The 144,179-nt window shown below is 40.5% G+C and overlaps 1 protein-coding gene across 2 annotated transcripts; it reads right to left on the bottom strand.

The window, feature by feature from the left end:
• Positions 1-40,549: 40,549 nt before the first annotated feature.
• On the bottom strand, positions 40,550-138,503 carry LOC126263922 (FACT complex subunit Ssrp1). 2 transcript variants are annotated; one of them, XM_049960954.1, is made up of 15 exons: positions 138,339-138,503; positions 126,110-126,295; positions 95,989-96,204; positions 89,328-89,426; positions 88,683-88,762; positions 88,371-88,506; positions 69,027-69,130; positions 66,472-66,600; positions 66,172-66,330; positions 58,023-58,155; positions 52,051-52,232; positions 50,486-50,615; positions 50,186-50,374; positions 41,036-41,254; positions 40,550-40,927 (listed from the first exon to the last, which is right to left on the bottom strand). In XM_049960954.1, exons 1-15 carry the CDS (start codon positions 138,393-138,395, stop codon positions 40,754-40,756), a joined length of 2,193 nt encoding a protein of 730 aa, XP_049816911.1. In that variant the 5' UTR covers positions 138,396-138,503; the 3' UTR covers positions 40,550-40,753. The 2 variants fall into 2 exon arrangements, with proteins under 2 accessions (XP_049816911.1, XP_049816912.1); XM_049960955.1 differs by having other exon boundaries at positions 40,550-40,924.
• Positions 138,504-144,179: the final 5,676 nt, after the last annotated feature.

Here is a 144,179-nt window from a genome sequence, read left to right as displayed (position 1 = left end):
CTGCATGTAATTACCCCACCAGCCTAGTTAAAAAGCAGATTTCCTGGGCCATCCAGTCCTGCTACTGCTGATCCCTCCATAAAATAGTTTTGGAGCATCCCATTGGTGACAGTATTACCATGATCTGGGATGTGTTAATCAGGTATTTCAACAGGGCCATGACTTTCTAAAATTATGCTCTGAAATTAGATTCATTCTGTCTGAAATTTTGCCCACCACATCTAGAATAGCTTTGCGTCATCCTCCCAATCTCTGCAATATTCTTGTCAGACCCTATGCTCCTTTTGCACCCATCTCCCTACCCTACTGACCGTACCGCTGTGACCATCCCTGCTGCAAGACTTGCCCTATGCACCCTCCTACCATCACCTATAACAGCCCTATAACTGGCAAAACATATACTATCAAAGGGAGGGTTGTTGTTGTGGTCTTCAGTTCTGAGACTGGTTTGATGCAGCTCTCCATGCTACTCTATCCTGTGCAAGCTTCTTCATCTCCCAGTACCTACTGCAACCTACATCCTTCTGAATCTGCTTAGTGTATTCATCTCTTGGTCTCCCTCTACGATTTTTACCCTCCACGCTGCCCTCCAATGCTAAATTTGTGAACCCTTGATGCCTCAAAACATGTCCTACCAACCGATCCCTTCTTCTAGTCAAGTTGTGCCACAAACTTCTCTTCTCCCCAATCCTATTCAATACCTCCTCATTAGTTACGTGATCTACCCACCTTATCTTCAGCATTCTTCTGTAGCACCACATTTCGAAAGCTTCTATTCTCTTCTTGTCCAAACTGGTTATCGTCCATGTTTCACTTCCATAAATGGCTACACTCCATACAAATACTTTCAGAAACGACTTCCTGACACTTAAATCTATACTCGATGTTAACAAATTTCTCTTCTTCATAAACGATTTCCTTGCCATTGCCAGTCTACATTTTATATCCTCTCTACTTCGACCATCATCAGTTATTTTGCTCCCCAAATAGCAAAACTCCTTTACTACTTTGAGTGTCTCATTTCCTAATCTAATCCCCTCAGCATCACCCGATTTAATTTGACTACATTCCATTATCCTCATTTTGCTTTTCTTGGTGTTCATCTTATATCCTCCTTTCAAGACACTGTCCATTCCATTCAACTGCTCTTCCAAGTCCTTTGCTGTCTCTGACAGAATTACAATGTCATCGGCGAACCTCAAAGTTTTTATTTCTTCTCCATGAATTTTAATACCTACTCTGAATTTTTCTTTTGTTTCCTTTACTGCTTGCTCAATATACAGATTGAATAACATCGGGGAGAGGCTACAACCCTGTCTCACTCCTTTCCCAACCACTGCTTCCCTTTCATGCCCCTCAACTCTTATAACTGCCATCTGGTTTCTGTACAAATTGTAAATAGCCTTTCGCTCCCTGTATTTTACCCCTGCCACCTTCAGAATTTGAAAGAGAGTATTCCAGTTAACGTTGTCAAAAGCTTTCTCTAAGTCTACAAATGCTAGAAACGTAGGTTTGCCTTTTCTTAATCTTTCTTCTAAGATAAGTCGTAAGGTTAGTATTGCCTCACGTGTTCCAACATTTCTACGGAATCCAAACTGATCTTCCCCGAGGTCCGCTTCTACCAGTTTTTCCATTCGTCTGTAAAGAATTCGCGTTAGTATTTTGCAGCTGTGACTTATTAAACTGATAGTTCGGTAATTTTCACATCTGTCAACACCTGCTTTCTTTGGGATTGGAATTATTATATTCTTCTTGAAGTCTGTGGGTATTTCGCCTGTCTCATACATCTTGCTCACCAGATGGTAGAGTTTTGTCATGACTGGCTCTCCCAAGGCCATCAGTAGTTCTAATGGAATGTTGTCTACTCCCGGGGCCTTGTTTCGACTCAGGTCTTTCAGTGCTCTGTCAAACTCTTCACGCAGTATCTTATCTCCCATTTCATCTTCATCTACATCCTCCTCCATTTCCATAATATTGTCCTCAAGTACATTGCCCTTGTATAAACTCTCTATATACTCCTTCCACCTTTCTGCCTTCCCTTCTTTGCTTAGAATTGGGTTGCCATCTGAGCTCTTGATATTCATACAAGTGGTTCTCTTCTCTCCAAAGGTCTCTTTAATTTTCCTGTAGGCAGTATCTATCTTACCCCTAGTGAGACAAGCCTCTACATCCTTACAATTGTCCTCTAGCCATCCCTGCTTAGCCATTTTGCACTTCCTGTCGATCTCATTTTTGAGATGTTTGTATTCCTTTTTGCCTGCTTCATTTACTGCATTTTTATATTTCTCCTTTCATCAATTAAATTCAATATTTCTTCTGTTACCCAAGGATTTCTATTAGCCCTCGTCTTTTTACCTACTTGATCCTCTGCTGCCTTCACTACTTCATCCCTCAGAGCTACCCATTCTTCTTCTACTGTATTTCTTTCCCCCATTCCTGTCAATTGTTCCCTCATGCTCTACCTGAAACTCTCTACAACCTCTGGTTCTTTCAGTTTATCCAGGTCCCATCTCCTTAAATTCCCCCCTTTCTGCAGTTTCTTCCATTTTAATCTACAGTTCATAACCAATAGATTGTGGTCAGAGTCCACATCTGCCCCTGGAAAAGTCTTACAATTTAAAACCTGGTTCCTGAATCTCTGTCTTACCATTATATAATCTATCTGAAACCTTCGAGTATCTCCAGGCCTCTTCCAGGTATACAACCTTGTTTTGTGATTCTTGAACCAAGTGTTAGCTATGATTAAGTTATGCTCTGTGCAAAATTCTACCAGGCGGCTTCCTCTTTCATTTCTTAGCCCCAGTCCATATTCACCTACTATGTTTCCTTCTCTGCCTTTTCCTACTGACGAATTCCAGTCACCCATGACTATTAAATTTTCGTCTCCCTTCACTACCTGAATAATTTCTTTTATCTCGTCATACATTTCATCAATTTCTTCATCATCTGCAGAGCTAGTTGGCATATAAACTTGTACTACTGTAGTAGGCATGGGCTTTGTGTCTATCTTGGCCACAATAATGCGTTCACTATGCTGTTTGTAGTAGCTAACCCGCACTCCTATTTTTTATTCATTATTAAACCTACTCCTGCATTACCCCTATTTGATTTTGTATTTATAACCCTGTAATCACCTGACCAAAAGTCTTGTTCCTCCTGCCACCGAACTTCACTAATTCCCACTATATCTAACTTTAACCTATCCATTTCCCTTTTTAAATTTTCTAACCTACCTGCCCGATTAAGGGATCTGACATTCACGCTCCGATCCGTAGAATGCCAGTTTTCTTTCTCCTGATAACGACGTCCTCTTTAGTAGTCCCCACCCGGAGATCCGAATGGAGGACTATTTTACTTCCGGTATATTTTACCCAAGAGGACGCCATCATCATTTAATCATACAGTAAAGCTGCATGCCATCGGGAAAAATTACGGCTTTAGTTTCCCCTTGCTTTCAGCCGTTCGCAGTACCAGAACAGCAAGGCCATTTTGGTTAGTGTTACAAGGCCAGATCAGTCAATCATCCAGACTGTTGCCCCTGCAACTACTGAAAAGGCTGCTGCCCCTCTTCAGGAACCACATGTTTGTCTGGCCTCTCAACAGATACCCCTCCGTTGTGGTTGCACCTACGGTACGGCCATCTGTATCGCTGAGGCACGCAAGCCTCCCCACCAATGGCAAGGTCCATGGTTCATGGGGGGGGGGGGGGGGGGGCACGTACAAAATGACACATGTCATATACCAGCTGTTATGTATACACTGTTCGGCCCTCTACATCGCCATGACTACCACAAAATTATCAATTAGGATGAATGGGCATAGGCAGAGGGTGTATACTGGCAACTAGCAATATACTGTTGCAGAGCATGTTCTTCAACATGACATTCATGATCTTGGTGCCTGTTTCACCACATGCGCCATCTGGATTCTTCCTGCAGACACCAGTTTGTCAGAACTCCACAGGTGGGAACTAGCACCACAACATGTCCTTCATTTTGCCACCCACCTGGCCTTAACTTACGTTAATTTCTTCAGTCTCAGTGCTTCTTCACTGTAACTACTCTTTGCTTCAATCTGTTTGAGTTTACTACATCTTTCATTGTCTTTCCCAACTATTTTTCACCGCCCCTCTCCCACCTCTGTTATGTAAAATACACTTAGCTTTTCACTCTTATTAAGCAGTAATCTCTGTCTGCATACTAACCTCTCTTCCACTTTTAAGCTCTCAGGTTGTCAGATCTCATCTAATGCAGTCCCCAACAATCAGTCTCTGCTTCTCATTCCGTACAGTAAGTCTCCCATGACCTGTGGTTCGGGGTGACTTACCTGAAATCTACCCCAGTTCCTACACCTCTCCAGTCCTTTTCCTTCACCCCTCTTCCTTCCCCTTCAACCCTTCTGCCTGAAGAAGGAGCTGCTGGCTCCAAAAGCTTGCCAATTACAACCCTCTTTTGTGTGTGTGTTCTGGCACCACCCTTTCAGAAGATTTTTTATCTATCCAATTAAACACTTGAAACAGCAGTAGATGGGAGATATTACTAACAAGACTGAGAGTACGGCTGACATGGACATTACCTATGTGATGCGTATATGTTGGTACTTGTTATGGTACAGCCTTATATGCCTAAATAGTTGCTCTATTGAAATCTGATAGTTCTGAGCGGCTAGCATTTGGTCTAGAGAGGCAATAAATGTTGAGTTCATGGTAGCCAACAGGTAGATCAGGCTCTCTCCAGAAAAGGGGCACCAGATATGTCACAATAGGTGCCACTAATTATCAGGCCTTGTCCTTGCACCTCTAAAAATTGTGTGTTACTCAATCTTCCCTAGTGATAAAATGTGCAGATGGCAGTTACTGGATCAGACACTGAGAAGAGCTGATATGATCCTCCCCTTTGGAAATATTCAGTTTTACTTGTAATCACTTCCCAAGAACACTCATATTCAGGCTACTTGATGATGATAATGATGATGATGATGATGATGAATACAATGAGGTTTCATGAGCACATGATAGAAAGTTCATTACCACCCAAACTAAAATGTAATGTGGAGGAAGATCATAAAAGTGTTAAAATGGGAACTGTGAATACAAATGTGAAGAAACTCCTGAAAATTTGCACAAGCATGCGCGCACCCGCCCCCCCCCCCCCCCCCCCCCACACACACACGAAAACAACTAAAAGCATATTGTCAGATCTATCGCATGGTAAAAAGGTAAGAAGCAGTAGAAAAAATTAAAAGAAGACAGCAGATAGCTTCAGCTGACTGATCACTGCAACACACTAAAATCTCTATCCTAAAAACTTAGGCCAGAATCCAGACATATCACAAATTTTTTAAAGCTTGACCACACTCACCTTGTCATCAGATAAAATAGAGAGCAGATTCCCAGCTAAATTTGCTTCTATGTGCTTATTATAAAATACAATTCACTCAATTAAAATGTGGTAGATACTGACTTGCAAGCTGTAGGTATCATGCACAGTAGGGGTCTCTCACAGGAGTAGAATGCCATGTGTTAGGGGACAGTGCCCAACACAGAGACAGGTCATGGCCATTTCATCTGGCCTGTGTGACTGGCATGAGGGATGCCATAGCTGGATAGTTTGCTTCACTGACCACAACTTACCATCTGCCACTGCCAGTCACTCCTCCTCCCGCAACTGCATGGATCTGTAACTCAGCAGTGAAATGACAGTCTGCAGGGGAATGGTACATTCTGTAGCATTATGCTGCTTGCAGGCCTCCTTGGTGGCTTTGCCTGCCTATTCATTTCCACAAATTCCCATGTGGCCTGGTAGCCAGCAGGATGAAACTGTCTTCCCCTACTGCTGTAGGAAGTACCAGTTGGCCATTTATGAGCTGTACCATTTTCTCTGCTGGGTACACTGGTTGTAACTATGTATGGCACGGAGGAAATCAGAGCAGTGACAAGCTATTTGCCCTGAGATGCTTAATCTGCTTCAGTACCTTCAGGATTGCATGGAGCTCTGCAGAGAATACTGTATTGGCATGGAAAGAAGAATCCTGGAGACATGGTCGGGGAATATGATGAAACAGCCAAGAGAGGCGGTCTTGTTGTAACCTGTTGGTGCACACAACTGTAAAACAGTGATCCCTACCTAAAATGTTATAAAACAGAGACTGAAATGTAAAATAGGGAGTCAAATCTTTCTTAAAATTCGCCAAGCCTAAAATAATTCTGGGCCTCTGAAGGAGCCAAAGCAGAGTTCTGATCCAGCCACAACCATCTCTAAAAGGCAATCCATCATGCGAATTCCATAGGGCCATGTTGCTCAGTGTCAAGTATGAAAACATGTTTCCACTGGTGGTCATTCAATGGCATTGTTTCCAGTTGTGTATGGTGTGGACAGTGATTACAGGTCAGTCACACCATGATGAGTCATCACCTGATGTGAAGCAGCAGCTCACCATCCTCAACACAGTGGCTTGGTATGGGGCTGTTTCTAAAGGCCCCAGCGGCCAGCTTAAATACTTCAAGGTGCACAACACCTGAAATCTTTAAATAAGAGGGTTGTACAGATATATATACACTGTGCACCTATAATTAAGCTGAGATTGCACAAAGACCCTGTAAAACTGGAGAAGATAAGTCCAGTCTCCTCTCGATGAATTGTGGACCAAGACATTTTAAAATACTGAGTGCTTTTAGGGACTGTATTTTCAGGTCCCTAAGGTGTGGCAACCACGTAAGTTTTGAGCAAAATGTGAGAACACTGGATGGGACATTTAACAACAGACATGATACTACTAATAGCTATGGCAAAACAGTCACACTTAAAACACCGTCCTGAGGGACATCATTTTCCTGCTCACAGTGATCAAAGAGGATGTCACCAACTTACTATCTAAAAAAATAGTGGAATGAGTGGAAGGACTGTATGAAGACAGCAAGACATCCTTAATAACCTCATGCATGGAGCTGCCCAAAAATAATATCACAGGCATTCTTGATGTCAAAAAATATACCCAGAAGGTGATGATGGCACAGGAATGCCTGTTGTGTAGCCATTTCCAGAAGGGCCAGGTTATTAAGACATTGGAGCCTACCGGTAATGGGTCAGCAATCCAGTTAATACCCAGGTCCTGAGGAAATTTGCTACAATTTACAATTTTTTAATAAATTTACTAATCCATTTACCTCTTTAGGCAGTATATCAGCTTAACCTTCTATCCTTCCTCTTTATGAATATGTATATGTTTAGCAGAAATAAATTATACAGTGATTTGTAGATATTACTCTAAAGATGCTGTTGTTCAGCATTTTTATTTTCCCCCGAAGTGGACAATTTTTTCATAAGTCATAGGGAATGGTAGGCTGTTGACTTAAAATCATTTGTTCAGCAGGAAATACTAAATGCTTCATTTTATAGGTAAAGTGTTTTAATGTGAAATGTTTTTTTTTTTCTCATTTTTACAAATAAGAGAAATTCACTCGGGTATGAAATCTTTCAAAACAATCAGAAACACAAAGGCCTGTGTTACATGGCCAATAGTAATATCTGTTCCAAATCAAACAATGGAAAATCCAGGATGGAAGGTAACAATACCAGAGAAGGAATGTTGCTACTCACCATATAGCGGAGATGTGTGTGTGTGTGTGTGTGTGTGCGCGCTTGACGTGTCCGTAGTGCATTATTGTTCACACGCAGCATCCTGAATATAGCAAAAACACACACACACACACACACACACACACACATATATATATATATATATATATATATATATATATATATATATATATATATATATATATATATATATGCAACTTGCACACACATCTGCAGTCTCAGAGAGCTGAGACCACACCATATCTGGTCCCTTTCGTCACCACCTTTCCAGCAGCTTTCCCTTGTTCCCAACAGACCTTGATCTTCTAGCTGGGTTTGTTTTCTTTTCTAATGGTGGTAGTTTCTCATGAAAATGATGTGCTGTGAGTCTGTCTGCACTTGCAATTCCAGATGCTGAATGTGTTTTTCTTCATCACAGTTCCAACTCCCAATGTATTTCTTTCCCATAGTTCTTCAAGGACTGCAGGACTTGTATAAAATCTGTCCATGTATACCACATGTCCCTTTCCCAATAAAGAGGAAGCAGCAGTAATTTGACTGAATTGTCAACATTGCTTTTTCCTCCAGTATAAACTTCAGCACTGCACATGTAACCTGTTTGAGAATCACTTACAACATACAGTTTTATCCTGTTTTTCTCTGGTTCGTCTTTCATATAAACAGGAAATCCAATATTTCCTCAAAAAGAACATATTGCTTCATCCACAGTCAGATTTCATTATGGATAAAAGACTTTTCTGCATCTTTCTGTGAAAAAGTCCCAAACAGGTCTTATTTTATGCAGAGGGTCATGGCCTGGTTCCTCTTGAGGTGTCCGTAGTGCATTATTGTTCACACGCAGCATCCTGAATATAGCAAAAAATCCATCTCATCTCATGACATTAGCTGAGAAGCAAATGATGAAGCAAGCACAGGGTCTTTAGACCAATAATCCCTAACTTAAGGTTTCCTTACAACACACATATGCAAAATGATTGCAAAATTTGACACACTTCATGTATCATCACTGCTCTCCATTTCTTCCATAAAGATCTCGGTTTGAGTCTGTTCTGACAGCGAAGTTCAGAAATAGTATCAGTAGTACAGCATGTTGTTATCAATGGAGAACAGAAGACAGCATGTTGTTATCAATGGAGAGACGTCTACAGACGTTAAAGTAACCTCTGGCGTGCCACAGGGGAGTGTTATGGGACCATTGCTTTTTACAATATATATAAATGACCTAGTAGATAGTGTCAGAAGTTCCATGCGGCTTTTTGCGGATGATGCTGTAGTATACTGAGAAGTTGCAGCATTAGAAAATTGTAGCAAAATGCAGGAAGATCTGCAGCGGACAGGCACTTGGTGCAGGGAGTGGCAACTGACCCTTAACGTAGACAAATGTAATGTATTGCGAATACATAGAAAGAAGGATCCTTTATTGTATGATTATATGATAGCGGAACAAACACTGGTAGCAGTTACTTCTGTAAAATATCTGGGAGTATGCGTGCGGAACGATTTGAAGTGGAATGATCATATAAAATTAATTGTTGGTAAGGCGGGTACCAGGTTGAGATTCATTGGGAGAGTCCTTAGAAAATGTAGTCCATCAACAAAGGAGGTGGTTTACAAAACACTCGTTCGACCTATACTTGAGTATTGCTCATCAGTGTAAGATCTGTACCAGATCGGGTTGACGGAGGAGATAAAGAAGATCCAAAGAAGAGCTGCGCATTTTGTCACAGGGTTATTTGGTACCCGTGATAGCGTTATGGAGATGTTGAGCAAAACTCAAGTGGCAGACTGCAAGAGAGGCGCTCTGCATCGCAGTGTAGCTTGTTCGCCAGGTTTCGAGAGGCTGCGTTTCTGGATGAGGTATTGAATATATTGCTTCCCCCTACTTATACCTCCCGAGGAGATCAGGAATGTAAAATTAGAGAGATTCGAGCGCGCACAGAGGCTTTCAGTCAGTCGTTCTTCCCGCGAACCATACGCGACTGGAACAGAAAAGAGAGGTAATGACAGTGGCACGTAAAGTGCCCTCTGCCACACACCGTTGGGTGGCTTATGGAGTGTAAATGTAGATGTAGATGTAGCAATATATTTGTCTCTGATTTTACTTTTAGAAACATTCTGTGATAAAGAAACTGCAACAGTCTAGTTCTGTTGATAATGTATCAACAGGAACCTGAATTCCACTCGTTTCTCCAAACAAAGGTAATTCAGGGAGTGCATCAAAGTGATACCATTCATTCTAAAGGGCAGGCTGTTGAACTGAATGGCAAACCTGACTAATAGAAACTTGTGCATTAGCTTCTTCATACTCACTACCATCGTTTCTATCAGCAGCACAGGTTTCACTCTCCAGCTCATGTGAGTCATCATTGTCTTCTGAAAAATTGGCAATGTCATCCAAAAGATCATCAAGTTCTGAGCCATTGTTCAAGAGTACTTCAATCTCTAAGTTTGACAAGTGATGTCTGTTAGCCATATTCACCAGTTATATGTTTTACACACATGGAAGATGCACACAATAGCACAACACGGCAGCCGACATAGAACAAAACAACCTTCAACAATATTCTGAGCATGCACGCAGTTCACGTAACACTGGTACCATTCATGAGGCACTGGCACATGCTAGGCACCAACAATGCACTTACAGCATGCCAAACAATTAGTCTTGCCACTTACAAATGTAAAACACGTGTTTAAATCACAAATAAATAAGTCAGAAGTGAAGAACGTATGACATACGTCCGTCGGCTCCAATGTGTTGAAGGCAGAGTGATACCTTCTGAACCCAGACTGAAAGACAACAGATGACCATCCATTCCAAGGTCTTTCCTAAACAGCTAATGAGGGCAATACTACAATAACTACTTCCTTCCCTTAAAAGTTTAAAATGGCCTCTCATTATGAGTCATGGAAGTGACCTGATGCCCAATTGAGATTAAAAAGGGTGAGGAGGATTTCTTTGCTCCATCCCATGAGGTGCCATAACATACTATAATGGACTCTTATCATGACCTGGTGATGTGTCACAAACTTCAGTTAACGGGGAATCCAACTCCCACATGGAGAAGAGGTACTTGTAGTTTTCATCAGTTATGTAACTGAAGTCCCTACCGTCCATCTCAGCAGCCACTCTATGGTGCCAGAAAGCTGAATCCTGACTGGCAGAGGTGCTAACTGTGGCAAAATGGACCACCATAGTCTGGAAAGTGTTTTGCTGGTTGGCCTGGAGACTTCCATTGCCTAACACAATAGCCACAGAGCACGTCCCTCCTCATCCAGAAATAGTTCTGATGGTCTCCCATACAACTGTACCTTCAGTGGTCAGGAACCATTGCCATGTGTTCTTCTCACCCTCTCTAATAATTCATCGACATTTCACCCTCACTACCAAAAGGTAGGTGAGGTTCTCTGCAGCTGCCAGCACTTGATCCTATGTAGAGCCACCTACCTGGTCCTAATGGCAGAGTGGCATTTGTTACTCCATTAAGGGAAAAGTTGCGTTTTCAGCTAGCCTGGAGGCTGCTGAGTGGATGTTTCATTGATGTGGCAGATTACTTGGGTAATATGATCCACCCGTTTCTGGACACAGTCATGGAGTTCAAACACAGCAAGTTGGCTGCAAGACAACCAGTCCGCAATACTGAGCATCCATTGTGATGGCTTTCAGGTACTGCACTGTCTGGCAAGTGAAACCAGACTGGGAAGTGAACACTTGAGTCAAGACATCAAACACTTACAGTTGAGTGGTGTGTGCGAAGGCTGGAAAGAGGACTGAGAGACTGACAGCAGTGCACGATGCTGTTGCAGTGCTGAAATGTGTGCTCCGCCTCATGTTCAACACACATGCATGTGAGGACACGAGAAGGCTCTCAATTGCTCTATCCCTGGATAGGTGGTTGCACAGCCCCAAGCACATCATGTGCATTAAAATCACCACAAAGAATGAAGGGGTGGGGCATCTGAGTAAGGAGATCATGCAGAGGCTCTTCATCCAGCTCTTCATGCTGGTGGGGGTAAGGGGGAAGATGGAGGGCAGGTAGAGTGAACATAGCATCAAATGACACACATGTAGTGATGCAGTGACTGCTTGCGGGCTGTTTGTGAGGGAGACAAGTCAGGAATGGTAGGTATTATTTATGAAAATAGCCACTCCTCCTTTAGCTCTCTCTCCACTAAGATCATCCATTTTGTGGAGTGCATAGCCACATAACTTAGAGTGTCACAGGATTTAAAATGCATCTCTTGAAGACAACACACTTGTTTACCCTGAGTTAATAGACATAGTTCCCCCCCCCACCCCCCCACCCCCAAAGTGTCTTGAAACCATTTAAGTTCCACTGCAGTATGGAAGCCATCTTAATGATGAGGTTTTCCTCTGTCTTTCCCCTTGTGTTGGTGAGAGGACACTAGTGGGGTACAGGGTGGGGGTGGGGGAGTAACTTGACAGACTTCGTAGTTCCCACAAGTAGACATCCATACCGTGAAAAATATCTCCTTTTTTCGGGGGGGGGGGGGGGGGGGTGAAAGCAGCCTTGGAGGCAAATTTGTTTTTATTAGTACCAACTATGCATTTCAGCCTTGTAATGCAACATCTCAGTGTCTGGAGACAATAGAATAAAAATTAATATGACGAAATGATAAATGGAATGAGGTATGGTTCTAAGCTGTGCACCCATGCATACAGGGGACAGTAATATATGCATAAAATCACATAAAAATGTAATGGGATAAGCTTCATCCATCAGTTTCCATGGATGGGCAATAGATAAGAATCAGAAGGGTTCCATTAAGTTTCGGGTATGGAGCCACAAGATTTCTCCTTCTTCTTCTTCTAATATTTCAGCCATATAACGTTCAGCCATCTTCAGAGTGAGCCGCAAGACTGCTGCTCCACTGCTTGCTTTGTTCCTTTATACTCATGTACCGCGCAACTGCGCATGTGGCCACATACGCAAATGTGCCGTAGACATTGGTCGGTGGCAGAGACGTGCACAAAGCGCGAGTTACATCTATGACTCCGCAGTCGATCTGTGTTGGCATGTCGATATATTATTGTGAATTGCACTGTGATGACGTTTTTGTGAGTTTATTACACCAAATGCCAGATTCCATGATTTATGAAGGTTTAAACCACTATCTCTATTAATGAACTTCGTCGTCAAGTGATCTCAATTGCCTCCTTCACTATCGAGTCCCAAAAAGATGATGTAGTTTCCCAAAATTTCGACATTGTCATACAACATACTGTGACCAGTGTCAATACAGTGCTCTGCCATGGCAGACTTGTTAGGTTGTAAAAGTTGTGTGTACCTCCAGTGTTCTGTACATCTTTCTTGGACAGTACGAGTTGTTTGTCCAATGTAAGAAAGGCCACATTCACATTCACTGATATATTAGTTAGTTTTGATGTGGTGTCTTTATTTACAAAGGTTCCCCTTCCAGAATCTCTACAACTTATTGAAAGAAGTTTTGACAAAGAGATTTCAGCTTTATTCAAACATGTTCTGGCCTCTTTATACTTCTTATTTAACAACGAATTTTTTGAACACATGGATGGAGTCATCATGGGTAGTCCCTTATCCCCTCTGGTGGCCGATTTATTTATGGAAGACTTCGAGGAGAAGGCGCTTGAATCTGCTGACTTGAAACCCACAGTATTCTGGAGCTACGTTGATGATACCTTTGTAGTTTGGCCCCATGGTGAAGATAACTTGCAAGACTTCTTAAGACATCTGGACTCTCTCCACAATCAAATAAAGTTCACAATGGAAATTGAAAAAGAGGGATGGCTTCCATTCTTGGATGTTCTGGTTCGGCACAGAGGGGATGGCACTTTGGGACATGAAGTGTATTGAAAGCCGACGCACACGTATTTGTATTTATGTGCAAATAGCTGCCACCATCCTGCCCACATGATGAGTGTTCTCTGAACTTTGACCCATAGAGCGCTTATTATTTCTGATGAAAGTAGTCTGCAAGATGAACTATCCCACTTACAATGAGTGTTTGAAGACAATGGGTACTCCCCACAGAAAATACAGAAGGCGCTGAAAATGAAGAGGCCACAAAAAAAGCAGAAGAAGACGAAGAAATCTTTAAATCGATGGCCTTCCTGCCATATGTGGGTAGCCTCACATCAAAAATAGGACGGATTCTCAGCAGACACGAAGTAAAAGTGATTTTTCATCCTCCACCGAAGACAACTGCACTCGTGAGCTCCGTCAAAGATGATTTGCTGCTCCGAAAATATGGAGTTTGCAAAATTCCATGTGAATGTGGCCTTTCTTACATTGGACAAACAACTTGTCCTGTCCAAGGAAGATGTACAGAACACCGGAGGTACACATGACCTTTACAACCTAACAAGTCGGTAGTAGCAGAGCACTGTATTGACACTGGTCAAAGTATGTTGTATGACAACGTCGAAATTTTGGGAACTACATCATCTTTTTGGGACTAGATAGTGAAGGAGGTAATTGAGATTCACTTGATGATGAATTTAATTAATAGAGATAGTGGTTTCAACCTTCATAAATCATGGAATCTGGCACTTGGTGTAATAAACTCACAAAGACATCCTAACAGTGCAGCTCACAATGATATATCGACATTCCAACACAGATCGACTGCAGAGTCATAGATGTAACTCGCGCTTTGTGCACGTCTCTGCCGCCAGCCAACGTCTCTGGTGCATTTGCATCTGTGGCCACATGCGCAGTTGCACAGTTCACGAGTATAAAGGGACAAAGCGAGCAGTGGAGCGGCAGCTCAAACAAATTTCGGGCTTGCAGTCGGTCGTTGTTCAATACTTCACACGATATTTCAACTGGGCACCTGGCAGTCATCTTCAGGTGAGCCGTTGCAGACTGGTGAAAACATCCTCCATTTTGCAGTATGTAGTGTACTGTAACTATTCTGCGCATGGGTCGAAAACTTGATAGATGAACCACACTGCCCGTTGGCAGCGCCCTCACTGGTGGAATAGCGGAACTCAGTCGCCCTCTGCGTTACTGTTTGCCACGGCTGTCGACGCACTCTGTCGTCTTCGATTTGAGCAAATCGTGGAGATGATGGGATTCCATGCACTGTCCAGCTAGTAGCCGCTGTCATGGTTTAACAGATTTTCTGCCAGTCATATTTCTACGGATTCTTTAATAATGGAGTCCCAGAAGGATGTTGCTGTGGGCAAAATCATTGTTTTCTCATACTCCATTGAATGTCCAGTAGAAATACAATGTTCAGCAATAGCGGACTTGCTTGGCTGCAAAAGGTGGGTGTAACGTTGATGTTCAGTGCAGCGTTCTTTCACGGTGCGTGTGGTTTGACCTATGTAAGCCATACCACATTGGCACGGCATCTTGTAAATTCCTGCCTTTCATAACAGATTGTCCTTAACTGATCCCACAAGGTCCGCAATCTTCGAAGGTGGGCGGAAAACCACTTATACCTGAAATTTTCGAAGGATTCTTGCTATTTTAAACGAAGTGTTGTCAACAAAAGGAAGAAAAGCTAAAGATTGTTCCGGCATGTTCTCCTCTTTATTCACTTCCTGCTACTTAGTTTTAACTGTTAGTGCCCTGTTAATCTGCCGGATGGAATACCCATTTTCGCTGAATACTGTCTTTAGATGGGTGAGTTCTTGAGGTAAGCTATCTAGATCTGAGACAGTATGAGCTCTATGAACAAGTGTTTTAAGCAATCTCATGGTTTGCGATGGGTGATGGCAACTCGATGCTTGCAGGTACAAATCAGTATGAGTGGGTTTCCAGTAAACTGAATGCCCTAGAGAACCATCATTCTTCCTTCGAACCAGGACATCTAGGAAAGGCAAACAACCATCTTTCTCTATTTCCATGGTGAACCGGATGTTGCTATGAATGGAGCTGAGGTGATGAAGGAATCCCATCATCTCCACAATTTGCTCAAATCGAAGACGACAGAGTGCGTCGACGGCCATGGCAAACAGCAACGCAGAGGGCGACTGAGTTCCGCTATTCCACCAGCGAGGGTGCTGCTGGTGGGCAGTGTGGTTCATCTATCAAGTTTTCGACGCATGCGCAGAATAGTTACAGTACGCTATATATTGTGGAACGGAGGACGTTTTCGCCAGTCTGCGACGGCTCACCAGAAGATGACTGGAAGGTGCCCAGTTGAAATATCGTGTGAAGTATTGAACGACGACCGGCTGCAAGCCTGAAATTTGTTTGAACAGTCAATTCACCAGGAAAATTTTAAAATTCAGTGGAGCGGCAGTCTCGCGGCTCACTCTGAAGATGGCTGAATGTTATACAGCCGAAATATTAGAAGAAGAAGGAGAATTCTTGCTGCTGCACACCTGAAACTTAATGGAACAGTCTTTGTGCCACCAAAGCCTGAAGATTCACAACTAGAATTAGAAGTGTCTGGATGTAGCCTCCAGCCCTCAAATGTCTTACCAGATATGGGAAGAACCTAATTGGGAAGTAAATGTAGAAAAATAAAATTAACCATGATTAACGGTGGCTGGCAGGAGAAATGGGAATCTAAAATAGATAAATTACTACAGCAGTTAGTTACCTTACATGTACTAAAGCAGGCTCAGCATGTACACAGCACAGAGCCAAACACACTGCATGTGGATGAAGAGCAGAAAGTGGCTAAGCAGGTCCACCCAGCACACTAACAGAACTGACTAAGAGGTGTGCGACTGGATTGCCACACTAGTATCATGGGTATGGGCTAGATGGCACAAAGACTCAGCCATAACAGATAACACTAATTTCATTGCTTAATGTTAACAATTGAAAAACTTATTAAAATATAAGGGATACCACTTAGAAAGAGAACAAATCACATTGCAGTTAAAAAAGTGTAAAGATGTGACAGAAACTTGCTAATAACAAATGTAATGAACATGTAAAAATACACAGAACATGTGATTAGTACAAGATTAATAAGTGTCACATCCGAGAACATTCTTAATTGCAAGTTAATTAAAAGTATGGCAACATTAATAAAATACAGTAGAGTCCTGTTAATCCAAACTAATTGGGACCGGACCTTGTTTGGATTACCGATTTGTTCGGATTAGTCAGAGTCATGGTGACGAGTTTCTAGAATGAAGTATACCAAGCAGATAAGTAAGTACACCACGGCAGCAAATGGGAACAAGTATGGGAACAATGGATCACTCTCACTCCCTGCCCTTGTTGTTGTGATTGTTGAGATCTTTGTAATGTCAGAGGTCAGTGCACTGCAAGTTGGCTTGCAAAGTGCTTTATTATGTTAGTTATCAATCACTGGCACGTGCAACAGTTGTATTGTATTCGTTCAGGTGTAGTGGTGTACTTATTTTTGTCATGAGTAAACGGAAACATACAATGTTAACTCTCAAAGAAAAACTGAATGCTTTGAAGCGGATAGATAATGGTGAGAATGTACCTAAACTGGCGATGGAACTGGGCGTTGGTAAAGCAACCATTTGTGATTGGAAGAAGAACCGAGTGAAGCTCGAACAGTCCTGTGCAATGTCTTCGGGAAAAGCACTCGAAATTCAGCATACTCTGAAACAGTCTCAGTACGATAAATTGGATGAAGCTCTTTTCCTTTGGTTTACGCAAGAAAGAGAAAGGGGAACTCATTTGAGTGGAGCACTGGTTCAGGAGAAGGCTGTTTACCTGAACAATTTAATGAATGGTGATGAGTCTTTTAGTGCGAGTACGGGTTGGTTGGACAGATTCAAAAAACATCATGGAATCCGTCAGCTAGCAGTTACTGGAGAGAAGCTTTCTTCTGACCGTGATGCAGTGAAGGAATACTTGGGCAAGTTTGAAAAAATGATAAGAGGAGGAAAGTATTCTCCCCAACAAATTTATAATGCTCATGAGACTGGCCTTAATTTTAGGGCATTGCCAACAAAAAGCCTGGCATCAAAAGCAGACCATATATCCTGGTTTTAAAATGTGCAAAGATTGTGTGACTGCTGGTAATCACAAGCTGCCTTTAATGCTGATTGGCAGATCTGCTAAGCTCAGAGATTCTGAAAACTGCAACATGAAGTCCCTGCCCATATATTATCGCAACCAGAGAAAAGCATGGATGGGTGGTAAGCTGTTCAAAGAACCGTTTCACAGCCAGTTTTTTCCCTCTGTTTGACTGTTTTCTAAGGAAAATCATTTATTTCCCCTTGCAATCCTTTGATTGATAACTCGCCATCTCACCCCAGCACTGAGGAATCATGTGATGGAGAAATTGTGTGGAAGCTTTTGCCGCCGAATGTTACACCACTTCTACAGCTGATGGACCAGGGCGTACTGCATACATTAAAACTGATTCACAGAAAACAATTTTTAAGAATGCTAATGCAAGATGATAGCATTCCTTTAGTGAACAAAATAAAAAAGACCAATGTGAAGGATGTTGTTTACTGAGCCGCTGAAGCATGGCAGAATATTTCAGAAAATACTCTGAAAAAATAGTGGAGAAAACTGTGGACATCTCTTGAATTTCAGGACAACCTAGTTGAAAATGAACAGGAAAATCTACTACAAATGATACAGACAATCCCTGGATATGAAGTACCTACTGAAGGAGATGTAGATGAGTGGATGGAATGAGATGGGGCGCATGTGGAGGACCTTAATGACGCTGATTTAGTTGCTGCTGTGACTCAAGACCAGAAAGAACTGGACTTTTGTGATGGAAGTGACAATGAGCCTGCAAGTGACAAAGGAGAGCTGGTGCCACACAGAGGCACAGCAGAAGCCCTTGACCTCGCGCTACATTATTTGGAGCAACAGCCTATTGCTACACCTGCTGATTTGATGTTTATGATGATGGTGCAAGTATGCATCATATAAAAGACTGTCTTCATTGTACCAAAAAACAATGACTGAGTTTTTGTCATCAGAAGAGTAGGAATACAATGTCCACTGTATTTTAGTAAGTTTGACAGCTTTTCTTTCATTATGCTCTATGCATGCATTTCGTCTATGATAGATAGTAAGAATAAAACCACTGCAAAAAAAAATTGATTTACATAAAAATCCCACAGATAAAAGAATAAGTACTAGACAAAAGCACACTTTAGTGTAGAAGAGAGAATAAACAAAAGTTATTCTGTTCAAATCTGAAAGAAAGCAACATCATCTTATAATTGGCACAATTACATCATCAGAAGGCTGGTTTTTACTAACCAGATGATCAGTGTCAGCCTTTCTTTATTATGATGTGAGTGTTTAATGATCTCCATCTCTTCTAACAAATTCATCTTCTTTCCTTTGCAAGCAGCATGGAGCATGCTCATGTTGATTAACACTGGAGGCTGGTGGTTGCATGATTTTAAGTACTCAGCAAAGGTTGAGTGACGCTTAACTTGTCCTGTCTTATTTAGTTCTAAACTTTTTGCCAGTTTGCCATATATATGATGCATTGCAGTCACTGCTATGCCAGAGCCTGTGTTTTGGTTGTTCATTATGCATATTCAGCACTTCAGAACTTTGTTAACCAATGAAGAAACAACTTCCATGCCCCACTTCTTAAACAGCTTAGCTAGGCAATATAAGTTGCCTACAAACTGGATCATCACAAATTTCATGTTTGAGACTGTCAAGCCTAATGGGATTTTGGGCTCATTTGGTGAAGATTTTGATTGTACAAAACATCAACTATCACTGGTTTGTAATCCATGTGTTAGATTGCCTAACTCCTTCTCTACAGATGATTGGCTTAGTAGAAATTTGATGATTCAATGTCACATTGATTTGAAGGAACTGATCTCACAAACTGGTAAGGGTGACAAGAGGAAGCACATATAATTGAATCACTTATGCTAGGTTTACAAAATATATCGAATTTTACTGTCCCCCCCCCCCCCCCCCTCTAAATCTGGAATTGTAGGTTCAATTAATTAAGAATTTTTTTACCATCCATTAATTCATGAGTGAAAGTCATGTTTTGGTATAATGAGTTGAAGTCATCCAGCAACAATGGGATGTTGACTACAGGCCTGTAAGCAACAATGAAATTGGGCGTCTGCATAATGCTGATAAAAAAAGGATCTGCTTTGATCTGTTCAAGTTTTGTCTAAGGTAACTGTGTTCTAAGTGGTTGACCAAGGTATCAGCAACAGAACCTGTCAAACCAGTGCCCGTGGCTAGGACATCATTTTCTGTTAAAGACCGAGTGTATTGAATTACGTAGCTTATGTGTCTTAATCTGAGCAGGAAGGGTTGGGGTCTTTGGGATCATAACTTTCATCTTAGTAGCAAGGTCTGTGCTTAAAATGTTAGGGCAATCTTCAAAAGAAATTTTCTGCTCTTCGCATATGCCTTGGCTGTGTCAGAATCTATTTGCTGAATATTATTTTCTTCAAAGAAAGATAGCGACTTAGCAGTGTAGACCTTTTTATAGAGTACTACCAATGTGTTGCCCTGATTTGCACAGATTATCATTGCTTCTTCAATTTTAAATGGTTATTAATAGCATTTAAAGCAAATTGGTCCTTGTTGTTGGAACTCTGATGGGTAGGTTTATGAATTAGCTTGTTAGCTCTACATGTTATTTTCAATTTATTGGCATTACTACAAGGAGAGGGCATCGAGCACAACCTTCATGTACGCTACTAAAGATGTAGTAATCCTATCATCCAGTCTCAGCTGAACCCTGTGCTTGGCCTTTTATTAATAACTGCCTCTCCTGTGTGTTGAACACTATCTTGATCAGACTGAGCACATGCTTGGCAAATGGGAAATACTGTTGTGTTTAAATCACACTTCTTAGGACGGTGGCCACACACCTTTAACTTCTGTCATTTATGGTTTGTGTTTGGGAAGTCAATTGACTAGCCTTGCAGATAATGTAACTAATAATTTTCAATAAACTGTCTAAAAGATCACTAGATAAAATGTTAACAGTAAAAAAGAAATATCATATATTAAAATGTCAAGTTAGTCTTTTTCTTTGTAAAGATGCCTAATTTTACCAGAAATAATAATTTTAACTATACTTTTGTAAATCTATGTTGAGGTGCGTATTCTTCCATATCTCATGAAGTTCTCATGAAGATACTGGGGAGTAGGTTCCCTTGGAGACGCTGTTTATTAAATTGTATGGTCATGGAGATATTCATGATTTTTAGCTTAAATTTCCTTAATGTCAGAGCCACCAACTCGGGTGCCGGCCACGACAAATCTAGGTAATATTGGTTCCACTCTATTTTGGCTGTCTGATGCAGCAAGTGGTTATGAATACTTGTGAATGAAGACAGCCTTCGCTGAGCACCTGAAATCAAATGGCCGTCAGCTTCCAACATTGAGCAATGTGAGCATGCTGCGTACCACTCACAAAAAGAAGGAGATAAATTTGTTAGAAGCAATAGAGATCATTAAAGACTCACGTTGTAATAAAGAAAGACTACTGAGTGATCAATCGGTTAGTAAAAACCAGTTTTCTCATGATGTAATGGTACCAATTATAAGGTCCCCCCCCCCCCCATAATATTGCCTACTTCCAAATTTGGACAGCATAACTTTTGTTTATTCTATCTTTTGTGCTAAAGCATCTCTTTGTCTTAGTACTTATTCTTTTATCTGTGGGATTTATATGTAAATCAAAATGTCATACAAATGATTTTATTCTTATTATGCTGGCATAATCAAAATGCATGCAACAATCATATTTATTATGCTAGATGCTGTTGTTTAGCTTCTATATGTTTTTATTTAAGGTTCTCTGTAACTCTTTTAGAAACTAGTGCAGTTTATAAATTAATGTGTTGGTTCTGCAGCCCTCTGGCACTTTTGACACACACGTCAAGCAAGTGGTTTTTTCAGCCACATCATAAGATTTCCTTATGCATTTGCAAATTATTTTATTAATGCCACTGTACTTTTGTTTACCTTTCTATCAAGAGCATTCTAGTATGTGACACTGATTAATCTTGCGCTAATCACATTTTCTGTGTTTTTTACACATCCATTACATTCAGTCATTATTAGCAAGTTTCCATTAGTTCTCTACAATTTTGTAACTGCAGCAATTATTTGTTCTCTTTTTAAGTGGTTTCCCATATATTTTTAAATTGTTGACATTAAGTAGTGCAATGATACGTTTGAGTCTTTGCCCCATGTAGCTCATACCCATGATCCTAGTGTAGTGCATCGGGTCTCACACCTCATAGACACCTGAACAGACATGCTTAGGCAATCATTTTCTGCTCTTCATCCACATTTTACATGTGACTTTATACTGTGTAGACCATGCTGAGCCTGCTTTAGTACATTTAAGGCATCGAACTGGTGTAGTACTAGATATTTTACATTTCTCCCGCCACCCACCACTAATCATGGCTAATTTTATTTTTTTACATTTACTTCCCACTTAGGTCCTTCACATATCTGATAAGAAATTTGATGACCAGATGTTATATCAAGAAGCTTCTTATGCTTGTTTAGTACCCTTCAGTGGCTTGTGAAAGATGAGGCTTATCTTACTGTCGTCGTGTGTGAGTTTATGGATATATTACTGTCCATTGTATGGATGGCTGCATCGCTTAGAACCATGCCTCATTCTGTTTACTATTTTGTGATATTCATTTGTGTTCTATTGTCTGTGATGCCTTGCACAGGCAAAACACATAATTGTTCCTTATAAAAATAATTTTGGAGCCAAAACTTTTTTCATTCAAAAATATTCATAACCGGTTGCTGCATCAGACAGCCAAACTGGAACCAATATTATGATTGAAAATATTGACATCATCTGATCCATCACACAGGACCAAGATCATATTGTCTGACAGTTTCAGACATGATTGTTTTGGCCAAGTCATATTCATCCCTTGCTTGGATTTTAAGGATGGTGGCAAGGCTGTTTATCCAGAAGCAGTTTGCTCGGTCTCTTCTACTGTCTGCTGAGAGGGGCTATTATCCTTTCCGCCATTCAGTTTGATTATAACTATGGTGGGTACGCTTGTTTCTAGCGATACAGGCTTGTGGCTGCATTTACAGGTGCGGGTTGAGGTGCCCCAATCAGCTGTCAAGGTCTGGTTGTCGGTATTAGTTTGCTTTACAGGCTGCTTCAACACTGGGTCAAACAACAGCACTACAGTTGGTGACTGATCTTAAACATTTCTTCCATGTATGAGTATGAGATGTTCTCTGTCTCTTTGACTGCCTTGATTTTCTCTTCTGTGGAGAGAGGACGTTCTTTGTTCCAAACAGGATGGGTTTGGCAAGAATTGACACACATGGGCAGGACAGAACATCGAATACTGGGTTCATGGACATTGGAGCCACATCTTCCACCAGTAGCTTGATCGTTGCAACCCTTCACTGTATGACCAAAGCACTGACACTTAAAGCAACACATTGGGTTAGATACATAGGGCCTAACTTTAAGGCAGGAAAAGCTGGCCACAATAAATTCAAGCAACTTTGATGAACTGAATGTCAGGATAAATATCTCCTTCACAACACTTTAGCCTAGTGTGAAGTTCACTGTTTATAGGATATTCACCAAGTAGTTTGCCACTTAATAACTTGTTTACTTTGTTAGGTTGCAGTGTATCAATCAGCAGTGGACCATTTTGAAGCCTCTTGACAGATTTAGAGTGACCTGAAAGTCCCTCTACAGCTTTATGAATGTGGAAAGATGTCACCTTTTTAAATGAACCTCCTATAGGCTTTACATTATACACACTATACATAATTAACCACAGGATGTAAGTCTGTTACTATTATTGGACACACTGAAATTCACAGGTGGATTCGCCACACAAGGTCACACACACTTTTTAATCATACCCAGAGCTTACAGTTGCAGAGCACTGGTGGCACTCAACAGTCACCAGCCCAAAAAACCCAGGTTCGGCAAACCCATACCCAGCAAATAACTGCTCAGCTCCCCAAGGTGCTTGCCATTTAGAATGACCCGGGGCAGGGGCGGCGATGATACAGTTGTATGATTTTCAGTTCATACTACTGCAATGCACCCATGCAACCGTATCAATTTCTAGCATCAGTGTGCTGTTACACAAAGAAAAATTGTTCCATGGTCAGAGATGTCAGGCATGGATGGCAGTTTTAAGTGCATGCTGGTGAGCCTGAGGTGATTGGTGGACTGGAAGATATAGGGTGGAGTAAGCCATGTAGTGAGAGGCAGGTACATGCTAGTTGTGGACAGCAATCGCGGGGAGTGCTACACCATTGTCTGCATGAGGGTCAGTGGCTGCTGCTTCATCAGCAGATGGCAGGGAGCGCTTCACATCAAAATTAGTGTTTCGCACTCTCACTGATTTTGGTGAGCATCAGCATTCTGCTTGCAGTTTGAACTATGTCATTCGCCTTGTCTGGAACAGTAATTTGTCCATCTTTCATCAACTCCAGCTGCATCCAGGTTCATTCTGTAAATTGAACTGTCTTCCGTTAGCAAGTTTCAGGAGCAGTTTTGCTATATCTTCTGGGGCACATTACGTGCGATGTTGCGCTGAAGAGTGAGTTGGGCTTATCATTTCCCTGGGAGCGTTCAGCAAATTTCAATGTATGTGTGGTTAATAGGATGCCTTTCTGATGCAGACTTTCTGGCGTGTGTAAATCATGTTGAATTGTGTGCATGATACTCTAGAGAAGTGATGTCAGCTCCAGGCACTTCATAATTATGGATATATGTTCTCAAGTTCCACTGGCTAAAAATTTGTATGTAAGGGAGTTAGTTAATTTCTGTGATTACAAAGCTGTCAATCAATCCCATCAAGGTTTAACTGTATTGTTCCATATTGCCTCATATTCAACAGGCAGGGTGGACGTAAAGTTAAGACTGGTAATGATAATTTTCATTTACAGAGTTTGTCCATAGCCTGGGACTGTAGCAAAGTGGGCTATGTATTGATGTAGCTGATACTGATGAAAAGTTAATTTGTATGCAGCCACATTAGTGTGTGTCATGCTCTAGTGAATTGTAATTAAATTTTGTTATTGGTTCTTCTGTAACTACCGTAACATTGGTTTTCTCACACCCAGATTGGCTGAACTGGCATCAAGTCATTTGCATATCAGTGTCCCTGTGACAAGTTACGGTCCATTAATGTGAAACTGTTTATAAATGTAAGTTTCTTTGGTTTACAAAGAATTCCTTGTATAATTGATTCTAATGTTCAAAGAAAAAGGAGACTTGGGCAATCTAGAACTTCAGTGATTATTCCTAATACCTTGGATCACAAATTTTTTATAGATTATTGGTTCCAATGATAAAGGGAAAGGAAATTTTGGGTAATTTATAATGTCAGTATTACCTTTAAATATTTTGATAGATTCAACATTCTAAAAAAAATGAATATTAATGTTTTATGGATTATTGATTTTAATGTTTTAATAAAAAGAAAACATGAATTTTTCTGCATACCTATGTAAACTAAGTAAATCAAAAAATGTTCAGCTACTGGGCTCAACTGCTTACCACATCAGAACCATTGTGTTCCAGCTTGACCAGCTCCAAAGGTTACCTTTCCCTTCTTAATCCTTAAGAGAAGATACCAGATGGCACTTACAGCTTTATCAAAAATACGATGGACACAGCGATCATTACCCACCGCAAACTTCTTCACACGGAAGAGGTTGAGCTTGCAAGACCCTGGGACTGTATGTATCAGCTTTGTAGAGCACATTGTGTCTCATTCAGCCTGACACTGTAGCAATTCCAATGCTGAAAGTAGGACATGGAACTTCCTGTCAGATGTGACTAGGAGTATGTCATGCACCTTCATCTGCACTAACTTCTTCAGAGTCCCCCAAGCAACTAGGTAGAAGTGGATGACATAGCACTAAAACTGACACCCTCCTTACATTAAGAACATATAATAGTGTCCCATCTTGGGTGACATCAGCACTGACCATGCAGTAACACAAGGGTATTCACAGTATCTATACAATTCCAGGTGTGGCTATAACCTTTCCTGAACCCTCTGTAGTTCTTCAAGAAACTATCTTGGGGATAAAATTGCTAATGTCAGGTGTTCACTGGTAGTGTGGTTGAATGCTTCCTGCAACTCGGTAGCCTCAATGCACAAGTAAGTGGTACTATCTGCATGAGTCTGAAAAAGTCTCACAGTGACAAGCTTAGTGCCAATTACATCCATGCAGATCCTAAAAATGCCCATCTTGGTATATTATTATTCTTGCCTCCTAGAGTGAGACATTAACAGGACAAACAAAACATGAAGATGCCGAGTATTATTTACTATGTCTCTCTCAAGGCTTGCTAACTGTGTTGTGTTAAGTTCAATTGTTTCCTGATTATTCTCTACTTTTTCCAGGTCCTTTGCACCAACTGTACCAAAGACTGTTTTCAGACTCCATCCACCTGCCTCTATCCAACCTTTCTTCTGCTGACGCTGGACTCATGGTACAAGTTCCGCAGTCTGATCTTGCTTGAAGACATTTGAAGGTTACAAGATCCCCTCACTTCTAAACTGATACTGTTATTACTCAGCTTAGCCGCGAGTCTGTAGAGGGTCATACATGTGACGTACAGTATGACTGGTCAGCATTTCCACCCGGAATTTGCGAGGGTAAGTCGGACCTTCCTTGATCCGCCTTGGTGGGTCGTGTCGTCAGATTTCCTCCTACCTGTGCACGGTGCAGCTCTCGTAAATGTCGTCCCGTACAGATTCTTCATTGGCGCATTGGATGTCTCTGTCAGTGGAAGCTAACTATCTGAAATTGCTGTCGATCAACTTTGGGGTATCTATTTACTCGAAATTAACATTCAGAATGCCGTAATATCACTTTTATTCCTATTAGATCAATAATGAAACACTCATGTCAAACTACTCGTAACCGAGAGCATGGCTACCATCGAACAAGACAGAAAGAGCTCTTAACGCCGACTGCCGACTTTGGTGCGCAGTCCATATCTCTTACTAGTTTCGTCACAGTTCGTGGATTTCCGATCAAGTTCGTACTTACTAAGATATGCATTTGTTAATGAACGGGTGTGTATTTTAATGAGGCAAAATCATGATATATAGTTTTAAACATCCAGAGGCTCCTCCTCATATTCATGTTGTCATAAATGACTTTAATTATTAAATATAAATAAACAAAATCGGTGACTTCGGCGTCAAGATGGCAGCACTTCCCATCATGCATATTTCCCAGGCTAACGCTTGTTGCTACGGTCCAGCGCTGAACCCCACCCCACTACGCGCGACATATGGTCGCTTCGTCACCTAGCCAGCCAGTGTGGGAAACGCTCTCCGATTCATGGCCGACCACGGACTACAGCACTTCCTAACTATCGTGAATACATCAATAAGAGACAATAACTTATTAAAACTGGTAAAACTGTCTTCCTCACGTAAGAGGCACCTTTCAAGGTGGACCATCAAAACTGACATTCTGCTTGGATGTCATTTACACCAACTTGTCCTGAACCATGAGCTGCGGCTTCTCAAAGGTGTCATCCACCAACCTCATTTTTTATTGCCCAGGCACTGAAGTCCATCCCAACCTCTGTCAATGGTCAGACAATATAACATCCAATTGCTGAGCGAACAGTGCATTGCTATCTTTAAGGGCTCACGTCGTCCTATAGTGCTAAATAGGCCAAAGGCCAAGACTGTGATGATGTCTCATTGTTCTCCCAGTTATCTGTAGTTACTATGGTGAGTATCCACATAAATAGCCTAACATTTTTCCCTGTGGTTCTGTCCTTCCATTCGCTCCAGGATGCGGTGCATTCAACCCAAATCTTTGAATCTCTAACACTCAACATAGATGTTTCATCAGCTCAGATATAAGATTAGTATTATGATTGGTTATCGTGGTCAACGGTCTCCCAAACTTCAAAATCCATTGGTTAGCCATTGCCTGAGCTATCATCTCTGCTTGCTGACTTGGCACAGCAATTATATATGCAACTGAGCACTCACTGTGGCGGCTTCCTTTCATGCACCACTCTGTTTAGCAGGTGCGTCCAGATAGGGAGCTGATCACTTAAGTGCATGTCACCAATCACTTCCCATTGAGCACTGTGTACAAGGGCCAGAGAGTATTCCAAGATACTGGACCCTGTTGCAGTGCTGAAGTGTGTGCTATACCCCATGATCAACAAAAATGCACTTGAGGACATGACAGGTATCTCAATTGCTCTATCCCTGCGACAGGTGCTGCAAAGCCCCAAAGCACATTGTGTGTGATAGAACCACGCAGAGGGAGAAGGGTTGTGGGAGCTGAGAATGGAGTTCACTGAGAGCCTCTTCTTGTAGTACCGCACGTGGGGGCAGGTAGAGTGGACGTATTGTCAACCTGGGACTGGCAAGTGTTGGTCATGAAAATAGTTTCCATTCCTTTAGCCCTCTCTCCACAAAGATTGTCCTTACTGTGGACATAAGCCACATAGCTCATGGATTTCAGAGAATTTAAAATGTGTCTCTTGAAGACAGATACACATTGCTCTACACTGAGCTGATAGGCACGGTTCCTCCAAATGTGTCTTGAACCCATTCAAGTTCCACTGAAGTACAGAAGCTTCTTAACAGTAAAGTTTTCCTGTTTCTTTCCTCCTGTGATTCCTCCATGGTGGGCAGATTGTATACAGAGGGAGAGTTATGAGAGGGACTTGCTGATTTTCTCTAGTAGATGTCGGCATCCATTCCATCAACACTATGGTCATTATCTTATCTATCAGACAGGACCGTAGTCACATGGTCTGATGGCTTTGGACATGATCATTTTGGCCTGTTGGTTTGTGTCACCAGCTGGATTTTGGGGATGGTGGTAAGAACATTTAAACAGAAATATGTTTTTGGTTCTCCTCTTCTGTCTGTCAAGAGGGTCTGTTATTCTTTCCAACATGAGGCACTGCTGCAACTATTATTTCGGATGCAGAAATGCTTGGTTGTTTGACTTGCTGTGCAGGTTTGCAGGATTGTCCAAAGCTGGTGCAAATGACTGCATAGAAGTGGGTGGCTGCAAGATCTTAAATGTCTTCTTTGTGTCAGAGTATGAGATGCCTTGTGTCACTTTAATCTCCTGTATTTTATCCTCTTCTGCAAAGACAGGACATTCCTCCCCTCAAATGGGATGGGCACGGCTGGGTGGGGCTACATATTGAATACCAAGTTTGTGAGCAGTGGAGTCATGGCTCTCACATGTAGCCTGACTATTGCAACCCATGGTGGCATGACCAAAGTGATGACTTTTGATTAGGTTCTTAGAGCATAACATCAAGCAACTTTGGTAAATCTAATGTCAAAATAAAATATGCTGACTTCTTTAGCTCACAATCACGCCTTTTTATGAATTTTTAAACTTCAGTGACCTTTTCCATTTGAATTCCTGTTGTAGTTCTGTGATATCTACACCCATAATGTCCCAGTACGTTACAACCCCTTTACAACAATTTAGTCCAGTGTGCAGCTCACTGTTGATAGCTTATTAGTGAAGTAGTTTGGCATTTAATAACTTATTTACATGTATAGAATTCATGTGTGCTTCTCAGCTGTGTACCACTTTGCAGCCTCTTTAAGTTGATCCGCAAATCCCTCTACAGTGGTGGTGATTTTTCAAATGAACCTTTGACACATTTAACAACAATAAGCACATTTTTACCACCAGATGTGGCTCATTTCTACTGCTGCTGTCACCTATATTACCAGACATTTCAGGTGGACGAGTCACATGAGGTCTCTTTGGGGTTTAGGTGTTTAATATTATCTAACGGATCACCTGAACCGCTGCGAGCAGAAAAATGGGATTTACGCTTCATGTAAGTTCCAGGAGCAGCTAGGGAAAGTACTCTATGTGATCGAAAGTATCTGGACACCTGGCTGAAAATGACTTACAAGTTCATGGCACCCTCCATCGGTAATGCTGGAATTCAACATGTTGGCCCACCCTTAGTCTTGATGACAGCTTCCACTCTCACAGTCATGTGTTCAATCAGGTGCTAGAAGGTTTCTTGGGGAATGGCAGCCCATTCTTCATGGAGTGCTGCACTGAGGAGAGGTATCGATGTCAGTCGGTGAGGCCGGGCACAAAGTCAGCATTCCAAAACATCCCAAAGGTGGTCTATAGGATTCAGATCAGGACTCTGTGCAGGCCAGTCCATTACAGGGATGTTATTATTATGTAACCACTTCACCACAGGACATGCATTATGAACAGGTGCTCAATCGTGTTGAAATATGCAATCGCCATCCCCGAACTACTCATCAACTGTAGGAAACAAGAAGGTGCTTAAAACATCAATGTAGGCCTGTGCTATGATAGTGCCATGCAAAACAAGGGAAGCCCCTTCCATGAAAAACGACCACACCATAACACCACTGCCTCTGAATTTCATTGTTGGAACTACACTCGTTGACAGATGACGTTCACCGAGCATTCACCTTACCCCCACCCTGCCATCGCATTGCCACATTATGCATGTGATTCGTCACTCCACACAACACTTTTCCACTGTTCAATCATCCAATGTTTACGCTCCTTACACCAAGCGATGTGTCGTTTGGCATTTACTGGCATGATGTGTGGCGTATGAGCAGCCGTTCAACCATGAAATCCAAGTTTTCTCACCTCCCGCCTAACTGTCATAGTACTTGCAGTGAATCCTGATGCAGTTTGGAATTCCTGTATGATGGTCTGTATAGATGTCTGCCTATCACACACTACAACCCTCTTCAAATGTTGGCAGTCTCCATCAGTCAACAGACGAGGTCGGCATGTACGCTTTTATGCTGTATGTGTCCCTTCACGTTTACACTTCACTACCACATCAGATACAGTGGACCTAGGGATGTTTAGCAGTGTGGAAATTTCGTGTACAGACATATGACACCCAATCACCTGACCACGTTAGAAGTCTGTGAGTTCCACAGACGGCCACATTCTGATTTCTCAGTTGACTGCACATCAGATACGTATGTACCTAATGAACATTTCATGTGTAATGACATGTTTCAAACAAAAGGACGTTCTCTATGCCAACCATCATGGATTCCAAAAACAATGGTCATGCGAAACCCAAATCGCACTTCATTCACATGACTCCTTTATAAATCAAGACAGTAAGGTAGAAGCAGTATTTCTTGAGTTCAAAAAAATTTGACTCAGTGCATCACTTCAATGCTTATGAATGAAATTATGATCATATGGGAATACAAATAAAATTTGTGACTGGGTTTCGTAATTGGAAGGACGCAGCGTGTTATCTTGGCTGTAGCTGTAACTTTAGGTGTGACCTGGTAGAAAAAATTATTAGTAACCTCAGATTTTTTCTGAATGATGTGGTTACCTACAGTGAAGCACTCTCCAGAAAAAGCTGCACCTGTATACAATTTCAAAGTTGTGCAAAGACTGGCAAAGTGCTTCAATGTTCAGAAATGTAAAATTAGGCTCTTCAGGAAACATAGATGACAACTATATTGATGAGTCACAATTGTTATCAGTCAACTCATACAAATACCTGAGAGTAACAATTTGTAGCAATACGAAACAGACTGACCACGTAGGTTAAATCCTAGGTAAAGTGGTTTGCAGACTTAAATTCATTGGTAGGACACTGGGACATTGTGATCAGTCTACAAAAGAGATTGCTAGAAAAACCCTTGTGTGACCCATTCTAGATTATCTATATTGCTAACAGACTATCCCAGAACCTGTGGCCTTGTACCCAGACCCATTCACAGGTTGCCTGTCTAACGGCTTCATGGGCAACAAAAATTTGAGTTTCAATATTTCAAGTGATTACTGACCAAATTTCAAAATTTAAAGCAGTCAATATATTCACTAAGAGGTATAATCATGTGTAAAAAGAATACCATAATAAAGTGAGTATTACAGTCAGAAAATGTGTGTTTGACTCAACACAAGGTAACTGATGGTACACAAGTGCTTCGACTTGATTCATCCAGAACTGGAGAATGACAGCACTTAGTGACATCCAACGAACTAGACATAATTTAAAATCCCACAAAATGATGAAAAGAAAAAAATTCCTGTATTTCTGCTGTCCATGCACTAAAATTTTACTTCCTAACTACTAACCTATTCACAACACAGTTTCCAGATAGTACACACACACACACACACACACACACACACACACACACACACACAGCTGAATGTACCTGCAAAATTATATGACTCATAGTTCAGGAGATATGAAGTCACAAATATTTAGACGTGTGAAAAACTAGTTTTTGCCTAAAATGGAGTGCAAATTACTGAATTTTATTCCTCCAGAGTTTCATAATGAGAACACTTAGCAACTTCCAATAAACTTTAAGCATAATTTCAAACCTCTTCTAAACTAAGCATTAAGAACCAGTATTAAATGAGAAATCTGTCTTTCTTTTTATCACTCCCATAGTAAGCACAAAGACAAGTTAGATGAATTACAGTGGGTACAGAGGCATTTAAGCAACCATTCTCTTCATACTCCATTTGCAAATGGAATCGAACAAAACCCTGATGTGTGGAACAATGGGAGGCACCCTCTGCCATGCATTTCACATTGGTTTGCAGAGCACAGTTGCAGATACTTCGAACGTTGGGTCCTGAAGATAAGTACTGGCCAGCCATTCTGTGTCCTTGTAATTTTAAATCTTATATACATTGATGAAGTCATGTAGATAGCTCACTCTTGTTGAGTACTGGTTTACCATGATGCGGTAACTCATGGCAGTTACTTAAGTGTCATCTAAAAAGTTATGAATAAGAAAACAGCCACGGAGCATCTAGTACCCATTATATATCTAATGTTTTGCACATCGAATACAGCCAGCAGTAAGGTACAAGACTTCTTTCATTAGAAAGCTTTACACTCTGATGTTTGAATTGTTATAAATTTACTCTGATTGTATGGCAACGTAAAAAATCAGCAGGGTAAGTGCCGATTTACTTGTATCCTCATTCACTTTGATGGTGCACCATTTGGACCGACAGCAGAGTAATTTGCTTCTCAAATTTGTTCATATTATATGCCAATCTTTTGTTACTGAGCATTGATGACGCCCAAAAAAATTTTCACACAAAATTTTTCACACTTGTAAGCATATTCAAAGCAGAATGTGTGTTTTTAGCAAATTTAGTCACTCTTAGGTTTCTACCTGGTAATTTCATTAAGTTACAGGATTTCAAAATTCTGAATTCTGTCAGAGATGGGAAAGGTCTTGGACGAGCAGCTAAAAAGCATGCATAGTGTATTTAAAATACGTTATATGATGAATATTAACAGGTAAAAGATGGTAATGGTAAAGGTAACGGTAACGAAATGTAGCCAAATTAAATCAGGCGACGTTGGAGGAATTAGATTAGGATATGAGATACCAAAGTAGATAAGTTTTGGTATTTGGGCAGCAAAATAACAGATAGTGGCTGAAGTAGAGGGGACATGAAATGTAGGCTGGCAATAACAAGGAAAGCATTTCTGAAAAGAAGAATTTGTTACAAACTAATATAAATTTAAGTCTCCTGAAGGCATTTGTCCAGAGTGTAGAGTAATGCCGAAGACTAGTTGGGTATTAGTTTCTTCATTTGTGGATCCATATCCTTAACATAACGTATGAATGATAAAACCATTTTAAATATCAGCCTAGGCCGTGCCATTGAGAACCTAGGTGGATATTTAAAATGATTTTATCATTTAACGAATAGTTAGGTAGTTCAAATAACTAATGAGGAAGTATTAAATTGAAAAAGAAATTTATGATTTGAGTAAAGAAAAGAAATCAGTGATAGAACACATCTAAGGCATGAAGAAGTAGTCAATTTGGTAATGAAGGGAAGTGTGTTGGGGGGGTTAAAAAATTTAGAGGTAGATCTAAGCATGAATACAGTACGCAGATTCAAATTAATCAAGTCGCAATGGTTATTCCGAGATGAGACTTGCACTGGGTAGAATAGCATAGGGACTTCCGTCAAATCAGTCTTCAGACTGAAGACCACATCATCATCTAGTATTGAAAAAGTCTTTCAAAATAATTCTAAAAATACTAAATAAGTAACATATTAATCTAACATAGAACCAGTACAAAATTACAGAATTTTTATTGTGTCCATTCAGGCCTGGTTTAGTTCTGATTTTGCAAACTGTACATTTGCAACTTGTGGACTGGCTTTTACTTTTTTTAGCAATCGCTGCTGGAAGTGATACAAAAACAATGTGCAATGTGGAGAGCAGAGGTGTTTTCTTAACCATTTGGATCCCCAAAACAGTTTGAACAACAACTGAAGATACTCAAAACAGGTGTAACGGTACTGAGGAACGGATGTCAATGCTAAGACTTTTAGATTAGACAGAACTGTCTTAGCATGGATTACTGGTTCAAGATAAATGAAGCAAAAATGGAGGGGCACTGAGGAACAATAAAGAGAGAGGAAAACCGACTGATAGTATTTTGAAATATAATGTAATACAGATATGTATTACGAGGAGAGAAAAGAGGAGTAAAGAAGGGGAAAGAAATATGCAAGTGCACGAAGGGGGTGGGGAGGATGAAAGCAGGTATGCATAGGGCTGGCGTGGGAGAAGGGACTAGCAAAGGTTGAAGCTGTGGGAGATTACAGGAATGAAGGATATGTTGTCAGGAGAGTTCCCAATACTCATAAGCCAAGCACATTGTGTTTGGTGACACGATCAGCAGCTGGGTGGTCCAGCTGTCTCCTGGCCACAGTTTGGTAGTGGTCATTCATGCCCAAGTTGTTAGTGGTCGTGCCAACACAGAATATGGCACAAAGGTTGCAGCTAAGTTGGTAGATCACATGTCTGCTCTCACATGTGGCTCTGTCTTTACTTGGGTAGGAGATGTCAGTGACACAACTGCAGTAGCACCAGTGGAGCAATGTATGTATATTGTTATTCCATTCCGGATTTTCTACTGCCTCATTAAGTATTTCTAGTACTTACACTAAAATATTTAGTAAGAAAAACAAAATTCACAAATATTTCAAGATGTAAAAAATGAGAATGATATCAAAATTGGTTTTCAGAGTGGAGTTTTGTATTCCATTCACCCCAACAGCTGATTCCAACATCTCACTCCAAGCTGTTAAAACGAGTGGCTCTAAAAAGTTTGCCAAATTGTTAATTTTGGCTATCAAACCCTCTATTTCCAACCTATTACATCCTCTGATATCAATATAATAGAGGGAAACATTCCACGTGGGAAAAATATATGTAAAATTTATTACATCCTCTGTCAGATAGTGCAAACAAAATAACTTATTCTGTGCTATCCATTTAATTTGAAGTGCTTGTACATTTTGTTGTGCACATAAAAGCACAGACTGCAGAGCACGTTATGCAGAGCATGCGAAAGCCACACCTCTGACATCTTAACATTGATGATGAAATTGCTGTAGACTTTATTATTAATCATGAATCTGTGTACAGTACCATCCAAGGTGAACTCTAAAATAGAAAAGTGTTTAGCTGATCAGTGCAAATCTGTCTAAATGATCTTAAGTTTCCGCAGTAGACAGTGCAGGAACACTTGAACCATTATTCATGAGATTTTCTTTATTCCTCCAAGGAGCTGGAAGAGGAGATGAGTCATGCAGAAGTCTGCAGTCAATCAAAGCAAAAGCATATACAATGTTACAAGCCCCGCCAAACAGCTTTTGTTCCATTCTGAGGGGGCGGCGTTCTGAAACACAATGATACACGGCCCACATATTGCAAAGCAAGGTTACTAAACTACAGAATAAGGCATATACCTTTGTAAAAAGTAATGATAAAATTTCCAATATTTAATTACTTACCTTCATAGACATGATTATCTCCTAATGTTAGTTAAATATTTACATGACTCATGCTTATATAGGTCTATAACAACAAAGGTCTGTATACAAGAAACATTGTTATACATCAAGCATTTAAGATTCCCATTAAGTCCTTGAAGATAGCTCGCAGAATGAGTGTTCAATAAGGTACAATTTTAGTTTTCTTTTGAATTTATAAGGTTTCCCAATCTATTGTTTAACATCTAATGGGAGTTGGTAAAGATATCTTCACCACAACACAAAACCCCAATTTGAAACCTTACAAAAGAAAGTAAGTTTACATGGAAATTACTATTGTTTCTTGTATTGTGATTGTGTAACAGGTATTTACTTTTATTATTAGTAACAAAAACAGCTGCGTAGTAAATTTACTGAGACGTAGATTTAACCTAATTATCTACTTTATACGATACTCCTATTGCTGGCTTTTACTGAATAGGCACATTACAGTATTTATTTTAGTTATATAACCCCAAATGATAATTCTATAAGAAAATAGGACATGGAAGTATACGACAAAATTAGTAACACTCCACTCTTCAAGCTGCTGGAATGAGAAATATAAAAGTCCAAAATATTCCATCCTGAGCTTCTTGATTACATCTGTGGTATCTGTCTATGATGCAGGGTTGCATGTGTTCTGGAGGACAATGGAGAATGTGACATATTTCGCCACTATGAAACTTCTCTCCTGCTCTGATTCACTGTGTAGTTCACTTGCAAATGTTTCTAGCCCGCAAAAGTAGATTGGTTTGTTTCGTCTCTCTCCTGGCACACTGAACTAATGTAAAGTTCTTTGGTTTCCAGCTAATGATATTTCATTGAGAATTACTATAATCATCTTCCAGCGAAGCATACTTCAATAATAGGACAACTCAGATGACGTCTCAATTGCCTTACACTTAATCTGTCATTGGGTTTTAACGTTTTTCACATTTTGATGCTGATCCTTTCTTCACCTTCCAAATAATACTCACATGGCAGGCATTGCAGAATATTTTCAAACAAATCAGAAGAGTTACAGAAAAAATTGGTTGATTTTAAAATATATGTATTATTTCACTAATATGTATACCTGTTCTTTCCTGTAATTTTTTTCTTTTTCTAATACTGCAGGTGTCTGTGGTGCGCACTTTCCTGCCAGAAATAGCACCATCAGTTGTTAGTTACAGTAATACACCAGTTGGGTTACTGAATTTTATGAGGGATTGTCTAAACAGTATGCAAAACATGGACATCCAGACAACAATGCGACTGCAGCAGTTCTTTGTGGCAGCATTTCCTGGTCTTTCACTCACATTATATCGATTTATTGAGAAGACGGATTGGTTGCGGCACCCTGCTCTAGCACCATTTGTGGATGGAACCAACTATTAAGACATTAGTATAGCCGTTTTGATATCTGATTTTATTTTTAAATTTTTTTTACATGCAAATAATTCATGAAGTATCTTTATATACACACCTGGACTATCTAAAGTACACAAAGGAGAACTGGTTTATTGTTATTATTATATTTGTAGTTTTATCATCAGTTATGTACAGCATAATTATTTGTAATCAATGAAAGAATTTTTGTTTCAGAAGTCTCAAAAGCCATCCGCGGGTTTGTGAAAAGCACAAAATTATCATTAAGTTGTATTAGCTTATAACAAGAATTATAATAAACTTTTAACTTTTTGACAAGGATCTGAAGCTAAGAGCCCATAAGACCAACAGCCAAAAAGTACAACTGATTAAAACTAATGAGACTAACTATTACACACATATGTACACTGATAAGCAACTGAATAAGTCACACCTACCTAGTACCATGTATCATTGTTTACCTATCTAGTACTGTGTATTATTGTTGTCTGCATGTTTGTGGTGATGGAGTTTTTTGTTGTTTCACGAGAGACAAAGTGTCGGGGAAAGATCCTGATCCATAATCAGCTACCATTTAAATCAGAAAAAAAAAAACAGTTCACTCTATTCTGTAAAAGAGAGGATATAGTAAATTTTAATGTTAAAAATTCTTGGCTATGCATAGTGATCAGAGCTGGAATTGCAAATCAGTATCATATATCTTCTTAAATACTTGTGTTAAGAAGCATTTGCTGCATGTGTAACTGCAGATTCTGCTGATGATGAAAACACCACAAAGTTTTGGGGCAACTGGTCAGTAACTCTTCAATGTACACTTCCTCTCTCAACACTATAGCTAGGGTCACAGAGATGTAGAAGATGGGGTTTGTAGGACCTCTCATGTTCCTATTTTCTGCCTGTAACAAAAAGCATTTCCCTCACCCTCCAACTCTAAGCACATGCTGTTGCCACAGTGAAATTTTGCCAAGTAGCATAATAAAGAAACAACTATTAGTTAACAGAGTTCTATCACAAATATGGTTTCTGGGACAACAGTATACTTGTTTGACATAGCTGCTGACTACACTGCTGATCTGGGCTTAACAATGGAGTTCCTATGGTGTCATATGACATTGAAGGTCAGCAAGTGGGTAAAATAAAAAAGTAGCAAACATGCTTTTTACCTGAAGGATTCTGATTTTTGTCGACTCAGAACTGGGGGCAAGGTGTGATGGTGAACGAAGCAAACAAAAGATGGGAAGGGATATGTAATTTACTTGCCACTCCATACAATAAATCTTTGTGTACAAAGTAGCAGAAAGGTATTTTTAAGGGAGAGAGGACAGGTAGTGCAACTTTGGCAGTTCTGCCAGGGGCGCACAGTCACATACCACTCTGATAACAAAAGATCTCACAGTAACACTTACGGCATATACACTGAGGTGACAAAAGCCATGGGATAGCAATATGCATATATACCAATTGCAGCAGTATCATGTACACGAGGTATAAAAGGACAGTGCACTGGCGGAGCTGTCATTTGTACTTGGGTGATTCACGTGAAAAGTTTTCGAGATGATTGTGACCTCACAAAGCAAATTAACAGAATCTGAACACGGGATGGCAGTTGGAGCTAGAAGTATGGGGCATTCCATTTTGTAAATCATTAGGTAATTCATGATTCTGACATCCACAGTGTCAAGATTGTGCTGAGAATGTCGAATTTCAGGCATTATCTCTCCCTACAGACATCGCAATGGCCGAAAGCCTTCGCTCAGTGACAGAGAGCAGCGACGTTTGCATGAAGTTGTCAGTGCTAACAGACAAGCAACACTGCATGAAATAAGCACAGAAATCAATGTGGAATGTACAATTAACATATCCATAAGGACAGTGACACAAAATGTGGCATTAATGAACTATGGCAGCAGATGACCATGGCAGCAGATGACCGAAGCGAGCGCCTTTGCTAACAGCACATCATCGCCTGCAGCTCCTGTCTTGGGCTCATGACCATACCAATTGAACCCTAGACAACTGGAAAATCATGGCCTGGCCAGATGAGTCCTGATTTCAGTTGACAAGAGCCGAGGGTTGGATTCAAGTCTGGTGCAGACCCTAAGAAAACATGCACCCAAATTGGCAACAAGGCACTGTACAAGCTAGTGGTAGCTCCATAATGGTGCGAACTGTGTTTACTTTTAATGGATGAGGTCCTCTGGGCCAAATGTACTGATCACTGACAAAGTGGTTATATTTGATTACTTGGAGACCGTATGTAGTCATTCATGGCCTTCATGTTGCAAACAATGATGGAATTTTTATGGATGACAGTTTGCCATGTTACCAGGACACAATTGTTCATGATTGGTTTGAAGATCATTCTGGACAGTTCGAGTGATTGGTTTGGGCACCCATGTAACATTTATGGAACATAATTGAGAGGTCACTTCGTGTACAACATCCTGCATGGGCCAAACTTTCGAAATTATGGGCAGCTATAGCAGCTGCACGGCTCAGTATTTCTGCAGGAGACTTCTGACAACTTATCACATCCATGCCACATCAAGTTGCTGTAGATGCCGGGCAAAATGAGGTCCAATGATATTAGGAGGTAATCCACGACTTTTGTCACTTCGGTGGACATCTAACTTCATTACCTTTTAGAACCGCTGCACGACAATTGCCAGGACAAAAATGACTAAGCACTTACAATTCATTGTTCTTTCAAGGGACAGGCTAGCTTGTAACACCATTTTAAGATGTTGGAACAGATGATAAAACTGCTTGGTGAATCTTATGTGCATGACACAGCCATTCCCATGAACTGTTTTGACATAGCATTCAACTGTAGTAGTCCCCTATTTATTAAGCCTTTTTCTTCGCCATTTCACTTGTAGACTGCTCCAGGTGAAAAATTATTAGTGGACTGAAGATCATTGCAAACTTCTCATTCATCAGTATCAGGTGGCGGAGCAGAATGAGATGCTTAATCTTGAGGATGGCTCTGCACTCTGTACAGTGTTGAAATACTTGTTTTATCCAGTACTGAGAATAACTGCTTAGCCATCATTACACTCTTGAAACTCAATCCAATTAATGTTTAGCTCCATAGTACATAATATTCACTGATTTCACACAGCAGGATAAACAAGTGGGACAGTTTTACTTTGAGGTCAGTGGGAAACCCATTGTTTGTTGCTTCTCGCCATGGCAAATAAATGAGGTACATTGTCACTCTAGGTTGTGTAAGTGTGGGGATATCAACTAACTGAATCTACATAATAAGTTTGGGCAAATATGGTATAGCACACAGCTGAAACCCTTAGCACTGTCTAAGCATGGTCGCACATTCTGATGGCAGTTATCTGATTATTTACAACCTATTTATTGCAGATCCTAGCACCAAGTTCTTCCCTGTGCAAGGACCTCATTAGTGTTCCTCTATAATAAGGGAGCAATTTTATCACTGAGGACTCTTCTGGCAATGGGATGTTATCACTATGTCCCCACTAATATGAATTCGTATAACTGTGATATAAATGTACTTTTTACCTGTTCCTGGTTCATTCTGCTTTTGTATTTTAGCACTGACGATGATTATGTTATAGTTGAAATATGGATCTGCAATAAACTACAGATTCTGTGACTGACTGGTGTCCTCCATTACACTTGAATATTTGACAGTCACTGTGCACCATTGGTATCCAATGGATTCCAATTTAGTTACTTTTAAGATTATTTTGGCTGTTGCCCATCCATTCCAGGCAGGTTTCACATGCAGTAAGCTATTTGCATGATGATGGTATGACAGTATATCACACAGTTAAGATAACTGACAAATGGCTTTTACAGAATTATTGTATTTTTTAAAAAGTCTTAGCAACAAATACAAAAAAGTAAATATATACAGCTTGATATTATGTAAGTCACCAGTAGAATTCTCAGGTATGAGATGTGCATCAGTAACTACACATTTACGTTTTGTCTTACACAAGAGTCACAGTGATTGGAATGAAGTTCAAACACTTTTCACAAAAATACCAGTTAGTCACTTTCTGATCCAGAGGCAGACTCTTCATCCTCACTGGTGGGTGGCGTCTTCTCAATTGGTTCTTCAAAATCATCATCATCTTCTTCTTCTTCTTCATCAGATGCCTTTTCTTCCTTTATTTCTTTCTTAACTTCAGGTTTCTTTTCCTTTGAAACACTATCAGCCTTCTTGGTAAAAATTTAGAAGTGGGGAGAAACATAAAAAAAAGATTAGTCATGAAATGTAACAAGAAAGTCAAAATATGGACAGATGACAATGTAAGGTCAGGTACTCACCTTCTTAGAAGCAGTTTTCTTCTCATCATCACTATCACTACTGTCATCACTTATGTACTCTTTACTCTTATAGGCGCCCGCTTTAACTGGTGAAGGTTTGGATTCACGTTTCTTTGGTTCTTTCTTTTCTTTTTTCTTCTCATCAGCAGGTGGTGGCTTGTATTCCTTCATTGCCTTATTGTACTCTTCTTTTGCCTTTGCTGCTTTTGCTTCCCACTCCTAGTAAACATTTAAAATACGAAACCAATTGAATAACGTTTAGCAAGACCACATTTTCTTTTCTTGTATTCCATGTTATATATTGCAAGTAAAATGTACAACGGATGTGTGATATTTCTGGCTGCTGTACAATATGATATCTTTGTAACACAGGACAGTGTCATTACTCTTACATTAAGTCTTAGTTTTCTTCTGTCAGTTTATGCAAAAAGCAAAATAAACCTCACTGCAAAACAAAGTCAGTATGCTAAAAGATAAAGCTAAAGGTATTAATTTGTTTTTTTGCATTCCTCTAATTTGACTGCCACATTTATATCTACATCACTGTTTGTATGGAATTCTCTAACATTTGTAGTTTATATTACTACTATACTAATTAGGATATAAAAAAATTTATAGGAAAGAAGTATGTTACTGGCAGTCACTCCGCCTACATACATACAACACAGTTTTAAGAAATATTGTGAAATGATAACACACAAATGTTAATATACAAATCAAGTTATTTGTTAAAAAATTTATTGTGGAAAACATTGTGACAGATTGAGTTTTTAATTATCTAAGTATTCAGTTATCCATTTTCTCCCTATAATTAATTACACAATGTAAACGTGCTTTAGATGGCTAAACAGAGCACATATCCGACCAATGGTATAAACACACTATGTGATCAAAAGTATCCGGACACCTGGCTGAAAATGACTTCCATGTTCGTGGTGCCCTCCACCGGTAATGCTGGAATTCAATATGGTGTTGACCCACCCTTAGCCTTGATGACAGCTTCCTCTCTCGCAGGCATATATTCCAATCAGGTGCTGGAAGGTTTCTTGGGGGATGGCAGCCCATTCTTCACGGAGTGCTGCGCTGAGGAGAGGTATTGATGTCAGTAGGTGAGGCCTGCCACACAGTCAGCATTCCAATATATCCCAAATGTGGTCTACAGGATTCAGGTCAGGACTCTGTGCAGGCCAGTCCATTACAGGGATGTTATAGTTGTGTAACCACATCGCCACAGGCCGTGCATTATGAACAGGTGCTCGATAGTGTTGAAAGGTGGAATCGCCATCCCCGAATTGCTCTTCAACAGTGGGAAGCAAGAAGGTGCTTAAAACATCAATGTAGGCCTGTGCTGTGATAGTGCCACGTGAAACAACAAGCAGTAACAAGGGGTGCAAGACGCCTCGGTGGAAAACATGACCACACCATAACACCACCGCCTCTGGATTTTACTGTTGGCACTACACATGCTGATTGATGACTTTCACCGGGCATTCGCCATACCCACACGCTGCCATCAGATCGTCACGTTGTGTACCGTGATTTGTCACTCAACACAACTTTTTCCACTGTTCAATTGTCCAATGTTTACACTTGGTACACCAAGTGAGGCACTGTTTGGCATTTACTGGCAGCCACTGAGCAGCCACTCGACCATGAAATCCGAGTTTTCTCACCTCCCACCTAACTGACAGAGTATTTACACTGACAGAGTATTTACAGTGGATCCTGACACAGATGGAATTCCTGTGTAATGGTCTGGATAGATGTCTGCCTATTACACATTACAGCCCGCTTCAACTGTCGGCGGTCTCTGTCAGTCAACAGACAAGGTTGGCCTGTACGGTTTTGTGCTATACATGTCCCTTCATGTTTCCACTTCACTATCACATTGGAAACAGCAGACCTAGGGATGTTTAGGAGTGTGGAAATCTTGCGTACAGACGTATGGCACCCAATCACCTGACCACGATCGAAGTCTGAGTTCCACGGAGTGCTCCAGTCTGCTCTCTCACGATGTCTAATGACTACTGACATCGCTGATGTCGAGTACCTGGCAGTAGGTGGCAACACAATGCAACTAATGTAAAAAACGTATGTATTTTGAGGGTGTCCAGATACCTTTGATCACATGGTACAGTGTAACACTAAACTTTGATCAACATCTAAATTAGCGAGAAATAAACTTAGCAACGCAAAAAAAATCAGCTGTTGACACGATTTCCATTCTTTGACCACAGACCCTAATCATGCAGCATAGATACATAATACAGGGTGTATCAAAAAGAATCAGCCAATTTTTAAAAAATCGTAACTATTATATTATTTGAGACACGTGCGTGAATGACGTACTGTTGGGAAGCGCAAACACTCAAGTTTTACATGGTTACCACTAGGCAGCAAATTGGCATCTGAAAGTGAGGGAATTTTTAAATCAAATGATTAGTCAACAATGGATTGGTTGCAATGGACCAAACGATTCAGCCTTACATTACTGGCCTCTAAGGTCACCAGACCTGACTGTATGTGATTCTTGTGGGGGTTTACAAAAGACTATTAATGTACCTCCATTACCAACAATGAATGAACTGCTGTGGAAGCTGTAACTCAAGACATGCTCACTGCTGTGTGGGAACAATTTGAATACCGCATTGACATATGCCGTGCATCTCAAGGGGGGAGTAATGAACACCTATGAAAAGATATATATAAAAAAAAAACTTTTTGAGTTTCCCATTTATTAAAAAACAAAATTCATTGTGTATGTTGATTAGTTTCAGAAATATAGACGTGCCAAATCGGGTTATTCTTTTTGGTACACACTGTATTTATTATCAGAAGTGTTGTGATGGAGGAAAGTAAGCAGGAAAAGCTGCGACCTTCAAACTTCTCCCCAGTTTAAAAAGATTTAATGCTTGAAATTGTATTGTTTCAGTATAAAGACACAACATAGGTCAAAAAACCCAAATTTACTATGACCAATAAAGAAAAGACATGGAAAAAAGTTGCTGCTGATTTTGATTTACATAGAGAAAAATGGTGATTGGATGAGTTTAAAAATGTGTTATAACAATATTAAGAAAAGGACCAAGAAAGCATTCACGCCTTTACAATTGTTACATTTCATCTTTATGTAACTGCACATGGTGATTTCATCATACCCACTGTTACAGATGGACAGAAGCTAACTGCTGTTCTAAAGTCATAATTTATTCTTATTTCCAACTCCTACAATAACTGTACAGATTTTATTGTGAAGTTATAAGCAGTCATCTGTATCCATTGTAGTATGTTCTGATAAATTTTTTAAAGCAAATATGCTGCCTGAAAAGTGCCTTATAATATTATAAGCTATGATCTTGTTCATTTCTTGTTTTGACAGATTTAAACAACACTAAATGTTGTTGCTCTTTACAACATCAGTAAATGAGATAATACAAATAAACTTAATGTTATCCTTGTTGATGACAATGGAAATAAGAGGAATTTATTTACGTTGAGCTGGTAAGAATGATAACGAAAGTTAACTATAGCAGCACAACACTGTTATTTTGAAATAAAAATAACTAACTACAACACACAAGCTAGGATTCTGTAAATAAAATCTTCAGTGTCTTTACTGCTTCCCAAGAAACAAGAAAATGTGGGCAGCTTGATGTGAAAATATCAGTTTTTAAAAAAAAGGTTGGAATGCCTCGAGTGTGAACGTAAAAGTACACAGCATGCTTGCAGAACATGTATTAAGAATGGTAACATTAAAAGTAGTCGGAGAAATTAAAGAACAGGAGCTAAAAGAAATGAAAAGAAAATCAGGCTTTCAAACTCTCAACTGGTAAATCTATTCCACTTTTTGTAACAGTTTTTTTACGTAAATACTTTGTTAATAAATTCTGCACTAACTGCATCATGACTCCTGCTAGCTTAATTATCTGATGGCACTGGAATTTTTTTGTAGATGAACAGTGTCACATATTTCAGGATCTTCATCTAAGGCACTGATAGCTATAGTGTACTGTGCAAGCAAAATTCTGCAGCTATTATAGCTGCTGTACAATTTTTTTGAACACTTAGTCCTAAATTTAAACTACTCAACATTTTCCACATTAACAAACACTACCAGAGGTGAAAAAAGTGGCAAATGGGGGAGGGAGGGTGGGGGGGGGGGGGGGATCCAAGAACTGACTGGAGATTGAACCTGAATATTCCAGGGCACAACTACTGAGCCACATTCTGACAGTTACTAACTTATGAGGTCTGTTCAAAAAATTCCAAGACATTCGTAATTTTGTGGCAATTGTGTGTTGGAGTGAAATGAGGTTGGAATCCCTGCACACGCCTGTGTTTAATGTGTAACTGCCAGAAGTTTCATTGTTGCTTATCTGTTAGTTTTTGTTCAGTGCTGTATTGAGTATAGCATTGTCTCGCAGTCTGCAAATTTCGAGATGGCAGAGTTAGAGGAGTGACATGTCTGCTTTAGATTTTTCGTGAAACTTTACAGAGACAAACCAAAAGATGCAGAAAGCCTATAGTGATGAGTATTTAAGCCATACTCGGTGTCACAAATGGTTCACATGGTTTAAAAATGGTCACACAGAAGTTACGCATGACCCTCACTCAGGATGCCCTTCGTTGTCTACCGACAATGCTTATGTCAGGAATGTCAACGAAATTGTGCGTGCCTGTCAAAGACTGACTGCCCAAGAGATTGCAGAGGAATATAATATTTCAGTTGGATCCTGTCACGAAATCCTGAATTTTTGGAATGCATTGTGTTGCCGCCAATTTTGCCCCATGGCTCATGAGTAAAGACCAGAAAGATCTTTGCCTCCCAATCTGTGAAGAGTTTTGGATTGCACAAATGAGCCGAAATGTTCCTTAAGAGAATCATAACTGGTGATGAGAAGTGGGTTTACAGTTGTGATGAAGAGATCAAGGTTCAGGGCCAGGAAATGTTCTCCAAGACAAAACAAAGCTCATCAGGTCAGGTCAAATGTCTAAGTCATTCTAATAGTTTTCTTTTTTCTGACTTTTGAAGGATTAGTTTATCATGAATTTGTTGAAATTGTGCCACAAGGACAAACTGTTAATCGATGGTACTATTGGGACGTGTTGTGACACCTGCGAGAAAATGTGAGAAGGAAGAGGCCTGAAATGTGGTGAGACATTTCATGGCTCTTGCGTCATAACAACGCATCCACAGATTCATCCCCGTTGGTACAACAATAGACAAGACAAAAGAAAATTCACAGACTGTGCTTCACATGATCCAGTAAGATGCGTACCAAAGCTGCTTCCAGAAGTGTAAACGGCATTGTAAGTGGTGTATCAATTGTGGAAGAGAGTATTTCAAAGGTGATCGTGTACAATAAGTAAAAGGTAAATGTAAAAAAATTATGCAAAGTTCCGGAATTTTTTGAACAGATCTTGTACATATGCTACTTATGTTCATCATGTGTGAGTGGTTATCATAGCGGTTTACACACTTGTTTTACAGTTCAAGATTTATGAGTTGTGTAGTTACTGTTATTTGAGCTTAGCCCTTTGTTACAAATGTGCTAGCTGCATTCTGTACACGGGACGGCTTTTTCTTCACCTCTATACTCCACCCCATGCTGGGAGACCACCTTCCAGCCACACTCTACCTGTGAACTGGTCCTGCTACCTGATCCAGCTCCACTCTGCTGATCACTGGAAGAGTGCTTCCGAGTATAATTTGTTGAAGAGTGGATCAAGTAATTTATTCAATACTGACAACACAGCATGCGCTTCATAATTGTGACTCCAAATGTGCTAGAAGCACAGAAGATGCATAAAACGTTTTGAAGGAGTACACAGCATTCTAGATGGTCCCCACTTTCTAAAGCTTTGGAAAAGTACAGCACAGACAATAAATTAATTCTGATTTTACAAGGAAGAAGTATTATTATATTAATTACATAGGCCAATTACTATGGAGGGCTGGATAGTAACGTTTTGGATGATAAATAGTTTACTGTAAATACTGTTACTTTAACAACTTAAGTTTTTCACTTTAAAATTGCTCGAGAAATCAATCACTGCATAGATGAGCACACAGGTATGTCAATGTTGTTTCAAGCCTAACGATTACATCTGTACTAAAGTTTTGAGCTGGATATTAGCGGGCTATGATGCAGGTGAAGTGTCACTTTCGATTTATCTCAGTAATATTGTGCTCTTTCATTGTTACTCTTTCATAAACCTGCTGTCTTACATATATTCATAAATAGGGACCAGAAAAATTAGCATTTTGCAATAAATGTGAACTCTACCTCAATATGCAAAATTACTTAACAGATGCTATTTCACAGTGAACTGTATCCAGAGGAACTACTTTATCAGAGATAATTCAAAACAGCTTTATTATCTGCTTATAAATATTAGAAACTTAACCAGTTTCCAGTTAATGGTATTGTACATCATCTGGTGAAGCCCAATTGGGTAAGGTAAAGTGCATAAGAACCTGTTTGCAAAATAAAAAGTGTATGAATGTAATGCCGTATCAATGCACTCAATAATTCAATTTCATGCAAATTGTGGACGATTACATAGTTTGTCTAAAAAAAACCCCGTGTGAGGGACCTAGCATTTTATAACAACAAAACACCCATGCTCGTTTGTTTGTCAGCTAAAGCTCGAAAGCTGGTGTAATGCGGACACTTAAGGTGGGAATTTAGGTGACGGATGTTTTGAACTGAGTTTGCATCGAATACCAGTATAGGTCAGGCCTGAACAATACCCTGCTAACCTCAACAAGCAATAATTGTGTGGTAGTTGCCCATGAATGCTTTGTGTTGTGCATTGCCAATTGTTTTATTTTCTTATTTTGAAGATAAGTGAAGCAAGTAATCCTGGTCCATCCTGGATTTTGATTATGACGCTTACAACACCAGAAGAGATCGGTGATCCCCCTGACAGTGTGTCAGTTCTGCTGTAGGCTGCTGTCCTGGGGAAGAGGGGCGGGGCTTGTTTGTCTGCACCACTCCTCTCCCCACTGGTGATCAAAGTTATAGTTTGTTTACACTCATGGCCTTCGGCTACTATAGCCTAAAGTGCCCAAACTCTGTGCTATAATAGTGATTGGAAAACAAAATGTGACTTTTTTTGACTGCACCGAAATTCTTTCCCTAACCTTAAAATATAGTTACTGTATGTTCGGTTCTATTTCTATGCTAAGGTCTTTGTCAGTTCTACCTGTAGCGTTATCATGCGTAGGTCAAACGGCTATGAATTCCCATGAAAGGTAGAAATTAAGAGTCAGCAGATTTTGTAATCACTGAACTGGGTGGGAAAGGGCAAATAACGTCTAGAAACCATTAAATCAGTGACACATTCAGTTCACCAGTGGGAAAATGATACTGCTGCTTTTCACTAGTGCAATCATCTTACAGCAAAACAAAGGCCATTTCAAAGAACTGCAGCTTTGTTTGTCCTCACTCATGTGGCAAGACAAATTTTATATATTTTCCACATTTGTTCATTCTATTCACAAAATGTGACACAGTTGACTGGACATACGGGCCACTAATGAAATACTTATCATCTGATTTTAAGAAAACTATTGACAACAAAATTTGATTAGTTCACATTTTACAGTTTCATGTTTTCGCTCAATAAATGACTGAATTTCCTTTCATTATTTTGTCTCAGTTACTGTGCTGCATCCAACGAAATAAAGCATTTCAAAATAATTTAAGATTTTTGCAGGGGGGGGGGAACAACAACCATTGCTAGACTTTGCGCATGGTTCGTTTTACATCACTGATTGCGTTTTACGAAATGTAGCTAACATATTGAAATTGTATTTAAAGTTGAGAGCAGAGCTATATATATCATTGTTCTCAAGACACTGGTTTTTATATTCACAGGAGGGTTGAGGGAGTTGTATTCAGTGTTCTTTCCAAGCAAAACATGAATCATGTGGTCACAACACCCTCATACTTCACAAACAGTTCAAAGTATCTAAACAAGGTGTTTTTCAAATGGTAGCATGCAAAAAGGCACATATATTTTTATGTGATTAATGCTCAAAACATTTTGATCTGTTGAGCTATTGACATAGCTATAATTTTTTCCCTGCAGAAATGTACTTTCTTTAACAGCATTTAATATTTAGTCAAAAAGAATATTGTAGCACTGAACACATTAATATTTACAATATCCTACATGGGATATTCAGCTTTAATCAAAACCTGTTTTGTGTTATGTCACAAGATGTAACTGCAGTGTAAGTAAATGGTTTAATTATTTCTGTTTCCACCGAGATCTTTTGTTTATTTACAACCTTTAGAATGCATCACAGTTACATGTAATATCAGCTAGCCAGCTAGTCTCTCCAGCATGACTACTGCAATGGGTTTTACATGGAGGTATCTGATAATCTGCTTCAGTTTCTTTTCTCCTGTGTTGACAAGTACCAGGTGTAATTCATGGCATGATCTTCACAATTTATTTCTCTGTACAAAAACAGTGCCATGCAATTTTCTAAGTCAAAAATAATATTTGCACCCATTACTTACATAGTTGATAATTATCTAACCTTAATGGGGAGGGGGGGCAATCCGAGCTTCAGATGTGAGAAAGTGGTGTGTTCACATAATTACTTAATAATTTTTGTGACAATAACTCCTTTATTACTAACTTCTTTTTAACTTATATTTGCACAAAACGATGGTTTTGTTTTGGAATATCATTTGAATGTGAACTGATGATTGCAGCTGAACTTTACCCTGTTCATGAAATTTCTTCGGTCAAAAATGATCCTAATTCAAGTTGATATAATCTGCGATCAGAGTTTGTACAATACAGATTTCCATGTTCAGTCTGATCTGAGGTCATTTACTGCGTTAATCTTAGGCCAACTGCTTCATACAATCAGCCCAAGTCTGCGTCCGCAGCTCGTGGTCGTGCGGTAGCGTTCTCGCTTCCCACGCCCGGGTTCCTGGGTTCGATTCCCGGCGGGGTCAGGGATTTTCTCTGCCTCGTGATGACTGGGTGTTGTGTGCTGTCCTTAGGTTAGTTAGGTTTAAGTAGTTCTAAGTTCTAGGGGACTGATGACCATAGATGTTAAGTCCCATAGTACTCAGAGCCATTTGAACCATTTTTGAACCCAAGTCCGCTGTCTTTCATACTTACTGATTTATCCTTTAACTCCCTCCACATTTCTCCACCTTTCTTTGCAATTTCTGTCACTGCAATGCCCGGATTGTCGGCCTTAATCTTCTCACGTGAAGCATTTAACCACATCATGAATGCAGTTGCAGGACGCTTGGGCTTATTTTCATCTTTCTCTTTCTTTTCTCTTTTCTTTCTTGGTTTTTCAGACTGCAACAATCAAAAAGTTGGCATCATTCAAACAGTATTAATATATCTGTAAAAAATTGCTCTAAGAATAACAACTGTGTCACACATATAAAAAGATAAAGAAAGACGTACAACAGTCTTAGCTTTCTTGGGAGGCTTTTCCTTCTTTTCTTTTTCTTCCTTTTTCTCCTTCTTTTTCTCCTTGTCTGACGCTTCATCAGAGTCTTCTTCTGAATCAGATGGGCTAGGATTACTATCATACCTGTGAAACAAATTTCAGTTTATTTCCGTACAAACATTTTTAGAATGTTAACATAGCATTTATGAATTCATAAACAATTACAGTGCAGTTTCATTTGAGGACAGTCAACATTTCCTCTTTATAAACATTACAGCAAGCATTTAATACCGCAGAAACAGCTGAACATGCCGGCCGCGGTGGTCTAGCGGCTCTAGGCGCTCAGTCCGGAACCGCGCGACTGCTACGGTCGCAGGTTCGAATCCTGCCTCGGGCATGGATGTCTGTGATGTCCTTAGGTTAGTTAGGTTCAAGTAGTTCTAAGTTCTGGGGGACTGATGACCACAGATGTTAAGTCCCATAGTGCTCAGAACCATTTGAAACAGCTGAACAGCACATACATGTTCATGGATATAAAAACTTACTGCCAGTACATCAAAATCCCCTAAGCATATCTGTTACAGTTTTGTTCTGTGTGTACCAACCTGTTATGGTACATGTCAATGAACTCACTTCGATGTATGCAGTCATTAATACTTGACAGGGACTCCAAGTGCTGGAGCAATACTCTGGAATTAATAGCTTTAGCATCTTTTGTGTGTGTTCCCTTACAGATACAATGCACTTTCCTACAACCCTTCCAACCCCTTTTGACATTGCATAATTTATTAATTAAAGCTTTCATCTACAATATACTAGTTAAAAGGCTGAGTGGCTGAAAATATTCTACAAAATGTTTACTGTTGAAAGCTAAACAGTAGTTGTCAAAAGCTAGAGCAACACAATTTGATGATTTAATAAAAGCCACAATATTATAATAGGATACTCTTGCTTGTTCCCAAAGCACAAAAAGAGAAACCTAGGGTATGGTAACATCTCTTATCTGAAACAAGGACAGACCCTATCGTCATTCACAAGAAAAAGCCACAAATCGATTTAGAAGCGATTCAGTTTAGTTAATTCAGAGTGGCGAGGATAAGTAAGGCAGCAGTTTAAGGAAAGAAATTGGTGAAGATATGGAACTATCTGAATGAAATTGTGCATCAACACAGAAAGATATAAATAGATGTGTAAATTAAAGTTTATTGAAAAAGAATGCAAGTCAAGAAAGGTAATTTCCCAGGAAATGTTCATATTCTGCTTAAAACAATTTATTTACTGTCAGCATATGTCACACCATGGCAACTGTGTAAGGTCTAGTTTATCCTAAAAAAATATGTACAAGTTCACACTGCTGACCTTTAACAGTTTCTACCTAGGTCCATCAGTTGCCAACAAATTCATTTGAAACATACTGCAGCATGCCCTAGTACATTAGACAGTACAAAAAGTGTTTGCCTCGACAACTTTACTACAATAAGAAAACAAAATAATTATGAGCTACAGTAATGCAATCACTAAATTTAGGTACTGTTCCAAATTCAGCAAGAAAACCATAATTTAAAAAAATGTGGCTTACTCTTCTGCAACATCACTTTCAACTTCATTTGGCTTAAAATCTTCATCTGTTGAAGATTCATCTGACTCGCCACCTCCCTCATCATCTCGTTCCTCAGCTTCAGCTTTAACACGTGCCAGGTATGCATCTGGTTCATCTTCTTGATCTGAATCACCAAAGTCTTCTGCATATGAAAGTTTGTCCTGCAATGCATTTAAAATTAGATGGAAATTTACATGACTGTCTCATAGTATACCAAACAGAGACACTCACTTTTAAGAGAAAGAGAGATACTGAAGAAATCTGAACAAAAAGGTAATAATGGAGCCGACCAGATTAACCACACAGATTGTGGAATTCTGTAACAGTTGCACTAATGTTAACATTTAATTAGTAAAATGGATTGATGCAGTAAAAGAAAATCAGAAAGATCCAGCAGTAACACAACAGGATGCGTTACACAAAAATTCTGAGGGAAATATTCTTGACTGGATTGGGAAAAAAACTTAGTCTAACAACAGAAAATGAGTCCATCCTGAGAGAAAGCAAATAATATCATCACGAGGAATAACTTTAAAATCTGAAATGCTCTTTGTTCTACAAGGACCCAGTAGGGCCAGCCAGAAGACAATAACAACAACTGACTGCCCGTCATTCTTACAACAGGTCAGTCGCTCTGTGTCCTGGAGTCTGAGTGACTTGCTCTTCCTTTTTAAACTTCCCCAACCTATCCACCTCTTTACTCTCAGAAGAAGCAACTTACGGTTCCAAATAAATAGAATAGTGTACATACTTTTATTTGCATGTCCCAGCAACACTAAATATTTTGCTTTCTGGTATAAGTACTGACCAACAATTCTGTCGCCAAAACAATTGACAATAATTCCTGTTAGCAAAACATCAACACTGATCAGCCACTGACCTACTATCGATGTAAACCTATCCAAGCAATACAAGCATCACTGGACGGGGTGCATGTAGTACCAATGAGGATGTTGTTCATTTGTAAAATGTGGAAGAGATGTAATTTCAGTTTGACTGAGGACAGATTGTGATGGCCTGGAGGCTCAGCATGAGCATTTTGGGAACTACATGACTCGTCAGATGTTCGAAGAGTGTTATGGTGAGTGTCTTCCACACATGGTAAAACCAAGGTGAAATCATGTCCAGACATTGTGGGGTTGGGCGGCCATCCCTCATTACAGATGTTGGATGCCATGGTCTGGGCAGACTGGTAATACAGGACAGGCGGCAAACTGTGGCACAAATAACATCAGACTTTAATGCTGGGCAGAGTACAAGTGTATCTGAACATACAGTGTACTAAACACTCCTAACAATGGGCCTCCACAGCAGAAGACCCATGCATGTGGCAATGTTAACAATACGACATCAGCCACTACAACAAATGGGCACATGACCATCAGCACTGGATGTTGACAGTCCTGGTTAATCTTCATACCTTCTTCACTGTGCCCTGGGAGAGCACGAATCTATCACCTTCCAAGGGAACAGCTCCTTGACACCTGTACTGCCGGACAGAGACAAACTGGCAGTCACTCCATTATGTTCTAGGAAACATTCAAATGGCATCCATGGGTCAAGTGGAGCTTGTGCAAAGCACCATGGGACAAGGAGTATCATACACTGGTTGTAGACCATGTACACCCATTCTTGACAATCATGTTTCCCAAAGGAAGTCACACGGTCATAAGTGTGATGGAGTGGTTTGAGGAACACAGTGGCGAGTTCCAATTGATGTGCTGGCCTCCCTAATCGCCAGATCTGAACCCAATAGAACACATCAGGTATGTGACTACGTGGCATCAGAACTCATCACCCCCCTCCCACTCCCTGGCATTTATGGGCGTTAAGTTACTTGAATGTGCAGATGTGGTGCCAACTACCTCCAGCGTCTTACCAAATCCTTATTGCTTCATTGCCATGATGCATTGCCACTGTTATCTGTGCCAAAGGCGGACATACCGGCTATTAGGTAGGTAATCATAATCTGTATACACTGCTTCCACACCAGAACATTATGACCACCTAATAGCCAGTAGTACACCTCTGGCATGGATAACAGTGGTGCCATGTCATAGCATGGAAATAATCAGGCCTTGGTAGGTCACTGGAGGGAGACAACACCACATCTGCACACGCAACTCACCTAATGCATTTAAATTCCAGGCGGACAATAAGCTCTGATGTCATGTTGAGTTACATCCCAGGTGTATTCAACTGGGTTCACATCTGGCAATTCGGGCAGCCAGCACATCATTTGGAACTCGCCTCTGTGTTTCTTGAACCAGTCCATCACACTCCTCATCATGTGGCACAGCGCATTATCTTGTTGAAAAATGCCACTGCCATCGGGGAACACGACTGTCAGGAAGGGGTGTACATGGTCTGCACCCAGTTTATGATACTCCTTTCTGTCATAGTGCCTTGCAAGAGCTCCACTGGATCCATGGATTCCCATGTGAATATTCCCCAGAGCGTAATGGAGCTGTCACCAGTTTGTCTCCACCCCACAGTGCAGGTATCAAGAAGCTGTTCCCCTGGAAGATGATGGATTCGCACCCTCCCATTGGCATGATGGAGAAGGTATCGGGATTAATCAGACTACACAATGCTCTGCCACTGTGTGAGCATCCAGTGCCGATGGTCACCTACCCGTTTCACTTGTAGTTGCCGATGTAATGGCAACATTCATGGATCATTGGTTGTGGAGGCTCATCTCTAGGAGTGTTCGGTGCACTATGTATTCACAAACATTTGTGTGTTGCACAGCATTAAAGTCTGATGTTAGTTCTGCCAAAATTCCCTGCCTGTCCGGCTTATAATGTCCAACATCTTTAATGATGGGTCGCCACCCCACCCCATGACACCAGGACATAATTTCACCTTGATTTTGCCATGTGTTGAAGACACTCACCACAGCTCTCCTTGGACACCTGACAAGTCGTAAAGTTTCAAAGTGCTCTTGCCAGGTCTTCAGACCATCTCAATCCACCCTCAGTAAAATTCAAGTGGATTGCACACTTTCCCCAACACACAGACAGCATGCACACTGATACTACATGCACCATGCATGTGACTAGTAGCCATTCCTCATCTGGTGACATCGCTATCAGCAGGACGGGTTTATGTAACAATAGGTCACTGGTCATAATGTTCTGCCACATACATATATTTAATATTGTTATAAGAAGGACCGTGAAGCATGAAGTGGTAGCCAGTATTAAATTCACAAAATATGCCACTGTTTTCACACAGGAGTATATCATCCTGTCAATGAGGAGGTCATTACAGACAGTCTTAGATAAGGGAAGGAAATTAGATGTGCCTTTTTGAAGGGACCATCCTGGCATTTGCTTTAAGCAGTTTAAGGAAGCCATGAAAGACCTAAATCTGGATGGTTGGGTGGGAATCTGAACTGCTCCCCTCCCAAACCTGCATCTAGTGTCTTACAACTGCGCCTACTTGGACAACTAGTAACAAAACAGTGGCAGAAGTCTCTTTGTCGTTTACCATTTGTCACTTGTATAAATGGAATAACAATGTGGTATTAATAAATTTACCTTAAATGTAGATCCAATAAAGGGTTGTGGTATTTCTGACCACCAAAGCTGCAGTATTATACATTAAAATGATAATTTCAAAATGTATATTTTTCTTTGTATTTACATATGGCTAAAGGTTAATGGCAATAGATAACCTCTCAAGCCCATGGCAAAGCCACAAGGGAACAAAGACAATTCCCTCCTTTCTGATAGAATCAATTTAGTAATTATTACACTGCACAAAAGAAGGGGTTTTTTAAGCCCTGTCATCTACCTCATTGTTACACTGTAGAGTGAAATTTGGCCAAAGGTACTTACTGCTTTCCTTTGGAATGGTACAAAAGTGTGATGCCCTGTGACACCATTCTTGAGTTTGTCAATGCTTGAAACAGCCAGGAGCTGATGTGTGAAAAAAAGGCCAGAACTCAGATGTTCGAGTGAGGTAAGATGTGCTAATGAGGTCACATTGGCACCAAATTTCAAAATTCTGCCCAATGCTACAGTGGACATGTCACACAATGGGAAGGTCATCATCAGCATTGAAATCGCACAGTTTTTTTTTCTTGTGGGTGGCTGAGGAAAACATTTCAGACACAGTGCCACTCAGTATCAACATGAAAAGGCTCCAGGAGGTGGCGTAGAGGGAGTCACTGAAACCGCTTCTTTCCATGGGGTAATTTCGCAGTCGAAAACTACAGTTTACAGTGCAATGTGCAACAGAACACAACACTCTCAACAACCTTTGCCACTGCTGACATTATCCAGTCAGTTGACCCCTTCTCTAAGGACACTATGGGGCTGCAATCCATTTTGAACATGATCCGACTTCTTTGGGGTGTAGTGCATTCATAAATTTTTACTCTTGTTACACAGGATGGAACCTCTAGGGATCATTCAAAACCTTTCGACAAATTTGATCCAAAGCAGAAGGGGTGTTCATGCTTTTTCAGCCCTGCTGCAGCATAATCACAGAGGGTGCAACACTGACATATGCACGGCACGAAGTCTCTCTAAGAACCCCCAGCTCAGCAACAACCTCGGTGCCACCCACACACCTTTGATGAGCGCTTTAAATATGTACCTCTACAGAGAGAACCCTTGGCAATTCCTGGGCACCTGAGAGCAGGCAACCCCTTCAAGTCCCTACACCTGAGTGGTGCTATACTGCAGCTCTAGCACCTACTATGGGACATGCAGAATATGAGAGTTTTGAAGGAGTTTCATACTTGCAGGTGCTTAGGAATCAGTCAAGGGTTCTCTCTGTACTGTTGTATTTTTTAAAGTGCTCAACGAATATGCAGGTGTGGCACATAGGGTGCTGCCAAACTGGGGGTGGGAGGGTCTTACAGGAACCCTCCGTCTTACATGTCGATGTCGCACCTTCCCGTGATCACACCACAGGAGAGTGCAGAACAGCAGGTGTGAGAAACCATAAATACTATTTCCTGCTTCAGATCACAAGTGGTTTATATTAAAAACTGGGAATACATTTCACTTTCAAATCCATCAAATGGTTTTGAGTGTTTCCTAGTCACTCCACCCTATAAACCAGAGGAAAAATTGTGGCAGCACTACACTCCAAAGAAGCCTGACCAAGTTCAAATGAGATACAGTCCCATAATCTCCTTAAAGAAGAAATCTGTGGGATGCCAGCAGTGTCAATGGTTGTCGAGAATGTCGTTTTGTTGCCCATCACAGTGTTAACCCTTTTTATACCACTGCAAAATTTTTGCAAATGAATGCCCCAATGAAAGTGGTGGTTTCATTGAAGCCCTTTATGCCACTTACTGAGCCTTCTTTGTGTCGAGTCTGAGCCTGATTTCTACCCATAAGAAAACTGCATTATTTCAACAATGGGTACTGCGGTTCTCACACCATCATATAGGCGTCAAGAGAATGGGTGAGATGTGGTTACGGGGTTGTGAGGTGACAACCTTCCCATCATGTGACACTTTCATGGTGGCATAGGGCAGAATTGTGGTGAAATTTGGTGCCAATGTGATATCATTAACCTACTTTACACCTGACTCTGGCCTTTTTTCGCTTGTGACAACATCTTGTTGTGTGAAGCATCACTGAGCCCAAGGGTGTGGTCACAGAGTGCTACATTTACACTGCACCATTACAGAGAAAGGATGTATGCACCTTGGAACAAAACTTCAAAATGATAGGACAAGTGTTAATCTGTATCACGGAATAACTTCCATTGTACTGAAGGGAGACATGAATATTTATGGCAGGAGAAAAGAAGTCATCAAAACTGAATAAATACGGCAAAGTTAAACATAAAATACAGTTTTTTTTCCTCTCTCTCTCTCTCTCTCTCTCTCTCTCTCTCTCTCTCTCTCTCTCTCCAGAGTTTTCTTCGAGACAGAAAGAAGATGGCAGGGATAGCAGCTTACAAGAAAAATGACAGAAGTGCCTTACCGATTTTCCTCTGTTCTTCACTCGCAATTTCTTTGCTGTTATAAAATCAAATAATTTTCCATATTCATCTTTTTCAATACTACTAAATGTATGGACAACACTAGATTTTGTTTCAATTTCAAAATCAAATGACCTGTAAAATACAATTGTGAATTAGTGTAACTGGTACTAAACCATTAAAGCAGAAAAATCAAATATTACATGCAAAAGGTCAGTAAAAAAATTTTGGTATAATGTAAATAAAAAAGATACTCACTGAAAGAGTAGAAGAACTGAGTCATCAAAAGGCGTGTGTGTGCCCCCCCCCCTCCCCTCACACACACACAAACACACACACACACACACACACACACACACACACACACACACACACACACAAAATGACAGAAAACTTGCAAGCTTTCTGATTACATCCTTTCTTGAGAAAGTGTACACAAACATATGTCCAACACCAACACATGCATGCCTGTGCCCTTCCATGGTGCGAGTGGGACACACAATGCCAGGAGTACAGCTCAGCAGGTGGTCTAGGGTGGTTTGGGGGTTGTATGGGCTTGGGTGGATAGAGGAAGAGAGACGTGCGAAGCAGAGAGAAGTGCCAACTAGCTGCTTGTTGGAGGGAGGCAGCTGGTTTGTTGGCTCGGAATGCAGGTGCACTGGCTAGGTAAGTGATGCCTGGGTGTCAGAGCCATTGGGGAGCCGCACAAGAAGCTGGCATAGCAAGATTAAATGGGAGGCAGTGGTAGAACAAGAAGGGGAAGCTGTTGGATGGAGGGTGTGAGAACAGTTGGTTAATGGAGAATGCGGCTAGTATAGTCTGAGAGCAAAGGATGAATTGCAAAGCTAACCTCCACCTGCATAGTTCAGAAAAACTGGTGGTGGAGGGGAGGATCCAGCTGGCCTGGTCATGAAGCAGGCATCGAAATTGAGTATGTTGTGCTCAGTTGCGTGTTGTATAATCCAGTGGTTTTGTTTTGTTTTTGGTCATAGTTTGGCAGTACCCATTCATTCTGGAAGACAGCTGGTTGGTTGTCATACTGACAATGTTTGCAAGGTATATAACAAGGCCTATTTCACAGGTGGCCCAGCCTCTGATGGGGTAGGATAAGCCTGTGACAAGACTGGAGTATGAAGTGCTGGGCAAATGAACTGGCACGTCTTTCATCCAGGTCTTCCACAGGTTGGCAATGGGTTGGAGCAAGAGTAGTAGAGGGATGGACCAGGATGTTGCATAGGTTGTGAGGGTGATGGGACAACTCCTGTACACCCTGGCCCCACATGGACATCATATCTGCGTGACGAGAACTCCCTTGCCCAATATGCGAAATGTCTCACGAGGGCCTTCACAGACGTACACTACAGCCCAGCCCAGCCCAGCCCAGCCCAGCCCAGCCCAGCCCAGCCCAGCCTCCCCACCACACCCCAACAAATAGATTTCCCATGTAATATCCTCACAAACCCCTAATCCTCTCCCCCCTCCGCCCAAAAAAGAATAAACTACAAAGGAGCACACTACTTGTCATTCAATATCACCCTGTACTCAAACAGCTGAACCTTATGTTTCACCAGGACTCTGATGATTTATCATCATGCCCTGAAATGAGGAACATCCTACCCAATTTCACCACTGTCAAAGTGGTGTTCTGCCACCCACCCAATCTACAAAACATCCTAGATCATCCTTATGCTTCATCATGTTGAAGGCTTATCATACCCAATCAGAGGTTGGGCCACCTGTGAAAGCAACCATTTTAAATACTAACTCTACGATCACTGAATAGTTTTTTTATGTTGGTTATGACAAACAAACAACTGTAAACCAGAATGAATGGGCACTCTAAAACTGTGACTAAGAACAAAAGCAGACCACCTTGTGGCACAACAAAGCAGACCACCTGTGGCACAACAAAGCAGACCACCTGTGGCACAACATGCTTGATATCAATGGTTCCATGACCAGCTTTTCTGAACTATGCAAATGGGAGTTATCCTTGTATCACATCCTGCACTTCCAGCACCATCTCTATCTATGTTAACCAACTGTACCTATACCCTTGACCCAACAACTTCATCTTTCTGTACTGTCACCACCTTCTAATTCACTTCTTTATATCACCCTCATTGTGCACTGCTCCCCACTGGCTCTGACACCCTTGCACCACATACCTAGCCTGTGCACCTGCCACCCCGACCTCCCACATTCCTAGTCATCAAACTGGTTGCCTCCCCAATTTGTGTATGCCTGTCGACAACTCAACATTTCTGTGTTTCAATGAGTGGTCTCCTTTACTGCTAAAAAGTATTGCAGCCTGTAAGTAAAAAAAGTTCTTTTCAGAAAGCTGCACTGCCTGGCAAAAAAAGTGAAGCACGCAAAACAGGAAGAGGAAATGAAATGGAACTTCACAGGCTGAGAGGGTATGTGATGTCCGTTCAGCAATTGTAAAAATCAATGCCACATGCAACACTGCTGTGCCCTTCTTAAACACCGAAGGAATGGAATGGACCTCTCCCCATGTCGCCATCATATTTGCCAGAGACAGTCATCTGCAGTAATGCAGAATCATGATACATTGCTGAACATAATGCTATGCCATTCATCATCAGTCCATGCATCCCTATGTTGACACCACTAAAAATGCAGCAATTTGTGTTGTGCTAATGGCAGCCTATGCATGGGATGATAATTCCCAAGACTGGCTGCTGCTAGTCTGAAACCAATGATGCTGGATGACACAGAGATGCATTCAGTCCATTACTTGTTCGAGGATGGCAGGTGCAAAGTTAAAGTGGCAAGATATGCTTGGTGCACAATATTTTTTTGGCAATCCTCCTTTGTAGGAGCCAGAATGGTTGACTGGAACCTTGATGACAAATATGCCTATCCTCAAGTTCCCATGCAGTCTATCATTGGGCCACTGTCACATCTAAATGCCTCACAAATCTGTATATTGCAATGTCCAGCTGGCCAAATGGAGACCTGCTGTGAGGCCCCTTTCAAACACCATCAAGTGCTGACAATGCTGTCTCATATGAGTATGCAGCATCTCCATTTCCTTCATAGTGCCCACTAAATATGATGTTCTGGCTCCTTTTTTACCCTACCAGGCCTGTTAACAACACTAAACAAACATATCAGTGCACTCTGTGGCAATCCTACTTTCCACAGAGAATCACAACTTTAATCATTTACAGACCCACCGATAGTGTGTATGTGTACAAAGTTATACTGACGCCTGACCATGTTTTCTATGCGCTTCACTTATTTTGTCAGACATTATTTTGGCCACTATGATATAGAGATGTGCAACCAGTAAGGGTAAATAACAAATGTACATTTTTACATTCAGCTGTTGCAAGCAATACATTAAAGTTGATTTCACACCTGTATCTCCATTCTTATAACCTTTCCTGTATAAAGTTAATGCCTCAGTAACCAAACTAGCACTTCGCCTTCTGAAAATAGTTCTCTTCCCAGACAAAATACAAGACACCAACAGTGATCTTACTCATATAGTTATTGCCAAGAGATGAAAGAGAGCTGTCTCCTGCTGACCTATTAAACATCTTTCAAGTCAAGAATGAACACTTTTCACAAAAAATTTTGTTTTTCAGGAACTGAACAAAACTGTATAGGATGATCTCTGTGAAACACAAGATTAGGGGGAAACGTTACACCCGCAGTAGTGTGAGGATGTATAAAAATGGCAAAACAGTAATACGTGAAGAAGGCAAAACTGAACGAACAAAGCAATATATAAATGGGCTGTACAAGTGAAACAAACTTCAAGTCAGTCATCAATCCCACACATCCTCCCTTTACCACCTACTCCAGTCTTGGCTCTGACATCTCCTAACATACCAGAATCATTGTCACCTGTGAAAGAAACCATTTGGTCCACCATCTTAGCTGTAAACATCACGTGGCGTGTATGTGAGCATAGTAACTAACAGGCTGTCTATTCCCATGAATGGCCCCCACCAAACTAGGGCAGAGAGATAGCAGTGAGTTGTTAAGCATGTACCAGATACACTGTGTTCTTGACTTTTATGACTGTTTCATAGTCTATATCATCTGATTCCCCCCCCCATGAACCATGGACCTTGCCGTTGGTGGGGAGGCTTACATGCCTCAATGATACAGATAGCCGTACCGTAGGTGCAACCACAACGGAGGGGTATCTGTTGAGAGGCCAGACAAACGTGTGGTTCCTGAGGAGGAGCAGTAGTCTTTTCAGTAGTTGCAGGGGCAACAGTCTGGATGATTGACTGATCTGGCCTTGTAACACTAACCAAAATGGCCTTGCTATTCTGGTACTGCGAACGGCTGAAAGCAAGGGGAAACTACAGCCGTAATTTTTCCCGATGGCATGCAGCTTTACTGTATGATTAAATGATGATGGCGTCCTCTTGGGTAAAATATACCGGAAGTAAAATAGTCCCCCATTCGGATCTCCGGGCGGGGACTACTCAAGAGGACGTCGTTATCAGGAGAAAGAAAACTGGCATCGGAGTGTGGAATGTCAGATCCCTTAATCAGGCAGGTAGGTTAGAAAATTTTAAAAGGGAAATGGATAGGTTGCAGTTAGATATAGTGGGAATTAGTGAAGTTCAGTGGCAGGAGGAACAAGATTTTTGGTCAGGTGAATACATGGTTATAAACACAAAATCAGATAGGGGTAATGCAGGAGTAGGTTTAATAATGAATAAAAAAATAGGAGTACAGGTAAGCTACTACAAACAGCATAGTGAATGCATTATTGTGGCCAAGATAGACACGGAGCCCACGCCAAGTTTATATGCCAACTAGCTCTGCAGATGACAAAGAAATTGATGAAATGTATGATGAGATAAAAGAAATTATTCAGATAGTGAAGGGAGACAAAAATTTAATAGTCATGGGTGACTGGAATTCAAGAGTAGGAAAAGGGAGAGAAGGAAACGTAGGTGAATATGGACTGGGGCTAAGAAATGAGAGAGGAAGCCGCCTGGTAGAATTTTGCACAGAGCATAACTTGATCATAGCTAACACTTGGTTCAAGAATCATGAAAGAAGGTTGTATACATGGAAGAACCCTGGAGATACTAAAAGGTATCAGATAGATTATATAATGGTAAGACAGAGATTTAGGAACCAGGTTTTAAATTGTAAGACATTTCCAGGGGCAGATGTGGACTCTGACCACAATCTATTGGTTATGAACTGTAGATTAAAACTGAAGAAACTGCAAAAAGGTGGAAATTTAAGGAGATGGGACCTGGATAAAATGAAAGAACCAGATGTTGTACAGAGTTTCAGGGAGAGCATAAGGGAGCAATTGACAGGAATGGGGGAACGAAACACAGTAGAAGAAGAATGGGTAGCTTTGAGGGACGAAATAGTGAAGGCAGCAGAGGATCAAATAGGTAAAAAGACGAGGGCTAGTAGAAACCCTTGGGTAACAGAAGAAATATTGAATTTAATTGATGAAAGGAGAAAATATAAAAATGCAGTAAATGAAGCAGGCAAAAAGGAATACAAACGTCTCAAAAATGATATAGACAGGAAGTGCAAAATGGCTAAGCAGAGATGGCTAGAGGACAAATGTAAGGATGTAGAGGCTTATCTCACTAGGGGTAAGATAGATACTGCCTACAGGAAAATTAAAGAGACCTTTGGAGAAAGGAGAACCACTTGCATGAATATCAAGAGCTTTGATGGAAACCCAGTTCTAAGCAAAGAAGGGAAAGCAGAAATGTGGAAGGAGTATATAGAGGGTCTATACGTGGGCGATGTACTTGAGGACAATATTATGGAAATGGAAGAGGATGTAGATGTAGATGAAGATGAAATGTGAGATATGATACTGCGTGAAGAGTTTGACAGAGCACTGAAAGACCTGAGTCGAAACAAGGCCCCCAGAGTAGACAACATTCCATTAGAACTACTGACAGCCTTGGGAGAGCCAGTCCTGACAAAACTCTACCATCTGATGAACAAGATGTACGAGATAGCTGAAATACCCTCAGACTTCAAGAAGAATATAATAATTCCAATCCCAAAGAAAGCAGGTGTTGACAGACGTGAAAATTACCGAACTATCAGTTTAATAAGTCACAGCTGCAAAATACTAACGCGAATTCTTTACAGACGAATGGAAAAACCGATAGAAGCCGACCTCGGGGAAGATCAGTTTGGATTCCGTAGAAATGTTGGAACACGTGAGCCAATACTGACCCTACAACTTATCTTAGAAGAAAGATTAAGGAAAGGCAAACCTATGTTTCTAGCATTTGTAGACTTAGAGAAAGCTTTTGACAATGTTGATTGGAATACTCTCTTTCAAATTCTGAAGGTGGCACGGATAAAATACAGGGAGCGAAAGGCTATTTACAATTTGTACAGAAAGCAGATGGCAGTTATAAGAGTCGAGGGGTATGAAAGGGAAGCAGTGGTTGGGAAGGGAGTGAGACATGGTTGTAGCCTCTCCCATATGTTATTCAATCTGTATATTGAGCAAGCAACAAAGGGAACAAAAGAAAAGTTTGGAGTAGGTATTAAAATCCATGGAGAAGAAATAAAAACTTTGAGGTTCGCCGATGACATTGTAATTCTGTCAGAGACAGCGAAGGACTTGGAAGAGCAGCTGAACGGAATGGACAGTGTCTTGAAAGGAGGGTATTAGATGAACATCAACAAAAGCAAAACGAGGATTATGAAATTTGGTCGAACTAAGTCGGGTGATGCTGAAGGAATTAGATTAGGAAATGAGACACTTAAAGTAGTAAAGGAGTTTTGCTATTTAGGGAGCAAAATAACTGATGATGGTCCAAGTAGAGAGGATATAAAATGTAGACTGGCAATGGCAAGGAAAGCGTTTATGAAGCAGAAAAATTTGTTAACATTGAGTATAGATTTAAGTGTCATGAAGTGTTTCTGAAAGTATTTGTATGGAGTGTAGCCATGTATGGAAGTGAAACATGGATGATAAATAGTTTAGACAAGAAGAGAATAGAAGCTTTCGAAATGTGGTGCTACAGAAGAATGCTGAAGGTTAGATGGGTAGATCACATAACTAATGAGGAGGTATTGAATAGAATTGGGGAGAAGAGGAGCTCGTGGCACAACTTGACTAGAAGAAGGGACCGGTTGGTAGGACATGTTCTGAGGCATCAAGGGATCACAAATTTAGTATTGGAGGGCAGCGTGGAGGGTAAAAACCGTAGAGGGAGACCAAGAGATGAATACATGAAGCAGATTCAGAAGGATGTAAGCTGCAGTAGGTACTGGGAGATTATGAAGCTTGCACAGGATAGAGTAGCATGGAGAGCTGCATCAAACCAGTCTCAGGACTGAAGACCACAACAACAACAACAACAACAACAACAACAACATCTGACTTTTCCCCACTAACACAATCTTTTGCAGAGTGTGCAATTGATAACATACTCTTTAATATAGCCTTTGTTCCTGTAATTTCCCTGGCCACAACTTTTCCTAGTTCTTGTCCTCACTGATTCTAGCCCCTTCTCTGCTCCCATTCTAGCCTCACACATGCCTGCTATCCCCCAGTGCACTGACAAAATTCCCTTTCTGAATAGGTTTCACAGTGAAAGTCCATTTCTCACAGCCATAAATTAAAACTTTTAGTACGCACTGACCATAAACTTCGTGTTTAAAGCAAACTGAAAACTTGATCTTTGTAATTCTATTAAAGTTAGCAAACACACCTTACATCATTCTTTCCTCACTTTGTCTTTTGTTGTTCATCCAATCCCTGAATACAAATATAGAGTTTATTTGTCTTGATCATAAGATATGATGCTGATGACCAATTTAGATTGCTAAACATTTATCTTCAGACCTTAACACCTTAGTTACGGCAAATGACATGTACCAAGTACCAGAGTATGCAGCAAGCATGTCATTACAACTTGTCAGTCTAGTGTTGAATTAAACAGTTGAGGTGAGGTTCTATAGTGATCTAGTTTGATACGTAGGTACAACGTAAACACATGGTCTTCAACAAGAATTATCTGTGTGAAGTCTGAACAATCTGTGCATACATATGTGGATGAAAACTGAACAAGGTGCAGAAAGAATCCTCTACTAGTTCCTATTATGATAAACATGTACAGTGTTATGCATGAAAATCTACCGAATATTATTTACCTTGTACCACCACCACTTCTCGCAAAATTAACACTGACAATTTCTTCAAATCTAATATGCACAGGAGGCTTATGAACATAAATAAATCCCCTTTCCAATGGGTAGAGGTATCCAGCAGCTGCCTTGTATGAACAAGATATAGCTGGTGTACCGGAGTGCCTGCAAACAAAATAATATTTTTGAAGTATTTAATGCACAGCAACAATGTATCACAATATTTCTACACATTTTGTACTTCGAAGTAACTGTTAACATAAGAAGATATTAAAACAAGTTCAGAGTGCAAATTTTGCAACTTACCCAACAAAATTTCCTGGTGTTGTAATTTTTCTGTTTACAATAGCTTTCATAACTTTTCCCAAAATTTCATATGTTGGGCCAGTCATTTCCTTGCTTAATTTTCCTTCATACTTTTCTTGCAGTTCCTCTCTGTAACAAAATTTGAAAAATAATTTATTTTCTTAGAAAACAGAATAAAATGCATGTACAAGCCAAAACTTTTTGACCACCTGCTTTAAGCACATACTGGGCCACCTTTGCAACTCCATACATCAATGATTCTGTATGGCACAAATTCGACAACTGCTAGGTAGGTTTTGGAGCTATGAGACACCAGATATCTATACACAGGTCATGCAATGCCTATAAATTACATATTGGTGGTTTGTGAGCGTGGGACTGGCATCTGGTAGTGTCCCAGATGGGTTCCATCACTTTCGTACCATGCAAATTTGATGTGCGAGATAGCAACATGAGTTTACTATCATGCTCTTTAACCCACTATAAGATGATTCTGGCTTTGTGACAAACTTTTATCCTGCTGGAAGATGTCATCGCCATAAAGATGAGCACAACAGTAGCATATGACCGGTCAGCCAGTTTGGCCATACCCGAGGTGCTTGGTCCCACGTACCTGGCCACAACAATCTGCCATCTGTCATAATTGCTTACATCAGTGGCTTTCCTTATTTGTAGCTCATATCACCATTACAATTTCTCCCCCTTTACCTCTTCTCCACTTATAAACTTTCGTTTACCACATCACATGCACACAATGCCACTGTGTGGAATTCGATCTTCAGGGAGGTAATGATCCAAATGTTTTGATTCGTCAGTGTATGTGCCACTAATGTTTTTATGTAATTTGTGTTTATTGTCCTTGCAAAGAGGAAATATTTAAACAAGTCCTGTCTTCACCAGGTGGTGAAAGTGTCAAGCACCTTGAAGAATATGTTGAAACTGTTGAAGATGTGTGTTGTTGTGAACTATTTTACAGCCTTGAACTCTATTGAAAGCCTAGCTGTTTTTATTGTTGAGCACTGCTCAGAATTTTGCAATTTACTGCTGACAGAGAGAGCTCCAAGATACCATTAATTCATGGTCTACAATCTAAGCTTAGTGACCATTCAAGAGAGATTAAAAATTATAGAGGAAGCAGTCCCATCCCCGACAGAACCTTGGATAAACATCAAACTGCTGAAGCAAACGCAAGTACATTTAACATCCCTGTTCTAATCTGCAGACAGAGCAAGCCTAATGAAACAACCCCTTAATGGAGTGTGACACAGGAAAGACTGTCATTTCTTCTATCAGTAAACTGTTTGATTCAAGGAACATAATGAAAGGTTATTAGACAGTTCTCAGTTAATGATGTAAATTCCCATTCTACAAGAACTTTCAACATCAGAATGTCTTGTAACATAGACAACATTAAGAGATTTAGTTACTTGTTCTTGTAGAAAAGGTAAAGACGTTGATGCAATTGCTATTCTTCCTTCCTGGAAATCAGAGTATGGGCACTTTGTGGGAGCTGCAGTTAAGACTTTGTGGATCCCAGTCATAATGTTGATGGTGAGAGGTCATTTTCAACATACTGCAATCTACTGTCTGACAGAACAGCTCTGACTCCCAGTAATATGGAAGACATGGTATCGTGTCTTTCTCAGACTAATTTGTAGATTATGTACAGTGGCAGTATACATGTTTTCCAAACATTCACGATTTGATGTATGTGTTTTCATCAGATTTATAATTTTCATGCTTTTTGAATTTATGTAGAAATAAAAGATGTTTCACTGCAAATTATCAATGATTTTTGCTTTAGCTTTTATTGTTGAAACTGGGAATAAAATTTAGCAAAATTGACAAAATGATATACAAAAAGTTAAAAATACACCAACACAGCTTTTTAAAAATGATGAAACCAGGCAAAAATTTTCATTACAAACAGTTGCCTCTAATTACAACCTTAAAAAACTTATGATCATTTTTTATTGAACAGTCATCACACAAAAATGTGATACAGTTGCGATGTGTGACTGTGTTGTTATGGCAGTTTTAAAACTGTACAATGTATTCACTTTCACTTAAAGCTTCAACTCTCTTTGGTTAATAGATCTTTCTAAATGGATGCACTCGAAGTTCTGATCCTTTATAGCTACTTCAAAGTATGTTTTTGATATAGTGCATAATATACTTGTCAAATTCGTAAATCGGTTCTTTCATAATTCTCACCGAGATGCTACAGTTTTTTCTTACTCCTTTTCCCAATTTGACTTTTTTTTCTTAATTTAAATACTGATCCACTTTCCTCGTTTTTTTCCACTTTTAGCAATTATCTCCAACAATTTTGTTTTATTTTCTTTGGTATGATCTTATACCTTTTTTTTTTTTTTTTTCCTTAGTGAATTTTGTTCTGGCACTTTAAATTCCCTGTTTTTTTTCCTGCCCAACACCAATGTCAGAATTTGGGAATTGTCACATAAAATAACAAATTGACTGGACATGACATACAAAAACACTACTGCCTTTATAATGTAGTGCAAAGTTACAAGAGTAGCACATGCAAAACTTACTCTGATATAGGTAGTTCAACAGTAATGTCCTCTTCTTGACCAAATTGAAAAACAAGGTAGTGGTACCTTGTCTGACCCTGCTTTATTGGAGGATCCAAGCTGACCTGTTGTAAAATGAAACCAGAAAATGTAAAGCAAATTTATCTACTTTTAAGTACATAGCAATTCATTATATCTCAAAAATAATGAATACCCATCTACTGATCTTGTATGGTACCATTCTCACAAATATGGTCTTTTTTATGGTTTAATATTCAGCAGCCTACTTTGAAATACACAAATATGTGACTGAAGTCATTTATGGAAAACCTAAACAACTTACCATGTGGCCTAGTGATGGACTGAACACTACTTCTCTCAAATGGAATGTGTGTAACTGGAATATCTGTTACTCAGTAAGACCAAGAATACAAAAAAATTAAGCAAAAAAAAATTTAAACCATTTAAAAGAAGAGAAATGGCAGTTGAATACCAATGTTAATGGAGATGATCCTAGTTCATTCAGAAATAGTGAATTTCATAAGGGATGCAACCAAATAATTGCTAGAAGACTTCAACCAAATAGTTTTTACAATCCATTCCACTTGCAAAAAATGTACACTATGCACCACAGAAGTAATCCACAATCCACAAACCACCACCACCACTGCTGCTGCTTAAACTGCCAAGGGGGAGGTGACCATGAGAAAAGGATTCAATAATCAATGAAAGGATAAGTTCTATTAGTCGGGGCATAGAATGTCAGAAACTTGAACATGGCAGGGAAGTTAGAAAATGTGAAAAGGAAAATACAAAGGCTCATTCTAGATACAGTAGGGGTCAGTGAAGTGAAATGGCAAGAAGAAAAGGATTTTTGGTCAGATGACTATAGGGTAATGTCAACAGCAGCAAAAAATGGTATAACGGGAGTACAATTTACTATGAATAGGAATGTAGAGCAGAGATTGCGCAATTGTGAACAGTTCAGCGATAGGGTTGTTCTTAGCAGAATCGACAGCAAATCAACACAGTGAACGATATTTCAGGTATACATGCTGACATCACAAGCTAAAGATGAAGAGATAGAGAAAATATATGAGGATACTGAAAGGGTAATGCAGTATGTAAAGGGAGATGAAAATCTAATAGTCATGGGGGGACTGGAATGCAGTTGTAAGGGAAGGAGTAGAAGAAGAAGTTACAGAAGAATGTGGTTTGGGACAAGGAATGAGAGAGGAGAAAGACTAATTGACTTCTGTAACAACTTCAGCTTTTTAATAGAGAATACTCTGTTCAAGAATCACAAGAGGAGAGAGTATACTTGGAAAAGGCCGGGTGATATGGGAAGATTTCAGTTAGATTACGTGAGGGTCAGACACAGATACTGGATTGTAAGGTGTGCCCAGGAGCAAATATACTCCTATCACAATGCAGTAATGATGAAGAGTAGGATGGATCAATGTGCAAAGAAGTGGCATACAAGAGTACTGAGGAATGATGAGATATGCTTGTGGACTAAAGATACAGCAATGAGGAATTTCTGAGTAGGCAGTACATTTGGAGAGGAATGGACATCTCTCAAAAGGGCAACCACAAAAGTTGGAAAGAAAAACACCAGCACAAAGAAGGTAACTGGAAAGAAACCAAGGGAGACAGAAGATACACTTCAGCTGATTGATGAAAGAAGTAAGTAAAAATTTTTTCAGGAGTACAGAAATACACATTGCTGGGGCATGAAGTAAACAGGAAGTGCAGGAAAGCTAAGACAAAATGGCTCCATGAAAAATGTGGAGAAATCCAGTAAGAAACGATTGTCAGAAGGACTGACTCAACTTATAGGAAAGTCAAAACAACCTAGGATAAAATTGAAAGCTAGGATGGTAACATTAAGAGTGCTATGGGAGTTCCGCTGTTAAAGCCAGAGGAGTCAGCGAATAGTTGGGAAGAGTACATTGAAGGCCTATATGATGGGGAAGATTTGTCTGATACGATAGAAGAAGAAACAGGAGTCGATTTCGAAGAGATTGGGGACTGGTATTAGAATCAGAATTTAAAAGAGCTTTGGAGGACTTAAGATCAAAAAAGGCAGAAGGGATAGATAACATTCCATCAGAATTTCTAAAATCATGGGGAGAAGTGGTAACAAAACGACTATTCACATTGGCGTATAGAATGTACGAGTCTGGCGACATACCATGTGACTTTTGGAAAAATATCATTCACACAATTGCGAAGACTAAGAGCTGAAACGTGCAGGAATTATCACATAATCAGCTTAACAGCTCATGCATCCAAATTGCTGACAAGATTAATATACCGAAGAATGGAAAAGAAAATTGAAGATATGTCGGACAACGATCGGTTTGGCTTTAGAAAAGGTGAAGACCCCAGAGATGCGAGTCTGTCGCGGTTGATAATGGAAGCAAGACTAAAGAAGTATCAAGACACTTTCATATGATTTGTTGACCTGGAAAAAACGTTCGACAATGTAAATTGGTGTAATATGTTTGAAATTCTGAGAAAAATAGGGGTAAGCTATAGGAAGGGACAGGTAATATACAAAATGTACAAGAGCCACGAGGGAATAATAAGAGTGGATGACCAAGAACCAAGAGCTCGGACTAAAATGGGATGTAATCATTCTCCCCTACTGTTCAATCTGTACATCTAAGAAGCAATTATGGAAATAAAACAAAGGTTCAGGAGTGGAAATAAAATTTAAGATGAAACAATATCAATGATATGATTCACTGATGGCATTGCTATTCTCAGTGAAAGCGAAGAATAATTACAGGATGTTCTGAGTGTAAAGAACAATCTAATAAGTACAGAATATGGATTGAGAGTAAATCGAAGACATATGAAAGTAATGACAAAAAGCAGAAATGAGAACAGCGAGAAACTTAACATAAGGACTGATGGTCACGAGGCAGATTAAGTTAACAAATTCTACTACCTAGGGAGGTACAATAATCACTGACGGACAGAGCAAAGAGGACATCAAAAACAGGCTATCACTGCAAAAAGCGCATTCCTGGCCAAGAGAAATCTACTAGCATCAAAAATAGGCCTTAACTTGAGGAAGGAATTTCTGCAAAAGTACATTTGGAGCACAGCATTGTATGGTACTGAAACATGGACTGTGGGAAAAGCAGAACTAAAGAGATTAGAAGCATTTCAGATGCGGTGCTACAGATGAATGCTGAAAATTAGGCGGCCTGATTAGGTAAGGAATGAGGAGGTTCTGCACAGAAGTGGAGAAGAGAGAAACATGGAGACAACACTGAGAAGGAGAAGGGGCAGGATGATGGGATATCTGTCAAGACATAAGGGAATGACTTCCATGGTACTAGAGGAAGTTGTAGAGGGCAAAAACTGTAGAGAAAGACAGAGATTGGAATACATTCAGCAAGTAATTGAGGACATAGGTTGCAGGGCTGGCACAGGAGAGGAATTCGTAGCAGACCACATCAACACCAGTCAAAAGAGCGATGACTAAGAAAGGGACTTCAAGAGCATTGGATGTTGCTGAAGGTAGATTAGTGAAACCAAATCCAGTTGCAGAAAAGGCACAAGCAGTGGAAAAAAAGAAGAAAAAAAGAAGGCATGTAAAGTAGGTTTAGAAATGTCTCCCCTAGATAACAGCAACACATTATTCATTCTGACTGCAAATAAAATTCAAAAAAGGTGATGTGATTTGCTTCTCTTCAGGAAGTTTCCACAGAATTTTATAGATTATTTGATGGTATTTCTGATGGTAAATCATATGATCTTAGTTTGCAATTCTTTCATTTAGGAAACATTTAAAGTAATGATACTGTTGATCAACATGTCTAAACTGAAAACTTTATCGAATGATTTGAAGCATGAAATAAACAACAATGCCTGGACAATTACGTCTGAAAGTGATAGAACAGCTGATTATTTCACAGCACAACTGTGTGCTGGTGAAGAGTTTTTATCAAATAAAGAAAAACAAAATACAAATCAAGACACACTTACTTTAGGTTCAAAAGAAGGGAAGAAATATTATACGAGCTTCAAATAAAAGACAAAAACAATCTGACATTACCGCAAAAAAATCAAATCATCTGATCAAACAATGTCAAAAGTAGGTAGTAGATAGCAGATGGAAAGCTACCAAAATCACAGGCAAGCTGTAATTCTCAAGCTGACAATGATTCAGATAAGAAACAGAGTTTATTATGACATCAGATGTGATTTAGTCTTGACTCCAATAAAAACATATGTATGTGGGATAGTGGGGCAACAAACCATGTTACCAATTGAATTGCTTAGTTTTAAAACCTCTTTAGTCACTGTTCTTGACAAGTTCATTTAACATGTGGCATAATTAAATTTGAAGGGTAGAAATGTCATTATGTGTTAAAAACCAGTAAGTGTGCTGTACACTGCAGCCATGAGGGGGCTGTTAATATATTCTAAAAAAGATATGTAACATGAAGGAATGATCCAAATGAGACAGGAATCGGTAGATAGGATGTACATTCAAAAAAAAGAACTTCACAAAATCAGCATGTCAGGTGTGCATCGGTCCACCACTAGCTCTTATGCAAGCAGTTATTTGGGTTGGCACTGATCGACACAGTTTTTAGGTGCCCTTCTGAGGGATATTGTGCCAAAGTTTGTCCAATAGATGCATTATATCATCAAAATTCCCAGACAGATGGAGGGCACTGCTTAAAATGCCCCAAACATTCTGAATTAGGGAGAGATCCGGTGACTTGCTGGCCTAAGTAGGGTTTGGCAAGCACAAAGACATGAAGCAGAAACTCTTGCTGTTTGTGGTTGGGCATTGTATTGCTGAATTATAAGCCCGGAATGGCTCAGTACGAAGGGCAACAAAATGGGGCATAGAATACTGCGAGGGTGCGGCACATGACAACCAAAGAGGTCCTGCTATGGCAAGAAATGGCACCCTACACCATCATTCCTAGTTGTCAGGCTGTATGGCAAACGACAGTCAGGTTGTTATCCCACTGCTGTCCAGGACATCTCCAGCCACATCTGCAGTCTGTAACACTACTGACTGGAGTATGCTTGTCCTCAGTGATGAGTCCCACTTTCAACTGAGCCCCGATGACCAGCGAAGACGTATCTGTAGATGTCATGGACAGCAGTGGGACACCAACCTGTCTGCCACCCACCATATGACACAACAATCAGGAGCAATGGTCCTGAATGTCATTCCTTTCCTTAGCAGGAACCCTATGGTTGTCATTTGTGGCACCCTTACAGAACAGCAGTATATCAATGGTATTCTACACCCAGCTTTGTTGCCCTTACTCTAGAATTATATTGCAGCAAGATAATGCCCATCCACACATGGCAAGAGTTTCTATTGCTTGTCTTCATGCTTGCCAAAACCCTTCGTCTGACAGCAAGGTCAATGGATCTTTCCCTAATTCGGAAGATTTGGAGCATTTTGGGAGGGGTCCTCCAGCATCTGGGGATTCTGACAATCTAATATGCCAACTGGACAGAATTTGGCACGATATCCCTCAGGATGATGTCCAACAACTCTATCAATCAATGCCAACCTGAATAATTGCTTGCATAAGAGCCGGAGTTAAAGCAACACGTTACAGACTCGCTCAGTTTGTGACGCTCTTTCTCTTGAATTAATCATCCAATTTTTGTGGAATTGTAATCATTTGTTTGTCTTTGCATGTACAGTAGAGCGTCGATTATCCGAAGTAATTGGGGGATATGGGTGTTCGGAAAACTGGTTTGTTCGGATAATCGAACTGTACATGTTTATTTGCCAAAAAGAAGTACTGTACAGTAAATTTATTCCTAAAAACATGCATCTCTTTTAGTATTACAAAGTAACATACAAAGGTAACTTCAGTAGGAATATATAGTATGTGGCACAGTTTATTAAACAAAAATATAAACATATTACATACGCATTTTGCATGAACAATACACACAGTATACAAAATTAACATTTAAAAAGAACCCTTTATTTTGGTCTGTCTAAACAAGCCTACACGCTTACGAGCAGCTAAGTCACGTACACTTTCATCTTGGGCTTCAAACCATCGCAAGGCAGTATCTAAACAAGTGAACGCCTCAGAAGCTGTTGGTATACTTTCATCTTCACTTTCTGGAGCACTGACTGATGAGATGCTGGCGGCGTCATCTTTATCAGTGATGACGTTTACAATCTCGCTGTCCTGCATGATTTGGTGTCCTGGATCTGCATCATCGATATTCATCCATTCATGAACGTCGTCTTCATCACATTCATGGCAATCTATTTCTTTTAGCATACCGAGAATTTCGGACATATCGTTCTGTTCGTCATTTTCAATCATACCTTGTGAATTTTCTTCTGTGTCCAAAATTTTATTACAGGCTTTCTTCAAATTCTCTTCCTTTACACTATTCCATGCTGCGCTGATCATGTAGGACACGTCTTTCAAGTCAATATTCTTATGATTTCTTAAGAGACTTTCTTCTCCATCCTCTTCTCTTTCTAACAATAGCTTACGCAACAATTCTTTCCTGTAATATCGTTTGAGAGTCTCAATAACGCCTTGATCCATGGGCAGTAATAAGGAGGTTACGTTAGATGGAAGAAATATTACCTTTATGAACTCGTCTTCTTTGTTTAAAATATCACATGATGGATGAGTTGGTGCATTGTCAAGGAGAAGTAGTGTTTTCTCCCTCTTCCCATTCTTTAGCTGATGAGCTTTTACAGAGGGTACGAAAACATCCAGAAACCACTTCATAAAAATCGTACTGTCCATCCAGGTACTCTTTTGTGAGGTGTACACAACAGGCAAGGCTGACATATTAACGTGCTTGAAACAACGTGGTTTTTTACTTTTACCAATGATGAACATATGCAGTCGGTGACTTCCGGTAGCATTAGCACTAGCCAAAGCTGTAATACGGTCCTTGCTTGTTTTAGGACCAGGTGCTGCTAATTCGTGACGTGAAACAAGAGTTTTTCTCGGTAAAGCTTTTCTGTTAAGTCCAGTTTTGTCAGCATTGTAAACGTTTTCGAGAGCGTATTCTTCTTCCCTTAATACATCCCTTAGTTTGACTTTGAAAGAATCAGCTGCTGAAGAATCAGCCGACAGTTTTTCTCCCTGTATTGTAAGCTCACGAATGCCGTGTCTTGACTTGAAGTGTTTTAACCAGCCCGTGCTTGCTTTTAAGTTCGAAGGCCCTCCAAGTTTTTCGTTGAACTGCATTGCCTTCTCACACAGAATGGGATCTGAGATAGGTTCCCCTTCCGATCTCTTTTGTGTAAACCACTTGTAAACAGCATCATCTAGCTCTGTGTTAGTGGCGAGCTTCACAGTTTTATGGCTTGTTGATCCATCAGTAGAATCAAGCATAGCTATAAAATTTGCTATGCTCGTCTTTTGTTTTTTTGTATCCGTAATTGTCGACTTCCCCACCTTGTACTCATTGGATAAAGTGGTTGCAGATTCACCTTCTTCTAACCTTCTAATAATCTCGTACTTGTCCCTCATAGAAAGGACAACACGTTTACGTTTACCGTATTTACTCGAATCTAAGCCGCACTTTTTTTCTGGTTTTTGTAATCCAAAAACTCACCTGCGGCTTAGAATTGAGTGCAAAGTAAGAGGAAGTTCTGAAAAAGGTTGGTAGGTGCCGCCACAACTAACTTCTGCCGTCATACGTATGTAGCACTACACAGGCATGCTTTGTAGGCACAAAGATAAATACTGGCGCCAAAACCTCTGCGTCAGTAAATAAATTTAAAAAAGGTGGGAGACGAGCTTTTTTCTCCACCCAGAGTTTTGACCACTGCATTTTCATACTTTATCCAACGAAGTAAATACAAATTCCGTATTGTTCATCTTCGAATGTAGCAGCATTTCAATGTACTACAAAAATCCGACTGGCAAGACTGTTTGTGATGTTTGTCAATATGGCCAACTCTACATTCTGAATTTTTTCCTAATTGTGAGAAGAGATGGTTGCTAATAGGAACTTTTATGAATTGTGAATCACATGCACTATTCTCTTCACCATAAGAATAATATGAATATAAACATTTTGCCATGTATTCTTTCGTGTTTGCTGCTATCTCATTTAAATCCTGTCTGCCTAATAAACTACGAAACTAGAATGACACAACAGCAAACGCAGAAGAATATACATATCATGTAATGTTTATACTCGTATTATTCTTATGCCTAATAGTGATACAGTCAGAAATGAAGCACGGCAATTGAGTAGATTTTAAAGCTAAGATGACTAATTTCTGTGCAGAGTGTAATGTACTAAAGAGGTGTCTGCAAAGATTTTGAAACAGAGAAAAATTTTCGCTAAACTCTCGTTCAGAACATCATCTATCATACGCAGTCTATTATTTGGTTATTGATGATCATTGTCAAAGAAAGCAGCAGTGCAAGTAACAACAAATAGCAGTCTCTTGCCATTGTTTCGCTAATGAGACGATCCCTCTTTTTTTTTTTTTTTTCCGGCGGTAGCATGCACAAAAGCAAGCATTCCACGAGCGGCGACAGGCCGTAAACACTCATTATCAGAATGTGACAAACAATGCACGACACAGTACAGTAATGCATTTTCAGCTTATAGTGACGTAAACGCGTATAACAAAGAGAACGGCAATTATCAGATCAAAGAAAAATAAGCAATCAATTCAAACCAGACGAAGCACGTGAAAAAGGAAGGGTATCCGTGTAAATACGGATGGAGCGCCTGATGCATAGCAATGGCTACCCGGTAAAGCTAAACTGCTAAGCTTACGACTCGAACCAAACTCCTGTAGCTGTATCGTCATTCATTCGACCTAAATTGTCTCTCATATTACAATGGACCAACTTTGTTTCGATTTGGGTGGGGCCTAAAACTTTTCTCTCCCCTTGAATTTCGAGTCTCAAATTTCAGGTGCGGCTTAGATTCAGGAAAATTTTTTTCCTTGATTTCGAGTCTCATTTTGCAGGTGCGGCTTAGATTCGAGTGCGGTTTATTTTGAATAAATACGGTAAGCATTTTGTATCGTCAAGTTCACTTCTTCACGCAGCAGCACACAAGTGGTCGTAACAGAGAACAGAAGGTGACTGTTTGCACTGTGAGAAGCTCTTCTTGGGGGTGCGCAATCCTTCAAACTGCGCGGAGCGGCACGCCTCAACTCTAAGCTGGCGCAGCTGTTGCTGTGAACAGCTTTGATACTGCCGCTACTTCTACTGCCAGTGCCAAGCCGACAGAAGTGTGCTGATTGTTGAAACACAGCGACTGGTGGCTTGGCTGGTCAGCAGCACCTTGTGAAGGCCCCATTAGAAGCAATGTTCTGCCAGCGGTGGCCCAGTGCGGCGACTACTGTGGGAAACTTGGTTTGGGAGAGAGGGGGATGACGGACGGTAGGGTGGGAGAGTAACAGGTGCGAGCGAGTACACAGTTCGGTTAAGCGGTCATTCGGTTGACCAACGTTCGGATAATCGGCGTTCTACTGTAAATCATTCTTTGAATTTCCATCCAATTTGGATAATTCCTTTGTGGAGTGTTGTTTTTCTTTTGTCTTGGAGTGTATTTACTTTGGTTTTTAAACTCCGTAAATCCCTAATTTGCAGGGTTTCTCACCATAACACTGTTAACACAAGAGTGTACTGCCAGTAACTGCTGGTAACACGAATTTCAAAAATTGTGGGAAGCACATTGCTTTCAGTTTGTCAAGAGACATTTCTGATTGTTTAGGCTGCGCAAGCATATCTTCTTCAGACAATAACGATGTCAGTATCAAAAACAAAGAAGGAATTAGAAACACAAATGTGCAACATCATAAAAACAGCAAGCATGAAGCAAACTCCGTAAGTAGCTTACAATAATAAAGAATGGTATCCACAAAATTGTAATGTTCCTTGCAAGCAAGTTTTCTACTTGGCCTATTACTTTCTTATTAATTGGAAATAAGTATTAACTTACTCCAACCTGTGCAAACAGTATGCGCTGCTGGTTGTGGAACAGAGTTGAGTGACACGGGTGGGTAGGCCTCTGACATTGTGACAACGTAACTTGCTAGAAGCTGATCTCATCTTAACTGCAGCAGGGAGACACTGGGGTCTGCCAGGGGGCTGTCAACAGGACTCGTGTGGAAGGCCCCTGCTGCCAACTGCACATCAATGTGATAAACAGGGTTCAGCAGGCTCAGTAAGGATGGTGCTGCTGACCCATAGGCAACACATTCACAGTCCAAGCAGGATCAAATCAGCACTTTGTAAAATCCCAGAACGAGGAGTGACTAAGAAAATAAAGAGCATTCAGCTTCTTCCTGCAAGTTGCCTTTAGCCAGCAGACATGCATCAGCCAAGTTAGCTTTTGGTCAAATAAAATACTTAATAATTGAAAAATTTCAATGACGTCAAGTAACTGGTCACCAAGATAAATCTCTGGGAGCAGGTGCACAGTCGAGAGTTGACAAAAGTGCATAACTCGTGATTTCGCAAGAGAAAATTGATAGCAATGATTAAGGACTTAATCACAAACTCTCCAGACAGCCCCCTGAAGTTGGCACACTGTGATGCAGAGGCGTAGTTCAGATAAAAGTCATTCACATACCATGACGGACAGACTGTGATGCCCACTGCATTTACAATACCAGTGAAGGCAACAGCAGTAATACCTTGCATCAATTTGCCAATATCCATCACACAACTGGCTGCAAAAGTGGCTGCAGAGGAGAAAGCCTGCCAACAGCTTTCTGAAGTGACCAACATGGAGCATTTCTAGATGTCTGTGGGTGGAGAGGGAGAGAATGATAGGAAATGTTCACTGTCACAAACATCACCATGGATGTGCCACTGGATCAGGGGTAAGATACTCAGGCTGCAAACTGCGAGATCAATAGCTGAAAACGATCTGTGGGCCACACTGAAATGTGTTGCAGCTCCAGTGTTGAATAGGCAGAAGTCCAATTCTGAAACAAGGTGTTCTAGAACTCAGCCTCTGTGATACATAGTGTCACCACCCCACAGAGGGTTATGGGCATTAAAGTCCACCAATAACAAAAGAAGGTGGCAGGGACCTGTGTCACTAACAGCTCATGGTAATGGAAAGATCCATCTAGGGTAAATAAACAATACATATTGTCATCCGAACTGACAGATAGGCACTAATGGCCACAGCCTCTAATGCAGTGGTAAGAGGCATCTGCTCACTGAAAATATTGGAGCGTATGAAGGTACAGATCCCACCAGACGCTCTCTCAACATTAACATGATTGGTATAGTATGGTTGGTAGTTTTTTGGAGCACAAAGGTGTGTTGCCATAAATCATGTTTCCTGAAGTATTATGCCAATTACCATGCAAAAAGCCATTAAATGTTCTTGACAAGTTCTGTCAAATGGCAACAGTAGCCGTTACAGTTTCATTGAAAGAGCATTGGAGTCAGATCTGAGAAAGTGGCAAATGAAAAAGATAGATGTGATTACTTCGCTACAAGGTCGTTGTCCACCTGACTGCATGATCCATTGTCATGTGTACAGGCTCAACCACTGCAGAGCTGGGGAGCAGAGCGTCCGAAGCCTCAGAAAATATCTTATCTCTCTGAGACTGATTTTTGTGAAGATTTCCCCATTTTATTTTCCGGGAGAGAAGAGGACTGTACTTTTCTTCGAGCCACAGCCTGTGGCTGCTGCTTATTGTCTTGAGAAGGGGCAAAACTTGACAGGTGTCCTCAACCCCGACACCAGAGGATGACTAGGCATCTCTAGGATGACTAAGCATCTCTGGCTGCACGATGGTGTGGAAACTGCTGGTGCTGTTGGTGTAGTGGATGAGGGAGCTGACATTCCCTCTGCCAACAATGGGGCAGATCTTGGAATACGGCCAGAGCCTGGAGATGTCGTGCAAGACCTCGTCATCATGCAAGGTGTGGACATGGCAGTTGCAAAATTGGAGGCTATATTAGTCAGATGAAGTCTTTCCAATTTTTTCCTTGCATCTTGGTAATACGGGTGATCAAGCATTTTATACTCTTGAATTTTCTTCTCCCTCTTGAACCCTGAGCATTGCAGTGAACAAGGAGGGTGCAGTTCTGAACAAGTGACACAGGCTGCCCTCATGGGATGCCCATCAACATGCCCTACATATGGCATCATTAGAACAGTGAGAGGACATGTATCCTAACTTTTGGCACTTAACACATCACTGGAGGTGGAAAGTAAGGCCTCACATCACACCTATAAACCATGACCTTAACCCTCTCAGGTAAAATGTTACCGTCAAAGGCTAGAATAAAAGTTCCAGTGTCCACTCTATTATCCTTGGGACCCTTCTGGATCCAGTGAACAAAATCGACTTCATGCCGCGGCAAATTAGCACGTAGTTCTTCATCAGTTTGTAGCATTAGGTCCTGATGGAAGATAACTCCTTGAATTCTATTGAGCTTGTTATGAGGAGAAATGGTGACTGGTATACCTCCCCTACCTTGATGCAGGCATGAAGTACCCATGATTGGTTTGTGTGATGTTTTGATCAGCAAAGATACATTTCTCATCTTCTCTACTGCCATGACTTCTCCAACCCAATTTTCGATATTTTCAACGAAAAACACCGACTTCATTGAAGTGAAAGAGACACTGCCAGTGCAGGAACAAACCAAGAACTTTGCAAACTGTCCACTTCTATTTCTCCTTCTCTGGCTCTCATGTTGAGACATGGTCAATGACGGAAATGCCGTAGGATTGTAAACTTCTGCTTTAAAATCACTGTTCATGACTGATAAGATCACCATATCTCATTCTGGATCATCCGCCCTGATGCCACCCACTCCGATCAGAGACCCACTCCGATCAGAAACTCTCCCCATGGGCACCACCCCACCAAGGCAAAGACCACCTGGCACAGTAGCCGTTCATTGCCTGGGATCCCCGTACCCCGAATTGGACAGGCACCTACTCACCTACTCCTTGGCTGACACAAGGAGGTCACAGCTCAGGCATCGGCATTGCGATCCTTGGGTTATTAGGGGGATACCACCGAGAATGTACATGACAATCCCACCATGACAGACCAGCTATCACACTGGATTTTGGGTGCACAGGTAGATCCATTTGATTGGCAGGTGCAAACGATAACAGCACACAGTGGAGAGGTAATGAATCACAGTAAGGCGTACTTTCCAAAACGGCCTGCACCTCAGTAAAATATGGAAAGTGGAGGTCAAATCCAAAAAGAGGACCACCATTAAAAAGCCCAAAAATGTGAGAGAAATGGCATTTAAAAAAAGTGAGAGGAGCAAAAACCTTCAAAAGCCCAAAGGACAGTCACAAGACCAAGGTAAAAAAACTTGACCCTCCCCCCCAAAAAAAAGGCTCCTATTAGGCACTTCTTACAACAGGCAAGGAAGGGCCACTGAACTATTCTAGCTCCTGACACCGCAGGGGGGAAGGGACGGGCTAGTAGGCTTCTGATGGTGGGCAGTTGTATATGGCTGATGGTTTCAGAATGATTTCTGGTTTAAGTGTAGCATTTCCCCCAGAGGTACATCGACAATCACATGTGCTCATACTTGAATCTGTGGTCCAAGTTTGTGTGGAGGCATTACACTTGGCAACTGGCTTCTTAAGGGCTGAGGCAAAAGTAGCAAAAACCAGAGACTGCATAGCTTTCAGAGCCTTCTTAGCTTCACCTTAAGGTATGCATCTCGCAACTTTCAACTTCTGAATTTTCCTTTCCTTGTTGTAAACCTCACACTTTCTGCTCCATACTGGGTGAGCTGTTCATACATTTAGGAGGAAATGCACAATTGCCTGATTCATGAGCTGAGCCTCCACAATTTCCACAGGTAGCCTTCCCATTACATCCGATAGTGGTATGGCCAAATCTTTGACATTTGAAGCATTGCATCAGTTCAGAAAGAAACAGGCGAACTTTAAGACGGACGTAACGTGCAAGGATGTGTTCAGGTAATTCTGGAGTACTAAACGTTAGAATAAATGATACAGATTTTTTCCAATGTTCCACTGAATCTTGTCATATAGTTCTGCACTTCCATGACACCCACATTTTTTCATTCTTCACCTAACTCCACAGATTCCATCCCCATTATATTGGAACGGGTAGCAGGGTGTTATGCAATTCAGCCTCAACTGGGTAGTCACCTAAGGCCTTACATCCCAGAACCTTAGGTACTTGGTTTGAATTAGTGGTTTCAACTAGAAGTTTTCCTTTACAAAGTCGTTTGACTTTTTTTAGGGACCCAGCAATACCCTAGTGAACATAGAAAGAGTAAACTGTCTCAAAGGTTTGCCCAGTTCTTACAATGAAAGTGTTATGGCACACTAATGATATGTTACTATGATTCTGAGACTACTACTCTGGCGGACTGACCAACCGAGCTCTCTTTGATGAGTGGGTGCAGGTACAATCTGATTGCACAACCATCCCATCAGTAGTCGTAGTAGTAGTCTGATGAGACCATTCAAAGGGATCCTACAAGAAGCTAGTGAAACAAATGTTGAACCAGACACAGCCCTGCATACCTGAGCAAACCTTATACAACTAGGGGCGGGAGGTGCCACAGACATTGCCCACTAGAGACTGTTTTACCTCAGCAGCCATTCACCTCATCAGCAAGTAGTACACTTTGTCGTTGAGGTTTTTTTGAGTTGTGTACCTTCATCATGGTCCATGCAGTGAAGCGAAGGGTCCAGTTCTCTGAAACACGTAACATTCCACCACCGCGCCACACGGTGGTCACTGAAGCTTGCCCAGAGCTTATGGTAACAGAGATTTGGTGATTTTACCAGTTCCCAGCTCAGGAATTCGGAGTCACCAAGCCTGTACCCAGCAAATGAATGCTGAGCCCTGGGGAGGGGGGTGATGGGTGATAATGAGGTCAATATCAGAGAAAGTGGTGTGGGATTTCAAACAGGATCACATGAAATTTAACTGGGAGAAGATATTTAGAGTGTCCAAAAACTTTAACAGGTCAGCCTCACCATGAGACCATGTAACTAATATGTCATCACTGTATTTAAACCAAACCAGGAGCAAAAGGCTTATGGATTCCACAATAGCCCCCTCCAAGCAACACATGAGACGTTTGGCACAGGAAGGATCAATCCTGGTTCCCATGGCCATGCCTGTGATACGTTTGTCTACCTCTCAAAGATAAAAGTAGTTGTTCATACACATAAATTTGATTAGCCCTCTATTGCATGGTGTTGCTCTTCAGCAACAAACCGTAAATTTACATATAATGCTAAGGAATCCAATTATTCATACACGATTTTGCCATCTGATAACACACACAGTCTGGCTGCACCAAGCTAGCCTGTGTTTAGCACCGTTATCTTTGCAGAAACAGTTGAAAACTGTTAATCGTTGTCGAAGATCGAGTGTATGTAACCACACGCAAAAGCAGATGCAAGAGTGAATTAGAGAGATTTTTAAGATATGTCAAATGAAGCTTAATGACAGCAAGATTATGTTTCTATGTCTCTGTAAATGAACAATTAATAATTAATAAAAAAATTTTGGTTTGTTGCCATATGGAGGGAGGTGACAAGTAAGATGTGTTGTAGGACAGGTACATATTTCAGATTATCTAGGAAATATAGGAGGGGAGTCTTTGTACTACAATGTGCTATAGGTTGCAGGTGTTCATCAACTAAGGCGGATGTATGTTCAGCAGATGCTTGGAAGCCAGCAGCTATGGGACACTCAGGGTGTGATTGGGTTTGTGGATCTTAAGAGGAAGGTAAGATGTGGTAGTGCCTGATCTGGGTGGGTAAGAGGAAGAGCTGTGGATTGAGGTGTTAGTCCCTGAGAGGCCTGAGGTTTTAAGGAGAAACTGCGTGTCAGTTTGAATCACAGGGATGGAATCTTGATGCAGATGCTTTATGTAGTAGCGTCAGAAAGCTGGCATAGACTCTCTCTTACAGATTCCCAAATACCATGGTGCTAGGATTCCTTGTCTGCTAAGAGGGTGACAGTAGAGTCATTAGGTTTTAGGGAATGAAGAGTCTGGAGTTCTGCAGAGGACAAGTTAGTCATGTTGTAAGTAAATGAGAAACAGTTGTAAGGCAATAATGTATGTTATGGTCGGAATTGCTCAAGTCGGCGTCCAATGTCAGGTTTGCTGTTGGAAACTGTTTTGAGATTGGGTTGCAAAGTGATATTCCGAGCTGACATTACAGTGAAGGAAAGTAGGTATTTAACCAAAGTGGCATGATTAAATGTAGGTTTAGGACTGAAAGTGAGATCCTTGGCTAATATAGACAGTTCAAGAGGGGAGAGGGCCTTAGATGAGAGGCTGAGAACACTGCATTGCTGTGGCTGGTTCTTGTGATCGTGAGTTACCATTGCTCTGGGAGGCAGTGGTGAAGGTTGGGGGGGGGGGGGGGGGGGGGTTAAGAAGGTTGGCCAAGTTCAGTTAGTGGGAGAGGAGGGTGGTTGACAGTGTGGGTGTTTAAGGAGATGGAGTGAAACAGGAATGGGAACACCAATGTTGAGGTAGTTTAAAAGGTAGGATATCTTTTTGATACGATGTCCAGCCCATTGTTACAGTTTGAAGTTGGTCTTGTAGATTTAACATCCAAGGAAATAAGAGGGGGCAGATAGCTACAGGATTTTGAAGAAGTCTGATACAGTAGACTCTGACAGATGAGGTATAAAGCTCACAGTTATCCAAGTAAGTGCAACAGATAGCTGTGTTTAAAACTACAAGAGGCTTATGTACAGTGGGATTAAATCCATAAACAGGGACTTGCCAGGCCTTTGGTGTGACTCCCACGGACAAGCAGGTTTCAAGAAACAGAATATGGGACCTTAGTTCTGATATTGTGTTTTTGAATGAATCAAACATACTATGTGACTGGATTCATCATGACAAGAGAGTAGGGTTTGGAATATTATAAGAAACGGGAGGGGGGGATGGAAAAAAAAGAAGGAAAAAAAAAGACGACCAGTAAGGAAAAATATTGGTTGGGAAAATGTGGAAAAATTTGCACGAAAATTGTGAGAACAGACTAGGGTTAACAAGAAGTAATGACCAGCTACACACTTCTGTTCACATTAAACCAGCTAACAAACAACAGTACTTATATTTTGATAGTTACCATCACTTCCATGTCAAATGTTCTCTCCCACTCAGCCTTGGCATTAAACACAAACATATTCAGATGCATACTGTTTACAGCAATACACCACCATTCTCACCTCAGTCTTCTCTGGAGGTAAGTACCCCAAAACCTTAGTTCAAAAGCAGATTATATCGAATCCTGTTCCTGATCCCTCCAGAAAATTACTTATAAGTACACCCATTGTGACTCAGTACTATCCAGTTCTTGAATGTGTTAATGAGCTACTTCAACAGGGCTATGACTTCCTAAAATCATGCATTGAAATGAGGTCCATTCTATGTGACATTTTGCTCACCAGGCCTAGATCAGCTTTTTGCCCCACCCCCTCCCCCCACCCTCACCACGTATCCTGGTTCCTTGTGCACCCATTACCGCCCTAAGCCATGTATACTCCTGTGACCAACCTCACTCTAAGACTTGCCCCATGCACCTTCCTACCACCACCTATCCCACCAGATAACTGGTAAAACATACAATATCAAAGAGAGATCACCTGTGAAATGACACATGTTGTGTACGAGCTTCTACACTGGTATGACTACCATCAAGTTATCACTTAAGATGAATGGGCATAAAACAATGGTGTATATTGACAACACACAATATCCTGTTGCAGAGCATGCTGTAGAATATGACAGTTATGCCTACTTCACCACACAAGCCATGTCGACTCTCACCCAACTCCAGTTTCTCAGAGCTCCTTGCCTGTCTACCACATATAAATGCACTTAGCTTTCTGCTCCTATTAACTTTCACAATAAGATATGAATATTATGAAGCTGCTGATGCTGCTGCTGCTGCTGCTGCTTTAACAGACTGAAGAGCCACAAACATTTCAAGGTGCTATGAGAGAAGAATATGAAGAGCTTTTCCCTGTAAATGGGTTTACAATATAAAGATGAATGCTGATGGTTCAGTTTATAAGTTTAAAAGCCAAAATTGGAACTGTTATTTGACTTGCTCAGAACAAAATACAATCAAATAACACAATTCTGTTCTTGAAGTGCCACTACTGGTGAAACCCGTGTATCACAAGAGTGGATCGAAGAGGAACAGCTGGTAGATATTTTGACTAAACCACTGTTGTAAGTTAGATTTCAACTGCTACTGAACAACATGTGAGTTTTTACATGATTAAATAATGAGAGTGTGCTGATGTTTAATGACATTTTAATTTAACAAATTTAGCACAATTTCAAACTTTTTGCATGTTGTTCACTATACATCGTGGTTTGTTTGTTTGTTTTTTTTTTTTTTTTTTTTTGCCCCCACACTATGTTACACATCTAGAATTTTTTCACATTTTTCTTGTGCTGCCTTGTTCAAAGAATGTTTCAATAAAAAGTTAATATTCTCGAAAACTCTCATGTTCTCTGCATAAAGGCCTGAACATGAACCTCCTGTTTCTTTTCTTGTTTCCAGAATGTTCATTTCTGCTAATACAGAGATCTATAATAATGTTTTCTGTGTTGTTTCTGTAACCTTGTTTACATAATCTTGTCTTTTCTGAATCTAAGAGAAAAAATACACTATAATCTCACTGAATAATTTTAAATGGTGGCGATGACTGTCACAGCGAAAATGGATAGGAGAAGAGGGGCACCATGTTCTCCAATTCACTGTATGCACCACATTCCTAAAGTGATTCCTTGCTGTCTCTCTCTCCCTCCTGGACTTACAGAATCCTCCATATCATTCAAATCTTCCATATGCAACCAGCATTCATCTATTGCTCCCAGGGCCCATTCAATACCACTTAATTCTATGCTAAAAAGAGTAATTATTCACCAAAATATCTCCCTCCCAAAAAAAATTGTTTAGTTATGCTTCAAAACAATGTTTCATTCTTAAATAGAAATTGCTCCGAAGTTTCTTTATTTTATAAAAAATAACATACGACCAAAAAAATCTTAGTGAATCTACATGCTCCCTCACACTCTACTGTAGTCTTTGGATTGGTTGGCTGATTTGGGGAAGGGGACCAAACAGTGAGGTCATTGATCCCAATGGATTAGGGAAGGATGGAAGGAAGTCAGCCACACTCTTTCAAAGGAACTGTCCCGACATTTGCCTGAAGCAATTTAGGTAAATCATGGAAAACCTAAATCAGGATGGTCAGGCACAGTCTGAACCGTCATCCTCCCAAATGTGAGTCCAGTGTGCTAACCATGGCGCCACCTTGCTTAGTCTCTGTAGTCTTTTTTTAAAAAAAAAGTTAAAATGGAATATGCAGTAATTACTTACCACGAAGAACATCTGTCTACTATCTTTATGAGGCAGCACAAAAAGACGCAGTACAGTAGACATAGGTATCTTGTAATCAAATGTTTTACCATGGAGTTGGAAGAATGACTGAAAAATTTTGATATCATATCGACCTCTGAAAAAGGATAAATAAAATCAATTTATAAATTCATAAAACACGGCTTAGATGCTGATAAATTTGCTGTTATGAAATGAAATTCTTGCATATGCAACGAAATATTATACTTCAATAAACTGAAAACTTTTAAAAGAAGGAAAAATAATCTCTTGAGGGGATCAGAGAAAACAAACCTTGGAGTTAAGCACTGAATCTCCTTAAATGTTGTTATGGCATCTCCAGATAAACTAATCACACTAGCTTGTTTCATCACCTGAAAGTGAACAGCAAACAATGTTTCAGAGATTAAAATATATATATATACATCTGTCAAATGTTAATGAGATGTGTTTTCAGTACACTTTTGTTAAGTTAGTAACAACAAAAAACAGGATCTGTGAACAACATTAACAGATCACTTAAAAGTTAATGTGGTGATGCAAAGTACAGAAACATCTAACATAGTAACTATTTTTTAACCATCAGGATAATTGTTTTTTTAATTATGACTAGGTTTCCTTCCCACTGAAAACCATCATGAGAGCTTATAACTCAAGTATCATGTGCAGTTAAGAACTTGCACCGTTTTACTATACATTATGCACAGACCACTAGATCTGACGATGATTCTCAGAGAGAACAAAAGTCAACCTTAATGAATAACCATAATCTCTGTGATTCATGTGAAAAAGAAACTGTTACAAATTATAGGGTTCTTCTCATAACCCAAAACACTAAATGTCACATTTCAGTTTTTAAAAAAGTGACACTGAAATCTAGTACATATTTTCTTTGATAGGATGTGATTAAAAACAAAACATATATTTAAATGCACCCACATTTTGATGGAAGGCTTCTACAGGATCAATATCACCAGCCATCTCACTGGATGGAATGTGGAATCTCATTTCCATCAGACTTACAGGAGCATCATCATTCTGCAAAGCAAAAAGACAATGAAACATTCGGGATAACAAAGCTCAGATCATTAAATCAAAGGTAAAGTATAATACAGATAGATAAAAAAATTCTACTTTTCAAGTGGCAGCAGGAGAAAATACATACACTATGTGGAAATGCATAAGCTCTTGGTGCCAGTGGCTCCTCCTCCTGGCAGAAGGGTTGAAGATAAAGAAAGAAGGATAAAGGAAAAGGACTAGTGAGGTTTGGGAAATGGGAAAAGTTATAGTAAAGAGATGCAGAATCCTAGATCAGATGAGACTTAATGGGCAGGATGAGAAAGAGAGGAAAAATCATTAGCTCTTGGTATCTACAAACAATGGATGAGATTTGAAAAACAAAGAATTTAAAGGTGGAAGACAATGTAATAAGCAAGACAGAGACTACCTAAAAAAAACTGTGAAAGAGTAATAAGAACAGAACACGAAGTGCACTATGCATGGAAAATGGCAGGGGGGGGGGGGGAGGAGATAGATAGGTAATAAAATAGTAAGCTTTTTGGTTTTCAGATATCATTCAGTGCAGATACCAATCAATCTCTCCTCATCCCATCCAGGAAGTCTCCTCTAACTTAAAATTTTGGGTGACTTTTTGATAACTCTTCCCATTTTCTAAGGCTCATGAGTCCTTTTCCTTAATCCCTTTTCTTTTTCCTTCAGTTCTGCTAGAAGGAGCCATTGGCTCCAAAAGCTTCTGTGATTCCATACCTTTTACAGATATTCTTCAAATGCTCCTTTTTTAGTAGATTTTTTAATCTATCCAAATCATTTTTAATCTATCTAGGTAAGTATTGGTCACTCCATGTCAAATAGCCTAATTTCGGAACATTTTCCTGTTCGGCCATCACCAATTTCATTGTAATTTTATGTGAAGTCTTGCACATGTCCCCAATTAACATTGGTGAAGTTTAACGTTTGTCAAAGCAATACTGGTCAAGATATAGTAGCCTGTTTGACTCCAAGCATGACTTCGCACAGAGCAAGCATGAATTTCTGGCACTTTTTGGGCTGTTGTATCTCAGGCAATATTTTGTTGAAAGAAGGAGTATGTTTTCAAGCAACCACAAAATCACATTTGATTTTCCAATGTGAGCTAACAACACTTGAAAATGATGGAAAAATTTGAGGAAATATACCATGGCAACAGGCTGCATTTCAGTAACCTGTTACTTGGTTTTGTTACATGTATTTTTTATTTGTATATTGACAACTATCTCACAGTGTTGCCCTGGTCCCTGGCAACAGTGTTTACAGTTTACAATTACTGCGGAAAGGGCTGAAATAAATAATCAATAGTCTTCCGGCATTACCATGACTGGTATTGCACAGCTACTGGGCATGATCCCTATTGCTAAGGGATTGCTGGTTGATGTTCTTGGCCTGACAGTGACAATGTAACTGGACTGAAGTAAAATTGTGAGAGATTACTTGTCAATATACAAACAAAAAATACATGCAACAAAACAAAGTCAATGGCTTGTTGAAATGTAACATGTCGTCATAGTGTATTCCCTCAAATGTGTCCATTTTTAGGTACTGTTAGCATCTGTGGAAAATAGAATGAGATTTTGTAGATGTTTGAAAATATGCTATTTTCAACTGTGATTAGTTTGTTAATTATTATGAAAAACAAATATTCTGAAAGTAAACGGAATGTCACATATTACTGTAATTTTCATGAAAACAAAGTCTCAACCAATTTTGTGAAAATTTAGAAAGCAGTATGTGAATGATATTTTATACTGGGAAACCTTACGTTGCTAAGTTGTACCTCAGTTTCACATTAAAACTTTATTCACAACATGATCTTTCCACCTACTTTGCCTCAATTTATGTAGCACTGTTGGCCCATGTTGGAAATTAAACTCACTGTTCTGGAGGGGGGGGGGGGGAGGAGGAGGAGGAGGAGTGGGGGCTTGGGAGATGGGGGGGGGGGGAGGGCTTAAAACATGTTTTGAATGAGACTGGTTTTGAAACTTTAGCACAAAATGGTGTTTGTAACAGAAGTGTCCAATACATCAGGACTATTTTCACCTCTTCACAAAAATTGTCTTTTCGCTGAATTTGCAGATCATCGGAAGATAGTATGGGAATGAAATTTTGTAGTCTGTATCCTTGTGCTACAGACCTATTCCATATTGAATTTCATGTTCAGACGCATTTACTCTATGAGATATAAGAATCCAAAGTTTACATTCTTTTCGTGCTGCAATTTTCACACCCAACGTTGATTGAAATTAACTAGCATTATTAGCCTGCACTGGATAATCAATCATTTTTTGTGGTTAAAAGCATGGTCTTCCTAATGAGCCCAGTTTGGAAAGTTTTATGGAACACAGTTTTTGCACAATCAGGCTGAATATATAACACTTCTGACCTTTTTACAAAACCTTTAATTTTGCACTTCACTTATTCAGTAGTGGAAAGTGGAAGATAAATGAAAGTTTATATATCAGAACCTTGAGTTTTAGGTTCAGGGTGTATAAGCGGAAAAGGAAAAAAAATTCCCGTATCTCCCGGTTAAAAATACACTTTCTCCCGGATGAAAATACACTTTTTCCATGTTAAGTGACAGTATACTTTCCGTCGGAACTATAAAACTTATCAATCCTTTGAATGGATATGGTTTTATACAGCAGTGTAAAATTTCTCGGCACTTTAGAAAACGAAACTCCGGGGAAAAAACACGTTTTGGAAAGATCTTTGATATGCAGAATCACGTACACTGCATATTTTCGTATTACGAAAGTATAAATTCGAATTCCACCAACAGGAAAAGTTGATGGATAGGTTAGGTTAGCGTTTTTTAACATCCCGTCGACAACGAGGTCATTAGAAACGGAGCGCAAGTGCGGGTTAGGGAAGGTTGGGGAAGGAAATCGGCCGTGCCCTTTCTAAGGAACCATCCCGGCATTTGCCTGAAACGATTTAGGGAAATCACGGAAAACCTAAATCAGGATGGCTGGAGACGGGATTGAACCGTCGTCCTCCCGAATGCGAGTTCAGTGTGCTAACCACTGCGCCACCTCGCTCAGTGCAAAAGTTGATGGTTTAAGCTACTATACATAGTGTTGCTACAAGAAAAGCAAAGCTTTCACATATAACATTTGTCTCTAAGATTAATAAGCTACAAGAGAAGCTAAGCTTTCATATATAATGTTGATCTGTTTAGCGCATTTTACACTTTAAGATACATCACACAAATACAGCAGTAAAATTTTTAATACTGACATAATTCTCTGATCTTCTGGGCTCAAAATTCTTCTAAATGGCTCGTCATCAAAGAGTTGAGTTTTCAATGAGAGCAAATGCTCTGTGATTTAAGAAATTCATTGTACATTCTCGCACATAGTTCATCTTGCGTAAAAGGAAATTTACTTTGAAAATAATGCTTTTCGAACCACAATTCGCAATACTTTCCCGCGACCTGTTAGAAATAGATTCACTTCAGGAGTTGCCAGAGAGCGCCAGATAAGAGGCGCCACAGCACTTGCGCAGCTACAGTGACGTAGGAAGTCCGTATGTTCATACGTGTGAAACATTAAAAGATCTTACATTATGTCATAAAAGAAACAAGACATCAGAGGATGCTCCAAGAGCGTCGGAATTTCGTGAACCATACTAAAATGCATAGTGTGCCTTAAAGCGCACATTCATATGTCCACATTCCCAATGACGTGGGCCTCAACCTGGTATTAATCTTTTCGGGACGTAAATTTTCTTGGAGTACCAGTACTGTCTTATCTCATATTTGGTTCTTTATTATGGCTATATGTGCTAGAGGATGAAAACGTGCACTCAAAATGCAGCAAACAGTTGTGGTGACACCACAGATGACGACATTTTGATTTTACGTGTAGCATAACATTTGACGAACTTTGACGAGGTAATAATTCTTTCGCAAAAAGGAAAGCACACCATGTAAAGCTGCAGCAAGGTTAGAGAGAAAAATCACTAGGACCTAAGGATTGAAGAAATGTGTACTGTCTTGCCTGTCTCTTGTCTTTAATGGTTTTAGGTCTCCTATATTTAATTTCATGTCACACAGACGAGCAAGTTATTACCGGCCGACTGGGAGCAGGAGAGGCACTACAGGATATTTTAAATTTCACTGTTCTGAAATAGTTTGATGGCATCCATTGCAAAATATATACATTTGGGTTCTATAGAGCAACGAGGATTCCCCTGGCAGAGACATCACATACACTATGCACGCATTCAAAAATCAACTTCTAATTCATTCAGAAATCAGCTTAGAATGTGTTCAAAAATGTACAAAAACCAGCAGGGGAGCACCTCAAAATCACATGAAGAATCATTAGACCGACGTGCTGGATGCTAGGTGCTTTGTGAAACAAAGTTTTTTTCCTCGAGAATATAGATTTGTCCCCCCCCCCCCCCCCCCCCGAAACTACCGCCAGGCTCAGATACCTCGGTTTGCAGCCGCCCCCCTTACCCCTACTAGATCCAGACCTGCTGTGCACGCATGAATATGAAGGCTTGGGCGCATCAGTAAAATTTTTCCTGGTACCCCATGTGGCTGGTTGTTGCTACTGCTGCTTACACAGCCAAGAGCCACATTCCTGTAGCCAGAAGTGGAACAAGGTATCACTCATACGCGAGTCAACTGCGCGTTTGCATGAGCCCGCTTGTAACTGCTTAAATGAATCTAATGAATACAGTTGTGACCTCACGCTCATCGGAGACAATTTGTTGTTGTGAAGCATTGCATAGTCTTCCTAAAGCCTTTGACAAATTTTGCTGTTGGCAGACGCTTGTACGTGCACTGTGTTATTTTATATGGCACATTTCCTTTGCAATTTAAGTTTTATATTCATTTTTTCTCTCTTTCATGTTTTAATATTTAAGTATTATTCTGCAGTAGCAGGATAAAGTAATATCGTTTGTTAGAGTATCGATTCTTACCAGTCAAAATTATAAAAAACTAACTGAAAACTAAAACAGCGAAAAATTCCAGGAATTCTAAAAAATTCCCAGGCTTTTCCCGGTCTGAGTTATAAGAAGCTAAACTCTGAAATTTTTTGGGCAGTTTTGCCACACATTTTCTGGTTGAACATGGCTTGTAAAATTCTTTTATTACTCTTCTTAAAATAATGCAGAAAGTTGTACAAGATGGTCAAATTTCATTCCCTTCAATAAAATATTGTCCGAGATATAACGGCTCAAAGCCGTCGGAAATTCACATTTGCTCTGTGCAAATTCGCACGTGGAGTGAAACAATACTAAAATGTAGACTTTCACGGACAGAAACGTCATGTCCATTATAATTATCTGGGCTGTTATGCAGTGTCGGCCAATTGCACTGACGTTTTCAAAACACCTCAGTGCGGGAGCAAGCGGACACAGAATTTATCGGTAGTCAGTAGCGAGCCAGTGGGTGTGTTGGACCTTCCATCGAGCTACAGACCCCCCTTGAAGATGTCCTCCGCAGACGGGGACGAATTCCGTGTCAATTCCCAACGTTTTGTCCCCATCTGCGGAGGACATCTTCAAGGGGGAGCATGCTTTCCAGCCAGGTAACCACCATATTCGTTTCGAGGAGACGCAAGTACTAGCGGCCACAAGCAGATATTACGAAAGGCTCTACAGGGAGGCAACCGAAATCGTCAAACACCCTAATAATTTCAATCGAAAGGAGGAGGGCGTGAAATTAAACGGTATATGGATGCCAGCGTTGAAGAAGTGTACCACCCGTCCACCACTGGGTGATGGCAACAGCGATCGACAGCAGCGGACAGCGGCCAATTGCACTGACGTTTTCAAAACACCTCAGTGCGGGAGCACGCGGACACAGAATTTATCGGTAGTCAGTAGCGAGCCAGTGGGTGTGTTGGACCTTCCATCGAGCTACAGACTCCCCTTGAAGATGTCCTCCGCAGACGGGGATGAAACGTTGGGAATTGACACAGAATTCATCGACCGACCATGGCATAACAGCCCGGATAATTATAAAGGACGGAGTCAAACAAGTTACTATATTTCGGTTAGTATTGCTTCAACAAATGTTAAACTTTACAAATGCTCATTGGGATCGTGTGAATGTTCACATACAATTTCAACAAATTCCATGAAGCTCAGCAGGAAAGCCTAAGTTGACATGGAATGACTCATATACAATATTTGTGGCCTTATCTATAAACTCGTGGAAGAGGAACACATCTATAATTACTTACATGAAATGTGTGTATACACCAGTAACAACAATAGTTAAAGGAATTTTCAGAACAAGGGTTGTGAGGAACTTACAACAGCGATATAATCCACAGACAAAGAGCAAACGCAGTACTAAAATTGTTGCATGATATTAAAAATACTTGACCTGTAACAGAACTAATGTGGAATTTCAACATAATTATCCAAAACCATAAGTGAAAATTATAATGAAAACTTTTAGGCATTTGTGAAATACTGTCTAAAACAACAATGTGAAAATGACTTGTCTCTTGATTTCATTATTTTTATAAAGCATAATAATTTCATGATATGTAGATTACCAATAATAAAAGTGTGATAGAAATACCTGATGAAATTCTAGAGTGACTTCGTTTTTACCAGTTGTACATTGAGATACATTGTTCAGTGGTATCTCAAATGCAGTGTTACTTCCCACATCAAAGCTTAATACTGCGCCAGAAAATTTTGCTGTACCCCAGTTCCATCCTTTCAAACTCAATTCTTTTTCTAACATATCTTTCTTGTAGTTACTAGAGAAGAATTTTGCCACTTTCTCTTGCTCCTGTAACAAGACAATACTTTACAATAAGAACTTATCAAGTGCAGTCAGAAAAGCTTCTGTGTGTATTAATGTCTTGGACAAACCCACCATTTCAATTTACATCCCTCTCAAGAAGCAATATACCAGTTACTTCATTTTTGAGAGGAAGACTTCATATGAATTACAAACCTTTAGGAGTTGCGGAACAGACAAAAAAGGTCTTGAAACTTACTATTATAAACTTAAGTCAAACTGCTATAAAATTGATTAAGAACTTTCTTGTGCATCTTAGCATGCACCAGACAATATATACTTGACTCTTCCACACATTGCAAAATATGTGGGCCAATGATAACTAGCAGAAATTGTTTCTTTCTTGTCTTAAATTATTTTATAATTTATTATATATGAAGTGCTGAGATTCATAAGGGTCTAAGGCACACCATCATCGATTTTGAAATTTTAGCATGAATGCTCCCTCCTAGTATCTGTTCATTTTAGGTGTACCAGGTTTGTCTGTTAGCTAAGCTCACATTAGATAAATGAACATTCATGAAAACCCATCTCATCAATTTCTCCAATATTCACCTCCAAATGGGCATAAAATATAATTTTGTTGCCCTGTGCTGATCAATTGTTACCTAGGATTGCCAACAGAGTGTAGCATCTACACCACATATGTAGTAGCACTTTGTGATTGGAGGCATAATGGTGCAAAGTCATAAAGAAATCAAGGCTACTGATTGAAACCTTTCATAGTCTGCAAAATGGACACTGAGGATTTCAGAACCTATAAAGTGTTAATGAAGTCTATACAAAAGCAGAAGTTGATGTACACTGTAACAATGTACATAAAAATTTTACTTTGATGAAGTTATCAACAGGTTGCAGGATATGTTGTTGAAAGTAATATTCTTCCTTGTTGTCTTGGGAGGTCACCATTTTCTGCATGTCACATCGAGGAAAACCACAGTTTGTCATTTCCCCAGAGTACATAGACATCTTACAAAATCTAGTGCCAAAATACATACTTAGAAGGCTCCGAACCTTCACTGATATAAGAGTACAACTACAGAGTGGCAAAGTTAAGTTTTCATCTCTTTCTACGCTTTCTTTGTAATATATTTATTAAATTTTGTGTGTGTTTCTCTGTTTAAGAGGTTTAATCTCACATTTTTGTAAGTGTAAATTCATTCAGTCTGTAACACAACAGTTGCTCACTGAACAGCCAGCTACGTAACTCATTAACACAGCAGCATCCATTGGTGACACATCAGGGGGGCAGCAAATTGCATATCTACAATTGTCTGTTTTTATGGTGTGTGTGTGTGTGTGTGTGTGTGTGTGTGTGTGTGTGTGTGTGTGTGCAGATACTGGAGGAGCTGACCACAGTTCGATAACAGCTAAAAGCATTTTTGGCTACGGTCAATCACCTTCAGGCTGCTGCCTTGTGTGTAGAAGTGGCACAGAATCTGGCACACCGCATGGGACACCTCAGGTGTCGTTTGTTTCGTGTACAGGCTCTGCTTCCAAGGCACATCCTACAGCACCTGGTGTGTTGGATCCGCCCTCACAGCGGGGTAAGTGGCGGGTGGTAACACGTTCGCATTGCTTGTGGCAGAGGGTCAATGTGGTGACTTGCTGCCTGGCCTCAGCCACTCACCCTGTGAGTGGACAGGTGGCCGCTCCTTCAGCAGGGTCCCAGCAGGCACACGAGGGGAGGGCTTTACTATTCACTGTGAGCTTCTATGTTAGGCGTGTTATGGAACCCCTTACGCAGATAGCATTCAGGGCCAGAAAGAAGGCCGATGTACACTCAGTATGTCTGCCAGCGGCCTCATCCGAAATGTGGAGGAGGCCTTGCTTGTGGATATCGAGCATGCAGGGTGCAGTCATCTGCAGTTTGTGACTCACATCAGCACCAACGACGCCTGTCATTCTGAGGTGATCCTCATTTCATACAGTTGTCTGGCGGAGGTGAAGAAGACTGCTGGCACCATGCGCAGGATGCAAGCAGAGCTCATAAATTGCAGCATGATTCTCAGAGTGGATTGGGTTCTTCATCGAGTCTGTGATGGTCTTAGCTGCAGATTTCTAGACCTGTGTTATTGTGTGGGGATTTTTAGGAATACCCTTGATAGGTCAGAGTTGCACTACACAAAATAATCAGCTATTGGGTAGCAGAATACTTGTGGAGTGAACGTGAGGGTTTTTAGGCTAGGTGGTAGTTTGAGGTGCTCTGATGGACACTTGGCAGCTGATATGCAGCTTAGGACTAAACGGCATTCAGAATAAAGACACTTCGACTATCACAATTTTATCAGTTAACTGTCTAAGAATCTGTAATAAAGTTCCGTTCTCACACTCAAATTATTCTTGGCACTGATAGCTGGCTGAAACCCGAAGTGAAAAGCTCTGAGATATTTAATGAGTTGTGGACCGTATATCAGAGAGACAGATTAGAAACCGCAAGAGGGAGAGTGTTCATTGCATTTGACAGAAGTATTGTCTCTATTGAGGTCAAAGTTGAGTGTGACAGTGAAGACATCTGATTGCGTATAACAGATGTAGGTGAAACCAAGTTAATTGTTGGAGGTTTTTACGGGCCAACCGATTCTGTGTAACAATTCTAGAGTGATTCAGATAGAGTCTATGGTCAATAGCACTTCAATAACCAGATCATGCAATACTACTTGGAGGCGACCTTAATCTGTTGAGTACAGACTGGTGTATGTATGGATTCACTATTTGGGGGGGGGGGGGGGGGGGAGGCAGCAGGGTTCAGAAAGTCAGTCATGCAAAATACTTCTGAATCCATTTTCTGAAAATTGTCTCTAGCAGCTAGCTCAGCAGCCCACATGCAACGGAAATATCTTATACCTCGTAGCTACAAACAGGCCAGACCTTATCGACATTGTCCGTACAGAAACAAGGATTAGCAATCATGATGTTACTATAGCAACTATAATTACAGAAGTTAATAAACCAGTCAACAAGGCTACGTGAGCATTTCTGCTAGATAGAGCAGATAAGCAGTTATGAGCATCTCACTTGGACAGGGAACTGTCATCATTAGTTCCAGTAGTAATTTGGATGTACAGAATTATAGGCAGAGTTTAGACAGATTGTAAATTGTGGTCTGAAGATGCACTCTGGGTTCAAAAGGGGATGCACAAATGACAACAAGCAAAGGTTAGTAGAGATTCGGACGCCTGTGAAAAGATCTATGTGCAAAACGTACAACAAACTACCACCGTCACACCTTAACAAAAGATCTGGTAGAGAACCAAGAAAATTCTGCTATTATGTAAAATCGCTAAGCAGGTCTAAGGCTTCCATTCAGTCCCTTGTTGGCCAGTCTCATGTGGCAGCTGAAGATAGCAAAACGAAAGCTGAAGTTTTAAATTTCACATTCAAGAAACCATTCACACACGAGAATCATACAAACATACCATCATTTGACCATCGGACAGACTCCCGTCTGGAAGACATAATGATAAGCATATCTGGCGTAGAGAAGCAACTGAAAGGCTTGAAAGCAAATAAATCACCAGGTCCAGATGGAATCCCAGTTCGATTTTACTCTACATCATTGGTCCCTTACCTAACTTGAAATTATCGTGAATGGAAAAAAATCACAGGTGACTCCAGTACATATGAAGGGTAAAAAAAATGGACCTGCAAAATTACAGACCAATATCCCTAACATATTTTTGCAGCAGAATACTTGAACATATTCTCTGTTCGAATTTAATAAACTCTCTTGAGTCTGAAAAGTTTACGTCCATGAATCAGCATGGCTTCAGAAAGCCCCGCTGGTGTGAAACTCAGCTTGACCTTTTCTCACATTGTATACTGAGAACTATGGATGAAGGGCATATTTCTAGATTTCCAAAAAGCATCTGACACTGTCACAGACTGTTAACGAAGGTATGAGCACATGGAATAAGTTCACAGATATGTGAGTGGCTCGAAGACTTCTTACATAATACAGAGTGGTTATAATTAAACTTTCCCTATTTAACACTTCACTTCATAACACGGAAACTAATTACCGTATGAGTACCAAACTTGGTAGCATTAATGCCCAGAGTGTGGTGTACATGATTTCCATTCATCACAGCACCACCGTCCAGTTCCAACTATGGCCACCAGGTGCCGTGCTCTGTCATTGTGACTCATAGTCTCACACACCTGATCAGTCGCAGTGCACTTGTTGATGTGTCAAAATGAGCTTGGACAAAAGCAGTAGGGCATTAGTGACGAAGCCCTATTATCAAAATAACACGAATGCTGCAGCTGCACTTCGAGAATATCACTGGCTGAAAGGATTGTGGAAGGGTCCTCCTCCTCCGCCTGCTGTGCGGAGCATGATGATGAAGTTCAAGTGAACTGGAGAACTGGGCATCGTTCCAGGAAGACGCTGATGACCGGTTGCACCATAAGTGGTTGAAGAAGTCACCATTCCTATGCACAACACTGCGCACAATTCCCTATCATCAGGCAGTGTGCGTGCTGTGTCACGACAGTTGAACACCCCATGGTCCACTGCACGGAAGGTGCTTCGAACCATTCTCAAATGATATCCGTACAAGATCCAGATGCAGAACAATGTGTTGACTTCGCTCTCCACTTTCTCGCACGGACTGAAGTAGACGAGAGGTGGCCTTGGACCATACAGTGGACACATGAAGCTCGTTTTTCTCTGATGGGTGAGATGAACACACAGTATTGCCGAGTGTGGGGATCTTCACCTCCTATGATTGTGCATGAAGTTCCTCTGTATGGTGAATGTGTCAGTGTATGGTGTAGCTTCATGGCTATGTTCGTCACTGCCCCATTCTTTTTTGAACAGGTTGGCACAAAGGACCACAGGCATGAAGTGTGACTGGCCAGTGTTACTGCAATATGATTTGCCAGCATGTCATAACCGCCATACAGGAGAGAGACGCATTGAACTAAACAGTTTTCATACACGATGGGGGCCCACTGCACATTGGTCATGAAGTTCATCTGCTTCTCCAAAACACATTTGGAAATTATCAAATTATCAGCTGATCTTATCCAACTGCTTGGCCGGCATGATCACCTGGCCACACTCCCTGTGGTTTCTGATTGTGGGGCTACCTGAAGGACTCGGTTTACCAAGGAAACATTCACATATCTGAAGTGCAGCATATCCGTGAGAGGTTGCCATCATACCTACGGACATGCTTTGCTGTGCAGAATGCAATCCTGCACTTTCAATATTCTGCACACTGATGGGCACCATATTGAGCCCCTTTTGTGGCAGTAATGGTACCAGTATGTAATCCTAAGACGTGTCATAGCAGTGCATTAAAAGTGTTTCAATTGAATTGATCCTGCATTATTTCTCTTCCCCCTGTCCTTGACATTAATTCTACCAAGTTTGGTGCTTGTACAGTAATTAGTTCCTGAATTATACTGTGTTACATAGGGAAAGTTTAATTATAACCACCCGGTAGAGCCCAGTATGTTGTCCTCGATGGTGAGTGTTCATCTGAGACTAGTGTATCGTCAGGAGTGCCCCAAGGAACTGTGATAGAACCGCTGTTGTTCTCTATATACAAAATGATTTAGCAAACAGGGTGTGCAGCAATCTGTGGCTGTTTACTGATGATGTCATGGTGTTCGGTAAGGTGTCGAAGTTGAGTGACTGTAGGAAGATACAAGACGACTTAGACAAAATTTCCAGTTGGTGTGATGATTGGCAGCTAGCCCTAAATGTGGAAAAATGTAAGTTAACGCGGATGAGTAGGAAGATCAGACCTGTGATGTTTGGATACGGTATTACTACTGTCCTGCTTGACATAGTCAAGTTGTTTAAACATCTGGGCATAATGTTGCAAAGTGATATGAGGTAGAACGAGCAAGTAAAAGCCATAGGAAAGGTGAATGATCGACTTCAGTTTATTGGAAGAATTTTAGAAAAGAGTGGTTCACCTATAAAGTAGACTGTATGTAGGACACTAGTGCAACCTTATCTTGAGTACTGTTCAAGCGTTTGTGATCTGTACCAGGTCAGACTGAAGGAAGACAATGAAGCAATTCAGAGGCGGGCTGCTAGATTTGTTACCGATACATTCGAATAACATGTAAATGTTATGGAGATGCTTCGGGAACTCAAACTGGAATCCCTGGAGGGAAGCCAATGTTCTTTTAGAAAGACACTATTGAGAAAATGAGAATCAGCATTGGAAGCTACCCACCAAACGAATCTACTGCCTCCAACATATATATTGCACGTAACAATCACAAAGAAAAGAAACAAGAAATTAGGGCTCATATGGAGGCATATAGACAGTCATTTTTCCCTTGCTCTATTTGTGAGTGGAACAGGAAAGGAAATGACAAGTAGTGGTACAGGGTAGCCTCTGCCACGCACTGTACAGTGGCTTGCCAAGTATAGCTGCAAATGTAGATGAAATATCAACCTTGGAAGGCAAAGACTTAACGATACTACTAGATTTGCGTGCGCATGTCTTGCACATTTTGTATTTGTTCATTTGTTCTGATTCCATTTTCATAATAATTACAAACTTTTCAACTGTCAAAAATACACTACAGTCACTATATGAATGTGTGGTGTCTGTTCGGACGTGTCTGAAAGAACAGACACCACGCATTCACATTACTGATTTGTCTCGATGGGCAATGACATCAAAATATTCAGTGCGGCTGCACATTCACATTTGACCACCAGCGGGAATCTAAAATTAGTGTGGAGGACAAGGATTGGGACTGTGGATAGGTGGTGCCAGGTGGGAATGTAAGGCAATCTGGGAACGTGCCAAAGTAGTCCATGAATTTACAATAAACACTGTGGCCGGGTAGCGCAGTGGTTAATGCAACTGCCTAGTAAGCATGACATCCCAGGTCCGAGTCCCGAACCGGCACGTATTTTCACTCATCAGTGTTGATTCTGTACAAAGTCCCGATGAAACTGATATCATTACTTACTTCCTTCCCTTTTCTTTCTCTTCCCTTCCCTTCAATTTACATACTGTTGTCACTAGCCTGTAAATGAAATTTTCGTACTTACATTAATGATAATAATAAAAATATTAATTAAAACATCATAATTTAATGTGGGTACATTATTTTCTCCTTGGAAATATAGGATGTTGAAACTTGGTTAAAAAAAAAAACAAATTTAAACTATGGGACGGATGGTTTGCCCAAAAATTCGATTTTCACAAACATCTATTTTCCTCAAAACTGTGTGTTTTGGGCCCTTATGGTTCTCAGTGCCTCATATCTTTTCTACTATATCGTTGTTGTGACTCGCCGATCTTTCAAAGTGCCGCCGCGCAACTACGCGCATCCTCTACATGCAGCGCTGTCTGCCAGCCATGCAGCAGCAGCGCCACCTAAGCGGCCAGCCAGCGGACACTAGACTTGGACTCAGTTATGATTTGACTGTTAAAGTGTACACACATCTTACTCTCTTTACTTGATTTGTGACTTTCATGTATCGCATCTTCCTTGAAATATATTTGTTCAACTTGAAGTTATAACAATCGTCGATGAAGAAACAATATCGCATAACTGACAAAAGTGCCGATTTTTTGTTTTTCAGTCAGATGATGTCGTTGACCGTACGCGCGTCTGCTCTTAACGCCATAATGCTTAAGTTTTAATTATTTACCATGAAAAAATTATCTAAAACAATACCGGATATATGTGACAGCAAATAGATGGCGATACCGCGGAACTGTAGAGAATTAAATTTCACGTATCTACAATCTTTGGATACTGTAAACAATACCGCGTAAATACAAAAGCGCACCCAGCCACAGGATATTGTTACTGCCTTATTACGTATTTAACAGTGCTCGAAAGTGGTTCCATGCTTGTAGCTTCATTCGTGATAATGGACAGCGATATAGATGACGATCTTTTTACTGAAGAAGAAATTGTTTCTCAGCTGAAGTCAGCTTATGAAAGTGGAGGATCATTCCTGAGAATGACTGACAGCGGTAAGAAAATTGTGTTATTATTCAATATTACTAGCACCGCAAGTGTCTTATTGTGATAGAAATCAGAATGCCCCCACTTCACTCGTTCTGTGTTTTATTTATTTCTGCCAAAGATTTCTGGACTGTCCACTTTCTTGTAGGATCTCCCGAAAATGCAGAACAAACAACAGGCGAGAAAAGTCGTAACGCTGAAGTTACATTTACCGAAGAAGACTTAATTTCATATATGGGGTTCTCGGTTACTGTTCCTGCTACATCTAATGACGCAGGTAAATTTTCTTGGGATTATTGTTAATAGTATTACTGATGCCGTCGTTCTCATAAATACATGAATTTGAGCTTCATCTTTGTCTGCTTAAATTAATTTATAAATATTTTTCATTCTAGAAACTTCAGTGGCTGTATCCAACAATGCTCAAAATGAAACAACAGTCACAGTTACCACTTGAGACGACAATACTTTACACTCATTGCTATGTGATGGTGCTCATTGTTTGCCACACACTCTGGATAAATTATTGGAAGATCACGGGAGCAATAATGATGCTGACAGTGAAGGCCAAGAATTTTATGATGAAGTAAGCAGTGACAGGAAAAGGAAGTCTAAACCACATCCTGGAGATTGGAAGAAAAATGCCAGTAAAATTCTGAGAATGCGTGGACAGGTGTATATTGGGTACAAAAGAAGTCAAATTGGTAAAATCACTCATGATACTCCAAGAGAGGCACGAAAATTAGGTCCAACATGTACTTCGAAGATGCGCCAGAAATCCATTCAAAGGAAGTGTCATCAGTTTTCTGCTGATGATAGGCAGGCAATGTTTAACACATTTTGGGAAACGATGTCATGGGATCAGAGGAAGGTTTACATTATTAACATTGTGGACATAATTCCAACCAAACGTCCAGGGAAGAACAATGGCGAATCCAGGAGAAAAGGGATGCTCATTTATCATTTGAAAAATGAGCTGAGGAAACAAAGTATGCTAAAAGATGTTTCTCAATACTCTTGATATTAAAGAATGGACTGTCTGATATTGGTTAGGTAATTCCACACATGGGTTGAGTCCCGATACAAAATCGTCACTACCTCGAATCAAACACATGAAGAAGAAAGATGAGAAAACCTTCATGAAAAAATTCCTTGACTCACTTCCGAAACTTCTGTCGCATTACTGCAGGAAATCCTCCTCGAAGTTGTACCTTGAGCCTATTCTACAATCCAAACAACAGCTGTATGGACTCTGTGGAAAAATGTCATGCAGAGAAGGTTTCACCATTAAGTCGGGCTACCTGTAACTTTATTTTAGAAGATGTTAGGAAAGACCAATGCGACTTCTGTTGTAGTTACTTGCTTGGTAACTTGAGTGAAGACATGTGGAAGCAACACACAGAACGGAAAAAAGCAGGCAAGGATGCAAAAAGATGCTGACAAGAAAGAAGCCCAGCAGAAGCTCTGGTCAGTGTACACCATGGACTTATAGGCCATGAAAGTAGCTCTATTTTTAAGTGCAAGTGCAGTTTATTATAAAACAAAGTTGGCTGTTCATAACTTTACAATGTATAATTTAGAAAGTTGTATTGTAGTATGTTAATGGTTCGATAAAACACAAGGTGATTTTGTTGCATCATGTTTTGCCTCATGCATTCTGGACACCCTATCTAGATCGATTAAGGAAAATCCCGTTAAACTCGTTCTGTATTCAGATGGCAGCACATATCAGAACAGAAATGTGATATTATCAAACGCTCTTTTAAGATTGGCAATTGATACTGGAGTATTGATTACACAAAAGTTTTTGGAGAAAGGCCATACTCAGATGGAATGTGACTTGGTTCACAGTTCCATTGAGTGCAAGCTTAAAGGGCATGAAGTTACACTTCCTAGCCAATACGCTACTATATCAAAGAAGCGAGAAAACAACCACAGCCATACGAAGTCCATTACCTAAATTATTCCTTTTTCATCAACTACACAGAGAAAAGTTTGTGGCTGTACAACTCAGTTAGGCCTGGAAGAGCTGTAAAAAAATAAGCCTGCAGTTACCGATCTGAGGGCGCTGCAGTACCACCCAAATGGTATTATTTACTACAAGTGCTCTTCCAACGAGGTGTGGCAAGAATTACCGAGACATCCAAGGAAAGTTCTTGGAGATGTTTGCTTCCCAAAACTATACAAGGAAAGAATGAAAATCAAGAAATCCAAATGGGATCATTTACAACAACTTAAATCTGTTCTTCCTAAAGATTGTCATAGTTATTATGACAACATTCCTTACGAATGAAAATTATGGTGGAGGTAACTGTGTGATGAGTATCAGTGCAGTGTAATTCTCTTTTGCTGCTTTGAGTGACGTTTAGGATTTTTCTTGAAGAAATGTGCAGACATTATCGGAACTTTGTAAACAGTATATTTATTTAAAATGTTTCTATGAAATCTTTCAATAAAAAATGGTTAACGCTCCAAAATGTGTTATAACTAGCTTTCTCAGCACCAAATACCAAGATAAATTTGTCGGGCCACGAGACTAACAAACAAATACCGCGTAAGTAACGGATCATGGCATAAATACCGAGACAATTCCGTGTATGTGCCGTAATTAAGCTTTCTAAAGCGTATTTTTTTGTTTCACATTTTTATTTGATCCAATATTTTCTTGTAGTGCTATGATGCAAATTTAGGGCCCCTATGAAATGTATTAGGCATTTTAGACAGTTTTTTTATCCCTCGTATAAAATTCTTATTTTGCTACTTACACGGTATTGTTTCTTCACTGACGATATATAGAGTCAAAAGCCGTTTGATCTAAGCAAGCCAGGCATCTAAGTAATCTACATCTACATCCATACTCCGCAAGCCACCTGACTGTGTGTGGCGGAGGGTACCTTGAGTACCTCTATCGGTTCTCCCTTCTATTCCAGCCTCATATTGTTCGTGGAAAAGAGAATTGTCGGTATGCCTCTGTGTGGGCTCTAATCTCTCTGATTTTATCCTCATGGTCTCTTCGCAAGATATACGTAGGAGGGAGCAATATACTGCTTGACTCCTCGGTGAAGGTATGTTCTCGAAACTTCAACAAAAGCCCATAGCGAGCTACTGAACGTCTCTCCTGCAGAGTCTTCCACTGGAGTTTATCTATCATCTCCGTAACGCTTTTGCGATTACTAAATGATGCTGTAACAAAGCGCGCTGCTCTCCGTTAGATCTTCTCTATCTCTTCTATCAACCCTATCTGGTACGGATCCCACACTGCTGAGCAGTATTCAAGCAGTGGGCGAACAAGCGTACTGTAACCGACTTCCTTTGTTTTCGGATTGCATTTCCTTAGGATTCTTCCAATGAATCTCAGTCTGCCATCTGCTTTACTGACACTCAACTTTATATGATCATTCCATTTTAAATCACTCCTAATGCGTACTCCCAGATAATTTATGGAATTAACTGCTTCCAGTTGCTGACCTGCTATATTGTAACTAAATGATAAGGGATCTTTCTTTCTATGTAATGTAGAGGTTCCCAGCCTTTCAGATGCCATTACTCCTGTACAACTCCAATCCCAAATTACTCCCTACCCACATTAAGCAGAATAACATATGCGTGTAAAAAGAAAAAGATGTGGTTGATAAAAAACATCCTGAGCCATCAAAGAGGTAATGAAGGAAAGAGGGGGGTGGGGAGAGTGGGAAAAAATCATAAAGGCGGGACTTTACTGGAGTAAGCAGGTTGCAATAATTTTTATTTTAAAGCGACTGCATATAGCTGTTACGTAATTTGTTGTTTTACTGTATCACACAGGGTTTAATCGCCTTTTATTATGACTACTGGTTTTGGTTTACACCATCTTCACTGTTCCTGTTTACATCAAAGCATGAAACAACTAGAAACACAAAGTCCAATCAAATATACGCAGTCGGGATAACTTTCTACAAAAAAAATCAAATTTGATCATATGTTACACATCAATATAGGAATCCATACAATTACTGATCCAGCTGAACAGCAGAACATCTACAGAACCTAAATAGACATCCTTGCATAATAGGTTCTGTGTCCATTTTGTAATCACTTACTATTGATAATCAAATAAACTGGACACGCCATTACGACAGGATAGGGGTGGCAGCAGGCCACGGGAACCATTTTGGCATTTGCATGGAATGACTTAGTGGGACCACTGAAAAACTAGGCCACATGGGCATATGATCTGTCGTCGTCCCAACTGCAAGTCTGGTATGTTAGCAACTGTGCCACGTCATTCAGAGGCTGCAATGAATACACCAAGTGAAGAGGCCAGCACTGGATAGTCTAGTGTGTAATGCTGTATCAAAATACTCTTCAGGCCGAAGGCACAGTGACATTTATTTATGTTCAGATTCAAAAGCCAGTCTCTGCATTACTGTCAATCATCTGCTGATCCTCATTTCACTACACTCGTCTCATATTGCAATATTTCTACAGAGAACAGCCTTGCCTGCAGATAATCTTGTGGAGGTTCCAACTACACCTGAGAAGTGGCATGCTGGACGCAATGTGGGGACGTGAATTGAGAGGGTTTCAAATGGTTCAAATGGCTCTGAGCACTATGGGACTTAACATCTATGGTCATCAGTCCCCTAGAACTTAGAACTACTTAAACCTAACTAACCTAAGGACAACACACAACACCCAGTCATCACGAGGCAGAGAAAATCCCTGACCCCGCCGGGAATCGAAACCGGGAACCCGGGCGCGGGAAACAAGAACGCTACCGCACGACCATGAGCTGCGGACAATTCTGTGAGAGGGTTTAACAGGACAGAGGAAAGGGATACTGTTGGGCGGAGGGTCCTGGATAGACTGAGGCCAGGACAATTCCAGGAGCGGAGAATGTTTCTTAAGGATAGCTCCCATCTGCATAGTTGAGAAGCTGGCGGTGGAGGAAGGGATCAATATGGCCATTGAAATTGTGTGTGTTGTGCAACTACATTTTGTGCCACCAGAAGGTCAACTTTGTTCTTGACAACAATTTGATGGTGATCTTTCATCCTGGTTGGTAGTAATACCAACATAAAAAGCTGTACAGTGTTTGCTGCAGAGCTGGTACATGGCATGGCTGCTTCCATAGTTAGCCTAGCCTCTGATGGGATACGATAAGCCTGTGACAGGACTATACCCAAGCCGTTGAACTTTGCATTGTCATTTAAAGTTGGCAGCAGAACAGGTTAACAAGTGAAGAACAAGAAGCAAGAAGAGCTGGGCGTGAATCAATTCCAGCATGGCATTCGCTGCCGGTCGTGATGTCAGAGCTCCCACACTGCTGGTTTCGTTTGGTGTGAAAATAAACAACGTGCATTGTGATCATTTCTACTGTGTCCTGGCATTGTGCTGCACTTTGGTTTGCTGTGGTTTAGAACATTCCGATACTCCAAAAAACTTCATTCACCTAGTGACAATCCTTTGCATCAAGGCATGTCGCTAGACAGTAAGGCACTGAAGTTACTACAAAGAACTCTTGTGTTTTACAAGCAGGAGAAAGGACACGCAAGTACTCACGGACAGCCATCAGTTCCTGTTGATAAAGTTATGATACGAACATCAAAAGTTCTTGAACTACTGCAAAAACAATAGTAAGTAAGGGATTGTTACTGCAGAAGTCAAAAGGTGTAGACACGAGTCTTAACACTTCTGAGCCATCTGGTTCAGATAATGTATTTTTAGTGACACCTGGAAAAAAGAAAAAGCAGCCTCACCCAGTAACATAATTGGATTTTTTCAAAACTGGAACAATCCACAAGCATATTTATGCTTACTACATCAGGAAAGAGTTTCCTACAGTAGCACAGTTAGTGGTATCGTTAAAAGAAAGTGAACTTTTCAGGGCTTCCAACGTCACTAAAAATTGTGCAAAAAGCACGTATTTCCATTACAAAGCATTAGAAATGCAAAGCCCAGTTAGAAAACATGCATATTGTTATGGCTCAAAGCATAATCTTGCATAAAACTATGGGAAAGACATTCATTCGATTTGTGTTTGTAAGATGAACATGAAGACAATTTTGACGCTGATTCCAGTGACAATAGGAAGCTGGATGGAATTGCACACAATCCCCTTAAAAAGAAGCTGGATGGAATTGCACACAGTCCCCTTAAAATGGTAAGTGGAAAGATATGACTATCAGTCATTTGTTGCATCATTGTCATTATAAGAGCGAAAAGTTACAATCTTGGTCATTACTTATTTTGTAAACTACGTACCATATTGTTTTCAATATATCAGGCACCATCAAATGCTTATTTTCTGAATTTCTTTGCTCTGTTGTCAAAAACATTTGCTTTATTGTGATTATATATACATTATTATGTGTTTGTTTATTTTCTGTCATTGTGGTAGCAAGTGAAACCCTAATTCATATGTATACTATTATTGTACAATAGCTTACATTTACCAGATGGAACAAAAAACCATATTGTCTGCTATGTGTAAGAGGCTGCTGTTGCAACTTGAAGTAATGAGAACTGTCAAGAGTAATGTTTTGCCAGTGCATGTATAGAGTAGGAGGAACTGGGTGGGTGAATTTGGCAGGGCTTGCAGCGTGGTCTCCCCTATGGTCCCTGTGGCAAGGGGCTGGGAGTGGGAGTTGCATAAGAAGGACTCGGATATTCTATAGGTTGGGTGAGCAACAGAACAGCACTTTAGGAGGGGTGAGAAAGATCTCAGGTAGGATGCCCTCACTTCAGGGAAGGATAAGAGGTAATTGAAGCCCTGGCAAAGGATATGGTTCAGTTGTTCCAATCCAGAGTGATACTGAGCAACAAGGGTGACATTCCTTTTTAGCTGATTCTTGGGGTCAGTTGGAGGATTGAGAGTGTATGAGTTTTTTGAGTCATCAGTCTTGTGTAAGGGTTGATGCGGTCCACCACGAGTTTTTCTCCTGTGCCAATTCTATTTGTCTCCGAGTCGCATTTGCATCCTACATCCTCAATTATATGCTGGATTTTGTTCCAATCTCTGTCTTCCTCTACAGTTTTTACCCACTATAGCTCCTTCTAGTATCGTGTCTTAACAGAGGTCCTACTAATCTATCCCGTTTCCTTCTCAGTGTTTTCCTTGCCGATTCTGCAGGAAACTTCCTCATTACTTATCAGTCAACCTAATTTTCAACATTTGTCTGTAGCACCGCATTTCACATGCCTCGATTATGTTCTGTTCTCGTTTTCCCATAGTCCATGTTTCACTACCACACACTGCAGTACCCCAAACATAAATTTTCAGAAATTTCTTTCTCAAATTAAGGCCTATGTTTGAAACTACTTGACTTTTCTGGGTCAGGAGTGCCCTTCCAGCCAGTGCTATCTGCATTTCATATCCTCCTTGCTGTGTTCATCATTGGTTATTTTCTGCCCAAGTAGCAGAATTCCTTGACTTCGCCTACTTCTTGATTCTCAATTCTGACGTTAAGTTTCTCACTGTTCTCATTTCTGCTACTCCTCATTACTTTAGCCTTTCTTCAACTTACACTCATATTGTGTACTAATTATACTGTTTGTTGCATTCAACACATCCTGTAATACTTCCTCACTTTCACCAAAGACAGCTACATCATCTAAAAATCTTGACATTGATATCCTTTCACATTGAATTTTAATTCCATTCTTAAACCTTTCTTTTATATCCATCACTGTTCCTTCGAGGCACAGATTGAACAGTAGAGGGAAAAGGCTACATTTCTGCCTTACACTGTGTTTCGTCTGAGTGCTTCGTTCTTGGTCGTTTGTTCTCTCCTGATTGTTGAATAAATTTTATATTATCTGTCTTTATCCATAATTTACCCTTTTTTTCTCAGAATTTCAAACATCTTGCACCATTTTACACTGTCAACAAATCCTATGAGTGTGTCTTCATTTTTCTTCAGTCTTGCTTCAATTATCAGCTGCAAGATCAGAACCGCCTTTCTGGTTCCTTGGCTTTCCTAGAGCCAAAATGATCATCATCTAACACATCTTTGATTTTCTTTTCCTATCTTCTGTATATTATTCTTGTCAGCATCTTGGATGCATGAGCTGTTAAGCTGATTGTGCAATACTTCTTGGAGTTGTCTTTTCTTGCAATCTTCAGAAATGTGTGGATGATGTTTATCCAAGTCAGGTGGGACACCACCAGTCTCATACATTCTATTACACCAACGTGAAAAATCGTTTTGTTGCCACTTCCCCCAATTACTTTAGAAATTTCAATGGAATGATACCTACCCTGCTGCCTTATTTGATCGTAAGTAATCCAAAGCTCTAAAAATTCTGATTTAATACTGGATACCCTACCTCTACCCTGTCAAACTGGAACCCTACCTCTACCCTGTCAAACTGGAACCCTACCTCTATCCTGTCAAACTGGATCCCCTACCTCTTCCCTGTTGAACTGGATCCCCTATCTTTTCCCCTGTCAAATTGGATACCCTGTCTCTTCCCTGTCACCTCCTGTTTCTTCTTCCATCACATAATCAGGTAACTACTCCCCCCCCTCACAAAAGCCTTCACAGGGTACTTTTACCACTTATCTGCTCCGCCTCTTCATTTAACTGTGAAATTCCCATTGCACTCTCAATGTTACTGGCCTATCTCTTAATTTCACTGGCATTTTTTTTTTTTTTAGGGCACAAAACTGCTACATCTCCCAGATCCATTACAGGTGTCAACTGCCAATGCCAAATAATGTTTTTGAGCCGTCCGCGTAAATAAATATGGCATCCTTCATTTGTGCACACAGATCAGCAAATGCCCGACGAAAAACAAGAGAAGGGGTACCATCCTTGGGAAACTGACAAAGGTCACGGAGCAGGCAGGTCCGGGGACGGAGCCAAGGTGGTGCTGTACCCCCAGCTGTCAAGAAAGATTTATGAAAGAGAACGTAGCAGTTGACGGAAGTGGACTCCTGGTGGTGGTAGTAGAGAGGAAGGGCGGCCTGCATACCCTAAATCCAAGGAGGCATCGAAAAAAAGGTCATGGGCCACATTAGCAGACATGGAAGACAGATGGCTAGCATAGAGATTCAGAAGAACAGCTCGCCTATTGGACAGTGGAGGTTCAGCAGTCTCAGTATAAAGGCTTTCCACAGGGCTGGTGTAAAAACCTCCAGACACTAAACGCAATCCACAGTGGTGGTCAACTGAGTCGAGACGCCGAAGAATAGACGGCCGAGCAGACGAGTAAATTATGCTTCCATAGTCCAATTTCAAGTGCACTAAGGCCCTTGAGAGGTGGAGAATGTCCGCTCCCCAGGAGATATCGTTCAGGAGACAGAGGGTGTTGAGGGATCGCAGACAGCGAGCCGAAAGATAGGAAACATGGGAGGACGAGCACAGTTTTCAGTCAAACATAAGACCCAAGAATTTTGAGACGTCCGCGAACGGAAGGTTGACAGGACCTAGATGTAGGGAAGGCGGAAGAAACTCCGTACGACGCCAAAAACTGACAAACGGTTTTACTGGGAGAAAAGCGGAAGCCGGTTTCGATGTTCCAAGAGTGGAGGCAATCAAGACAGCCTTCAAGACGTCGTTCAAGAAGGCTGGTCCTTTGAGAGCTGTAGAAGACCGCAAAATTGTCCACAAAGAGGGAGCCCGAGACATCGGGAAGGAGACAATCCATAATTGGATTTATGGCAATGGCGAACAACACTTAGCACAGAGCCCTGGGGTATCCCGTTTCCTTGGTAGGAAGTATGGGAGGGAGTAGTGTTCACCCGCACTTTAAATGTGCGGTCTGCCATAAATTCACGAATAAAAGGGGCAGCCTACCTTGAAAGCCTCAAGAGAACAGTGTGCGGAGGATGCCTGTCCTCTAAAAGGTATCGTATGCTCTCTCCAGATCAACAAATATTGCTACTGTTTGGCGTTTCCTAAGAAAATTGTTCATGATATAAGTGGAGAGAGCAACAAGATGGTCAACTGCAGAACGATGCTTTCGGAAGCTGCATTGGGCAGCTGTTAATAGGCTTTGGGACTCCAGCCACCAGGCTAAACGGCAATTCACCATATACTCCAAAACCTCACATACAGTACTCGTCAGAGAAATGGGGCGATAACTAGATGGGAGATGTATATATGGTTCTCGGGCGAGACGTTGGACGTCATAGTGAAAACTCCACAATATTTAGTCAGCGCAACTGGCCGACATCTTCAGGTGCGACGAACACACTGCTAAGGCAGGACCAGGGCTCCCCATTTATGCCAGTTTTAGGCAGGAAGTGCGCATGCGTGGAGGCGCCAAATTCGATGGCCAATAGCGACGATATCAACTGATAGCTGGAAGGACAGTAACGCCACCTACAGGATAAAGAACCAAAAACTTCGGCGCACGCGCGAAGGCTGCCGCCGCCGCTCTGCGCTGCCATCGGCAGCCCCAGTGACCTCTGTCGGAAGCCGCAATCAGTACTGCGCGTCCACGTAGGCGCCTTGATTATCCTCCCATTGTCAACAGAATATTTATGTTGCTGGCGAATCGTCGTCCGTCTTATGACCAAAAGTATTCCTCTCTGCTCGAAGCGACTTCAATATGGCCAGTGCTGGATCCCATGCTGAACTAAGCTGAAAGCCCGTGTCTCTGTTTACAAGATTCGTCGAGCTACGTATTTCCACTGCTTCCTTAATAACACTGTCCCAGTACGAACTCGTCGATGCGAGAATTTTTGTATGTAGGTAATTCATAGAATGGCCTGTACTGAGACAATGCTCGGCGACTGCAGACTTTTCTGGTTGCTCCAGACAAGTGTAGCGTCGGTGTTCAGTGCATCTCTCTTCTACAGTGCGACAAGTTTGTCCGATGTACAACATGCCGCAGCTACAAGGAATCTCGTAAACACCGGGTCTTCTTAGGCCAAGGCTGTCCTTAGATGAGCCCAAGAGAGCTCTGAGTTTCGCAGCGGACGAAAAACACATTTAACTTTATGCCTCTTCAATAATCTTCCTATTTTTGAAGAGACACCGCCGATGTATGGCAAGATGACCATTCCCCTTTGTTCTTCGCCTTCTTCCACTTCCTCACGTTGGGTAACCCGCTTTGGTTGTAAGGCACGGCGAATCTCCCGTTCGGAGTATCCATTTTGTTGGAAAATGGTACGCAGATGGAGTAGCTCATTGGATAAGCTGTCTGAGTCTGATTTGGCTCGTGCTCTGTGGACCAACGTCCTCAGTATGCCACTTCGTTGCGAAGGATGGTGACAGCTGGTGGCCTGTAAGTATCAGTCCGTATGTGTTGGTTTACGGTACACTGAGTGACCTAACGTGCCATCTTCTTTTCTCCGTACCAACACATCCAGGAATGGAAGTTCGCCGCTTTTCTCCATCTCCATCATGAACTTGATGTTGGGATGAAGCGAGTTAAGATGCCCAAGAAAAACATTCAGCGATGCAATGCCGTGAGGCCAGATAACAAAGGTGTCGTCCACATATCGCCAAAAACACGTAGGTTTCAAATCCGACGTCTGGAGCGCTCTCTCCTCGAAGTCTTCCATGAAAAGATTAGCCACAATGGGAGACAGGGGACTACCCATTGCGGCGCCGTCAGTCTGTTCAAAGTATTGTCCATTAAATAAAAAGTATGTCGAGGTGAGCACATGTTGGAATAACTCTAAACGTTCCCCATCCAGCTTCTCGCTAATGAGCAACAACGATTCCTGCAATGGTACACGAGTGAAAAGTGAGACTACGTCAAAACTCACGAGTATATCTGATGGTGCGAGTCGTAAGTTCTTGAGCCGACGAATAAAGTCTTGTGAGTTACGGATATGATGCTCACACTTTCCTACTAAAGGGCTCAATTGCGCTGCTAGATGTTTCGCAAGATTATACGTTGGTGCCCCGATATTACTCACAATAGGCCGCAGTGGCACATTACCCTTGTGAATTTTGGGCAGTCCATACAACCTGGGAGGTACGGGCACCTGTGTACGTAGCCTCTTAGCAACCACATCGGAGATCATGCTGTTTTCTAGGAGCTCCAAAGTTTTCCGCTGAATTTTTGTTGTGGGGTCCTTATTTAGTGTGCGATATGCAGAGTCGTCCAGAAGCTGGTGCATCTTGCTCAGATACATCGACGTGGAGAGGATAACAGTCGCATTTCCCTTATCCGCCGGCAAAATCACAATATCAGGATCTTCTCGTAGGGATCGAACCACTGACCTCTCTGCAGCTGTCAAATTGTTCTTAGGCACTTGAGCCCGTGTCAGAGCACGGCAAGTCTCCCGCCGGATCTCCTCGGCAGATTCCCTGGGAAGTTTTAGGATGCCTTGTTCGACGGAGCTAATGATGTCCAGAACGGGTGGTGTCCTCGGAGTGGGTGCGAAGTTCAACCCTTTCTCCAGGACCGATACCACCGCGTCAGGCAAAGGTTTGTCCGCTAGATTGTATACAGTTCGTCTACGAACTTCGTTGTTCTCTTCTTGTGGTAAACAATCCCTGAAGCGATGAAACTTATCAATTTGACGTGCTGCGTCTTGTTGTCGTTTCCAGTCTGAGAACGCCCAAGTAGTGCTGTCAACCCACGTCCAAGAATCAGCAGACAGTCTTGACGATATCTTCAAATGAAGTGCCAAGAGCTCTCTGGATACGAAGTCCAGTTCTCACCGAGTATGGTGAATCCTTTCTCTTACCAGTGCGTGGCTTGCTCGATTTTTTATCCTTTTAGCGGCTGCAGAGGTTATGAAGTGCGTCACCTTAGCGAACGTCGGAATAACTCGATCTCGGCATCTTAATAAAAACCTAAGGGCACATAGCAGTCTGCTCTTCTTATTCCGTAGTTTATCAAAACTATTAACTTCTATTACCATCTCCTCCCCGTACAGGTATCGGATGTGTTGCTTGAGGCTTTCCCAACGGACATGTTGTATATATGGTTCTCGGGCGAGACGTCGGATGTCATAGTGAAAACTCCACAATATTTAGTCAGCGCAACTGGCCGACATCTTCAGGTGCGACGAACACACTGCTAAGGCAGGACCAGGGCTCCCCATTTATGCCAGTTTTAGGCAGGAAGTGCGCATGCGTGGAAGCGCCAGATTCGATGGCCAATAGCGACGATATCAACTGATAGCTGGAAGGACAGTAACGCCACCTACAGGACGAAGAACCAAAAACTTCGGCGCACGCGCGGAGGCTGCCGCCGCTGCTCTGCGCTGCCTTCGGCAGCCCCAGCGACCTCTGTCGGAAGCCGCAAGCAGTACTGCGCATCCACGTAGGCGCCTTGATTATCCTCCCGTTGTCAACAGAATATTTATGTTGCTGGCGAATCGTCGTCCATCTTATGAGATGGGAGATGTTTGTCCTTTCCAGGTTTCGGAACAGGGACGACGATAGCTTCCCATCATCTTCTGGGAAAAGTACTTTCAGTCCAAATTTGATTATAATGGCGAAGAAGGTAGTGCAGATTATGGTATGATAAATGCAGCAACATTTGGATGTGCGGTCCTGGGGCAGAAGAGTGAGAAGAAGAGTGTGTGTTTTGGAGTTCCCGCATTGAGAAAACAGTATTATAGCTTTCGCTATTTTGAGAGGAGAAAGCAAGAGTTCGCATTTCCACTGCACGTTTCTTCGGGAGAAAGGCTGGCGGGTAATTTGAAGAGCTTGAAATCTCAGCAAAGTGTTGACCCAATGAGTTAAAAATTGCAATGGGGTCCACTAAGGTATCATGCGCGACAGTCAGCCCAGAGATCGGGGAGCAACTAGGAACGCCAGATAACCGTCGAATTCGACTCCAAACTATAGATGAGGGAGTTAATGTGTTAAAGGAGCTGGTAAAGACGTCCCACCTTTTCTTCTTGCTATCTCGGATGCCGCGACATCATCGCTCATGTAACTGCTTATAGCGGATACAGTTGGCCAAAGTAGGATGGTGGCGGAAAACGCGAAGAGCATGTCGCAGCTCACATATTGCATCACAGCATGACTTGTTATCCCAAAGAACTGAGGGGAGGGGGACAAATCAGAGGTGCGAGGTATTGAACGTTCCGCGGCTTTAAGAATAACTTCTGTAACATGAGTGACCTGATTGTCGACACTACGAAAGTGACGGTCATGGAATGTCGCTAGAGACGAAAAAAGTGTGCAATCGGCTTGGGCAAACTTCCACCGTCCCAGGCGTATAGATGGCAGTTGTGGCTGCAATCGAAGGACACATGGAAAATGGTCACTTGAGCGTGTATCAGCAAGAGCGAACCATTGAAAGCGCCGAGCTAGCTGAACAGTACTGACCGAAAGGTCCAAATGAGAGAAATTTGTCATGGAAGCAGACAAAAATGTAGGGTCCCCAGTGTTGAGGCAAACAAGATCCGCTTGGTGGAAGACATCAATCAATAGGGAGCCTCACGGTCAAGGACACAGATCCCCAAAGCGGGTGGTGGGCATTGAAGTCCCCAACCAGCAAACAGGGAGGCAGGAGCTGACCAAGTAGATGAAGGAGATCAGCTCTTGCCATCAGTGTGGACAATGGAATGTATACAGTACAAAGAGAGAAGGTGTATCCAGAAAGGGAGAGACGAACAGCAACAGCTTGGAAGAAACTGTTTGAGGGTATTGGGTGATAATGGACAGTATTATGGAGTGCCATCAATAGAGGGGAGATCAAACCGGACTGACTGAAAATGAGGGAAAACAAAGCAATCGTGGGGACGCAGCTTTGTTTCCTGAAAACAGAAGATGACCGGCAAATAGGATCGTAAGAGGATCGACAAATCGTCCCAACTGGCTCTAATGCTGCGGATATTCCAATGAATAATGGACATGGGGTGGACAGAAAAAGGAAGAATCTTACCACGGTTGCTCTCAACTCAACGACTGCTGAGAGCCGGTGGCCGACAGGGTGGAACGGCATTCAGCCGAAGGCAGAAGATCCTGATCCATAGGTTGTTCGGGAGCAGCTGCTGCCACCAGCGATTGGCCGGTTTATCAGCCACCAACAGTGCGCCTTGGCGACACGGAAGACAGCCAAGGGCGGTTACCGCCAGGTGGCGCTGTAGATGAGACATGCCGTAGCGGAGAAGGAGAGGAACTGGTTTTCTTATTAGCTTTCTTGGAAACAGAACACTGAGATGAGGGAGGAATCGATGGTTGGGTTGTGAAGTCGGGGTACGTAAAAAATCTTCACTAGTAGGCTCTTTTTTTTTGGAAGTCCGGGTGTCTGATTTTGGGGCTTGTGATTTAGCAGAAGCCGATGCAGGGTGAGCCGTAGAGTGAGCAGGTGATAGAGGGGAGGTTGAACAGGCGATCTTTGTGCTGGACGATCTGACAACCATGGCACTAAAGGTGAGATCACAAGTCTGCGTGTCAGCCTCCTTAATAGGCCGATGAGATGCAAGGACAATGCTATATTTACCTGCGGGAGGCACAGTGGGCTTTCGAGTGGCGAATAACTTATGAGCAGCAAATGTCGACACCTTTTCCTTCACTCTGATTTCCTGAATAAGCCGTTCATCTTTGAAAATGGGGCAATCTCTAGAGGAAGCAGCGAGGTCACCCATACAGTTGATGCAACGAGGGGACAGAGGTGGACAAGCACCCTCATGGGCATCCTTGCCACACGCAACGCATTTGGCTGGATTGGAACACGACTGGCTGGTACGATTGAACCGCTGACACCGATAGCAGTACGTAGGGTTTGGGATGTAAGGGTGAACTGAAATTATCTCATAGCCTGCTCTAATATTTGATGGAAGTTGAACTCTGTCAAATGTCAAGGAGATAGTACGGGTTGGAACCAAGTCCTTGTCAACCCTTTTCATGATTCTATGAACAGCCGTTACGCCCTGGTCAGACAGGTAGTTTTGAATTTCCTCCTCGGACAGTCCGTCGAGGGAGTGTGTATAAACCACCCCGTGTGATGAATTTAAAGTGCGGTGCGCTTTCACTCGGACAGGGAAGCAGTGAAATTCGCAGCAATTTTTGTGCCTGTAGGGCACTGACAACTTCTAACAACAAGATGCCATTTTGTGATTGGGAACAAGACTTTACAGGACCTGCAAATGCATCGACACCTTTCTGAATAATGAAAGGGTTGACTGTGGAGAAGTCTTGACCTTCATCCGACAGAGGAACAACAAGGAACTGTGGCACTGATGGAAGAATTGTCCGTGGTTGAGACTCATTTAACTTTCGCTTGTGAGCAGACATAGTAGATGACGAGGAAACCATTGCGGAAGTATCCCCCATGATTACCGGCGTCTCCAATGGCGTGCTTCTTCCTTGTTGGGGCCCTCTCCGAGGGCACTCCCGCCTTATGTGATTGTTCACAACTCAGGTCACACCTCCTGAGAAATGGACGGAGGGACCTATCGGCAATTTCGGAAGGTACCAGCTCGGGTAATCATCCCTCCCTGGGCCTGGCCGTTACCAGGGGGTATGTACATGTCCTTCCTGTCTACCCGGGGCGGGAAATTATGCGTTACCCCATCACCAGCTACGTGTGGGTGGGCCTTCAGACATGCTCAGGGAGGAACAAAGAAAAGGAAAGGAAAGAAGAGAGGTCTCAAACACAGCAGCGGAGAAGAGAAGAGGCAAGGAAAAGAGAGGTACAAAGGAAGGACCGAGACTTTTCAGCATAGAAGAGACTGTCTTACAGTTACAAGTGTCCGTCTCCAGACATAGGCACAAAATATACTCCCACAGGGGGAGAAGGGGAAGGGAAGAGGCTGAGGTTGGGGCTGGGGGGGGGGGGGGGGGGGATGTGGAAGAGAAAGGTATGCAGCCCAGAAAGGAAAGAGGGCCGCACTAGCTCGGGGTCCCGTGCTCGTCATGCATGTATCCACAAAAGAGTTGTGGACCCCCTGGGGGGGTCACTGGCAGTTTTTCTTACTTCTTTATATGCTGAGTCAGTCCTTCCAACAGTAATTTCTTTTTTGATGTCTTCACATTCTTCAGGAAACCATTGCGCCTTTACTTTCCTCAACTTACTATTTATTTCATCTGTAAATAACTTGTATTTCTGTATTCCTGAATTCTCCTGAACATTTCTAAATTTCCTTCTTTCATCGCTCAATCAAGTATTTCTTCTGTTACTTGTGTTACCTTTACTATTACCTTCCTTGTATCTACGTTTTACTGTGACTACCCTTTTTAGAAATGTCCATTCCTCTTCAACTGAACTGCCTACTGAACTATTAATTTTCACATTATCTACAGCCTCAGAGAACTTCAAGTGCATCTCTTCCCTACTTAGTACTTTTACATCCCACTTCTTTGCATATTTATTCTTCCTGGCTAGTCTCTTGAACTTCAGCCTACTCTTGCTAAATTGTGATCTGAGTCTGTATCTGCTCCCGGGTACGCCTTGTAATACAGTATCTGATTTCAGAATCTCTGCCTGGCCATAACATAACAGGAACACACTGTGTGTAACAGAGTATTCACTATACGAGCTAAAATTTACTGCAGAACTCAATTAGTCTTTCTCCTCTCTAATTCCTACTACCAAACCCTAGTTCTCCTGTAACCCTTTCTCCTCCATTCCTTTCCTTCCATCCACATTATTTAGATTGTTATCTCCCTTTGCAAACCAAATTACCCAGTCAATATCCTCATATACATTCTCTATATCTTCATTTTTTGCTTGTGACATTCATTCCAGTTATACCATTCTGTGCTGCTGTAGATATTCCCTTATACTTGCCTGACCAGAAATTCTTTTCTTCTCTCCACTTCACTTCACTGCCCCCCTCCCCCACTATACCTAGACTGAGCCTTTTCAGATTTTCTACCTTCCCTACCATGTTCACACTTCTGATCATTCCATGCTCCACTTCTTAGAACATTACCCTTTCACTGGTTACTCAATCTTTTCCTAATGGTCACCTTCCCCTTGGCAGCCCCCTCCTGAATGGGGGATTAGTCCAGACACTTTTGCCAACGGAGAGGTCATGATGACACTTTCTTTATTACACACCATATGTCCTGTGCACACACATTGTGTGTGTTTAATGCAGTGGTTTCCTCTGTCTTCTGCATCCTCATGCTATTTATCATTGCTGATTCTTCCTACCCCAAGGCAGAGAGTGTGTCCTGAACCTCTGTCCACTCCTCCACCCTCTCTGACAAAGTCAATTGCAGAACAAGGGTAACTTCTTACACCGGAATTCATCTGTCACCATTGCTGATGGTTTTAATTCAAAATTTAAGCAGTGGCAAGGTTCGAACTCAAGACCCAACACTTTCGCTCACTAGTCAACAAAAATGCTACCCCCAGTCATGAGGTACGTGGTAAGTCACATAGTATTTGTTTGTGGAATGTGTTTGAAGGGTGCAGTGACAAGAATTCCCTTTCCCAGTATGCTGAGTGCAGTGACGATAAGCCCCCTTCCCAGTACGCTCCCACGAATCTGCTGCAAAGGAGTATCCTCTGTCACGCAATATGGCCCTCAACTGGAACAACTGAACCATATCCTCCCAACCCCTATCCACAAGGATCATACCCTGTGGTAGACCAAGGTGAAAGACCTGCCAAATCCAACCAACCAGCATCTCCAACTCTGGTCCTATCACAGGCTTACCCTACTCCATCAGAGGCAGGGCCACATATGAGAGCAGCCATGTCATACACCAACTCTGCTGCAAACACTGCAGAGCTTTTTATGTTGGTACAACTACCAACTACCCATCCACAACAATAACTAGCCACTGCAAAACTGTTGTCAAGAACAAAGTTGACCACTCAGTGACACAACATGTTCAATTTCAATGGCTGCTTTAAAACATTCTTTCCTTCATCACCAGCATCTCTGAACTACACAGATGGTATTATCCTTACAACACATCCTCCACTCCCGCAATTATCCTGGCCTCAATCTCAGGTAACCCACTGTCTCTGCACACACTATACTGAAGCTTCCCCTTCCTCCTCCTTGTCACCTCCCCCCCCCATCCCCCTCCCCAATTCACACCCCTTGTTGAGGTGAGGTGGTTGTGACTTGATACTGTCTTTACAGTATACAGCTTTGGATACTCGCAACAAAATGCGCACTTTTAGCCCCTCTCCTGTAGTGTTGTTTAGGCAATGCTTTCAAAGTACGGTGGCTAGACTGATCATGAGTTTGACATTGAATTTAGTGGCTCAGAAAGTGAAGAACGTGATGTTAAATCACTGGAGACTGAAAGTGATTGACAATTCGTCAGCAAAGTGAATGTGCTCACCATAGTTTGAGGTAAATACACCCACTATGGTCCAACTTACGCAGACAATATGAACTCCACTCTAGTTTCAAGGGATTTTAGTTGAAGTCCAGTGCACGAGTATACTTGTGATTTTATTACTGTCATCGTCAAAATTTTGCAACTCATCATTTGGAGCTCTAAAAGCTCTCTTTATATGTCCATATGTAATGTCATTCATTATAGGCTGTTTTTCATTAATGAAAAATATTATTTTTTGGAATATAATTTGAAAAAAACCAATAAGTTTAGAGGTTAATTCAGAAGTATTTCCATATAGTTTGTTTATCAAAGGACAGTGCAAAAATATATCGAACGCCTTCAGGGAAGCCAGGAATAATGGCACCCATCCTGGTTGACATTGTCTATGGCACCTTGGGACTTACAAAGTTCTGGAGAGCTTTCTCTGCAGAATCCTCACTGAGTTTTACACAGAAAATTTTTCACTCTCCAAGTAGTTCATACTTTGTGAGCATAAAACATGTCCCATAATACTGCAACAGATTGGCAGCAGCAACACTGTCCAATGTGCTATTCCATACTGCTTGTCATGGTTAAGTCACGCTAAAAGCTACTATATTCCCCCTCCCATCAATAACCTTTGTTGCAGTGCATCAAATCAGCATTTCCAAGGTTTCTTCTGATAAAAATGAAAACTTACAATGAAATTTTTGTTAAAATGTTGCCACTTCTACATTTGTTATTGTCAGTGTTATCATTGTCATCTTCAGCCTGATTTAATGAAGCACTCTATGCTAGTCTATCCAGTGCAAAACCTCTTCATCTCTGCATGACTTACATAACCTACATCCATTTGAAACCACTTAATATGTTCTCCTTCTACAATTTTTTACACCACACTAACTTCCATTGGCAAGTTGATAATTCCTTGATGCCTCAGAATGTGTCCTATCAATCCATCTCTTCTTTTAGCCAAGTTGCGTCATAAATTTCTTTCCTCGCCAACCTGATGGTGTTTTTTCATATGTGATTCATTCCACCTAGCTAATCTTCTGCATTACTCTATAGCACAACATTTTAAAAGCGTATATCCTAGTCTTGTTTAGAATGTTTTTGTCCACATTTCAGTTCCATAGAAGGGCACACTCAACTCAAATACTTCCTGAAAAAGACATTCTAACACATACATTTATATCAGGTGTTAACAATGAATTATTCTTTTTCAGAAGCACTTTTCATGCTGTTGCCAGTATGCTTTTTATATCCTCTCTACTGCAGCCATCATCAATTATTCTGCTGTCCAAAAAGCAAAACACATCTACTACTATCAGTGTCATTTCTTAACCTCAGGCCCTCAGCATTGCCTGATTTTATTTGGCTGCATTCCATTACCCTTGATTTACTTTTGTTGATGTTCACATTATAATCTCTTTTCAAGACACTACCTGTTCCATTCCACTGCTCTTCCAAGTCCTCTGGTGCCTGAGAATGGCAAGGCAAATCTCGAAGTTCTGATTTCGTCTCCCTGAATTTGCTACCACCCAATCACTCTCTCTTCTCAACTATGGCTTTCTTTTCATGTACGTTGACTCTTCTGACAGCAATGTGGTTTCTGTACAAATTGTAACTAACTTTTCACTCTGTGCAGTTTATCTCTGTTACCTTCAAAATTTCAAATATTGTAATCCAGGCAGCAGCTTTCTCTACATCTATAAAGATTATGAACATGGTTTGCCTTTCATCAACCTACCCTCTTGGATAAATCATTTGCTATTTGAGCTCATAAATTCATGAAGGGCTTCTCTTTTCTCCAAAGGTCTTTGACTTTACTGTTGGCAGCATTTATCTTTTTAGTCATAATGTTTCTATGGCTTCACATTTCTCCTCTAGCCATCCCATCTTTGACATTTTTGCACATTCTGTCAATTTCATTTCTTTTTTTAAAATGTAATTCATTTTTGCCACTTAATTTGCTGCATCTTTATATTTATTCCTTTTGTCAATTTAATTCACCATTTCACATTTTATCCAAGAATTTTTCTTGGCCTTCTCTCCCTCCTCTTACCCTCATACAACACAAATACGACAAAACCATACTACACACATCCATTGCAGTCACCTACACTCAACATGAACACTTAAAACACAACTCGCACACTTACAGTTACGTGGCTGAACTGACAATGTCATACGATAAACAAAAACAACAAGATCCCGTGAGACACTGTGGAGATGTTTGGTATTTACATCAGGACACTGGTGCAAAGTCTGATGATCAGGAACATCACACCTCTACCTCTCTCTCCCCCCCCCCCTCCCCCTTGCTGGCCAAATACTGGCAGTGAAAATTTTTCCTACCACCAGTATTCAAACCAGCTTACCCCTGGGTTGAGTGCCATCACACAAGTGTGCTTTAGTGACCTCGGTCACAGAGGCGGGGAAGCAGAGCTATGTTATGAGGAGGACTGATGACCTCAGATGTTAAGTCCCATAGTGCTCAGAGCTATTTTTTATGTGATGAGGACAGCTGCATATAGATATTGTTCAAAACGAGACTAACTGTTAAGTGCTACAAAGTGGTGTACTAAAAGAAGTCCTGAATGGTATTTGATAAGAGTGAATAAAGTGTCAGTCAACTCTGCAAATCCAACAAAATCTATCATCTAATGGCAAAAATCATAGCATGCATATCAAAATCAGGAACACTTCTAATGATGTGTATTAAAAAAGAAAAATTATATCATTGGCAGAATTATTATGCTCTGTACAACGAACAGCGTAACTCACAAGACAAAACTTACCACTTCCTTAAAGCCTGCAAATCGATGAAGAATGCCATTTTTCAGAAAAAGTCGTATGCCCCAAGAACCAACAAGTCTCTGCCAGTTTACAAGTTCCAAATCACTGGCATTTATCTGTTCAACTTTTCCAGTTTTACTGTTCTTGAAAATTATGTGTTGGTCAGTTAACTTTAGTCGACCAAGACACTGCAACAAACACAATGCATGAAGTTAACATATGTCTATTACAATAGGAGTAAATGAAGTTCATAAAAACAATTTGACAGTATTGTACTTTACCAGCCTAAAAGCTATATCAGTGGTTTCTTCAGTCAATGTAAACATATTAACAACAAACAAGAATTTTACTGATGAAGCTTGAGAAATATGGCTGCTAAAGAATTTGGGAACTTATATACCAATAGACTTGGCTGAAAATGACTTGAACTGTGAAAAACTGACAGCAAATCTAAGAAGACAACCAAATTTCCAACAAACAATGTAAATAAATGCACTAATGAAATGATTTAAACATGCAGATACTTAATGTTCACACTGCAAATACGCTTCACTGTCTTAACAGGATTGTATGCTGATATGTAACCTTGCTGGCATACACAGCATATTAATATAACCACACTTCATATAAATGTAATCTACATGTAACTGAAATGCACCTGAGCATGCACATGAGCATTTACTTCTGAAGATATAAAAAGCTAAACTTCATGTTTACCAAGCATCTAGGTTTTTGGGCTTACTTTGCCTCAAATTGCCTATAAGAAAATTGCCTATGGGATCTTTTTATTTTATTACAAGCTGCCAAAATGTGCCTTGCTAATTAAATATTAATAAAAAAAAGTGACTGATGCAGTAGAAATTATTATGTAATTTTACAATACAGTTGCAGTCCTCAAAACATTCCACATAACATGGATAAATTTAGGTTTAAATGTCAAGCCAGTACATGGTCACTGCATGACAAGTGATTTAATTTTGGGAGAAGATCCTGCATGACCATCACAGATTTTGATGTAATTTTGTCTGAACATTCGCACATGTTCCCAATGAACATTTGTTCAGTTTTAATTTCAGCAGTGTAATAGTTGTACAGATACAGTCATATGTTTGGCTACATAGCACAGTTTTCAACAGTGCACCTCTGAGTTTTTGGCAACTTTTAACACATATCTCCAACAATATTTTCTTGAATGAAACAAAACAAAGTCATCTTGTACAACTTTTTGCACTCTCTTACATGGACTAATAATAATAAAAAAAAAATCACAAGCAATTTTCATATAGATAATTTGAAGCAGAGCCAGGGGAAAAAAATAACCATATGAAAAAAATGAAGTTTAGCTTTTTATATATCCGGAAGTAAGTGCATGATAAAACTGAAACTTTGCATGTGATCATTAATCAATGCAAGGTATTATAACATAAAACTTCTTTCTCCTAATGCTTTCCAAAAGCTACAAATTGGGAGGTTGGCGATTTTTGTAAAAATTTAAAAAATGGGTATTTTCAGCCCACTTTAACAATAATTTTCTGCAGACTGTTTTACGCCATTTTCATTAGAAAGGCCATGTTCTAAACCACCTAAAAAACAGATTAGGTTTTGCAATGCAAGAGTAGAGGCTATAAAAAATGACAAGGCAAAGGAGAAGTGAAAAAACATACATATTCTTCTTGTATTGAAATTAAATCTGACATTTATTGTTTCAGAATTCTTCAATAGCATCTGTGGAAAGTACAATCACAAGTGTTAATGAATAGGAAGTGAGCCTAATAGAAAGAAAGACTGGTCGAGAAACCTCTTCTACCTTTGGCGTGGGACACGTAGAAATGTAGCATCAGGCTTGAGACCCTGTGAAACAAACCCTTATCAGACTTGGGAGCCTGTGGCCAAGAAGTTCGCTCCTGCCATCTGTTGCACTGCTTTGAGTATGGCTCCGCAGCGATGGAGACCCCCCCCCCCCCCCCCCCCGTTTAAAAGAAGCCAGCAGTTTTTAAGCCACCATGGAGCAAAGCAACAAAATTACACCAGAATTAAACTAGCACATCAACAGCATTGCAAAATAAAAAGATGTATTGGAAATTTGAATTAACATGAATCCTTTCCCAAAAATTGTGAGGCAGACTGCTATGAACTTCGCCAAAATTTACACATGTAACAATGGTGTAAAACCTGAAAGCAGTTTATAGAATAGACTGTGTTATAGCTGTTCTGCAACAGTTCTGCTACTGTGATCTCTGGTTCCTTGGTAATGCACAGTTAAATTTGACATTTACAGCTAGTTTCGTTCTGTAGTTATTATAACAGAAAAACTGGCTGCAGCATATCAAGATGGATTGCGACAAAAATGCCCCTTTTTTGTACATTTTCAAGTTCTGATTAGAGTTCACTTCCTACTCATCAATATTGTTTATATTAACTCTCCCAGAAAGTGTTAAATATTATAAAATGCTAGATTTAATTTGAATACAAGTGAAATATGAGTGCACTACACTGCACCTTTACTTCCTCATTATTTTTTAGAGCCTTATGTTCTCACATTGTGAAACCAAACCTAGTCTTTTGGGTGGTTTAGAACCTGCTCCTTCTAATGAAAATTGTTTAAAAGAGTATGGATAAAACACTTTTTTCAAAAACTGTCTGAAATCACCCATTTTTGATATTTTTACAAAAATTGTCAACTTTGCTTTCAGTTCATAAACTAATGGAAAGATGTACACGAATGAAGTTTTACATTCGAAGACCCTGTGTTGGTAAGTTATCACATGCAAAGTTTCAGGTTTATCATGCATTTACTTCTCAACACACAGAAAGCTAAGTTTCATATTTTCGAAGTTCTATGTTGTTGGGCTGACTTGCATCTCAAATCACCTATATGAAAATTGCCTTCGGAATCTTTTTTTATTATTATTCCTTGTAAGAGAGTGCAAGAAGGCCTACTTTTGCTACCTTCAAGAAAATAATGTTGAAGACATTATGTCTCAAAAGCTACAAAAAACTCAGGGGCACACTGCTGCATCATGGGGTCATACAAATGGTTTTATTTCTGCATGTATCAAATTGGTGATTGTGAACATGTGGTCAAACCTGTGCATTTCAAAGCAGACAGGTTGTTTTCCTAGGTTCAATATTGCCACTTAAGTGATTATAGTCTGTAAACAAATATAAGTAATATAAGTCATATAAGTCATATAGAAACCTACAACTTTCTTATATGAACTGGGGATAATTCAGAAAGTTAACAATGTGAATCCCCACATATTAAACACAGAGTAAGGATATAGAGCATTCATAAACTGGCATCTGAAGCTTTAGCATATCCAGAAGCCATCAAATCAGGATAGTACTAAACAGAAGCTAAAACACAAACCCAAAAGCATATTTATGACTGTAAGTAGCTACAATCCAAGAACAAGGAAAGCAAAAAGGCACAAATAAGATCAAAGAAAAGAAAAAAAGCAAGGAGAAAAAAACTAAGTGATGAACAAACTGTGAAAGATTAGATACGGTGAGCCATTTCCCTACAACAGTAATCAAAACTTTAGTAAGTTCATCATATCAAACCGAAACAAATTCATTCACCCAGAAGAATCTTAATGAAATGAATTCTCACAGACAAAGCTGGTGCTCTTATAATTGTAAGAATATACGTACCAAAACAATTGTTTGTGGACAATCATGTTGTGCTTGTCACCGTTGAAGAAGGTCCAAACTACATGATGCAAAAACTAATGGAGATATATACTAAATTGATTCTTGTTATACACTGAATATTTTAAATTTGATGGAAACAATGACGATCTGGAACTAGAAAACACTCCTCCTGAATAATGCAAGCAAAATAAGTACTTTGGAAGTTTTGTATCAGAGAAGAAAGATAATTTAATTATTTAATTGGATTGATAAAAATCTACTCACCAATCAGCAGCAGAACACACACATAAAAGACGGTTGTAATCGGCAAGCTTTCGGAGCCCGTAGCTCCTCCTCAAGGCAGATGGGTCAGGTGAGAATTACCGCATGGGATGAGAAGAAAAGACTGATTGTTGGGGACTGCATCGGACGAGATTTGAAAACCTGAGAGCTTAGCTCTCCCCATGTGGTAAGTCTCCCCTGACTCGCAGTTCTGGGTGACTTTCCCAAAATTTATCCCTTTTCCTAGACGTCTCCAGTCCTTTTCCTTCACCTCTCTTCCTTCCCCTTCAACCCTGCTGCCTGAAGAAGGAGCCACTGGCTCCGGAAGCTCGCCAATTACAACCGTCTTTTAAGCGTGTGTTCCGCCACCGCTTGGTGAGTAGATTTTTTATCCATCCTATTAATTATTTTGTCAATAACTGTCTGTTTTCATTGTTATAGAGAACTGAAAGAGAGAAAGATGCCCAGCAAATACATTGGAAATACGGAAGCGTCCGATCCCACCTGTCCGCTTTGACCCATGACATCACAAATATGGCGGAAACGACCATAAACGACAATTCCAATATGGCGGATATAAAATCGTTGCATACGTATCATAAAGACGAAAATACATCGAAAAACACAGACACACACGTTTCACAAAAAGCCTAATGACTCTAACGGGACAAGCGTGGGAAATTGGGGGTTTTTGGGTGGGGAGAAACTAAATACAAACAAATTTAACCACCCACCCCCATACAAAACCACGCAAAACGACGAAAAAAATCGACATCACAAAACTCACCAAATACCACAAAACAATATTATCTGGAATCGGACACTTCCCTTGACCTATATAGATCTACAGCAGTTCCCGATCCCATAATTGGGATCGAACACTTCCCTTCACCTATATAGCTCAACAGCAGCTCCCGATCCCATCTCCCAATACAAAAATCAAAATGCACCGCCAAACATTACGAACGAACACTTCCCTCTACCTACACATATCTACAGCAGCTCCCGATCCCATAAATTAGGATCGACCACTACCCTTGACCTATGTAACTCAAAAACATCTCCCAATACCAATACCAACCTTCACAGCCACAAATTTCAATGAAACACTTCCCTATACCCCAATACACAACACATACGCCAAAAACAAAAAAAATGAGAACTTACCACAAGAAAGTTCCAGCCCCACAAACTAGATTGGCCACCACAATCACACACAAATGCACACGCAAACACACACACACACACACACACACACACACACACACACGCAAACCAACGAAAAAATATTAAACCAAAAGAAAAACCCAACCCACCCACACTTCAACCTCCCCCCCTGACCTCGAAATAAAAAACACACAAACAAAAACCAAATGCAACTTAAAAAAATTTCAATCACACACTACAACTCAACAAAAACTTCAACAAAATAGATCCTCCACAACTAAAACAAAAAACAAACACACTCCCCCTCTCCCCCCCCCCCTTAACAAATACTATAAGACCAAATAAACCACCCACCCCACCCTGAGCCACAGCCAGCCAGCCACCCACCCACCTACCCAGACCACCCTAACTAACAACTTTCGGCCTATACATTTTACCCACAGCCCTTAAGAAAACCCGAAAAATACAATAGCCCTCTGGGACACTCTTCCGCCAACAGTACTCATCTAAATGAGACTGAAGGTTGGAACAGCACCTCTTCCCCCTCCCAAGAACTGACTTAACCGCCCCTCCCCACATCCCCTCTATTGTATTAGTACAAGCCCCTGTCTCATAATTCTTAAACTCTAAACTATGGTTCACTACTAAATGATTAAATCCCCTCTCACCCAACCCCCTATAAGAAGAAAAAGCATCAGAAACTATTGTGGACCCCGGCTCTATATATTCCTCAATTAACCCCACTAATTCAGCCTTGGACCTCCCTTCCACAACCCTAAAAACACATTCGGAATCCCCACTCCCCGGAACAACAGCCCCCCCACACCCAAAGACCAGCCACAGGCACTCCCCTCCCATACTTCCTTTTCCCAAACTGTGACTCGTCCACCTCCACAACAACCCCATGCCCCCCCAACTTACCTCTGTACTTAATAAATTCCGAACACACTTCACAACAAAAGGAATACCAATCTAAAACGCTCCTCTCACTCACACCAGTCTCATGCGCGCAAAAACTCTGTGGGGATTGATAACAAAAATAATATGTAACAAGCACAATCTCGCGCATGCCCAACCTAGACTTCTCAAACCACGTACCGCGCCGTATGGAACACCATATGTCGTCTTTGCGACAGCGCCACATATAACCGTCCCTGGTCCGAGAGGCCAGAACTTTAACCAATTTCATTGGTTCACGGCACACACCGCAGTTCACCACCCGCAATTAAGCCAAAAAGCTGTAGGAACTTTATCAGCTCTAAAGCTGTGTCCCCCATCATAGCCCTCAACCGAAAACTATTGATCTTGTCTTTCATATCCATTCCTGAACAAAAAACCACAACCGATTAAACTTAATAACAAAACCACCCGACGTACATCAATCATCACTACATTAACCTTCACACAAAACCACAAAACCGTTAACTCACTGATACAAATTCCGCTTCAAAAATACGCAAGCAGCACTCGCCACAGAGCAACATCAAACTGAGCCCAATACACCAAACGATCGAAAACCCTGAACATACCACCAGAGGGCACAACAAACCACAACACGACGACATCTACAAACACGCCACACTCACAAACCAAACTCCGCGCCGTAATGACGTCACACACCACAACACCCTTACATCACGGGTCAAAGCCGACGCGTGAGATCGGACGCTTCTGTCGACCCAATACATTAATCCTCACAACTCCTCCTATTCCGCAGAAGAATTTCTATGATCGTGATGTGTGAAAGGTGGTGGATAGTGATACGCAAAAGGCAGCGGATAGGATTTACTAACTCACATTGAGAAAAATGTCAATCTTATAAATGCTCTGCATATTTACAAATTAATTTGGAATGTGAAAGTAAAATGACTTGGACTTGTTTCTCATCATAATGAGTCATCATACAAAATGGTCAACGGAAAAAAATTAGCTACATCAGTTAGTTTCATGTTGCATATATCATGTGCACGATAAATTGTAATGATGCGGAACAAGTCTGTATACATTCACAACACAAGTGAATTTGTAAATATTGCTACATGCTGACTTTATTTATTTATTTTTATGTGAGTTAGTAATTGTTACCCACCATCTTTTACACATTATAATGATAGAAATTCTTCTACAGAACAGGAGTTATTTTTTCATGTTGTTTTCAAATTTTACTTCACTCAGACTGATTACTGATTAATGATAAAAAATTTTCTGCTAAAAACAACCTTAACGTAGAATAATGAATGTCATTTTATATGGTTTGTACTTACACACATTATAGTTATTTTTCAACTGCATTAGATTTCTTACAACAAACTTCACGAGGGAATAAATATAATGCGAAGCAGTAGTCAAAATGCCTAGATCCTTAAATAGATGTCTATAAGATGATAATGGTTCATCACAACATATATTCTTACCGCACATTATTGAACAATTAGAACTTTCTTTTTTGAAGGTGAGTTGCCCCGTAACATTATTCCACACGACATTATTGAATGGAAATACGGAACATTCGTGAATTTATTGATTTGTCTCTCCGCACCGATTCAAAGTGCAAATGTGGCTGAACTAACTTGTTTTAAGAGATGCAAAATGTGCATTTTTCAGTTTACATTCTCATCAAAACAAACAAAATTTTGAATTTTCCCCTATATTTAAAACTCCCCCACACTATGTTATGCTTATTAGTGTAGTGCCTCTAGATGTGTGGAACTGAATACATTGTGACTTTTTGAAATTGGCATGAGACCATTCACAGAAAGCCGATCAAAGAACATTGTTTAGCATTTCTTGTGTTAGTGTATAAATGCTTGAGTTTATTATAATACTAGTGTCAGTCTCAAAAAGAACTAATTTTGTTTTATATTGCATGGAATTGTTTACATATATGAGTAACAAAAGAGGATCTAAGATTCCGACTCAGGGACCCACATACATAACTGACTTCATCCAGTCAGAAGAATCTCTCTGACTACACTGCTTGAATTACTAAGTACAACTGTCTGCATTTTTTGGTTAGATATGAGACATATTTATTCAAATTCTCCATTTAATGAACTGGACTAATAACATAAAAATCAATACAAAGTTTAAAATACATAGAGCAACTAGAGTCAACTAGTGCTTAGGAAGCAATGTTCACAAAAGAACAGTGGGGCTGGAAGAAACTTGAAGCACAAGAAATTGGCTAGTATATCAGACAAGCACCTCTGATATCAAGACCACAAATAAATAGGAATAAAGAAACAAGATATTGTATAAATATAAAAGAAAATATTACTGAATACTGTGCTACAACATATGGAAATGAGATGGGAATAGAGGAACACCTACTGTTAGAAAAACCTGTAACTTCAGACACAAAGAAGATGATACTACTGATATCTGGGTACAAAGGAATGGATTTTTGTAATGAGAAGTAGATTTAAAGGATAATGCTTGGAGTGAAATGAGAAATGAAGACTAATGCAGAAAGCGGTAAACACTTTGGAATCCCTATTATATCTGTTTCCATTACTAGTAAAAATTGCATCTAACATCTTTTTCTATACATAAACTGTCCATAATTATCGATAATTTACCTATTCATGTTATGTCATAACAACAAAGCAACTTACGATTGTTACAGTAAGCCAGTCATCAAGCTAAACATTCTTTAGGACACTGTACTGCTTTACTACTGATGGTCTTTTTGGAGGTGGACTGCCTTCATCTTTTTTGAGTTGTGATCTGAATATGAAAACATCAGGTGTGCCCAAAGGAAGTTAACTAATACCTTCTGTGAATGTCTTCAACATACATGAACATTGTATCAGATAGGATCAGCAGCACTATGCAACTCTTCACTACCAATGCAGTTGTGTACACGAAAGTATCAGTCAACGATTGTAATGAGTAGCAGAAAGACAAATTTCCACTTCATCTACTGAACGGCAGCTCTCTAAATGTGGAGACCTGTAAGACATAGCCTGTAACTTGACAGTACCTAATTACAAGATTAATGGTGAACATGTTGAGCTCATCAAATCATGTATTTTTGATTAATACTAAGAAGCAATATTTAAGACGACTGTAATGTAAATATACTATTAGGATAAGCAACCGGAGACAGATTTGTTGAAAGGCTTCTGGGGAAGTGTGGTGCACCTGTAAAGCAAATCATGTCAATGTGACCAATTCCAGAATACTGCTCTCATGGTTGGCGCCCTTACTAAGTAGGCATGACACATCAAACTCAGACAGTAACACATCAGTGAGCCATACAAAAATGCAACAAATATTTGAGGAACTTACATGGAAATTCTTGCACAAAGATATGACAGTTCGCACAAATCTTGGTGGGTAAATTTGAAGAAGACTGTGGGAACTTCATGCTAGCACATGTATCTTGTTTTAAGATTCATGAGAGAAATTTGAGAGAGATTAGGGTGTGAAAGAGGCATACAGACAGTCGCTTTTCCCTCACTTAAGCAAATGCGACACGGAAAAAAAAAAAAAAACTGATGATTTTGGTTCGACGTACTTTCTACCAAGCATTGCACAGGAGCTAGCAGAGTATTTATGTAGGTTTTGATGTAGGATAATCCAGAAATCTACTAGAAGGCCTAAAGACAGTCAAGGAATAAAACAGCAGCAATGGTTACTGCAAACATAAAACTCTCCCATAATTCATAATGGGTATTTTGGTAAAGATATGACAAAGCCAGTAGGTAAAATAAAGGCTATTGGTGAACGCATGTCAAGTGTTTCCTTGCTTCATCTCACAGGCTCCCAAAAATTGAGATAGGCAAGTGCCTTGGAAGCTTTGCATTGGAGAAACTGACAAATGCAACCTAGACACACTGGTTGAACATTTTTCAAATAAACCCTCTTGTTAATTGAAACAAAAATGACAGCAAACAAGAAAAATGTACTCACTAGAGCTTGTAAGTACATTTCTTTCTACATCTTGTTCCTCTTCCATTGTTGGTTGACATTTACAAGGCACTCCTCTATGATTTTTAAAAAGTAATAAACAATATGTACACAACCAGAGATTTGTCAATTGTGTAATGCACTGCTTTTCAAAAAGCCTGTCAAAAATGGAATGACCGTAGACATCAGGTTATGCTACAGATCAATTTGACATCACACTTATACTTTGCATTCCACAAATTGACACCATCCTAACCTCACACTACAATGCAAATCAGTCAGGTCAACGGAGGCGGCTGATCCCACCTGTCGACTTTGACCCGTGACATAAGGGTGGTGTGTGTGTGTGTGTGTGTGTGTGTGTGTGTGTGTGTGTGTGTGTGTGGTGGGGGGGGGGGGGGGTGATAGGGGTGGCTGACCCAGTGTGTAGTGCCGGAACTTTTTTGTGTTAAATAGGAGTGTTTTTGGGTCTATTGTTCACATGTTATGATGTTCAGTGATGTTTTTGTGTGTTGTTGGGTCGGTGTTATTTACTGCATGTGTTGGTGGTTGATATTTTGGTATTGGTACTTGTGGTTTTTTTTTATCATAAGCTGTATTTGAGCTATATAGGTCATGGGCAGTAACCGATACCAATTTGTCATCGTAGCTATATGTGTTTTGGTATTGTGAGCTGTTGTTGATCTCAAGGGAAGTGTCCGATTCCAATTTTTGTTGTTTTAGGTGTTGGTTTTGTGGTATCGATAGTTGCGGTCAGATTATAATTTTTGGAGTAGTTGGCTTTCATATTTTGGTATCGAAATATGCGGCTGAGCTACGTAGGCGACGGGAAGTGACCGATTCTCGTCCATACTGGAAGTGTAGCAGGATTTGGGGATTTTGTGGTGTTTTTCTGTCATCGTTTTGTGTGTGTGTGTGTGTGTGTTTATATTTAGTTTGTCCCCCAAAAACCACCAATTTCCCGTGCTGGCCACATTAGTTTGATTATGTTATTGGATGGAGATGTGTCTACTGATTTTATATGTATTTTCGTCTTTGTTGTCATGTTTATGTAATGACGTCATAGGCGCCTTATTGGAGACGTTGAGAATGGTCATTTCCGCCATACTGGTGACATCATGGGTCAAAGCAGACGGGTGGAATCGGCCGCTTCTGTAATCAGTCTACCACTAAAACCAACATTTAAGGAGCAACTATATCTAAAAATCTATGTAAACCCCTATGCGCACTCTGTACCACAATGTGATTAATTACAAAGGAAAATTAAATTATAAAATATTCGCTTTACATAGGGTTGAGATTATAAAGTTGAATTATAAACACGCCTTCCAATCCGGCAGCTTGTCTTACTTTACACATCTCATCAAATATTAAATGTTTCTGACAAATATGCGAATATTTTGATGCATATTATGAAAAACTACAAAGGAGGAGGAAGGATGGTCTATCGTAGCCTGTGGTGCACATCTGTCAGTCTCTCCCATGGTTTAACATTACTTGTTAGCAAAGATGACCTAAGACGTCCACATATGTTGCACAGGAATGGGGATGTGCTTTCGTTGACAGTACAAAAACATACAACTTCCCACCTGAACAGACGAGCTAAAATGGTGACCAAAGTACAATTTGAACATTATCACATGAACACATAATTGTCACTCGCGATCAGATTAGATTAAGTTTTCGTTCCACAGAACCAAAAATGAGATGATTCTCGTGGGTGTGGAACATGTCAGAAACCATAACCAAAAACCATTTGAATGTAATACTCAATTTCTTGACCACTTGTCACGCGATTGTCATATATTTGAATAAATTACATTAAACTAGAACTGCTATTATTTACGTAATTAGTACACTGCCAGAATGAAGCATAGTTATGCACTTTCACAATTTTTTTTACAAAGTACCTACTCTTCACTGCTGTGGCCATGCGGTGTCAAAACTGAAACCTAACAGACGTTTTTACTTAGGCTGGTCTAACAGTCCCAGTTAAGAAATTCAACTAAATAGCAGGATGAGAAGTCTACCAAAACGTCTTTCAAGGCATGTGTAAGCTGTGCTTTATCTGAAATGTAGTTTTTAATGCTCAAAAGATATCCTGCTTTCTCATTTAAGTTATGCGGCGACTAAAGAGCTACAAATTACATATTATCAGTGAAGTGCTATTTCAAATTAAAAAATATCCTCTTTCAGCACACAAAAAATTACAAACAGCAGTCCATAAAAACAGCTTACCATAGCGCCTTTTACTTCCGAAGAAATATCCGAATATTCGAGAAAATCCACCGTCATTGTGGATAATCCGTACTTACACACAAAACACACAAATAATCACACACACATCAGATTCTTTCGGTCCTTGTGTACAGCTCCCGCTACTAGCATGTACCACCAAAGTTCCTATCACCAAGCTGTGAAAGATATTGCACTACCCAGATCTGTAGAGCACGGCTGACCTCTGTTCTGCAGCACATAGCGCCTCCAGGTGATAGACTGTGAGAACTTATACATTCGCAAACGACAAGGAGCTGCTCGAAAATTCCGTACGAAATGCAAAACTGTATGTTAACCGCGTAGGTAGCTTATATTGTTTTAGGATCTAGTTTACGAAAATGAATGGCTTCACAAAAACAACTTCGAAAATATATCCCAGAATTAAAAACATGGGTAAGTTCTACCCAAAATAAGAGTAATTTTTCGCGAAAAAATGTACCAGTTCTTATTATCTTAAACGACTAATACTATATATTTCTGGTTACAGAGGCCGAGCAGTTCAAGGCGCTACAGTCGCAGGTTCGAATCCTGCCTCGGCCATGGATGTGTCTGATATCCTTAGGTTAGTTAAATTTAAGTAGTTCTAAGTTCTAGGGGACTGACGTTAAGTCCCACAATTCTCAGAGCCATTTGAACCATTTTTGGTTACAGACGAGCAGATAGATTGGCTCGAATCCAGTGTTTATAAACAATGGCTGCCCAAACATCATTGACACTGGTTTCCTTCATTAACCTGAACCTGAATTTTACCTTTAAGTGACGTAACTTTATGTAGTTCTCTCGAGAAGTTCGTATCTGACTAAAGCAGTTTACGAGTAGCTATGTATTTTTATGTAATGAATTTACCTATAATGCAAAGACTGTTGTAATCATATTTCACTATCATGGAGGTACAGAAGTATTTATTAACGTATTGCGCTTGAGTGGAGAGTAAGGCACTGTGACATACTCAAGTTGGTTTAATGAGTTATTTGTTAGAGCAAGATCTATACTATAACAGTCTTTATGTAGTTTTTGTCTGTGTGAGAAATATTTTGAAAATTGGTAAACTGCTGTATAGTGCATAGGCTCGGAGTAGTGACCTAGAAAATTTTCTTGCTAAAGACGTTTTGAATGAAGAAATTTCCAGAAAACTGCGAACTTTCAGCTTGTTCAAAAAAATAAATTTATTATTTCATCAGTTCCGATTTTGATGAAATTTGGTATAAAATTCCACATATGAGAAGCCTAATATTTGGTATGAGAGTAGAATAACATTGTAGCAACATCGTTTTTTCCATAATGTTCTGGGATAGCAAGATCTGAGGCGTTCAAGATGAAAAGTCTAGGGGAATGATGTTTAAATTAATCTACAGTAACGATTTCAGGTTAAATAGGAAGCTATTCCATAGCTCCTCAGCTGAGTTTCACTCTCCTAAAGTAAAGTTTGTCATATGCGACACTTGACTAAAAGAAACTGTTATTCCCCTTATAAATCAAATTCATTTGTTTTACGTACGCTATGTAACACACATTAGTGCCGTTTCCTCTCCAAACGAAAACAAGACGTTGTCGGATCCGACACTGCCTTGTTGTAGAAAGATTAACTTTTAAGGAAATTTTGATTATCATGGCTGTAGCATGGACAATTTGTCGATGTAAGCTTTTATTACTGCCACATGTTACAGAGCACATATTGCAACTCTATTTTTACATTTTTCAAATGAGGGTTATATTAACGTAAACGAACGCATTACAACCAAAACATGCGAATAGTGCACAACAGATTACATAAACTCTCGCTGACGACCACCAGAAAGCGCTACGATCTGCAGATCCGAGGCCAGCGGAGCGCACTCGATCGGCACCAAGATTTTCTGTCCCCAGACAGCCCATCTGCCAATTGGGTCATATGAATAAAAACGAGAACGTTCTCCAGAGTAGATGCTCAGTGCAAAAGCACATTCTCAGATAAAGTTCTCCATTTCATATGAATAAAAACTACAAAGTGTAATCTCTGACCCAGGAGTACTTTCTCACTACCTCTCCTACTGAGTAAGTTATCAGCAAAGAGAACTTTGGTTCTTAGTTTGTTTCGTTTGCGTGTGCCTGTGTTACCGAAAGTTTTTCTTACGTTATTTCTGTGCCTAAATGGAAGATACCGAATTAGCCTCATAAATATTATAAAAGATTATCAGGCTATCATAAGCATATCACAGACAATGGCAGCAAGAAGGGAGAAGGCAGACAGTATTAAGGAGATACAACACCATTACAGGGTTAGTTTTGAAAAAGAAATTTCAGACCAGCAAATTATGAAAAACTGCACAATATGAAGTCATGCATCAAGTCTAAGACGAATGTAAATAAGATGGACAACATTAAGATCTCCCTAAAAATTGGGAACATATAATTTTGAAGTATTTGTTATAATTTTTTTAGAAATTTGTTATAAATTTTTCGTTTCGTTATTTCTTTTGTTAAAATTTATAATAAATTAGGAAAGATTAACTGAAGCAGTGAGGCAGCAATCTGGACTGTGTGACATGAGTGTACTAAATTACTTACGCTACACTACATTTATAAAGTGAATTTTTATACGTTTGGCACTGTATTTAATCTTTACAATGAATTGGACTGCAATTTGGCTGCAACTTCAACTCAAAAAAGTTCTATGGCTAGAATAAGATTGATTAGTTTGTGGAATTTATTTGTATGTTGTCATGCATTTGTAATGTTTTATAAAGAATTGGACTTAAACCTTGAGACACTGCAAGTTGTTGTTTAAAGATGAATTTATGTCAGGCTTATTTATTGTTAAGTAGCTCTCTGTATTGTGTGTGAATCACATTTGTAAGCTTCGGTGGACAAATTTATGCGTTTTCAATAGCTAAGCCCAGTACAAATAAGGTACTTGGATTACTAAAAATCCAAATACAAGATGGAAAGAAAACTTATAAATCTTGAAGGTAAAGGTAATGATGGAAACATGAAAATTGCATAAAAATTAGCACTGGACTAGCAACTAAATTTAACTTTAAACAAACCAGTTTCTACAGGATGTGATGGCAGCTCGTAGCACTGTGTTCCTTTTAGTAACTCTGGATGCAATTTGAAGTAACAAGTTAAAAAAGTGATGCTTCAGTTTTCTAAAATATAAAATACAAATGCCTCTTACTTGTTCTCCTTGTATAGTGTTTGAAATTCCCCTTCTGTACCACTTAAAAACATTTGTAGGATCCATGCTCTTTTTTTGTATTCCTCTCCTCTAGTATACATGTGACCCTACAAGCAGCAAACCATTTGAGTCCAATAAATGTCGATTTCTCACAAAAGTGGACTCCAGCCTCCATATACATGTAATCTATGGCATTGTCTATGGGCACTTCAAACGAAAAAATTGTTGAAAAAACGTCTTGCGAAGAGGCAATTCCCTGTGAAGAAGAAAACGAATGACAGCCATGTGAACTGAGATCACATGACTTGAACTGACTTGACGTCGCATGACGTGACAGACAGAATGAATACACCTTGACGTGACAGTGCTGTAACATGGCGGTGCCTTGATGGCCAGTGTGAATTGGCCTTTAGCCCTAACTATTCACATACGTAAACAAACGAATCAAAATGTCTACTGTCCAATTAATGAAAGCAGAATGAGAGCACATCCACCAAGCACAAGTGGGATGTCACCATCAAGGTTTCTCAGGAAGCGACTTCATGCAAGAAAATTAAGCACCTTTCAACTTTCGTAACTTGCACACAAGTTGGCATAACAGTGTGTAAGTAGGATGCTACCCACATGTAAGTTGAATTATGTTAGTGGTGGTAATCTTTTTGTGTACTTAGCACAAGTGTCACTGAATGCCATCTTGAGCTGGCTTCGTCTCCATCTATAATTTTCATCACTCATTCCACTACCAAATTCATGACTTCTTGACGTTTCAGCATTCTTTTAGTCAATTTGTACCCGAAACAAGTCTTTTTCTACAGTACAGGTCTGTGCCTCTCCTTAAGTTAAAGCCAATTTACACACGATGGAACAGAATGGAATGGAACATCATGTCAAAACATTCCATACAGCATTTTAAATTGCAGTATTCATATACAGTATCAACAGGACAATATGGGATGGAAAGGAGTGGGATGTCACCATCAAGGTTTCTCAGGAAGAAAGCTCTTATATTGACATTGTTGGTGCGAGGGGGTAGGGGCAGGGGGAAGAGTGTCATTGCTTGCTAACATCGCCTTCTTAGTATTCATTTTATTACTTTGCTTTGTTTTCGTGACAAACTGCAAATATTCCATTATGGCTTGGGTATTTTTTCCATTGAGTGTTCTTTCTATTAGATGCTATATCCAAAACAAAAACTGTTTAATGTTTTACAATAACAGAATGGCGCTGAATTCTAAACTGTGCATAAATAAGAACATAAATAACAAAGTAGTTTTCATAGAAAACGTTTTATTAAGCGAGGAAAATACTGTTCCTTCAGACTATATATATACTCTTTGTATCACTGGAGCTTGTAACCTCACTTTCGCTGTTTGGTATTGGGCTAAGTGAACTGACATTGTGATGATGTTCTATCTACAGTGAACAATCGTCCATCTGATGGTCACATTGCTTGATGTTTCATTCCATTGATGTGAATTGGCTTTTATCTTATCTACTCATTCAATTTTCTCTGGCACTATATTTCAAAAGCTTCTGTTCTCATCTTTTGTGTACTGTTTTAATTGTCCACATTTCATTTCTGTTTCAAGGCTGTACCTAGGCAACTATTTCAGAAAAGGCTTCCCAAGATTTAAATTTATATTTGATGATAATAAATTTCTCTTTTTCATAACACAATGAAATTACAAAATGATTGTTTTCGAATGAAGATCTAAGTGTAACAAATTTAGTTTACTGCATGAAAATTGAAGACATTGTACAAATTTACAATGTCACTCACAAATGTTCTTAAATACAAATTTTATTACAATACAAAGAAGAGTAAAATATTTCGACCTGGAATTTTTGAGTGAGTCTAGCTGGCACACTGTTTCTTTCACACATAGGAAAATCAAGACACCATCTAAAATATGCAAATAAATGGATGAGTGCATGGAGGTTTTTACTTAGCAGAATTTGTGATAACTTTTTACTAACGAGCCAAATCTTTGGGAGGCGGGGGGGGGGGGGGGGGAAGGTACTATTTGTGAGAACATCCTTGATGTCACTGGTGCAAAGACAATGTAACATTACTAAAAGAAAAAGTGTAACTGAAAATTTTAAATCTGAGTCATATGACAATGCAAATGGAGGCTGAAGTAAGTCTATTACAAAAAATGGTAATTGGTTGAAATATAACTGATTTTTGATTTATTTGGCTGAAATAATCTGTGTGTCATGTAGAAATAATATGCTTTTCTGAATAACATTTAACAACTAGCAAAGGAGTGATATATATATATATATATATATATATATATATATATATATATATATATATATGGAAATAAAGTGTAGGATATAATAACTGCTAATTAGATAGGGAGAAAGAAGTAGCTGAGACTTATCTTAGGCATGAATACAGTTACAAAAAAATGTTCTTACAGTTTTCAATGCCCTGTACTTTGTAATCTACATTCAGTACATACAAATTTGTGGAAGTTAATGGAGAGCTACTCTTGACCAATACTGAAGTCCCTTACTGTAATTTCTCTCATAGGGCAAGCACTAATACTAGAGGTACTAACGGTTTTTAAGATACACCCACATTTCCAAATCACAATGCATAGACAAAGGTCCCTCTGACCATGAATTTCAATTACTGG

Source organism: Schistocerca nitens, chromosome 1 (assembly GCF_023898315.1).
Source record: "Schistocerca nitens isolate TAMUIC-IGC-003100 chromosome 1, iqSchNite1.1, whole genome shotgun sequence".
Classification (NCBI taxonomy): Eukaryota; Metazoa; Arthropoda; class Insecta; order Orthoptera; family Acrididae; genus Schistocerca; species Schistocerca nitens.
Note: the sequence above shows the minus strand (reverse complement) of the source record. Positions and strands in the feature narration are given on the sequence as shown.

Bases quoted from the DNA above. Each gene is read 5' to 3' on its own strand.
- LOC126263922 (XM_049960954.1), bottom strand. From the start codon at position 138,395: ATGACGGTGGATTTTCTCGAATATTCGGATATTTCTTCGGAAGTAAAA. The intron at 88,763-89,327 runs GTGGGTGCATTT...GTTCACTTTCAG, and splicing joins TAGAAGCCTTCCATCAAAAT to GTGATGAAACAAGCTAGTGT. The intron at 66,331-66,471 runs GTAAGTTGCAAA...TTTTGTTTGCAG, and splicing joins ACACCAGGAAATTTTGTTGG to GCACTCCGGTACACCAGCTA.